This window comes from Oncorhynchus keta, chromosome 36, assembly GCF_023373465.1.
Source record: "Oncorhynchus keta strain PuntledgeMale-10-30-2019 chromosome 36, Oket_V2, whole genome shotgun sequence".
NCBI lineage: Eukaryota > Metazoa > Chordata > Actinopteri > Salmoniformes > Salmonidae > Oncorhynchus > Oncorhynchus keta.
Genome location: NC_068456.1, coordinates 24,287,431 through 24,431,609, shown reverse-complemented (window position 1 = coordinate 24,431,609; position 144,179 = coordinate 24,287,431). Strand labels below are relative to the sequence as shown.

Here is a 144,179-nt window from a genome sequence, read left to right as displayed (position 1 = left end):
TTGTCTTTTGGAGGACCAATCGTTTTCACCAAGGGTCTCAGCATAGGTTCCTGATTGGCTGGGGTGGGATAGGGGCCATGACAGGTCGGCTCAGTAAGTGATTCTTGCGGCACTAGTAAATGGACTCACGGGGGTGTTTGAGCTGGAAACGTGTCAGAAGTCAATACAACACCCTCACTGTGTGTGGCGCGGTCCAGTTTATGACTTGGTTGTAAGGAACAACCCTGGAAGAAAACTAGCGCCCTAGTTTCTAGTAATTCTATTCTATTTCTATTCTAATTATATTTCAGAGTTGTTAATATTTCTCCACACAGTACATTTATGTGTGATAGTAGTGAGAACAGTAGCTGTTGTCTCTGCCTGTCCATCTGTGCAGTATGTCTGTCTCGAGGCTCAGATGTACAGCCTCATAGTAAATCTGATCTCAAAACCCAAGCAGAATGAACCTATACCTCAGATTTACACTTTGGGGCAGCTGAGCTGCTTGAGCTTTCTAATAGTTATCTTCATAGGGTCTCTCTCTTTCGCTCGCTGGGTCTCTCACTCTCTCTTTCCCTCTATCCCTCTCTCTTTCTCTCTCTCTCCTTCTCTTCTCTCCTCTCCTCTTCTCTCACTCTCTCTCTCTCTCTCTCTCTCTCTCTCTCTCTCTCTCTCTCTCTCTCTCTCTCTCTCTCTCTCTCTCTCTCTCTCCTTCTCTACTCTACTCTCCCCTCTCTCTCTCCCCCCTCTCTCTCTCTCCTTATCTACTCTACTCTACTCTCCTGTCTCTCTCTCTCTCTCTCTCTCTCTCTCTCTCTCTCTCTCTCTCTCTCTCTCTCTCTCTCTCTCTCTCTCTCTCCTTCTCTCCTCTTCTCTCACTCTCTCTCTCTCTCTCTCTCTCTCCTTCTCTACTCTATATATACAATGTACAAATAGTTAAAGGACACAAGATAAAATAAATAAGCATAAATATGGGTTGTATTTACAATGGTGTTTGTTCTTCACTGGTTGCCCTTTTCTCGTGGCAACAGGTCACAAATCTTGCTGCTGTGATGGCACACTGTGGAATTTCACCCAGTAGATATGGGAGTTTATCAAAATTGGATTTGTTTTCGAATTCTTTGTGGATCTGTGTGATCTGGGGGAAATATGTCTCTCTAATATGGTCATACATTGGGCAGGAGGTTAGGAAGTGCAGCTCAGTTTCCACCTCATTTTGTGGGCAGTGAGCACATAGCCTGTCTTCTCTTGAGAGCCATGTCTGCCTACGGTGGCCTTTCTCAATAGCAAGGCTATGCTCACTGAGTCTGTACATAGTCAAAGCTTTCCTTAATTTTGGGTCAGTCACAGTGGTCAGGTATTCTGCCGCTGTGTACTCTCTGTGTAGGGCCAAATAGCATTCTAGTTTGCTCTGTTTTTTTGTTAATTCTTTCCAATGTGTTAAGTAATTATCTTTTTGTTTTCTCATGATTTGGTTGGGTCTAATTGTGCTGCTGTCCTGGGGCTCTGTAGGGTGTGTTTGTGTTTGTGAACAGAGCCCCAGGACCAGCTTGCTTAGGGGACTCTTCTCTAGGTTCATCTCTCTGTAGGTGATGGCTTTGTTATGGAAGGTTTGTGAATCGCTTCCTTTTAGGTGGTTGTAGAATTTAATGGCTCTTTTCGGGATTTTGATAATTAGTGGGTATCGGCCTAATTCTGCTCTGCATGCATTATTTGGTGTTTTACGTTGTACACGGAGGATATTTTTGCAGAATTCTGCGTGCAGAGTCTCAATTTGGTGTTTGTCCCATTTTGTGAAGTCTTGGTTGGTGAGCGGACCCCAGACCTCACAACCATAAAGGGCAATGGGCTCTATGACTGATTCAAGTATTTTTAGCCAAATCCTAATTGGTATGTTGAAATTTATGTTTCTTTTGATGGCATAGAATGCCCTTCTTGCCTTGTCTCTCAGATCGTTCACAGCTTTGTGGAAGTTACCTGTGGCGCTGATGTTTAGGCCAAGGTATGTATAGTTTTTTGTGTGCTCTAGGGCAACAGTGTCTAGATGGAATTTGTATTTGTGGTCCTGGTGACTGGACCTTTTTTGGAACACCATTATTTTGGTCTTACTGAGATTTACTGTCAGGGCCCAGGTCTGACAGAATCTGTGCATAAGATCTAGGTGCTGCTGTAGGCCATCCTTGGTTGGTGACAGAAGTACCAGATCATCAGCAAACAGTAGACACTTGACTTCGGATTCTAGTAGGGTGAGGCCGGGTGCTGCAGACTTTTCTAGTGCCCGCGCCAATTTGTTGATATATATGTTGAAGAGGGTGGGGCTTAAGCTGCATCCCTGTCTAACCCCACGACCCTGTGTGAAGAAATGTGTGTTTTTTGCCAATTTTAACCGCACACTTGTTGTTTGTGTACATGGATTTTATAATGTCATATGTTTTACCCCCAACACCACTTTCCATCAGTTTGTATAGCAGACCCTCATGCCAGATTGAGTTGAAGGCTTTTTTGAAATCAACAAAGCATGAGAAGACTTTGCCTTTGTTTTGGTTTGTTTGTTTGTCAATTAGGGTGTGCAGGGTGAATACGTGGTCTGTTGTACGGTAATTTGGTAAAAAGCCAATTTGACATTTGCTCAGTACATTGTTTTCATTGAGGAAATGTACGAGTCTGCTGTTAATAATAATGCAGAGGATTTTACCAAGGTTACTGTTGACACATATTCCACGGTAGTTATTGGGGTCAAATTTGTCTCCACTTTTGTGGATTGGGGTGATCAGTCCTTGGTTCCAAATATTGGGGAAGATGTCAGAGCTAAGTATGATGTTAAAGAGTTTTAGTATAGCCAATTGGAATTTGTTGTCTGTATATTTGATCATTTCATTGAGGATACCATCGACACCACAGGCCTTTTTGGGTTGGAGGGTTTTTATTTTGTCCTGTAACTCATTCAATGTAATTGGAGAATCCAGTGGGTTTTGGTAGTCTTTAATAGTTGATTCTAAGATCTGTATTTGATCATGTATATGTTTTTGCTCTTTATTCTTTGTTATAGAACCAAAAAGATTGGAGAAGTGGTTTACCCATACATCTCCATTTTGGATAGATAATTCTTCGTGTTGTTGTTTGTTTAGTGTTTTCCAATTTTCCCAGAAGTGGTTAGAGTCTATGGATTCTTCAATTGCATTGAGCTGATTTCTGACATGCTGTTCCTTCTTTTTCCGTAGTGTATTTCTGTATTGTTTTAGTGATTCACCATAGTGAAGGCGTAGACTCAGGTTTTCCGGGTCTCTCCTTCTCTACTCTACTCTCCTCTCTCTCTCTCTCTCTCTCTCTCTCTCTCTCTCTCTCTCTCTCTCTCTCTCTCTCCTTCTCTACTCTACTCTACTCTCCCCCTCTCTCTCTCCCTCTCTCTCTCCTTATCTACTCTACTCTCCTCTCTCTCTCTCTCTCTCTCTCTCTCTCTCTCTCTCTCTCTCTCTCTCTCTCTCTCTCTCTCCCCTCCCCTCCCCTCCCCCCCCCCCCCCCCTCTCTCTCTCTCTCTCTCTCCTTCTCTCCTCTCCTCTTCTCACTCTCTCTCTCTCTCTCCTTCTCTCCTCTTCTCACTCTCTCTCTCTCTCTCTCTCTCTCATTCTCTCCTTCTCTCCTCTCCTCTTCTCACTCTCTCTCTCTCTCTCTCCTTCTCTACTCTACTCTCCCCTCTCCCTCTCCCCCCTCTCTCTCTCTCTCTCTCTGCCGCTCTCCTCTCCTCTTCTCTCACTCTCTCTCTCTCCTTCTCCTTCTCCTTCTCTACTCTACTCTCCCCTCTCCCCCTCTCTCTCTCTCTCACTCTCTCTCTCTCTCTCTCTCTCTCTCTCTCTCTCTCTCTCTCTCTCTCTCTCTCTCTCTCTCTCTCTCTCTCTCTCTCTCTCTCTCCTTCTTTCCTCTCCTCCTGGTTCATTGACTCCAGGCAAATGCTACTGATCTGTTCTGGGTTCTGTGTCTGTAGACCCACTGCAGATCTACATTCCTCATCGATCTACACACAATACCCCATAATGACAAAGCGAAAAGAGTTTTTTTAGAAATGTTTGCAAATGTAAAAAAAGAACAACAGAAATGCATTATTTACATAAGTATTCAGGTCCTTTGCTATGAGACTCGAAATTGAACTCAGATGCATCCTATTTCCATTTATCATCCTTGAGATGTTTCTACAACTTGATTGGAGTCCACCTGTGGTAAATTCAATTGATTGGGCATGATTTGAAAAGGCACACACCTGACAATATAAGGTCCCACAGCTGACCAAATCATTAGGTTCTTGGAATTGTCCGTAGAGCTCTGAGACAGGATTGCATCGAGGCACAGATCTGGGGAAGGGTACCAAAACTATTTATGCAGCTTGAATTCCAATCATCACAACTGGAGGAAACCTGGGCCCATCCCTACGGTGAATCATGGTGGTGGCAGCATCATGCTGGGGGGGGATGTTTTTCAGCAGCAGGGACTGAGAGACTAGTCAGGATCGAGGGAAAGAAGAACAGAGCAAAGTATAGAGAGATCCTTGATGAAAACCTGCTCCAGAGTGCTCAGGACCTCAGACTGGGGGTGAGGTTCACCTTCCAACAGGACAATGACCCTAAGCCACTCCTGCGTTGCCTTGGCTGTGTGCTTAGGGTCATTGTCCTGTTGGAAGGTGAACCTCACCCCCAGTCTGAGGTCCTGAGCACTCTGGAGCAGGTTTTCATCAAGGATCTCTCTGTACTTTGCTCTCTGAATGTCCTTGAGTGGCCCAGCCAGAGCCCAGTCATTATGGGGTATTGTGTGTAGATTGATGAGGGGGAAAAAAAAATCTTCCATTTTAGATTAAGGATGTAACGTAACAAAGTGTGGAAAAAGTCAAAGGGTCTGAATACTTTCTGAATGCACTGTATACCACCTATATACTGTTACAGTGCTACTTTGGTTCCTGGAATGAGCTGTCCCAGAACTAGTCACTTCCTTCCGCAGGCCTGTCACTCAAACCCTGTAGCAGCAGGTAGAGCTGTGCTGACTGAAGCACCTAACCAACTACAACACACCAGGCATTGACAGCAACTCAGCAGTCACACAATGGTGTAGTCACAAATACTGTACGTCACAGCCTATTGTAATTCATGTAGAATTTGAGCAAACGTTATGAGGAGTGGTTCAAGTTAGGATATGGCCTTCGGATCTCAGTGCTGTGTTACTGATGTTGCATATTCCACACGTTTCACTAGCTGGAGATACACTGAGTGAGATGTCATGCAAAATGTAAGGTATGTTAGTGTGATGACAGCGAGGTGTTTGCCTGTATCAGTTGTAGCAGTAGTGTAAATGTGAAGCAGTAGAGACAGAGACATCTAATCCACTTTCTCCCTGTGCTGTGGAGTAATGAGATTACTGTGAGGTGAGACTGACAGCTTCTCACTCTCAGGTCTGCCAATTCAATTACACCACCATTGTCTCAGGTCGCAGCGTTTTGCAGCGTCCCTCTCAAAGTCACACAGGGAAAGCAAATATGGCTGGGCTCTCACATTTCTGTTTGGGTTAAATGCCTTGTTGTGTGACAGGAGGAGGAGGTGTATTTGTTTAGTGGGTAGGAGCAGTAGACTTAGAAACTAAACTATGTGTGGTGCACACAAATAGCTGCGGTATAGGCCTTTATGTGAGCTACTGTAGGCGTTGTGTTATAGGAAAACTGAAGTTTTCCAGGTCTGGTTGGAACTGAAAAGGAAGTCTCTTTCAAATCGTAAGGGAAAGTCTCTTTCAAACTGTAAGGAAAAGTCATTTTCAAACTGTAAGGGAAAGTCTCTTTCAAACTGTAAGGAAAAGTATATTTCAAACTGTAAGGAAAAAACTCTTTCAAACTGTAAGGAAAAGTCTCTTTCAAACTGTAAGGAAAAGTCCTTTTCAAATCGTAAGGAAAAGTATCTTTCAAACTGTAAGGAAAAGTCATTTTCAAATCGTAAGGAAAAGTATCTTTCAAACTGTAAGGAAAAGTCTCTTTCAAACTGTAAGGAAAAGTCTCTTTCAAACTGTAAGGAAAAGTCCTTTTTAAATCGTAAGGAAAAGTCTCTTTCAAACTGTAAGGAAAAGTCTCTTTCAAACTGTAAGGAAAAGTCCTTTTCAAATCGTAAGGAAAAGTCTCTTTCAAACTGTAAGGAAAAGTCTCTTTCAAACTGTAAGGAAAAGTCTCTTTCAAACTGTAAGGAAAAGTCTCTTTCAAACTGTAAGGAAAAGTCCTTTATAAATCGTAAGGAAAAGTATCTTTCAAACTGTAAGGAAAAGTCCTTTTCAAATCGTAAGGAAAAGTATCTTTCAAACTGCAAGGAAAAAACTATTTCAAACTGTAAGGGAAAGTCTCTTTCAAACTGTAAGGAAAAGTCTCTTTCAAACTGTAAGGAAAAAACTCTTTCAAACTGTAAGGAAAAGTCTCTTTCAAACTGTAAGGAAAAGTCTCTTTCAAACTGTAAGGAAAAATCTCTTTCAAACTGTAAGGAAAAAACTCTTTCAAACTGTAAGGAAAAGTCTCTTTCAAACTGTAAGGAAAAGTCTCTTTCAAACTGTAAGCAAAAGTCCTTTTCAAACTGTAAGGAAAAGTCTCTTTCAAACTGTAAGGAAAAGTCCTTTTCAAACTGTAAGGAAAAGTCTCTTTCAAACTGTAAGGAAAAGTCTCTTTCAAACTGTAAGGAAAAGTCTCTTTCAAACTGTAAGGAAAAGTCCTTTTTAAATCGTAAGGAAAAGTATCTTTCAAACTGTAAGGAAAAGTCTCTTTCAAACTGTAAGGAACAGTCCTTTTCAAATCGTAAGGAAAAGTCTCTTTCAAACTGCAAGGAAAAAACTATTTCAAACTGTAAATAAAAGTCCTTTTCAAATCGTAAGGAAAAGTCTCTTTCAAACCGTAAGGAAAAGTCATTTTCAAATCGTAAGGGAAAGTCTCTTTCAAACTGTAAGGAAAAGTCTCTTTCGAACTGTAAGGGAAAGTCTCTTTCAAACTGTAAGGGAAAGTCTCTTTCAAACTGTAAGGGAAAGTCTCTTTCAAACTGTAAGGAAAAGTATCTTTCAGCTTTCTTTTCATTGATGATGTGCTGCTTTTAGTGTCTGTGTCCTTGTTGTGTGTTTATTGATTATGTGATGCTTTTAGTGTCTGTGTCCTTGTTGTGTGTTTATTGATTATGTGATGCTTTTAGTGTCTGTGTCCTTGTTGTGTGTTTATTGATTATGTGATGCTTTTAGTGTCTGTGTCCTTGTTGTGTGTTTATTGATTATGTGATGCTTTTAGTGTCTGTGTCCTTGTTGTGTGTTTATTGATTATGTGATGCTTTTAGTGTCTGTGTCCTTGTTGTGTGTTTATTGATTATATGATGCTTTTAGTGTCTGTGTCCTTGTTGTGTGTTTATTGATTATGTGATGCTTTTAGTGTCTGTGTCCTTGTTGTGTGTTTATTGATTATGTGATGCTTTTAGTGTCTGTGTCCTTGTTGTGTGTTTATTGATTATGTGTTGCTTTTAGTGTCTGTGTCCTTGTTGTGTGTTTATTGAATATGTGATGCTTTTAGTGTCTGTGTCCTTGTTGTGTGTTTATTGATTATGTGATGCTTTTAGTGTCTGTGTCCTTGTTGTGTGTTTAATGATTATGTATGCTTTGGCTGGTGCAATCAATTGTCCCCTCTGGGGATGTATAAAGTACTATTTTATCCTATCTTATTAACTTAAAATAGTATGTAACAGGTACACGTTCTTGGCTCATATAAGCATTGGTAATAGGGTCACAGAGTATCAGAGAACTCTGTGGGAACAATTAAAGGGCCTCAGGCCTGAGGGAACTGGGGATACAGAAGTTGATACTTGACCAATGGCACCACACGTTGTGCATGTGAACAGCGTCCCCCGTATATGACATTACAACATGGCATTGAGGGACGAGTCCTCCAGATGGACACATAGGAGGAGGAGAAGAGAGGAGAGCCGGCCTGTGCCACATTATTAGAGGACTGGAAATAGAGCCTTGACTCTGGGCTGATTTAGACCCCCGGAACTGTAGGGTCCACTTACACATGTTTGTAACTGACACACAGACCAGGAATGGAGAGAGGGAGGGAGGAGGGGGGGGTTGTGTTATTTTTAATCAAACTCCTTGTAGCTCCTCTTCCCTCTAGTCATGACACCTGCAAGTGGACAGTGAAGAGGTCTGGCCATAGAATAGCATAACAGGATCTCTGTGGGTCTGACTCTGTGTCCATGCTGGATAGGCAGTCTTCAGAAACACACCCACTGTATGTTGTCCGCTTACTGTATCTCTGCTGCCCAGCATCAAATTAAATCTAATGTATTTATATAGCCCTTCGTACATCAGCTGATCTCTCAAAGTGCTGTACAGAAACCCAGCCTAAAACCCCAAACAGCAAGCAATGCAGGTGTTGAAGCACATTGGCTAGGTAAAACTCCATAGAAAGGCCAAAACCTAGGAAGAAACCTAGAGAGGAACCAGGCTATGAGGGGTGGCCAGTCCTCTTCTGGCTGTGCCGGGTGGAGATTATAACAGAACATGGCCAAGATGTTCAAATGTTCATAAATGACAATAGGTCTGGGACAGGTAGTACGTCCGGTGAACAGGTCAGGATTCCATAGCCGCAGGCAGAACAGTTGAAACTGGAGCAGCAGCACAGCCAGGTGGACTGGGGACAGCAAGGAGTAATCATGCCAGGTAGTCCTGAGGCATGGTCCTAGGGCTCAGGTCCTCCGAGAGAGAGAAAGAGAGAATTAGAGAGAGCATACTTAAATTCACACAGGACACCGGATAAGACAGGAGAAGTACTCCAGATATAACAAACTGACCCTAGCCCCCCCTGACACATAAACCTCTGCAGCATAAATACTGGAGGCTGAGACAGGAGGGGTCAGGAGACACTGTGGCCCCATCCGATGATACCCCCGGACAGGGCCAAACAGGAAGGATATAACCCCACCCACTTTGCTAAAGCACAGCCCCCACACCACTAGAGGGATATTTTCAACCACCAACTTACCATCCTGAGACAAGGCTGAGTATAGCCCACAAAGATCTCCGCCACGGCACAACCCAGCAACAGTATCGGAGAGAGGGATTGCACTGTAGGTTGTTGTATTTCTTTGTGTTGCTCTCTCTCACTCTCTATAACGTGACAGGGAAACCCATGAGGCGGCGCACGATTGACACAGCATCAGCCGAGTTAAGGGAGGGTTTGGCCGGCCCGGGATTTCTTTGTCCCATCGTGCTCTAGCGACTCTTTGTGGTGGGCAGGGCGCCTGCAAACTGACTTCGGTCGGCAGTTGTACAGTGTTTCCTCCGAAACATTGGTGCGGCTGGCTTCTGGGTTAAGTGGGCATTGTGTCAAGAAGTATTGCGGCTTGGAAGGGTCATGTGTCGGAGAACGCATGGCTCTTGACCTTTGACTCTCCCGAGTCCGTACGGGAGTTGCAGCGATGAGACAAAGCTGTAACTACCAATTGGAGAGAAAAGGGGGTAAACGTACAACAACAACAAAAAAGTCCCATATAGCGCTGGGAAAGGCCAGCTATTTACTGTCTGTGCACCAGCACTGTAATTAATTGTTCAGTGTGTGCGTGCACTTTTTCACACACATGCATTTTTCCTGTGTTTATTTGTGTTTGTGTGTTTGCTAATGTATGCATTTGTCAATGTAAGTGTTTGTGTGTGGAAAGAAATTGTGATTAGACAAAGAAGCTGATGTCAGCAGTCTAACTGTTCACTCTCAATAGCATTCCTGTATGTTCGTGTGTCCGTCTGTCTGATTGACACAGTGACAGCAGTCTTACTGTCCACTCTCAATAGCATTCCTGTATGTTCGTCTGTCCGACCACTAATTAGATCTTCTCCCTCCCTCCCTCCCTCCCTCCCTCCCTCCCTCCCTCCCTCCCTCCCTCCCTCCCTCCCTCCCTCCCTCCCTCCCTCCCTCCCTCCCTCCCTCTCTCTCTCTCTCTCTCTCTCTCTCTCTCTCTCCCTCTCTCTGTCTCTTGTATTGTTTGTGTCAGCTTAATTTAATTAAAGCAGTGACAGCACATACAAAGGACCAGATTGAAATGCTACAAAAGATCAGCTGAACTACAAAGAGAGGGAGACATCAGTCAGAGAGAGATAGGGAAAACACAGCACAACAAACCTGCTATTTAAGAGATCCAGAATCATTTTAATCAATGCTAGGGACATCGAAGGCTTATCTGGCGATGCATGCACCTCTGCTGATATCATTGTTGAGAAATCCTCCCATATGGAAGAGGTGAGTAGGTTAACACCTCAGATACATGGCTAGCGCTGTCGCTAACACTACCAGCATTAAGGGGATCAGAACCCGAGACACAGAGTGCACAGGTCTCAGAGATAGGGCTTAGGGCAGGTACATAGTGAGGTGTGTTGACATGTGTATTGAAGACAAGGCTGCTCTTCCTCAAGCTGAACCCTGAGTAACCTTCACCATGACCTCAAACCCCTGAACTTGACTTCATTCTCCTGGGCTGAAGGATTACTTCCTCTTATACACCACAGCAGTGTCATCTAGTGTGTATGTACCTGTGTGGTGTGTGTGTTGGATCCACAGTCCTATGTTTGTGCTGCCCAGTGCACACAGCTAGCTACATTATTCTGTGCTGCCCAGTGCCCACAGCTAGCTACATTATTCTGTGCTGCAAAGTACCCACAGCTAGCTACATTATTCTGTGCTGCCCAGTGCCCAAAGCTAGCTACATTATTCTTTGCTGCCCAGTGCCCAAAGCTAGCTACATTATTCTGTGCTGCCCAGTGCCCAAAGCTAGCTACATTATTCTGTGCTGCCCAGTGCCCACAGCTAGCTACATTATTCTGTGCTGCAAAGTACCCACAGCTAGCTACATTATTCTGTGCTGCCCAGTGCCCGAAGCTAGCTACATTATTCTTTGCTGCCCAGTGCCCAAAGCTAGTTACATTATTCTGTGCTGCCCAGTGCCCAAAGCTAGCTACATTATTCTGTGCTGCCCAGTGCCCACAGCTAGCTACATTATTCTGTGCTGCAAAGTACCCACAGCTAGCTACATTATTCTGTGCTGCCCAGTGCCCAAAGCTAGCTACATTATTCTGTGCTGCCCAGTGCCCAAAGCTAGCTACATTATTCTGTGCTGCCCAGTGCCCAAAGCTAGCTACATTATTCTTTGCTGCCCAGTGCCCAAAGTTAGCTACCTTATTCTTTGCTGCCCAGTGCCCAAAGCTAGCTACATTATTCTGTGCTGCCCAGTGCCCACAGCTAGCTACATTATTCTGTGCTGCAAAGTACCCACAGCTAGCTACATTATTCTGTGCTGCCCAGTGCCCAAAGCTAGCTACATTATTCTGTGCTGCCCAGTGCCCAAAGCTAGCTACATTATTCTGTGCTGCCCAGTGCCCAAAGCTAGCTACATTATTCTTTGCTGCCCAGTGCCCAAAGCTAGCTACATTATTCTTTGCTGCCCAGTGCCCAAAGCTAGCTACATTATTCTGTGCTGCCCAGTGCCCAAAGCTAGCTACATACATACTCACACTATTTTGATACATTTTCTATAAGCATCTCATTGTTCCCCCAGAGATGTTTTTTGTGAGTGTGTGTGTGTGTGTGTGTGTGTGTGTGTGTGTGTGTGTGTGTGTGTGTGTGTGTGTGTGTGTGTGTGTGTGTGTGTGTGTGTGTGTGTGTGTGTGTGTGCGTGCGCGCAAGTGTGTAGACAGCCTCATAAACACAGCATGTAATTACAGTAACTGGATTTGTCACATCCACTGACCCAAACCCCTTTAATTTGTTCAACTCTTACCTCTTACCTTTGTGTCCTGAAAATTAACCTATATTAAAAAGTACACACGCACACACACACACACACCGCATAGACTACCCACCACTGCGACCTGTACACTCTCGTTGGCTGGTCCTCACTTCATACTCGTCGCCAAACCCACTGGCTCCAGGTCATCTATAAGTCTTTGCTCGGTAAAGCCCTACCTTATCTCAGCTAACTGGTCACCATAGCAGCACACACCCGTAGCACGCGCTCCAGCAGGTATATCTCACTGGTCACCCCCAAAGCCAATTCTTCCCCAAAGCCAACCCGTGTGTTTTAATGATTTGGTTGAACTGTTTACCAGTTGGGGAGTACTGAAGGAAGCACTGAACTCATGGTCAGGAGGGCGGGGTGGTTTGGACTTGAGGCTGTCGTCCTGGGACGTATTTTTATAACATTCCCTTACATCATGCAGCCATTCCTCTGGGTAACCCCGCTGTCTGAAACGCTCATCCAGATGGGCGGCTTGTTTGTCATAGTCATTCTGTTTACTACAAATCCTGCGTATGCGACTGTATTGGCTGATGGGGAGGCTCTTTTTTAAGGGTATAGATTGGAAGCTGTCTCCACGTAACAGGGAACTCCTGTCCGTCGGCTTCCAGTATAGGTCCGTGCTAAAGCCACCCCCCCTAATCAAAATGTCAAGGAAACTTGTTTCATGCCCTTCAAAGGTGAGGGTACATTTCAAATGTTCACTGGTTGTATTGATGAAGGAGTGGAATCGATGACGTTCCTCTGCTGTGCCCTCGACTAGAAGGAATACATTATCAATTGAGCGTTTCCAGAGTCCGATAGGATGCAAGAGTTAGGGCTGAAAATCCCATTCAACCACAACATACAGATTGGCGTAATTCGGTGCCATTTTATTACCCATAGCAGTTCCCTCCTGTTGAATGAACATGTCATTTTCAAATATTAAAAAGTTCTCAGTCAGAATCATCTCAGCCAGTTCAACAATACAGTTAATGCTAGCGAGTGTATCAGTGGGTCATTGACGAAGGGAGTGTATCAGTGGGTCATTGACTAAGACAGTGTGCCAGTGGGTTGTTGACGAAGACAGTGTACCAGTGGGTCGTTGACTAAGACAGTGTGCCAGTGGGTCGTTGACTAAGACAGTGTACCAGTGGGTCGTTGACTAAGACAGTGTGCCAGTGGGTCGTTGACTAAGACAGTGTGCCAGTGGGTCGTTGACTAAGACAGTGTACCAGTGGGTCGTTGACTAAAACAGTGTACCAGTGGTTCGTTGACTAAGACAGTGTACCAGTGGGTCGTTGACTAAGACAGTGTGCCAGTGGGTCGTTGACTAAGACAGTGTACCACTGGGTCGTTGACTAAGACAGTGTGCCAGTGGGTCGTTGACTAAGACAGTGTACCAATGGGTCGTTGACTAAGACAGTGTACCAGTGGGTCGTTGACTAAGACAGTGTGCCAGTGGGTCGTTGACTAAGACAGTGTGCCAGTGGGTTGTTGACTAAGACAGTGTGCCAGTGGGCGCTAGGCCTCTCTGATGGGGGATGTTAGCATACAAGGATTCAACATCAAAGCAAGCCGTAAGCATCTCCCCATTGATATTGTGTATTGTCTTGAGGATGTTAATCATACCCATAGAATTGTGTACATATGCAGGGAGTGACACCACACTGGGTTTTTAGAAAGAAATCAACAAAAGCAGCAATATTTGCAGTCAATGAGCCAATAGGTCTCCCTGGAGGCTTATCCAATCATTTGTGGATTTTTATTTAGGCATGAATAACGGTTCTGATTGGATTGTCTACTTTCATTAACTCATATTATTTTTGCATCATGTCTCCACTTTCCACATGAACAGTGGTGTGGAGTCACATGACAGTTTCTGATAAAAAGTGGTGTTGTTCAATTGTTCCCGGATCTCATTCACATCGTCATCGTGGTTTAACAACATTACAGATCCGCCCTTGTCAGCATTACACATGTTTTAATCATCTAATGCTTGTCTCTGTTCTTTATGGAGATTATAGTACACTCTGTATTTCCATGTCTTATTCATAATCTGAGACACATCTTTTTCCACCAATCTGCAGTATTTTTCTTGGGAGGGAATTCTGTATCTGGGCCGGACAAAAGGTGGATTTAGCTCGAAAATGGGTATTTATTCTGTGGGAAGTGTCATTCTTTATTGTGTTTATTGTGTTTATTGTGTGTGTGTGTGTGTGTGTGTGTGTGTGTGTGTGTGTGTGTGTGTGTGTGTGTGTGTGTGTGTGTGTGTGTGTGTGTGTGTGTGTGTGTGTGTGTGTGTGTGTGTGTGTGTGTGTGTGTGTGTGTGTGTGCTATGTCAATATGGGACGTTCACTTAGCATTTGTGTTCGCTGTTTATCTGTGTCATGTAGTTTGAATAATGAATTGACTCATAATTGTAATGATATACATCTCCATACTTGCATATTCTCCCATGCAGACACAGCCGAGATGACGGAGTGTTCAGCAGTTAGGCCAAATTACATCTCTGTTGAGTGCAACAGAAAGCAATATTGTACAGTACTTCTCATCATCCTCTTATTACCATATAGTACATTTGGGTGCAACGTTTTGATCGGCTTCAAAGAATAGGTCCAATGCTCCAATTATTTTGCTGTTTTCCATTTATTTTCCATTGACTAATTTAAGGGAGTTCTCACTCTAGTGTGAGTCTCTGTGCATGTTTGAGTGAGTGTGTTCCCTCTCCAGTCCAGTTGGTATGAAAGTTATTGGTCATTGGAAGACACGCCTGCCCCTCCTCTCCATCCTCTGAGGTAAATGTTTTGCCCAGTTATATTTAGCCTAGTTGAAGATGTCATGGATTCAGAGAAACTCTAGCCTTACTGGATATTTCCATGGCTGTGCTGATGGCGCTGTAACTGTACCTTGACAGTAGCACTGCAGTCAATACAGGGCAGTGGAAGTGTCTCGTGTCCAATGTTATTTTATCTCCTCAAGTGGCTGCCTGGGGAGAATGGAAACTGATATGCTCTGTGATCCTTCTGCAGACAGCAGGCCACAGATATCACCCTGTAGATAATTCACATACAGGCCAGACCATTGATCCAAGGCTCTGTAGCACAGGCTGTGTACTTACAAATGAATAATACCAGCTTCTAGCTTTGCACTTCTATGGGGTATGGATCCAAAATCTCTGTGATATGACTTGTGAGTCCACATCATTTTATTTTCACACACACACACACACACACACACACACACACACACACACACACACACACACACACACACACACACACACACACACACACACACACACACACACACACACACACACACACACCTGAATATGGACATAACTCTTAGCAGCACCCCAGAGTCTAGACAGTGAGAGTCACCCCTTGCTTTCTCCCTTTGTAGAGAACCACAGAGCTGCATAACACACCCATCCTTCCCTCCTTCCTATCCATCAGAGGAAATTAGAAACCAGCGCCTCAGATAGCGCTGTCGACTGGGCCATGGGTTTGATCATCTAGCTTATTGTAATCAAATAGGCTGGTGAATGAAGCTGAATGCATATTATTGTTAGCCATGTTTTGGACCCAAGGCACTCTTCTCAAAGCCTCCATTACAGCCATTGTCAGTACTGTAAAGGGCAGCTGAATGACGATCCACAGCCTGTACAATAGACCCTGTACTCATACTCTCTATAGAGCCAAGGTCCCATTCATACAGATAACAGAGTCCACTCAGATATAATGGCCTGTTAATGTACTATATACTAATCATTTGTCACGTGATACTGTGGCCTATGTAGGTAGCACCAGGAAAGCAAGTCAAACACATTGTATTAAGAATTCCACAGCTATTGAAACTCTTCACAGATGATATGTGAAGGGTAACATTCATTCCAAAGGTTGTTTATATTAGATCGACTTGATCCGCTGATGACTAGAAACAAAACAATTAGATGGAAATGAAGACCAAATTAATCAAAGTTTTCCATTGGTGTTTAATGTGTTGTTGTTAACTATGTTATAATCCCTGTAGGGATCAGGCTTATGGGGGCGATCAGTGGTTCATGTGTTGACTTGGTAATAGACGCTGCCCACTGCCCCCTGCACGCTCCACTCACTAGACAGACAGACGACTGACACGTGGCTCCCTCTAAATGGAATTTTCCACTCAATTAACTCATTAACATTCACTTCTTAATTTTAGAAACGTTTCATTGAGATCATGATTAAACACTTTCTTATTTCTCTCTCTCTCTTTCTCTCTCTCTCTCTCTCTCTCTCTCTCTCTCTCTCTCTCTCTCTCTCTCTCTCTCTCTCTCTCTCTCTCTCTCTCTCTCTCTCTCTCTCTCTCTCTCTCTTTCCCTCTCTCTCTTTCCCTCTCACTTTCTCTCTCTCTTTCCCTCTTTCTCTCTCTTTCCCTCTCACTTTCTCTCTGTCTCTCTCTCTCTCTTTCCCTCTCTCTCGCTCTCACTCTATGCTGTAAGGCAGACTGTCTCCTCTGTATTTGATCACCGTAGTGTCATGTAGTGCAGAAAAAGAGAGTTTGTTGTGCTGTAGTATCGTTGTCTGTAGAGGAAGCTAGCAGAGCTAGTTGTTGCATTGTGTCTTGTGTCTTGTGTGGAGTTGACTTGTTATTGGATTGTCATGGTGAGCTGGCGTGTTGTATCATACTTACTGTTCACAGCAGAACTGACTGAGGAGACGAGAGGAAACTGGAAAGTGTTGCATTCTGGGAGCAGATGGGCTGTTCTGGATGCTAATTATGGAAGTCTTAATGAATCTGGCGATAAAGAAAGCAATCTTTGAATTTCTTCAAACACACAGAGAAATACTCTGGACGTTCGCACAGCTCTCTATAAATGTTTCTGAAATAATATCCCCCAAAATAAAGATGTCAAGTGCTACAATTGACTTCCTTCAGACAGAATGAAGACTGAGTGCAGTCTATAGATTGGTATGAAGACGTACTTGGTCACCACCTACGGTGTTTGTGCACTCTGGGAAATGTCTCACTCTCTAGCTAGCAGTGACCTCTTTGCTGGTTGAGATTAAATATTTTACTGTGGTTTTGAAAAGAGTCCTATGGTTTCCCTTTTTGGGTGTTTTGGAAAACGTACAGAGAAGGCTGTTCGCCTCTTAGCCACTGCAAAATTAGTACCTTTAAGGATAGTTGTATATTGTTGTACATAGTATTGTACCTTTAAGGATAGTTGTGTATTGTTGTACATATTATTGTAACTTTAAGGATAGTTGTATATTGTTGTATGTAGTATTGTACCTTTAAGGCTAGTTGTGTATTGTTGTATGTAGTATTGTACCTTTAAGGATAGTTGTATATTGTTGTATGTAGTATTGTACCTTTAAGGATAGTTGTATATTGTTGTATGTAGTATTGTACATTTAAGGATAGTTGTATATTGTTGTATGTAGTATTGTACCTTTAAGGATAGTTGTGTATTGTTGTATGTAGTATTGTACCTTTAAGGATAGTTGTGTATTGTTGTATGTAGTATTGTACCTTTAAGGATAGTTGTGTATTGTTGTATGTAGTATTGTACCTTTAAGGATAGTTGTGTATTGTTGTGCATATTATTGTAACTTTAAGGCTAGTTGTGTGTTGTTGTACGTAGTATTCTCCTTTACATTTTAGCTTTCATGTGTAGGACTGACATTAACCCCCAATAATAATTCCATCATAATTTTTAAAAACTTGGCATCAACGTTATTTGTCATGCACTGTAGCCTATATGGCATTAGACAAACAGTCTACTTACATTCATGTGTTAAGCGTGTCACATGCTGTAAGAGTCAAACTGGGTCACGTAGTCTTCCTCCTGGGTTATTGCATCAGCCAGGACTGCTGGCAACCACAGGTAAAAACAGTGGCTCACAGGAGAGAGAGAGATGTCCTCAGCACACCATGGTTTGATTGGCAGGTGTCAGATGACATCGGCAGTGAGGTGAGAGTGATGTCACAGCTCGGAGCTGTCACTGTGACAGGGTGATGACATCACATCCTTCCAGAAATCAAAACTTGGAAGGTTTGGTCAGTCCTTTCAAGGAAGTGGTCACAGCATATGTAAACCTCAGTGGAGGGACAAAGACACATTTGTGTGTGTGCTGTATATTTTGCAAGCTAGGCAGCCATACTGTTTATCTATATTGTCCGCTCAGTCAGGCCCATAGCCTTCCGGGAATAAGGATATTGGATTTGTAAATCATGTTGTAAGCCTATAAAAGATTAGGCCTAGTGCTGGAATACAGTTTCGCTGTAACAGTCAGTCAACAGTAATGGTACAAATCACAGAAGTAGGAATGGGGTATGTTTCACCCCTTAGGCCCCCAAATAAATGGACGTTGACTGGAGAGATCGATAGGAGACTATTAACTGGGTCCAACTTAATAAGTTAACTACAAGCCTGTGTAATGAATTTCCTCATACGTAATCAGTTAGTATGCTCGAGTTTATGCTTGATGCATTGTGGTCAACCTATTTGGCATTTGTGACCTTTGTATAGTGGCATATAGGGAATTGGAAGGGGTCAAACTACCCCCTGTACACGACACGTTTGTAGGGACCACTGGCGTGCCTCTGTTTGGCTCCCCGAGGGAAACAGGAAGTCCACATCAGTGTAATAGGCGTTTAGCATTATCTAATAGTGCAGCTGAACAGGTCTCTGAAGTTAACTTGGCATTGTGGAAAGACGCACGCTTGAAGCTCTTTGTTCCACTATTCCCAATGCTTTAAGGAGGGGGGCGGTTAAGTACTGATGGGAGAGAGGCATTTAAGTGGTTTTCCACCGATTTATCCAGCCAGCATTTTTTTTAAGACTCTTTTGGTTTAGGTTTGTTTGGGGCTTTGTGTAATGTTACCATGGCAATGATGTAGTCGCCCTAAGTAGAGGTTGTCATTTTTATGCCGTACCGTCTTGCAGCTTTGTCCAGTGTTTCTCACCGCACCAGGGTTCTTGTCATATGCTAGCAGTGAAGGATAATATCTAAGATTTGTTCATTTGTTGTCTGCATTTAATCTGCTATTTGCTTTAGTCCTGTAGGAGTCATGGCTGTGGGTCTAAAATATATGGGTCTTTGTTTAGTCCGCTTAGTAAGAAGAGCAGTATGTAGTTGTATTCCACTCCACAGACACAATATTGTTTCACATGAATGATTAAAAAGCCAAAGAGAGGTGTATTACCTCATCAGCTAATTAATGTACCAACATAACCGATATTGCCACATATTGTCTCCCGTGACCATGGTTAGCTCACATGCACTGTAGCCCACCTAAATACATGGTGGCCAACCTGACTGATCATATGCTGAACCCTAAAGCTTCCTCTGTGTAGGTACACTTAGGAAGATGTGAAGGGTAGTCGAGCCCTTAGGAAGATGTGAAGGGTAGTCGAGCCCTTAGGAAGATGTGAAGGGTAGTCGAGCCCTTAGGAAGATGTGAAGGGTAGTCGAGCCCTTAGGAAGATGTGAAGGGTAGTCGAGCCCTTAAGAATATGTGAAGGGTAGTCGAGCCCTTGGAAAGATGTGAAGGGTAGTCGAGCCCTTAGGAAGATGTGAAGGGTAGTCGAGCCCTTAGGAAGATGTGAAGGGTAGTCGAGCCCTTAGGAAGATGTGAAGGGTAGTCGAGCCCTTAGGAAGATGAGAAGGGTAGTCGAGCCCTTAGGAAGATGTGAAGGGTAGTCGAGCCCTTAGGAAGATGTGAAGGGTAGTCGAGCCCTTAGGAAGATGTGAAGGGTAGTCGAGCCCTTAGGAAGATGTGAAGGGTAGTTGAGCCCTTAGGAAGCTGGTGTCTGCTGGTTGGCATGCAGTCATGTACAGTGCAGTAAAATACAGAGCACCTCTGAGAGAACACAGTCCCCTATAAGAGACTAGTCTGTCTCGGACAGCATATGTATACTTATATCCTTGCATCTGCTTATCTACATCGAGTCTCTATAGGTCCTGCCTTGGGCTGTCTCCAGTCTGTCTGCCTGTCTGTCTAGAAGAGCTAGCTAGCCTACAGCTCAATGAGAACTCTTCCTCTACTCTAGATCACCCAGGAGAGGCTATGACATCACGCTCACAAGCGAAAGCCTCCAGCACACTTCTCATTTAACAGTCATTTTTTCCTGAAGCTCGATAGGGTTTTGGGAATTTATGAATCATAAGTCTTGCCTTTGATTTTCAAGCAGATTTAAGTCAAAACTCGGCCACAAAGGAACATTCACTGTCTTCTTTGTAAGCAAATGCTGAAAGGTGAATTCATCTCCCAGTGTCTGGCAGACTGAACCAGGTTTTCCTCTAGGATTTTGCCTGTGCTTAGCTCCATTTCGTTCATTTTTTTATCCTGAAAAACTCCCCAGACCGTAATGATTACAAGCATACCCATAACATGATACAGCCACCATTAAACTCCGTAATTGTTTTGAAGTCACCATTGGCCAAATGGTTAAATCTCTGAGCGGTTCCTTCCTTTCCTGCAACTGAGTTAGGAAGGATGTCTGTATCTTTGTAGTGACGTGGTGTATTGATACACCATCAGAAGTGCAATTAATATCTTCAACATGCTCGAAGGGATATTCAATGTCTGTTTTTTTTTCTTTACCCATCTACCAATAGGTGCTCTTCTTTGCAAGACATTGGAAAATCTCCCTTGTCTTTGCAGTTGAATCAGTGTTTGAAATTCCCTGCTCGACTGAGGGACCTTACAGATAATTGTATGTGTGGGGTAGAGAGATGAGGTAGTCATTCAAAAATGATGTTAAACACTATAATTGCACACAGAGTGAACCCTCACTTTATAAATCCTAATGTAGATTTCATATGGACAGTCATTCATAGTCATATTACCATACATATTCATAAAAACACAGTGTCCTTTACTGACTGAGTCACTGGACTGAGTCCCCGTTAGGGCCTGTTGAGTCTTTACAGACTGTTGAAGTGTCCCTGGGGGAAAACACTCACATAGCCAGGGCTATAATCTACATTGAATATGCTCTCAGTCCCGAAATTGGATTAAACTGGGGCCAGGAAACGGTCAAGACTGTCTGACACTTAAAAAATAAAATAAAATGTTTCACCTTTATTTAACCAGGTAGGCTAGTTGAGAACAAATTCTCATTTACAACTGCGACTTGGCCAAGATAAAGCAAAGCAGTGCGACACAAACAACAACACAGAGTTACACATGGAATAAACAAACGTACAGTCAATAACACAATAGAAAAAAGGAAAGTCTATATACATTGTGTACAAATGGCGTGAGGAGGTAAGGCAATAAATAGGCCATAATAGCGAAGTAATTACAATTTATCAAATTAACACTGGAGTGATAGATGTGCAGATGATGATGTGCAAGTAGAAATACTGGTGTGCAAAAGAGCAGAAAAGTAAATAAAAACAATAAGTGGATGACGTAGTTGGATGGGCTATTTACAGATGGACTGTGTACAGCTGCAGTGATCAGTAAGCTTCTCAGATAGCTGATGCTTAAAGTTAGTGAGGGAGATATAAGTCTCCAACTTCAGAGATTTTTGCAATTCGTTCCAGTCATTGGCAGCAGACAACAGGCGGCCAAAGTAGGAGTTGGCTTCGGGGATGACCCGTGAGATATACCTGCTGGAGCGCATGCTACATACGGGTGGGTGTTGTTATGGTGACCAGTGAGCTGAGATAAGGCAGAGCTTTACCTAGCAGAGACTTATAGATGACCTGGAGCCAGTGGGTCTGGCGACGAATAAGTAGTGAGGGCCACCCGACGAGAGTATACAGGTCGCGGTGGTGGGTGGTATATGGGGCTTTGGTGACATGCTGAAGTCATCCGCAATTCAAATGCTGAGGTATGCCACGGAAATGTCACATATTGCAGTCTGCACTCGGAAACCTTGCAGTGAAACTTCCCTCATAAGTATCCCAATGGGCACAGATGTCAGTTCAATGTCTATTTTTGATTTACACTTGCTTGAGTTGTCAACTAAATTGAATTCAATGTGAAATCAACCAAACGTCTTACCATGTCATTGGATTTAGGTTCAAAGTTGGATGACTTTTTAAAAAATCCAATCAATTTTCCACTTTGATTTAACATCATCACATAACATTTTGTTGTTGTTGAAATGACATGGAAGCAAGTTGATTCAAGCAGTTTTTGCACAGTGGAATCATTCAAAACCTCACTCTAAGATCTCTCACTGATATCACTGGTACTTCAGTCCTAACCCTCACTCCATAGTCGATTTTCCCATGAAAAGAACAGGATCGATTTGATCGCTGTTGCAGCCCTGCATTCTATAAAGAATTCTCAAAAACTATAGTTAGTGATGATTGATACAGCTACATATCATAGTATTGTTTTTGACAATATTACAGCAGCAAAAACATCAAGTTTAAAAAATGTGTTGCTGCTGTAGGTAGCATTAGCTAGCGCTAGTTGGCTGTACCTGTGTCAAAACTCTGGTATATTTCATCCTTTAGCTTCTTCTCCATCTTCTTTTTAAATCACTGACTGATCAAAACTGGTTTCCTCATGCTCTCGCTTGTCTCTCTGCAGCAGACACTGCATAGTGAGCAGTCTGTTTGGAACATCAAATCACAATAAAATCACAGTATCAAAGCAAAATACATATAGAATCATGATAATAACGTGTCTTCAGGTCCCTGGCAGTTCTCAGCCCTAATAGTTACACCAGGAGAGGACAAAGAGAAGGCTTGGTCAGAGAGGGAAAGCATCAACGAGACTACTTTTCTTTCTCTCCCTTCTGAGGAAGCACGCCCTGTGAAGTTTTCTACCTACGGACATCACAGGAATCCTATTCACTGGCTGGTCTCCATGGAGATAGCTACAGGTATTTTTGAATTCTGAGATGGTTGACTCTTACCCATGTTTCAAAGTGTTTTTCTCGAAACGATTCACTGCCAAAGTGAAGGAATATAATTTGCTGGTGGCTTTGATTGTAAAAGCCTTTTCTTGAACAACATCCATCTGTTTGTAGGCTTTACAGTCAAGGTGCCACTCACAGTCCCTTCCATCCTCTCTGTCTCCTGGCATATTCTCTCTCTCTCTCTTTCCTGGCCAGGCCAGCTGTTGAGTCATGACTTGTTCCCCTCCACTGATCTGCTCCTTTCCCAATTAGTTATCACTTTCTTTAATAGCGTGTTGCTCATGATTTAATCGTTTATCCAAGTACTGCGCCAGGGCTCTTTTATTTGTACAGCCATTCTAGCTTTACATAACATCACATTGAACTAGCAGCTGCAAGAACGGAGAACACTTGGAGTGCAAAGCAGACTGTAATGTCAAGTGAATGTCACAGTTCCACTTGAGGTTTAAATTCCCTCTGTCACTTTTAATGTATGCACTCATAGTGATTGGCACACAGAGAGATAATGTTTGAGAAAGAGACACCCAGACACAGAAAGGGACAGAGATTGATAAATAGAGAGAAGAGAGGTCTCCCCGTCTCAGGCCTTTGGATCACTCTATCCTGTGTGGCCCACGTCTGTCATTGAACAAGGTCGACTTGACCATTACCTCTCCATCTCTCTATATCACTTTGTTTGACATCCTGATCTTTGTTTTTTACCTCTCTTTTCTCTCTCTCTCTCTTTATATATATAAAGATATATATATATATATATATATATATAAATAAATAAAAATCTCTCTTTATATATATATATATATATATGTATATAAAAAAAAATATATATATATAAATAAATAAAAATCTCTCTTTATATATATATATATATATATATATATAAAATATATATATATATAAATAAATAAAAATGATTTGACCTCTTTTTCTTCTCTCCAGCTTCTGTACTCCTCTTTGTCTCACTCACATATAGTGTACTGAATAGTGAATAGGTGGCTGATCCCAGGGAATGAGACAATCCTGACAATAGTTGTCTCTGCTGTCTCCTCCCATCTTGATGGTGACTGTTTGACCTCCACGTGACTCCAAACTATCCTGTGTGTATCTCAGGGAGATCTTCAAATGCTAATTCTGCCACTACACTTCCTTCCTTCTTTCCTTTCAATTCAATTCAAGGGGCTTTATTAACATGGTAAACATATGTTTACATTGCCAAAGCAAGTGAAATAGATAATAAACAAAAGTGAAATAAACAATAAAAATAAACAGTAAACATTACACTCACAAAAAGTTCCATAGGAATAGAGACATTTCAAATGTCACATTATGTCTATATACAGTGTTGTAACGATGTGAAAATAGTTGAAGTAAAATTGGGAAAATAAATCAACATAAATGGGTTGTATTTACAATGGTGTGTGTTCTTCACTGGTTGCCCTTTTCTCGTGGCAACAGGTCACAAATCTTTCTGCTGTGATGGCACACTGTGGTATATCACCCAATAGATACAGTATGGAAGTTTATCAAACTGGATTTGTTTTCAAACTTTTTATGGGTCTGTGTAATCTGAGGGAAATATGTGTCTCTAATGTGGTCATACATTTTGCAGGCAATTCTCTACCTCATGTTGTTGGGAGTGTGCACATAGTCTGTCTTCTCTTGAGAGCCATGTCTACGGCGGCCTTTCTCAATAGCAAGGCTATGCTCACTGAGTCGTACATAGTCAAAGTTTTCCTTAATTTTGGGTCAGTCACAGTGGACAGTTATTATTCCACATTGGACAGGTATTCTTCCACAGTGGACAGGTATTATTCCACAGTGGACAGGTATTCTTCCACAGTGGACAGGTGTTCTTCCACAGTGGACAGGTATTATTCCACAGTGGACAGGTATTCTTCCACAGTGGACAGTTATTCTTCCACATTGGACAGGTATTCTTCCACAGTGGACAGGTATTCTTCCACAGTGGACAGGTATTCTTCCACAGTGGACAGTTATTCTTCCACATTGGACAGTTATTCTTCCACAGTGGACAGGTGTTCTTCCACAGTGGACAGGTATTCTTCCACTTTGGACAGTTATTCTTCCACATTGGACAGTTATTCTTCCACATTGGACAGTTATTCTTCCACAGTGGACAGTTATTCTTCCACATTGGACAGTTAATTTTCCACATTGGACAGTTATTCTTCCACATTGGACAGTTATTCTTCCACATTGGACAGTTATTCTTCCACAGTGGACAGTTATTCTTCCACATTGGACAGTTATTCTTCCACAGTGAACAAGTATTCTTCCACAGTGGACAGGTGATCTTCCACAGTGGACAGGTATACTTCCACAGTGGACAGTTATTCTTACACATTGGACAGTTATTCTTCCACATTGGACAGTTATTCTTCCACATTGGACAGTTATTCTTCCACAGTGGACAGGTGTTCTTCCACAGTGGACAGTTATTCTTCCACAGTGGACAGGTATTCTTCCACAGTGGACAGTTATTCTTCCACATTGGACAGTTATTCTTCCACAGTGGACAGGTGTTCTTCCACAGTGGACAGGTATTTTTCCACATTGGACAGTTATTCTTCCACATTGGACAGTTATTCTTCCACATTGGACAGTTATACTTCCACATTGGACAGTTATTCTTCCACATTGGACAGTTATTCTTCCACAGTGGACAGTTATTCTTCCACATTGGACAGTTATTCTTCCACAGTGGACAGGTATTCTTCCACAGTGGACATGTGATCTTCCACAGTGGACAGGTATTCTTCCACAGTGGACAGTTATTCTTCCACATTGGACAGTTATTCTTCCACAGTGGACAGGTGTTCTTCCACAGTGGACAGGTATTCTTCCACAGTGGACAGTTATTCTTCCACAGTGGACAGGTATTCTTCCACAGTGGACAGGTGTTCTTCCACAGTGGACAGGTATTCTTCCACAGTGGACAGGTATTCTTCCACAGTGGACAGTTATTCTTCCACATTGGACAGTTATTCTTCCACAGTGGACAGGTGTTCTTCCACAGTGGACAGGTATTTTTCCACATTGGACAGTTATTCTTCCACATTGGACAGTTATTCTTCCACATTGGACAGTTATACTTCCACATTGGACAGTTATTCTTCCACATTGGACAGTTATTCTTTCACAGTGGACAGTTATTCTTCCACAGTGGACAGTTATTCTTCCACATTGGACAGTTATTCTTCCACATTGGACAGTTATTCTTCCACAGTGGACAGGTATTCTTCCACATTGGACAGTTATTCTTCCACAGTGGACAGGTGTTCTTCCACATTGGACAGTTATTCTTCCACAGTGGACAGTTATTTTTCCACATTGGACAGTTATTCTTCCACATTGGACAGTTATTCTTCCACATTGGACAGTTATACTTCCACATTGGACAGTTATTCTTCCACATTGGACAGTTATTCTTCCACAGTGGACAGTTATTCTTCCACAGTGGACAGTTATTCTTCCACATTGGACAGTTATTCTTCCACATTGGACAGTTATTCTTCCACAGTGGACAGGTATTCTTCCACAGTGGACATGTGATCTTCCACAGTGGACAGGTATTCTTCCACAGTGGACAGTTATTCTTCCACATTGGACAGTTATTCTTCCACATTGGACAGTTATTCTTCCACAGTGGACAGGTATTCTTCCACAGTGGACAGGTGATCTTCCACAGTGGACAGTTATTCTTCCACATTGGACAGTTATTCTTCCACAGTGGACAGGTGTTCTTCCACATTGGACAGTTATTCTTCCACATTGGACAGTTATTCTTCCACAGTGGACAGGTGTTCTTCCACAGTGGACAGTTATTCTTCCACATTGGACAGTTATTCTTCCACAGTGGACAGGTATTCTTCCACAGTGGACATGTGATCTTCCACAGTGGACAGGTATTCTTCCACAGTGGACAGTTATTCTTCCACATTGGACAGTTATTCTTCCACAGTGAACAAGTATTCTTCCACAGTGGACAGGTGATCTTCCACAGTGGACAGGTATACTTCCACAGTGGACAGTTATTCTTACACATTGGACAGTTATTCTTCCACATTGGACAGTTATTCTTCCACATTGGACAGTTATTCTTCCACAGTGGACAGGTGTTCTTCCACAGTGGACAGTTATTCTTCCACAGTGGACAGGTATTCTTCCACAGTGGACAGTTATTCTTCCACATTGGACAGTTATTCTTCCACAGTGGACAGGTGTTCTTCCACAGTGGACAGGTATTTTTCCACATTGGACAGTTATTCTTCCACATTGGACAGTTATTCTTCCACATTGGACAGTTATTCTTCCACAGTGGACAGTTATTCTTCCACATTGGACAGTTATTCTTCCACATTGGACAGTTATTCTTCCACAGTGGACAGTTATTCTTCCACATTGGACAGTTATTCTTCCACAGTGGACAGGTATTCTTCCACAGTGGACATGTGATCTTCCACAGTGGACAGGTATTCTTCCACAGTGGACAGTTATTCTTCCACATTGGACAGTTATTCTTCCACAGTGGACAGGTGTTCTTCCACAGTGGACAGGTATTCTTCCACAGTGGACAGTTATTCTTCCACAGTGGACAGGTATTCTTCCACAGTGGACAGGTATTCTTCCACAGTGGACAGGTATTCTTCCACAGTGGACAGTTATTCTTCCACATTGGACAGTTATTCTTCCACAGTGGACAGGTGTTCTTCCACAGTGGACATGTATTTTTCCACATTGGACAGTTATTCTTCCACATTGGACAGTTATTCTTCCACATTGGACAGTTATACTTCCACATTGGACAGTTATTCTTCCACATTGGACAGTTATTCTTCCACAGTGGACAGTTATTCTTCCACAGTGGACAGTTATTCTTCCACATTGGACAGTTATTCTTCCACATTGGACAGTTATTCTTCCACAGTGGACAGGTATTCTTCCACATTGGACAGTTATTCTTCCACAGTGGACAGGTGTTCTTCCACAGTGGACAGGTATTCTTCCACATTGGACAGTTATTCTTCCACATTGGACAGTTGTTCTTCCACATTGGACAGTTATTCTTCCACATTGGACAGTTATTCTTTCACAGTGGACAGGTGTTCTTCCACAGTGGACAGTTATTCTTCCACATTGGACAGTTAATCTTCCACATTTGGACAGTTATTCTTCCACATTGGACAGTTATTCTTCCACATTGGACAGTTATTCTTCCACAGTGGACAGGTATTCTTCCACAGTGGACAGGTGATCTTCCACAGTGGACAGTTGTTCTTCCACATTGGACAGTTATTCTTCCACAGTGGACAGGTGTTCTTCCACAGTGGACAGGTATTCTTCCACAGTGGACAGTTATTCTTCCACATTGGACAGTTATTCTTCCACAGTGGACAGGTGTTCTTCCACAGTGGACAGGTGTTCTTCCACAGTGGACAGGTATTCTTCCACATTGGACAGTTATTCTTCCACATTGGACAGTTATTCTTCCACATTGGACAGTTATTCTTCCACATTGGACAGGTATTCTTCCACAGTGGACAGTTATTCTTCCACATTGGACAGTTATTCTTCCACAGTGGACAGTTATTCTTCCACATTGGACAGTTATTCTTCCACATTGGACAGTTATTCTTCCACATTGGACAGGTATTCTTCCACAGTGGACAGTTATTCTTCCACATTGGACAGTTATTCTTCCACAGTGGACAGGTGTTCTTCCACAGTGGACAGTTATACTTCCACATTGGACAGTTAATCTTCCACATTGGACAGTTATTCTTCCACATTGGACAGTTATTCTTCCACATTGGACAGTTATTCTTCCACATTGGACAGTTATTCTTTCACAGTGGACAGGTGATCTTCCACAGTGGACAGTTATTCTTCCACATTGGACAGTTAATCTTCCACATTGGACAGTTATTCTTCCACATTGGACAGTTATTCTTCCACAGTGGACAGGTGTTCTTCCACATTGGACAGTTATTCTTCCACATTGGACAGTTATTCTTCCACAGTGGACAGGTGTTCTTCCACAGTGGACAGGTATTCTTCCACAGTGGACAGTTATTCTTCCACATTGGACAGTTATTCTTCCACAGTGGACAGGTGTTCTTCCACAGTGGACAGGTATTCTTCCGCATTGGACAGTTATTCTTCCACATTGGACAGTTATTCTTCCACATTGGACAGTTATTCTTCCACATTGGACAGTTATTCTTCCACAGTGGACAGGTGTTCTTCCACAGTGGACAGTTATTCTTCCACATTGGACAGTTAATCTTCCACATTGGACAGTTATTCTTCCACATTGGACAGTTATTCTTCCACATTGGACAGTTATTCTTCCACAGTGGACAGGTATTCTTCCACAGTAGACAGGTGATCTTCCACAGTGGACAGTTATTCTTCCACATTGGACAGTTATTCTTCCACAGTGGACAGGTGTTCTTCCACATTGGACAGTTATTCTTCCACATTGGACAGTTATTCTTCCACAGTGGACAGGTGTTCTTCCACAGTGGACAGTTATTCTTCCACATTGGACAGTTATTCTTCCACATTGGACAGTTATTCTTCCACAGTGGACAGGTATTCTTCCACAGTGGACAGGTGATCTTCCACAGTGGACAGGTGATCTTCCACAGTGGACAGGTATTCTTCCACAGTGGACAGTTATTCTTCCACATTGGACAGTTATTCTTCCACAGTGGACAGGTGTTCTTCCACATTGGACAGTTATTCTTCCACAGTGGACAGGTATTCTTCCACAGTGGACAGGTATTCTGCCACTGTGTACTCTCTGTTTAGGGCCAAATAGCACTCTAGTTTGCTCAATTTATTTGTTAATTATTTTAATTATTTTTTGTTTTCTCATGATTTGGTTGGGTCTAATTGTGTTGCTGTCCTGGGGCTCTGTGGGCTGTCTTTGTGTTTGTGAACAGAGCCCCAGGACCAGCTTGCTTAGGGGACTCTTCTCCAGGTTCATTTCTCTGTCGTTGATGGCTTTGTTATGGAAGGTTTGAGAATTTCTTCCTTTTAGGTGGGTTTATAATTGAACGTCTCTTTTCTGTATTTTGATAATTAGCCGTTATCAGCCTAATTCTGCTCTGCATGCATTATTTGGTGTTTTACATTTTACATGTACATTGTTTTTACCATCGAGGACCACTTTGGAAACAAGCGTTTAATTAATACTGTCACGTGATATCCTCTGCAAAAAGTTTATCCCATTTTGTGAATTATTGTTTGGTCAGTGGACCCATGACCTCACAACCATAAAAGGCAATGGGTTCTATAACTGATTGAAGTATTTTTTTGCCAGATCCTTATTGGTATGTAGAGTTTTTTGATCCTTTTTGATTGCATAGAAGGAAGGCCCTTCTCACCTGTCTCTCAGATCGTTTGCAGTTTGTGGAAATTACCTCTCTCTCTCTCTCTCTCTCTCTCTCTGTCTCTCTCTCTCACACACACACAAACACACACACACACACACACACACACACACACACACACACACACACACACACACACACACACACACACACACACACACACACACACACACACACACACACACACACACACACACACACACACACACACACACACACACACACACACACACACATACATACGTCCCCACTTTTCTCTAGGTAATTGCTTACTCTTTTGGTCTGAATTAGTCCCTGTGGTTGGCGGTGCCTTTTAAAGTTAGTGTGTGGCAGAACGCTCTCTCTCATCCTGGAATATTACTATGTGGCTCTCTGCCTGCAGGTTTGCTATAACCCTGTAACACGGGCTGACATGCTAACTTCAGCTATTCACGGTGGCTGGGAGGTGTCGTGCAGGTAAGAGGCTTGTCACCTTCTCCGGGACTTGAAGAGACAGGTCCAAAGACTGAACTCTAGTTTCAGTCCTGTGGGGGTTTGGTTACTGTCATAACTGTACTGATTGTTTGGGCTGAATGGGTTCCCCTGGATTAAGTGTGTGGATAGAGTAGCTCCCACTAGTGGGATGTATTTGTTTCTTCACAATATTTACTCTCATTTACTTCAGCCCAGTTTAACCATCCCTTGATGAGATACTGTATGTAGGCTATTGTGTTTCAATGTATGGTTTTGTAGCTCTAGTAAGACTTCATGCTCACCTGTACCTCTGCTGGTGTCCTTGTGTGAATGTCCGGTGCACCTTTCTTTTGTCATATGATCTGGGTGTTGACATCCTGTACTCTCTTACCCCTTCTTACACCTTTATCCCCCCGTTCCCTTCTGGTAGTGATGGCTCTGTCATCAGCGGGTCCTCACAGTGGACCTGAGGTCAGGTTTCCCAGGCTTCCGGATGGGTCTCTGTCCCTGGCAGGGCATGGTGGCTCCGATAGCGACAGGAATAGGAACACACACATTCCCACATTACATTCTCCTCTTCACCGGATCCTTCACCTCAGTCTTCTGCCTGCCTAGCTCCTACGCTAAGTCTAGAAGGACGGTATGAGACACGGCGTACCCATACACACATACATACACACATACGAACACACACATGCAGGCACGTACAGACACAATATGAGAGATTTATATTACACTCATTATTCTTCACTGATTCAACAACTGATAATAATTTATTTTCTCAGCAAGGACACTCAGTGTCTTTGAGAGTATTGAATGGAGAGTATGCCTTCAGAGAGTGTCAGGTTACCATCTGGGAATTGCCTCAACAACGTGAAATGGAATGTGTATGTGTGTATGTGTATGTGTGGGAGAGAGAGGGAGAGAGAGGGATGAAGAGAGATAACTCATCCAGTTCTGTCCAGAGCTGTTATAATTGTGCTTGTCCATGCTTGTCCATTCACTAAATCCTGTCCATTTATGACATTGTATTTCTGGACCGGGGGAATAGCCTCTATGGGTTCTTCATGTGTGCGTGTACAGTATGTGCTTGTAAAGTATATATGTGTAACGAATGTGTGTGTACAGAATGTGTGTGTACAGTATGTGTGTGTATGTGCCTGCCCCGGCACGCTCATTAGGCAGGATTAGACGACTGCCTATGTCGGCTGATTGATCAAGACGCACCTCCTATAACACATTGAAAAAAAAATTGTTGCAGTCTGGACCGGCCTTGAGGTCCACGTGCCACGGTCCGGACCAAATCTGAATTTGTTTTGTTTGATCTGGTCCAGCCTTGATTTGGCCCAAACATAGATGTCTATAAATGACGTCTTTTCACCTTTCATTCAGAACCTAAATTGAATCTAATTTCAACATCTTTTCAACCTTATTTTGCGTACTGGGACTATTGTATTAAGGATGACCATTTGTTTTGTCTTGCGTAGGGCGGCAGAATGGCCAGGACCGGCCCTGTGCCTGCCTGCATATCTGTTTATCATGCTGGACGTCCATTGTATGTCCTGTGCCTTGCTGTCTAGCTGCTGTTGCCATGTCGACAGCTGTATACATTCGTCAAGCCCTGAGTGGGATCACAAGGTTCCGCCTTAAATACTTTGCCCTTATATGGCCGTGTTACTGTAGGACCTTGAATACATCACTGCAGTACTGAGTATTACTGTAGTTTATAGTGTACAGACCAGCACAGTAGTTAGAGTGGCTATAGCAGAGGAGACTGGTAATTCACTATTGCAGTATTGCAGTTGGATATAGTCTTATTAACCGTGTTCTAATCTGTGGCTCTGCAGAAAGAGGTGCTCTCTCAGTCTTTTATAAAACCCCCCCTAGAATCAGCATCCTAAAATACACAATTCTGTCTCTCCAACTGTTCAGTTCAACACTTTAGTTTAATCATCTGTTTGTTTGTTGGGTTCAATTTTTTGCACTCCATGTCAATTTGAGCTCAGCGTTTAAACACACAGTAAATGGAAAGAAGACAGAGAGGAGATCCAAGAGTGGCAGACTGGGAGATGAAGAGGGGATTTGGCTGATGGAAAATAAGAGTAGTGTGAACGATAGAGAGAGAGAGAGAGCGAGAAGAGTAGAGTAGAAGAGTGGATTACTAGAGGAAGAGAGTGTGAGATGGAGAAGGCATTGTGTGCCCTGGTGAAAGCACTGCCATGTTGTGGAGAAGCAGGCTGAAAGGTTACCTCAATATCGGAGAGAATTATCATAGATTGCAGAGTGCCCAAAGGACAGGAGGTGTCTCTTGCTCGCAGCACGAAACCCAATAACCTTAAACCTCAATGTTTAAATATTGTGTGACCACTGTAAAGATGCTACAATGACATTTACATTTACTCTGAGTGAAGATTGGAGTTGATAACAGAAACAGGATCTGCTGATACTATCAGAAACAAACGGCTGATTTGATAAAAACAACAACAACATTATAGTACACAGCAAATGTTGGTGGTGGTGAGGTAAAAAGTGTTGTGGGTAGGGTCGGGCGGTATTTTCATATCATCATACCGTCCTTTTCTCATCCCAGGATTTAAGGAATTACCAGTTTAGTACCGAAGGGGGCGGCAAAAGACCTGCAAAAAAAGCCCATTGGGCGTCTATTAAAACAAAAACTAAATTAGTAATAGCAAATTTCCTTGGAGGCTGCTAGCTAAATATGCTAATGAGCGCAAAGAAAAAAAATATCAATCAAGCTCATAAAGTTATACATATATAGGTAGGCACTACCAAATGTCATTGTTGGTCAGTTTGGACATTTACTAGTGAATGTGAATGAGAGACCTTGTGCAAATGAGCAAAGTTTTGTAGCATGCTTGTCTGATGGAATAACAGGTTTGGCTCTGGAACAGCATGTGTACACGCTGTGTCTGTGTGGAGTCGCTAAGGCAACGGGCCTGCCTGCTCTGCTCAGAGAAGATGGGGGAGAAGCAGAGAGGCCAAGAATGGAGAGGGAAAAAAATGCAAGAAAATCAAGCTGCAGTGGCAGCTGTACAGATAACTCATCCAAAGGGCTTTGATTTCTCTAACACGGCAGAAAGCTATCACAATATGATGCCCCATCACCGTATTAATTCAGCCACTTATTAGATAACTAGTAAGTTAAACTTACTTGTTGTGCTTGTTATTGTAATTTCTACTCGGCATCAGACTCATTTTGTGCTTCAGTTGCACTTCTCCACTAGATGAGAATTCACAAACGGGCATTCTATCAGCAGACAGAGCTTTGACTGATGTGGAGCTACTTTTCTCCATCATTCTATCAGCAGACAGCGCTTTGACTGATGTGGAGCTACTTTTCTCCATCATTCTATCAGCAGACAGCGCTTTGACTGATGTGGAGCTACTTTTCTCCATCATTCTATCAGCAGACAGCACTCTGACTGATGTGGAGCTACTTTTCTCCATCATTCTATCAGCAGACAGCGCTTTGACTGATGTGGAGCTACTTTTCTCCATCATTCTATCAGCAGACAGCAATCTGACTGATGTGGAGCTACTTTTCTCCATCATTCTATCAGCAGACAGCACTCTGACTGATGTGGAGCTACTTTTCTCCATCATTCTATCAGCAGACAGCACTCTGACTGATGTGGAGCTACTTTTCTCCATCATTCTATCAGCAGACAGCGCTTTGAGTAATGTGGAGCTACTTTTCTCCATCATTCTATCAGCAGACAGCGCTTTGACTGATGTGGAGCTACTTTTCTCCATCATTCTATCAGCAGACAGCGCTTTGAGTAATGTGGAGCTACTTTTCTCCATCATTCTATCAGCAGACAGCACTCTGACTGATGTGGAGCTACTTTTCTCCATCATTCTATCAGCAGACAGCACTCTGACTGATGTGTAGCTACTTTTCTCCATCATTCTATCAGCAGACAGCGCTCTGACTGATGTGGAGCTACTTTTCTCCATCATTCTATCAGCAGACAGCACTCTGACTGATGTGGAGCTACTTTTCTCCATCATTCTATCAGCAGACAGCACTCTGACTGATGTGGAGCTACTTTTCTCCATCATTCTATCAGCAGACAGCACTCTGACTGATGTGGAGCTACTTTTCTCCATCATTCTATCAGCAGACAGCGCTTTGACTGATGTGGAGCTACTTTTCTCCATCATTCTATCACCAGACAGCACTCTGACTGATGTGGAGCTACTTTTCTCCATCATTCTATCAGCAGACAGCGCTTTGACTGATGTGTAGCTACTTTTTTCTCCATCATTCTATCAGCAGACAGCACTCTGACTGATGTGGAGCTACTTTTCTCCATCATTCTATCAGCAGACAGCACTCTGACTGCTTTGACTGATGTGGAGCTACTTTTCTCCATCATTCTATCAGCAGACAGCACTCTGACTGATGTGTAGCTACTTTTCTCCATCATTCTATCAGCAGACAGCGCTTTGACTGATGTGGAGCTACTTTTCTCCATCATTCTATCAGCAGACAGCGCTTTGACTGATGTGGAGCTACTTTTCTCCATCATTCTATCAGCAGACAGCACTCTGACTGATGTGTAGCTACTTTTCTCCATCATTCTATCAGCAGACAGCACTCTGACTGATGTGGAGCTACTTTTCTCCATCATTCTATCAGCAGACAGCGCTTTGACTGATGTGGAGCTACTTTTCTCCATCATTCTATCAGCAGACAGCACTCTGACTGATGTGGAGCAGACAGCACTTTGACTGATTTCTCCATCATTCTATCAGCAGACAGCACTCTGACTGATGTGGAGCTACTTTTCTCCATCATTCTATCAGCAGACAGGACTCTGACTGATGTGGAGCTACTTTTCTCCATCATTCTATCAGCAGACAGCGCTTTGACTGATGTGGAGCTACTTTTCTCCATCATTCTATCAGCAGACAGCGCTTTGACTGATGTGGAGCTACTTTTCTCCATCATTCTATCAGCAGACAGCGCTTTGACTGATGTGGAGCTACTTTTCTCCATCATTCTATCAGCAGACAGCACTCTGACTGATGTGGAGCTACTTTTCTCCATCATTCTATCAGCAGACAGCACTCTGACTGATGTGGAGCTACTTTTCTCCATCATTCTATCAGCAGACAGCGCTTTGACTGATGTGGAGCTACTTTTCTCCATCATTCTATCAGCAGACAGCGCTTTGACTGATGTGGAGCTACTTTTCTCCATCATTCTATCAGCAGACAGCGCTTTGACTGATGTGGAGCTACTTTTCTCCATCATTCTATCAGCAGACAGCACTCTGACTGATGTGTAGCTACTTTTCTCCATCATTCTGTCAGCAGACAGCACTCTGACTGATGTGGAGCTACTTTTCTCCAGTACTTTTCTTGGTGTAGCCAGACTACTTTTCTACAGTACTTTTCTTGGTGTAGCCAGACTACTTTTCTCCAGTACTTTTCTTGGTGCAGCCAGACTACTTTTCTCCAGTACTTTTCTTGGTGTAGCCAGACTACTTTTCTCCAGTACTTTTCTTGGTGTAGCCATACTACTTTTCTACAGTACTTTTCTTGGTGTAGCCAGACTACTTTTCTCCAGTACTTTTCTTGGTGTAGCCAGACTACTTTTCCCCAGTACTTTTCTTGGTGGAGCCAGACTACTTTTCTCAGGTAAAATGCTAGATTAACATTAAGCAAAACATTAGGAAATGTAGCTGGCTACATTCTTTCTATGATAAACAGCAGAAATAGGATGGACCCATATCGTTTTTGGAGAAAAGACCTAGCTTGTTCATTGCAAGCTAATTTCCTTGTGTGGCTGACAGCCAAATAGTGTTACACTTCTGTTGTCATTTGATGAAAATGTATCTATTTTCTACCGAATGTGTTGCATCAATGTATTTTCTGTGAAGGAAAACTAGAGTTGCACATCCCTGAACACTCTATTGAAGCAAGACAACACTGTTGACTTTCAATATAAAATGTGACCCCTATCAATAAACAGCTGAACTCACCTGCTCCTGCTTTCTCCTGTTGTACTGTCTGAACCGTTCTGGGGAACTACAGTAAGCCTCATAATGTCACATCCTGTGACAGGTGAAATGAAGGTGAATCGCGTAACATATTGCGCAAGTTGACTGCAGGTAGTTACTTAAAAAGCAGCTACAAATATTACAATTCATTGAAAAACGGTATTGAAAAACCATCCTGTGGCTATTTCCAAATACCCTGGTACATGGTATATACGGTATACCTCCCAAGCCTAGTTGTGAGTGTTATATCTAAATGTTGATTCTAGTGCGGTTAACACCAGTGGGATTGAAATGAATCACAGTGGAATCAACACCACATGGTGTTGTTGTTACTCGACTGTGTTGAGTTCATTTCTGTTAACTCTCTCAGAGTGAAAAGCACATGTGAGTGGTCTCAATATCATATTTCCCACATGCTTTGTTGTAGTTGTATTTTTAGAATGGTTTGAGTGTGATATTGAGATTATTGTTCCAATTCAGATGGTTTAGGTCGTCTTGGTTAAAAAGTTATTCATCATAACAGTCATTCTAAACTCAGATTGTGGGTGATGAAAATATTTGAATATCCTCCCTATGATTGGATTCCAAGGAATTTCAAATTACTACGAGCTAGTATATTGGGACTTTGCAGGTCTGATATGGCCCATGAGGATTTTCAGACCACAATGTTGGGGGAACACCTGGCCGTAACTAAAGGCCTTCTGAAACATCTCATGTATTGTCACGAAGGGTTTACTTTCAATCAAACACATTCACTTAGGCTGTCACTTGGTGAAGGCTTCAGGATGGAAAATTCATGAATGCAACAACCAAGTCTCGGTCACTAACACTCACAGTCATCGGTGGCTAACTCTAGCATTCACTTTGTTCCACACTATTTCGGTGGGTCACATATAAACTCTAAGAAAGTGATACATGTATGAACACTTTCAGTGGGTTCGCCTGCTCATGTAGGTATGCAAGTGTGTGTTGACACGGTATGTGTGTGTGTAAACAGCATTGGTCGCGGTGAATGTGCAGTAGTCACCCTGTGAGTAAGTAAGGGAGTTTGGCATGGCTGCCTCAATAACCTGCTCAGCGGCTGCCTAGTCAACAGAGACACACACACTGTTCTGTTCACTCACTGACCACAGCTCTAAGCACATATTAGTATGGCAGCAGGTAGCCTAGAGCTTAAGAGCATTGGGCTAGTATCCGAAAGGTTGCTGGTTTGAATCCCCAGGTCAACTAGGTGAAAACTCTGTTGATGTGCCCTTGAGAAAGGCACTTAACCCTAATTGCTCCTATAAGTTGCTGTGGATAATACTAAAATGTAAATGTTCTACTTTACAGTACATGATCAATGCAGATTCACCTCTTCCACTCCTATCCTGGTCTGTGACACTCACTGGCCACCCAAGGGTTAAACTAAACTTCAGCTATGAGAGGGAGACACAATTGGGGGACTTGACAAGGTTAGGAAAGGATGATAGACTGTCTCTTGTTCTCCCGGTCCCTGTCTGTCAGCACTGATTCTGGAGCCTGTGGAAGGACCCTGTCTTTTTCCCCTAGAGAGGTCACACACAGCGACAGGCTGTTCTGCACATGCCATTGTCTTCCATTTCAGTGATAAGACAGAGAGAGTGAGAGTAGAAGAAGTGTTTTGCCGTGTGAATCATTCAGTGGATAAATCTGTAGCCCACTGAAGGGGATAGAGAGCGTGTATGGAGACAGAAACCATTAAGTCTAGTTGAGTCACAGGAGCACAAGACAAGCTTTTCTCTCTTTTCTTTCAACGGCAGGGTTGTGAGATTGTTCCAGATTGTTCCATGTCAGGAGTGTGGCAGCGTATGGGGAAAGAAGATGCTTTATGAAGCCACAATAATTCCGTCCCGTAAATCCTGGCCTTATAAGCCTGTGTTACCCTGGTCCAAGCCCAGCTTCGGAGAACAGCAGGAAGACCACCGTTTTCCCTCCTTTACCCCTGCTTCTTCCCTCTCTGCACCATGAATGTAGCGTTGTGTCCAACTGGGCAGCTGAAAGCTATTTAGTGAAACCATGGTGAAACCATGACATCTCCAAACACTGGGACATTGGCACAGGAGAGCACAGCGCCAACATAGCCGTCAAACTCTCACTTTTATCCCTCCTTCCCCCTCTAGTAAACCAGCTGAGAAGGGATATGGAGAAAAAAGACTCATTGGTCATTGACTTCAATTCAACGTCTAGTCCACGTAATTTCATTGAAATGAAATAGCATTGATTCAACCAGCGTGTGCCCAGTGGGGAGAGAGAGGGGGGAGAGAAGGCGAGAGAGGGGGGGTAAGGAGAGAGGGGAGAGAGAGAGAAAGAGAAACCCAATTTTGAGAAAACAAAAATATAATTACTTGACACATTGGAAAGAATTAACCAAAAAATAGAGCAAAGTGGGATGGTTCTGGCCCTAAACAGAGAGTACACAGTGGCAGAATATCTGAGAGAGAGAGAGAGAGAGAGAGAGAGAGAGAGAGAGAGAGAAGAGATTTAAAGAGAGAAAATAGAGAGAGAGAAAGAGAGAGAGAGAGAGAGAGAGAGAGAGAGAAAACATCTTCCCCAGAGAGAGACAGAACAGAGAGAGAAACATCTCCAGAGAGATTTTTAGAGAGAGAGAGAGAGAGAGAGAGAGAGAGAGAGAGACAGAGACAGAGAGAGAGAGAGAGAGAGAGAGAGAGAGAGAGAGAGAGAGAGAGAAAAATAATATCTATCAGTATCACCTGAATTTGAAATACCTACCTCTTATTGTTACTTTTCTGTTTCCAACCATGTCTGTTAGACATTCACCCCATAATTCACCCCTTCACACATTAATTGTTCCGGGCTTTGTGGTGTGCTGGTCTGGTTGGTAGTGCAGCACATGAGCTAACTGTGCTAGCAGTACAGTAATGATAGCGTTAGCATCAGTCTCTATGGCTTGACAGCCACAGCTGTGTGCATTCGCCTGAGTGGGAGCAACCTGACTCCAGAGTGGGTGTCTATACTAATGCCTGCTTCACTGACTTGTTCTCATCTTGTTTCCCGGTAGGGGTATATACTATATATATATATATATATATATATATATATATATACTATATACAAGGAGGGAGAGGGAGAGGGAGAGATCCTGGTGTCAGGCTCTGAATTGTATTTTTTTCTCTTCCCCTTTATCTTCATCACATCCACATCTGAATTCACCCAGTATTACCCAGAGTCCTCTTCTTGCCTTTCTCCATGTTAGAACATAAAGGCGGTCCCCAAATGGAAAGTTGTTGAGAAATCACAGAGTTGTGAATAGAGCTCTGGACCCAGTCAAGTCCCTCATGTAGACTTGACTCACTTACTAGTGGATTCGTGCTAGGCCAGTCCATTGGCAGGGTAGCCTAGTGGTTAGGGCGTTGGACTAGTAACCGGAAGGTTGCAAGTTCAAATCCCCAAGCTGACAAGGTACAAATCTGTTGTTCTGCCCCTGAACAGGCAGTTAACCCACTGTTCCTAGGCCGTCATTGAAAATGAGAATTTGTTCTTAACTGACTTGCCTAGTTAAATAAAGGTAAAATAAATAAAAATTGTTCCTGCTATGAGTAAACTCAGTCTCTTGTGACAGAGGCCAGTGCTCACGAGAGATGTAGTGGTGTGTGATGAGATTACAGTAGATGACATGATCAAAAACTATGGATGGCCATAACATGTTACAAGACAAGATATAATGCACATTCACAAGGAGGTCTATGGACAATCAGTCATGTTTGACATGCGAACATGCCTTTAATGTAAGTTACTGGCATGTTGCAGAAAGAAAATCTGATTGTGTGAACTTTCCACACTTTTTTTCTGCCTGACAAGGCAGCCTACGTTGTCCCCTGTGATTTACAACTCTCACACACATGCTTCCTCAGAGGATGAATGGAAATCAGACTCGAGAGTGTCCAGGGGACTGTGTTAAATCATCCGTTCACTGTCTCAGGGTGTCCAGGGGACCGTGTTAAATCATCCATTCACTGTCTCAGAGTGTCCAGGGGACTGTGTTAAATCATCCGTTCACTGTCTCAGGGTGTCCAGGGGACCGTGTTAAATCATCCATTCACTGTCTCAGAGTGTCCAGGGGACCGTGTTAAATCATCCATTCACTGTCTCAGAGTGTCCAGGGGACTGTGTTAAATCATCCGTTCACTGTCTCAGAGTGTCCAGGGGACCGTGTTAAATCATCCATTCACTGTCTCAGAGTGTCCAGGGGACTGTGTTAAATCATCCATTCACTGTCTCATGGTGTCCAGGGGACCGTGTTAAATCATCCATTCACTGTCTCAGAGTGTCCAGGGGACCGTGTTAAATCATACATTCACTGTCTCAGGGTGTCCAGGGGACTGTGTTAAATCATCCATTCACTGTCTCATGGTGTCCAGGGGACCGTGTTAAATCATCCATTCACTGTCTCAGAGTGTCCAGGGGACCGTGTTAAATCATACATTCACTGTCTCAGGGTGTCCAGGGGACTGTGTTAAATCATCCATTCACTGTCTCAGAGTGTCCAGGGGACTGTGTTAAATCATCCATTCACTGTCTCAGGGTGTCCAGGGGACCGTGTTAAATCATACATTCACTGTCTCAGAGTGTCCAGGGGACCGTGTTAAATCATACATTCACTGTCTCAGAGTGTCCAGGGGACCGTGTTAAATCATCCATTCACTGTCTCAGGGTGTCCAGGGGACCGTGTTAAATCATCCATTCACTGTCTCAGAGTGTCCAGAGGACCGTGTTAAATCATCCATTCACTGTCTCAGAGCGTCTGTTAAATGACTTAAATGTAAATGTGTCCAGGGGACCGTGTTAAATCATCCATTCACTGTCTCAGGGTGTCCAGGGGACTGTGTTAAATCATCCATTCACTGTCTCATGGTGTCCAGGGGACCGTGTTAAATCATCCATTCACTGTCTCAGAGTGTCCAGGGGACTGTGTTAAATCATACATTCACTGTCTCAGGGTGTCCAGGGGACTGTGTTAAATCATCCATTCACTGTCTCAGAGTGTCCAGGGGACTGTGTTAAATCATCCATTCACTGTCTCAGAGTGTCCAGGGGACCGTGTTAAATCATACATTCACTGTCTCAGAGTGTCCAGGGGACCGTGTTAAATCATCCATTCACTGTCTCAGAGTGTCCAGGGGACCGTGTTAAATCATCCATTCACTGTCTCAGGGTGTCCAGGGGACCGTGTTAAATCATACATTCACTGTCTCAGAGTGTCCAGAGGACCGTGTTAAATCATCCATTCACTGTCTCAGAGCGTCTGTTAAATGACTTAAATGTAAATGTGTCCAGGGGACCGTGTTAAATCATCCATTCACTGTCTCAGGGTGTCCAGGGGACTGTGTTAAATCATCCATTCACTGTCTCAGGGTGTGCAGAGGACCGTGTTAAGTCATCCATTCACTGTCTCAGGGTGTGCAGAGGACCATGTTAAATCATCCATTCACTGTCTCAGGGTGTCCAGGGGACCATGTTAAATCATCCATTCACTGTCTCAGGGTGTGCAGAGGACCATGTTAAATCATCCATTCACTGTCTCAGGGTGTCCAGGGGACCATGTTAAATCATCAATTCACTGTCTCAGGGTGTGCAGAGGACCATGTTAAATCATCCATTCACTGTCTCAGGGTGTCCAGGGGACCATGTTAAATCATCCATTCACTGTCTCAGGGTGTCCAGGGGACCATGTTAAATCATCCATTCACTGTCTCAGGGTGTCCAGGGGACCATGTTAAATCATCCATTCACTGTCTCAAGGTGTCCAGGGGACCATGTTAAATCATCCATTCACTGTCTCAGGGTGTGCAGAGGACAATGTTCAGACACCAAATGGAAAAACTACTACCTGTACTCCAATAGGAATGATCAAATGGAGTGAGCGCTGATCATGCACGCTGATCCCCTGTTTTAGCCAATAGGAAGGGATTATTTGTCTGATTTATCAGTAGCCCTTCCAATCATATGGGCATGGAGGAGGCCTGGCCAGAGAGGGACTCCAGTGGATAATGGGATGAGGGCGCAATGAGAATGATTGTCTCCGCTGCGTCATTAGTAGGGCTGTGACGATACCCTTTTGCATTATTCTGTAGAGATTATGTATCTCTCTTTCTCTCTCTCTCTTTCTTTCTTTCTCACGCTCTCTCTGACAGTGCATCAGAAGCATGTTAAGGCCCTGTGAGTCACTGCAGTGGGTAGACTGATGTTCCTGCTGTGGCAAAGGGCTCTCTGTAGTGGGCAACACAAACACACACACAAACACACAAACACACACAGTTTGTGTGTCGTACTACAGTCTCTTTTTTTCTCTGTCGCTGCTGGGTCTTTCTCTGTCCTTCTCTGCTCTTTCATGTTATAACCAGGTTATAACCAGGTTATAACCAGGTTATAAACAGGGCAATTACGCATGGTTTGTGTAAACATAGTTGATAGTTGTGGGTTAATGTTTGAATGTGTGAACAGACAGACATATAGCAGTTACACACCAGAGTAGGTCAGGCCCCTCCCTGGCCCCTGTGTGTGTGTGTGTGTGTGTGTGTGTGTGTGTGTGTGTGTGTGTGTGTGTGTGTGTGTGTGTGTGTGTGTGTGTGTGTGTGTGTGTGTGTGTGTGTGTGTGTGTGTGTGTGTGTGTGTGTGTGTGAGAGAGAGAGAGAGATATGACGTCAATGCTGTTCATAGAGAGAGCCTAGTGGAACTGGGAAGGACTTTATGGATTTATGTTGTGTGGTTCTCTAAAACAAATATTATTTTGCAACCATGCTTCAGTATTTCTACAACCCTCATGTCTATAGTGAAGAATAGCTGCAGTACTGTCATTTTTGAACGGCCTGGTTGTTTGTGTGTGAACCTTGGCGTGATCCTGGACAACACCCTGACGTTCTCAACTAACATCAAGGCGGTGTCCCGTTCCTGTAGGTTCATGCTCTACAACATCCGCAGAGTACGACCCTGCCTCACACAGGAAGCGGCGCAGGTCCTAATCCAGGCACTTGTCATCTCCCGTCTTGATTACTGCAACTCGCTGTTGGCTGGGCTCCCTGCCTGTGCCATTAAACCCCTACAACTCATCCAGAACGCCGTCTCAGGGGTGTCCAGGGGACCATGTTAAATCATCCAGTCTCAGGGTGTCCAGGGGACCATGTTAAATCATCCATTCACTGTCTCAGGGTGTCAGCCCGTCTGGTGTTCAACCTTCCCAAGTTCTCTCACGTCACCCCGCTCCTCCGCTCTCTCCACTGGCTTCCAGTTGAAGCTCAAAGCATCCGCTACAAGACCATGGTGCTCGCCTTTTTTTTCGGAGCTGTGAGGGGAACGGCACCTCAGTACCTCCAGGCTCTGATCAGGCCCTACACCCAAACAAGGGCACTGCGTTCATCCACCTCTGGCCTGCTCGCCCCCTACCACTGAGGAAGTACAGTTCCCGCTCAGCCCAGTCAAAACTGTTCACTGCTCTGGCCCCCAATGGTGGAACAAACTCCCTCACGACGCCAGGACAGCGGAGTCAATCACCACCTTCCGGAGACACCTGAAACCCCACCTCTTCAAGGAATACCTAGGATAGGGTAAGTAAGGGTAAGTAATCCTTCTCACCCCCAACAAGATTTAGATGCAAGTGGCTGTTCCACTGGTTGTCATAAGGTGTATGCACCAATTTGTAAGTCGCTCTGGATAAGAGCGTCTCTAAAACAAATATTATTTTGCTCATGTCTATAGTGAAGAATAGCTGCAGTACTGTCATTTTTGAAATGACTTAAATGTAAATGTAAATGTAAAACTGAGCGTCTCCAGGTATTAACTGGGCTTTAGTCTCCTGGTGGTCTTATGGGAGGTAGTTTACACAGAGAGCTGGGAGACTGGCTGACCCCCCTCTCTATAAAGGGAACATTAATCCCCATCCCATCGATGTAGACACTGAGCTAAAGGACTATAGGCTACCATAGTCATGAATAGAAATGAGTTGGATTTATGCTGAACAGAGTTAGCGCCTCACAAAGTAAATACTTGATGTAGGCTAACTCACCTTGTCCACCAGACCACCACCAATGGGCCCAACATGACCTGTTTTTACACTCAAATGTACAGTACACTGCAGCACATTACTAAAGCAATCTGTGGCTAATCCCTCAGAGATACACTGTGACTCATCTGTTTGTACTCACAGGTGCAAAGGTGACCCCATTCCACTATCTCATAGGCACTCTGCAGCAATCGTTCTCTCTCTCTCTCTCTCTCTCTCTCTCTCTCTCTCTCTCTCTCTCTCTCTCTCTCTCTCTCTCTCTCTCTCTCTCTCTCTCTCTCTCTCTCTCTCTCTCTCTCTCTCTCTCTCCATTCTCTCTCCCTCCATTCTCTCTCACTCCTCTCTCCTCTCCCTCCTCTCCCCTTTCCCCTCTCCCTCCTCTCTCCTCTCTCAGTGTACTCATCTCCCTCCTCTCCCCTCTCCCTCCTCTCCCCTCTCCCTCCTCTCTCCTCTCTCTCCTCTCCCTCCTTTGCCCTCTCCCCTCTCCCTCCTCTCTCCTCTCTCCCCTCTCCCGTCTCCCTCCTCTCCCCTCTCCCTCCTCTCTCCTCTCCCTCCTCTCTCCTCTCCCTCCTCTCCCCTCTCCCTCCTCTTCCCTCTCCCTCCTCTCCCCTCTCGCTCCCTCTCCCCTCTCGCTCCTCTCCCCTCTCCCTCCTCTCTCCTCTCCCATCTCTCTCCTCTCCCCTCTCCCTCCTCTCACCCTCCCTCTAACATCTCCTATATGGCTGGATTCAGTAACTTCCCATGTTGTAGATTCAGCTCTTGTCTTCAGTCTTCAGGCTGGGGGAGAGAGAGGATGACTAATGAATGATCACCTAAACAAACCACGTCAATGTTTAAGTGCTCTTATCTCTGCCCCTCTTAATGGGACTTTGACAGCATTGTTGCCTTGAGTGGAAACTAGTTTAGATTTAATTAAGTCACTTAAAGTGTGCCACTCAAAGTCAAAGATTATTCCCTAAAGTGCAGCTTTATAACAAACTATAGACAGAGAAAGAGAGAGAGAGAGGCAGAGAGAGAGGCAGAGAGAGAGATAAACCAAGGAAGTGTAAGACGAGGCTGAGAGAGGAAAACATGAGAGAGAGAGCATGAGAGAGAGAGAGAGACGGAGAGACGGAGAGAGAGCATGAGAGAGGGAGAGAGAGCATGAGAGAGAGAGAGAGAGCATGAGAGAGCGAGAGAGAGCATGAGAGAGAGAGAGACGGAGAGACGGAGAGAGAGCATGAGAGAGAGAGAGAGAGAGAGAGAGAGAGAGAGAGAGAGAGAGCGAGAGAGAGAGCATGAGAGAGAGCATGAGAGAGAGAGAGAGACGGAGAGAGAGAGAGAGAGAGCATGAGAGAGAGAGCAGAGAGAGAGCATGAGAGAGAGAGAGACGAGAGAGAGCATGAGAGAGAGAGAGAGAGAGCGGAGAGAGAGAGCAGAGAGACAGAGACAGAGAGAGAGTTCAAAACATGAGGTGGAATAATACAGTAGAATGATGATAACGCCCTTTTAGATTAAGACCTGTTTGAAAAGACTGCCTGACATTTCAGCCTGTTTTGGTGGGATGGAGTTTTTGCCTTCCATGGTGACATCACCATGCACTTAATTGGTTAATAGACCAATAAGAGAGTCCCGAACCTCTCTGCCAATAACATTATTTATCTTTTCCTTTGTCTTAACCCCCTACACACAGGAGGTGTATTGAGACAGTTTGCCTGTCAGGAGCAGCTGACACTACACACACTGTCCCTTGAGACAGGGGATTCTCTCTATGTATTTACACGGTCATTGACGTGGCTGAGTTCTGGGGATCCAGCTGTATCCCTCCTTCTGTCTGTCTGTCTGTCTGTCTGTCTGTCTGTCTGTCTGTCTGTCTGTCTGTCTGTCTGTCTGTCTGTCTGTCTGTCTGTCTGTCTGTCTGTCTGTCTGTCTGTCTGTCTGTCTGTCTGTCTGTCTGTCTGTCTGTCTGTCTGTCTGTCTGTCTGTCTGTCTCACTGTATGGAGAAATTACCTAATTTGACTCATGTCTAACCTGCTCAATGTGCTTATCCTTTCTGGGACATGTGATGCTCAGTACTGTGAATATTATATACAGTGATGCTGACATTATATAATGCAACTGATGTGGCAATGTATGAACTAACACTGTGAATTTGATCCCCTCCCCTGTCTCACTGTGTTGAGTTTGACAGGGATGAGTTGACATTACCCCAAAACAGTCCACTTACAGTATTGTTATGAACTGTGAGTGCCTCTGAACAGACAGCAAACTCACATTCACTGGAGTTACGTAAGTGATCATTTAGTTTGCTTAGCTAAATTGTATTATTTAAAAGGTCCTGTCTCCAGCCCCAGAGAATGATTGACATTTCCAGCAGGCTGCTGATGCATTGCTGTTGTTGTTGGGACTGGAATTGAGCATCAAGTGAAAAGAAGAGTGGCTCATACAGTATCTGTCGCCATGTCCAGGAGAGATGATGCAGAATACTGCTGAAGGGTTGAATAACAGGGCCATCTTATATTCATCTGCTAGCTAGATAACCGGTGGGTGTACTGTACTGTATGCATGTGCATGAGGGAGAGGAGAGGAGAAATAAGGAGAGGTGAGAGGTGAGGAGAAATAAGGAGAGGAGAGAGGAGAGGAGAAATAAGGAGAGGTGAGAGGTGAGGAGAAATAAGGAGAGGAGAGAGGTGAGGAGAAATAAGGAGAGGAGAGAGGTGAGGAGAAATAAGGAGAGGAAAAAGGCAAGGAGAGGAGAGAGGCAAGGAGAGGAGAGGAGAGGAGAGGAGAGGAGAGGAGAGGAGAGGAGAGGAGAGGAGAGGAGAGGAGAGGAGAGGAGAAATAAGGAGAGGAGAGAGGAGAGGAGAAATAAGGAGAGGAGAGAGGTGAGGAGAAATAAGGAGAGGAGAGAGGTGAGGAGAAATAAGGAGAGGAAAAAGGCAAGGAGAGGGTAGGGAGGCAAAAGAGAGGTAAGGGAGGGAGAGGAGAGGAGAGGAGAGGAGAGGGAGGAGATAAATAAATGTAAGGGTAGGGAAGATAAAAGAAATAAGGAGAGGTGAGAGGTGAGGAGAAATATAGGAGAGGAGAGATGAAAGAAATGTAAGGAGAGGAGAAAAGGCAATGAGAGGAGTAGGGGATAAAGGAAATGTAAGGGAGGGAGAGGAAGGAGATGTAGAGGAGAGGAGATAAAGGAGATGTAGAGGGTAGAGGAGATAAGGAAATGAGGGAGGGGAGATAAAGGAAATGTAAGGAGAGGAGAGGAAAGGAAATGTAAGGGTAGGGGAGATAAAGGAAATGTAAGGGTAGGGGAGATAAAAGAAATGTAAGGGTAGGGGAGATAAAGGAAATGTAAGGGTAGGGGAGATAAAAGAAATGTAAGGTTAGGGGAGATAAAGGAAATGTAAGGGTAGGGGAGATGTAAGGAGAGGAGAGGAGCAGACACATTAGGAGAGGAGATGGACATGTACAGTAAGGAGAGAACAAAAAGGAGAGGAGTGGAGAGGTGTGGTCAATATCTATAGGCTTACAGAAGCAGCTCTCACTGACAGACATCAGTCCTCTTAACAGGTTTCACACACCATCTGTGCAGAGAGCTCTTCTCCCTCGACTTGTTTCCTTTCCCTCCATCCTTCCCTCCCTTCTTCTGTCTTTCACTGTCTCCCTCTCCACTCCCATTTGCCCCCCACCCCCCTTCTCGTGCCATATCTCTCTCCTCTTCCTCTGTATTGTATAACAGTGTTGATGTAGTCATCATTCTGTCAGTAATGGACATGTAAGTATCATGAAGTGAAGGGGGACCATGTGCCATGAAGCTTTAACAACTGTATCACGCAATGCAACACACTGTGTCTTAACCCCCTACTTTATCTCTGCCACTATGTTGTGTTTCCATCCAATGCTGTGACTGCCTGACTGACTGCCTGACTGACTGCCTGACTGACTGCCTGACTGACTGTCTGACTGACTGCCCATGCACCGCTTATCGGCAGTATCATGCAAATTCCTACTCAATCAATAGCAAACAGGCTATTCTGGGATGGCGAACTAGATTTCATTCCCATTATGTATGGAGTTAGCCTTGGTCTCCTCTATTGCTTTTCCTTTCAGGAATGATCTAAAGGAACTGGGAACATCAGGTTTTCCTTGTTTTCCTTGTTTCCATAAAAGGCTGTGCGTTTGCAGCTTATTCAGCACTCTAGCTCCACTCCATTATTCCAACCAATGTCCGTGGAAGCGGGCCTCGCACATGAAAGGCCTCTAATTCCATCTGAACACATAAGGTCTGTTTCAGACTTGGAAATGTACGCCTTTCCTACCCACTTGGTATTCAGACTTGTTGGTATTCGTATGCAGGAGAGTAACAGGCTTTGCAGGCATGGTTCGCTTGTGTGAGGAATAAATTATATTCAACTGTTGAAAATCCTCCCACTTTCTGGCCAACAGATGGAGTTTTCATTCAATAGGGTTTTCTGTACATTAATCTAAAACCATCCCTTTAAATAAGGTGTATCTTTAATGAGCATTTTCTTGACAGGCTCACTCAAATATACAGAGAAGGTTCAGAATAGTAGAATAAACAGAGAGAAGGTTCAGAATAGTAGAATATACAGAGAGAAGGTTCAGAATAGTAGAATATACAGAGAGAAGGTTCAGAATAGTAGAATATACAGAGAGAAGGTTCAGAATAGTAGAATATACAGAGAGAAGGTTCAGAATAGTAGAATATACAGAGAGAAGGTTCAGAATAGTAGAATATACAGAGAGAAGGTTCAGAATAGTAGAATATACAGAGAGAAGGTTCAGAATAGTAGAATATACAGAGAGAAGGTTCATAATAGTAGAATATACAGAGAGAAGGTTCAGAATAGTAGAATATACAGAGAGAAGGTTCATAATAGTAGAATATACAGAGAGAAGGTTCATAATAGTAGAATATACAGAGAGAAGGTTCAGAATAGTAGAATATACAGAGAGAAGGTTAGATGAAAGAAAGCCATGTAAATACACTCATATTCATCTCCTTTTCAGCACCAACTGGTAGATTTAAAAATACTCTGATCTTCTATATTATTTACGGTTAGGAAAGTATTTATGAATAATAAAAAACAGGTTTGGAGAGCCTTTATGCACAACATATATTAGTGACTCAAAAATACAGTGTTTTTATTCGTCCTGAAAGTTGTCATATACAAGTTCAATCCATGAAATATTGGAAGGTGAGAAAAGTGTAGAATAGGGTTCGACCAGTAGTCCTATAAATCTACCCTAATAATCCTCACTAATCAATGGACTGTGATGACAATGGTCCAGTCATCTTTGAACTGTGCGCCAGACTCCAGGTTTAAACTGCTAAATATGGTCTGCGTTCCATGATGAGTGAAATAGGATACATGTCTCAACCTAATACGTTAGCCTAATATGACCACTATTGCTAGTGATCCTGAACAACCACATGAACGTGACAGAGGAAAGAAAGGTCAACTAACGATGTAATGTAATGGTGCAACATGTGAGGAAACTGCCAGTGACAGTTCTAAATGTATGTTGGTATAACGGACAGTGGCTACTGATAGTGGCAAATAATTTAACACCAAACCAATGGTACAAATAGAGTGAAAGGTCTGGGCATTTACTGTCATTAAAACATTCTACAAATCAATATGAAGTCAACTTTGGCACTATACTGTCATTTGCGTATGGCTACAGAAGCTAATAGCTTGTGTCTCCACATTTCATATCTGCAAATTATAAGGCCAGCATTTCATAGACATCACTGTGGAACAGGTGATATGTTGATATGCTTTAGTTTACTGCCGTGTGACTGGTTTCACATTTCTCTCCAGCGATCATCAGATAAACTGTATATAAAACAATTGTCATTAATATTTACATTCCCATTATCCAAATGGCTCACTCAGTTACCTAGCTCTTATAAATAGCTCTTATAAATACTGTAGCTCTTATAAATACTGTAGCTCTTATAAATAGCTCTCTCTCTGTTTCTCTCATAAGATTGGATAGCAGTCTGCTCTCTCTGTTTCTCTAGTAAGATTGGATAGCACTCTGCTCTCTCTGTTTCTCTAGTAAGATTGGATAGCACTCTGCTCTCTCTGTTTCTCTAGTAAGATTGGATAGCACTCTGCTCTCTCTGTTTCTCTAGTAAGATTGGATAGCACTCTGCTCTCTCTGTTTCTCTCATAAGATTGGATAGCACTCTGCTCTCTCTGTTTCTCTAGTAAGATTGGATAGCACTCTGCTCTCTCTGTTTCTCTAGTAAGATTGGATAGCAGTCTGCTCTCTCTGTTTCTCTAGTAAGATTGGATTGTACTCTGCTCTCTCTGTTTCTCTAGTAAGATTGGATTGTACTCTGCTCTCTCTGTTTCTCTAGTAAGATTGGATTGTACTCTGCTCTCTCTGTTTCACTAGTAAGATTGGATTGTACTCTGCTCTCTCTGTTTCTCTAGTAAGATTGGATAGCACTCTGCTCTCTCTGTTTCTCTAGTAAGATTGGATAGCAGTCTGCTCTCTCTGTTTCTCTAGTAAGATTGGATTGTACTCTGCTCTCTCTGTTTCTCTAGTAAGATTGGATTGTACTCTGCTCTCTCTGTTTCTCTCATAAGATTGGATGGCAGTCTGCTCTCTCTGTTTCTCTCATAAGATTGGATTGTACTCTGCTCTCTCTGTTTCTCTAGTAAGATTGGATTGTACTCTGCTCTCTCTGTTTCTCTCATAAGATTGGATAGCACTCTGCTCTCTCTGTTTCTCTAGTAAGATTGGATAGCACTCTGCTCTCTCTGTTTCTCTCATAAGATTGGATAGCACTCTGCTCTCTCTGTTTCTCTAGTAAGATTGGATAGCACTCTGCTCTCTCTGTTTCTCTAGTAAGATTGGATAGCAGTCTGCTCTCTCTGTTTCTCTAGTAAGATTGGATTGTACTCTGCTCTCTCTGTTTCTCTAGTAAGATTGGATTGTACTCTGCTCTCTCTGTTTCTCTAGTAAGATTGGATTGTACTCTGCTCTCTCTGTTTCACTAGTAAGATTGGATTGTACTCTGCTCTCTCTGTTTCTCTAGTAAGATTGGATAGCACTCTGCTCTCTCTGTTTCTCTAGTAAGATTGGATAGCAGTCTGCTCTCTCTGTTTCTCTAGTAAGATTGGATTGTACTCTGCTCTCTCTGTTTCTCTAGTAAGATTGGATTGTACTCTGCTCTCTCTGTTTCTCTCATAAGATTGGATGGCAGTCTGCTCTCTCTGTTTCTCTCATAAGATTGGATTGTACTCTGCTCTCTCTGTTTCTCTAGTAAGATTGGATTGTACTCTGCTCTCTCTGTTTCTCTCATAAGATTGGATAGCACTCTGCTCTCTCTGTTTCTCTAGTAAGATTGGATAGCACTCTGCTCTCTGTTTCTCTCATAAGATTGGATAGCACTCTGCTCTCTGTTTCTCTAGTAAGATTGGATAGCACTCTGCTCTCTCTGTTTCTCTAGTAAGATTGGATAGCAGTCTGCTCTCTCTGTTTCTCTAGTAAGATTGGATTGTACTCTGCTCTCTCTGTTTCTCTAGTAAGATTGGATTGTACTCTGCTCTCTCTGTTTCTCTAGTAAGATTGGATTGTACTCTGCTCTCTCTGTTTCACTAGTAAGATTGGATTGTACTCTGCTCTCTCTGTTTCTCTAGTAAGATTGGATAGCACTCTGCTCTCTCTGTTTCTCTAGTAAGATTGGATAGCAGTCTGCTCTCTCTGTTTCTCTAGTAAGATTGGATTGTACTCTGCTCTCTCTGTTTCTCTAGTAAGATTGGATTGTACTCTGCTCTCTCTGTTTCTCTCATAAGATTGGATGGCAGTCTGCTCTCTCTGTTTCTCTCATAAGATTGGATTGTACTCTGCTCTCTCTGTTTCTCTAGTAAGATTGGATTGTACTCTGCTCTCTCTGTTTCTCTCATAAGATTGGATAGCAGTCTGCTCTCTCTGTTTCTCTCATAAGATTGGATTGTACTCTGCTCTCTCTGTTTCTCTAGTAAGATTGGATAGCACTCTGCTCTCTCTGTTTCTCTAGTAAGATTGGATAGCAGTCTGCTCTCTCTGTTTCTCTAGTAAGATTGGATTGTACTCTGCTCTCTCTGTTTCTCTAGTAAGATTGGATAGCACTCTGCTCTCTCTGTTTCTCTAGTAAGATTGGATAGCACTCTGCTCTCTCTGTTTCTCTAGTAAGATTGGATAGCAGTCTGCTCTCTCTGTTTCTCTAGTAAGATTGGATTGTACTCTGCTCTCTCTGTTTCTCTAGTAAGATTGGATAGCACTCTGCTCTCTCTGTTTCTCTCATAAGATTGGATAGCAGTCTGCTCTCTCTGTTTCTCTAGTAAGATTGGATAGCAGTCTGCTCTCTCTGTTTCTCTCATAAGATTGGATAGCAGTCTGCTCTCTCTGTTTCTCTAGTAAGATTGGATAGCAGTCTGCTCTCTCTGTTTCTCTCATAAGATTGGATAGCAGTCTGCTCTCTCTGTTTCTCTCATAAGATTGGATTGTACTCTGCTCTCTCTGTTTCTCTCATAAGATTGGATAGCAGTCTGCTCTCTCTGTTTCTCTCACAAGATTGGATAGCAGTCTGCTCTCTCTGTTTCTCTCATAAGATTGGATTGTACTCTGCTCTCTCTGTTTCTCTCATAAGATTGGATAGCAGTCTGCTCTCTCTGTTTCTCTAGTAAGATTGGATAGCAGTCTGCTCTCTCTGTTTCTCTCATAAGATTGGATTGTACTCTGCTCTCTCTGTTTCTCTCATAAGATTGGATTGTACTCTGCTCTCTCTGTTTCTCTCATAAGATTGGATATCAGTCTGCTCTCTCTGTTTCTCTAGTAAGATTGGATAGCACTCTGCTCTCTCTGTTTCTCTCATAAGATTGGATAGCACTCTGCTCTCTCTGTTTCTCTCATAAGATTGGATAGCAGTCTGCTCTCTCTGTTTCTCTCATAAGATTGGATAGCAGTCTGCTCGCTCTGTTTCTCTCATAAGATTGGATTGTACTCTGCTCTCTCTGTTTCTCTCATAAGATTGGATAGCACTCTGCTCTCTCTGTTTCTCTCATAAGATTGGATTGTACTCTGCTCTCTCTGTTTCTCTAGTAAGATTGGATTGTACTCTGCTCTCTCTGTTTCTCTAGTAAGATTGGATAGCAGTCTGCTCTCTCTGTTTCTCTCATAAGATTGGATAGCAGTCTGCTCTCTCTGTTTCTCTCATAAGATTGGATAGCAGTCTGCTCTCTCTGTTTCTCTCATAAGATTGGATAGCAGTCTGCTCTCTCTGTTTCTCTCATAAGATTGGATTGTACTCTGCTCTCTCTGTTTCTCTCATAAGATTGGATTGTACTCTGCTCTCTCTGTTTCTCTCATAAGATTGGATATCAGTCTGCTCTCTCTGTTTCTCTAGTAAGATTGGATAGCACTCTGCTCTCTCTGTTTCTCTCATAAGATTGGATAGCAGTCTGCTCGCTCTGTTTCTCTCATAAGATTGGATTGTACTCTGCTCTCTCTGTTTCTCTCATAAGATTGGATAGCAGTCTGCTCGCTCTGTTTCTCTCATAAGATTGGATTGTACTCTGCTCTCTCTGTTTCTCTCATAAGATTGGATAGCACTCTGCTCTCTCTGTTTCTCTCATAAGATTGGATTGTACTCTGCTCTCTCTGTTTCTCTAGTAAGATTGGATTGTACTCTGCTCTCTCTGTTTCTCTAGTAAGATTGGATAGCAGTCTGCTCTCTCTGTTTCTCTCATAAGATTGGATAGCAGTCTGCTCGCTCTGTTTCTCTCATAAGATTGGATTGTACTCTGCTCTCTCTGTTTCTCTCATAAGATTGGATTGTACTCTGCTCTCTCTGTTTCTCTCATAAGATTGGATAGCACTCTGCTCTCTCTGTTTCTCTCATAAGATTGGATTGTACTCTGCTCTCTCTGTTTCTCTAGTAAGATTGGATTGTACTCTGCTCTCTCTGTTTCTCTAGTAAGATTGGATAGCAGTCTGCTCTCTCTGTTTCTCTCATAAGATTGGATAGCAGTCTGCTCTCTCTGTTTCTCTCATAAGATTGGATTGTACTCTGCTCTCTCTGTTTCTCTCATAAGATTGGATAGCACTCTGCTCTCTCTGTTTCTCTCATAAGATTGGATAGCACTCTGCTCTCTCTGTTTCTCTAGTAAGATTGGATAGCAGTCTGCTCTCTCTGTTTCTCTCATAAGATTGGATAGCAGTCTGCTCTCTCTGTTTCTCTCATAAGATTGGATAGCAGTCTGCTCTCTCTGTTTCTCTCATAAGATTGGATTGTACTCTGCTCTCTCTGTTTCTCTAGTAAGATTGGATAGCAGTCTGCTCTCTCTGTTTCTCTCATAAGATTGGATAGCACTCTGCTCTCTCTGTTTCTCTAGTAAGATTGGATAGCAGTCTGCTCTCTCTGTTTCTCTAGTAAGATTGGATAGCACTCTGCTCTCTCTGTTTCTCTCATAAGATTGGATTGTACTCTGCTCTCTCTGTTTCTCTCATAAGATTGGATAGCACTCTGCTCTCTCTGTTTCTCTCATAAGATTGGATTGTACTCTGCTCTCTCTGTTTCTCTAGTAAGATTGGATTGTACTCTGCTCTCTCTGTTTCTCTAGTAAGATTGGATAGCAGTCTGCTCTCTCTGTTTCTCTCATAAGATTGGATAGCAGTCTGCTCTCTCTGTTTCTCTCATAAGATTGGATTGTACTCTGCTCTCTCTGTTTCTCTCATAAGATTGGATAGCACTCTGCTCTCTCTGTTTCTCTCATAAGATTGGATTGTACTCTGCTCTCTCTGTTTCTCTAGTAAGATTGGATAGCAGTCTGCTCTCTCTGTTTCTCTCATAAGATTGGATAGCACTCTGCTCTCTCTGTTTCTCTAGTAAGATTGGATAGCAGTCTGCTCTCTCTGTTTCTCTAGTAAGATTGGATAGCAGTCTGCTCTCTCTGTTTCTCTAGTAAGATTGGATTGTACTCTGCTCTCTCTGTTTCTCTAGTAAGATTGGATTGTACTCTGCTCTCTCTGTTTCTCTGGTAAGATTGGATATCAGTCTGCTCTCTCTGTTTCTCTAGTAAGATTGGATAGCAGTCTGCTCTCTCTGTTTCTCTAGTAAGATTGGATTGTACTCTGCTCTCTCTGTTTCTCTGGTAAGATTGGATAGCAGTCTGCTCTCTCTGTTTCTCTAGTAAGATTGGATTGTACTCTGCTCTCTCTGTTTCTCTAGTAAGATTGGATTGTACTCTGCTCTCTCTGTTTCTCTCATAAGATTGGATAGCAGTCTGCTCTCTCTGTTTCTCTCATAAGATTGGATTGTACTCTGCTCTCTCTGTTTCTCTAGTAAGATTGGATTGTACTCTGCTCTCTCTGTTTCTCTAGTAAGATTGGATTGTACTCTGCTCTCTCTGTTTCTCTCATAAGATTGGATAGCACTCTGCTCTCTCTGTTTCTCTCATAAGATTGGATAGCACTCTGCTCTCTCTGTTTCTCTCATAAGATTGGATTGTACTCTGCTCTCTCTGTTTCTCTAGTAAGATTGGATTGTACTCTGCTCTCTCTGTTTCTCTGGTAAGATTGGATAGCAGTCTGCTCTCTCTGTTTCTCTAGTAAGATTGGATTGTACTCTGCTCTCTCTGTTTCTCTAGTAAGATTGGATTGTACTCTGCTCTCTCTGTTTCTCTCATAAGATTGGATAGCAGTCTGCTCTCTCTGTTTCTCTCATAAGATTGGATAGCAGTCTGCTCTCTCTGTTTCTCTCATAAGATTGGATAGCAGTCTGCTCTCTCTGTTTCTCTAGTAAGATTGGATTGTACTCTGCTCTCTCTGTTTCTCTAGTAAGATTGGATTGTACTCTGCTCTCTCTGTTTCTCTCATAAGATTGGATAGCACTCTGCTCTCTCTGTTTCTCTCATAAGATTGGATAGCACTCTGCTCTCTCTGTTTCTCTCATAAGATTGGATTGTACTCTGCTCTCTCTGTTTCTCTGGTAAGATTGGATATCAGTCTGCTCTCTCTGTTTCTCTAGTAAGATTGGATAGCAGTCTGCTCTCTCTGTTTCTCTAGTAAGATTGGATTGTACTCTGCTCTCTCTGTTTCTCTGGTAAGATTGGATAGCAGTCTGCTCTCTCTGTTTCTCTAGTAAGATTGGATTGTACTCTGCTCTCTCTGTTTCTCTCATAAGATTGGATAGCAGTCTGCTCTCTCTGTTTCTCTCATAAGATTGGATAGCAGTCTGCTCTCTCTGTTTCTCTAGTAAGATTGGATTGTACTCTGCTCTCTCTGTTTCTCTAGTAAGATTGGATTGTACTCTGCTCTCTCTGTTTCTCTCATAAGATTGGATAGCACTCTGCTCTCTCTGTTTCTCTCATAAGATTGGATAGCACTCTGCTCTCTCTGTTTCTCTCATAAGATTGGATTGTACTCTGCTCTCTCTGTTTCTCTAGTAAGATTGGATTGTACTCTGCTCTCTCTGTTTCTCTGGTAAGATTGGATAGCAGTCTGCTCTCTCTGTTTCTCTCATAAGATTGGATAGCACTCTGCTCTCTCTGTTTCTCTCATAAGATTGGATTGTACTCTGCTCTCTCTGTTTCTCTAGTAAGATTGGATTGTACTCTGCTCTCTCTGTTTCTCTCATAAGATTGGATAGCAGTCTGCTCTCTCTGTTTCTCTCATAAGATTGGATAGCACTCTGCTCTCTCTGTTTCTCTCATAAGATTGGATTGTACTCTGCTCTCTCTGTTTCTCTAGTAAGATTGGATAGCACTCTGCTCTCTCTGTTTCTCTCATAAGATTGGATAGCACTCTGCTCTCTCTGTTTCTCTCATAAGATTGGATAGCAGTCTGCTCTCTCTGTTTCTCTAGTAAGATTGGATAGCACTCTGCTCTCTCTGTTTCTCTCATAAGATTGGATAGCAGTCTGCTCTCTCTGTTTCTCTAGTAAGATTGGATAGCACTCTGCTCTCTCTGTTTCTCTAGTAAGATTGGATTGCACTCTGCTCTCTCTGTTTCTCTCATAAGATTGGATAGCAGTCTGCTCTCTCTGTTTCTCTAGTAAGATTGGATAGCACTCTGCTCTCTCTGTTTCTCTCATAAGATTGGATAGCACTCTGCTCTCTCTTTTTCTCTCATAAGATTGGATAGCAGTCTGCTCTCTCTGTTTCTCTAGTAAGATTGGATAGCACTCTGCTCTCTCTGTTTCTCTCAAAAAAAGATTGGATAGCAGTCTGCTCTCTCTGTTTCTCTAGTAAGATTGGATAGCAGTCTGCTCTCTCTGTTTCTCTCATAAGATTGGATAGCAGTCTGCTCTCTCTGTTTCTCTAGTAAGATTGGATAGCACTCTGCTCTCTCTGTTTCTCTAGTAAGATTGGATAGCACTCTGCTCTCTCTGTTTCTCTCATAAGATTGGATAGCACTCTGCTCTCTCTGTTTCTCTAGTAAGATTGGATAGCACTCTGCTCTCTCTGTTTCTCTAGTAAGATTGGATAGCACTCTGCTCTCTCTGTTTCTCTAATAAGATTGGATAGCACTCTGCTCTCTCTGTTTCTTTCATAAGATTGGATAGCACTCTGCTCTCTCTGTTTCTCTCATAAGATTGGATAGCACTCTGCTCTCTCTGTTTCTCTAGTAAGATTGGATAGCACTCTGCTCTCTCTGTTTCTCTAGTAAGATTGGATAGCAGTCTGCTCTCTCTGTTTCTCTAGTAAGATTGGATAGCAGTCTGCTCTCTCTGTTTCTCTAATACGATTGGATAGCACTCTGCTCTCTCTGTTTCTCTAGTAAGATTGGATAGCACTCTGCTCTCTCTGTTTCTCTGGTAAGATTGGATAGCACTCTGCTCTCTCTGTTTCTCTAGTAAGATTGGATAGCAGTCTGCTCTCTCTGTTTCTCTCATAAGATTGGATAGCACTCTGCTCTCTCTGTTTCTCTCATAAGATTGGATAGCAGTCTGCTCTCTCTGTTTCTCTCATAAGATTGGATAGCACTCTGCTCTCTCTGTTTGTCTCATAAGATTGGATTGTACTCTGCTCTCTCTGTTTCTCTAGTAAGATTGGATAGCAGTCTGCTCTCTCTGTTTCTCTCATAAGATTGGATAGCACTCTGCTCTCTCTGTTTCTCTCATAAGATTGGATAGCACTCTGCTCTCTCTGTTTCTCTCATAAGATTGGATAGCACTCTGCTCTCTCTGTTTCTCTAATAAGATTGGATAGCACTCTGCTCTCTCTGTTTCTCTCATAAGATTGGAGAGCAGTCTGCTCTCTCTATTTCTCTCATAAGATTGGATTGCACTCTGCTCTCTCTGTTTCTCTAATAAGATTGGATAGCACTCTGCTCTCTCTGTTTCTCTCATAAGATTGGAGAGCAGTCTGCTCTCTCTATTTCTCTCATAAGATTGGATTGCACTCTGCTCTCTCTGTTTCTCTCATAAGATTGGATAGCACTCTGCTCTCTCTGTTTCTCTAGTAAGATTGGATAGCACTCTGCTCTCTCTGTTTCTCTAGTAAGATTGGATAGCACTCTGCTCTCTCTGTTTCTCTCATAAGATTGGATAGCAGTCTGCTCTCTCTGTTTCTCTAGTAAGATTGGATAGCACTCTGCTCTCTCTGTTTCTCTCATAAGATTGGATAGCAGTCTGCTCTCTCTGTTTCTCTCATAAGATTGGATAGCACTCTGCTCTCTCTGTTTCTCTAGTAAGATTGGATAGCAGCACTCTGCTCTCTCTGTTTCTCTCATAAGATTGAATAGCACTCTGCTCTCTCTGTTTCTCTCATAAGATTGGATAGCACTCTGCTCTCTGTTTCTCTAGTAAGATTGGATAGCACTCTGCTCTCTCTGTTTCTCTCATAAGATTGGGTAGCACTCTGCTCTCTCTGTTTCTCTCATAAGATTGGATAGCACTCTGCTCTCTCTGTTTCTCTCATAAGATTGGATTGTACTCTGCTCTCTCTGTTTCTCTCATAAGATTGGATAGCACTCTGCTCTCTCTGTTTCTCTCATAAGATTGGATTGTACTATGCTCTCTCTGTTTCTCTAGTAAGATTGGATAGCAGTCTGCTCTCTCTGTTTCTCTAGTAAGATTGGATAGCACTCTGCTCTCTCTGTTTCTCTCATAAGATTGGATAGCACTCTGCTCTCTCTGTTTCTCTCATAAGATTGGATTGTACTCTGCTCTCTCTGTTTCTCTAGTAAGATTGGATAGCACTCTGCTCTCTCTGTTTCTCTCATAAGATTGGATAGCAGTCTGCTCTCTCTGTTTCTCTAGTAAGATTGGATAGCAGTCTGCTCTCTCTGTTTCTCTCATAAGATTGGATAGCAGTCTGCTCTCTCTGTTTCTCTCATAAGATTGGATAGCACTCTGCTCTCTCTGTTTCTCTCATAAGATTGGATAGCAGTCTGCTCTCTCTGTTTCTCTAGTAAGATTGGATAGCAGTCTGCTCTCTCTGTTTCTCTAGTAAGATTGGATAGCACTCTGCTCTCTCTGTTTCTCTCACAAGATTGGATAGCACTCTGCTCTCTCTGTTTCTCTAGTAAGATTGCTTGTCAATGGCCTCTATGCATTCCGTACACCCAGATTATAATTGATATGTACTCGTTTTTCCAGCATGGCCGGCCATATTGGCTTGTGGCGGCTGAGGAAGCATGTGTGTGTTCTTGTATGCTAGCGTCACAAGAAATGAGAGCCTAGTGTGTGTGTGTGTGTATGTGTGTAGACAAGTTGAATAATGACTGTTTTCCACTCTTTGCTCTGTTTTCTCTCTGTGATTCAATCAGCCAGTGTCTGTCCAATGCTGTTCTCTCCATCCCACTGCTTCCATGTATCAGCCACTCCTGTAGCTCCAGTCATTCTAGACTTTACATCCCTCTGTACTGGACAGCACCTCAGTCCAGACCTGACCTTACTGTGGGACAAAAAGGCAGAAACGTCAGCTTGGGCCAGTTTATTACAAGTCATTTCCTGTCATATGGGGCTGTTATATTGCAGTCTCTTCTTGTGGACTAGTATTCAATGACTCATGTAGGAAACAAGAGACAGTATTTTTGGAGCAAATGAATGAAACTGTGGTCAAAGTATTAATTGATTGGACTAACCAGAGCCCTGCTCCTGATGATTTAACCCCCTCTTCCCTCCTCCCTCCCTCCCCTAACTGCGGTTTCCACTGGACACTGCAGTCCCGGCTGCCTCTGATGTGTCGGAGAGCTCTGGCATTGACCCAGTAGCCAGTAAAGTTGTCATTTCCCTCCAACAGAAAAAGTGTTTCGTTCAGCACAAAAGCCCAGTGCTGCTCAGAATCCTAAACAGACTTACAAAACCCTGCTGTTAAAACTACTTTCTCTCTGATTCCACGTTCCCGTCCTCTCACTCTCCATACCTCTCTTTCTCTCTCTCCCCTCTCTCTCTCTCTTGTTCTCTCTCTCGCTCTCTCTCTCTCTTGTTCTCTCTCTCGCTCTCTCTCCCTCTCTTGTTCTCTCTCTCTCGTTATCTCTCTCTCTCTCTCTCTCTCTCTCTCTCTCTCTCTCTCTCTCTCTCTCTCTCTCTCTCTCTCTCTCGCTCTCGCTCTCTCTCCCTCTCTTGTTCTCTCTCTCTCGTTATCTCTCTCTCTCTCTCTCTCCCTCTCTTGTTCTCTCGCTCTCTCTCCCTCTTGTTCTCTCTCTCTCTCATTATCTCTCCCTCTCTCTCTCCCTCTCTTGTTCTCTCTCTCTCTTGTTCTCTCTCTCTCTCCCTCTTGTTCTCTCTTGTTCTCTCTCTCTCTCAATTCAATTCAATTCAATTCAATTCAAGGGCTTTATTGGCATGGGAAACATGTGTTAACATTGCCAAAGCAAGTGAGGTAGACAACATACAAAGTGAATATATAAAGTGAAAAACAACAAAAATTAACAGTAAACATTACACATACAACAGTTTCAAAACAGTAAAGACATTACAAATGTCATATTATATATTTATATATATATATATATATATATATATATATATATATAAGATTGGATAGCACTCTGCTCTCTCTGTTTCTCTAGTAAGATTGGATAGCACTCTGCTCTCTCTGTTTCTCTCATAAGATTGGGTAGCACTCTGCTCTCTCTGTTTCTCTCATAAGATTGGATAGCACTCTGCTCTCTCTGTTTCTCTCATAAGATTGGATTGTACTCTGCTCTCTCTGTTTCTCTCATAAGATTGGATAGCACTCTGCTCTCTCTGTTTCTCTCATAAGATTGGATTGTACTATGCTCTCTCTGTTTCTCTAGTAAGATTGGATAGCAGTCTGCTCTCTCTGTTTCTCTAGTAAGATTGGATAGCACTCTGCTCTCTCTGTTTCTCTCATAAGATTGGATAGCACTCTGCTCTCTCTGTTTCTCTCATAAGATTGGATTGTACTCTGCTCTCTGCTCTCCCTCTCTTGTTCTCTCTCTCTCTTGTTCTCTCTCTCTCTCCCTCTTGTTCTCTCTTGTTCTCTCTCTCTCTCAATTCAATTCAATTCAATTCAATGTACAAATAATGTACAAATAATTAAAGGACACAAGATAAAATAAATAAGCATAAATATGGGTTGTATTTACAATGGTGTTTGTTCTTCACTGGTTGCCCTTTTCTCGTGGCAACAGGTCACAAATCTTGCTGCTGTGATGGCACACTGTGGAATTTCACCCAGTAGATATGGGAGTTTTTCAAAATTGGATATGTTTTCGAATTCTTTGTGGATCTGTGTGATCTGGGGGAAATATGTCTCTCTAATATGGTCATACATTGGGCAGGAGGTTAGGAAGTGCAGCTCAGTTTCCACCTCATTTTGTGGGCAGTGAGCACATAGCCTGTCTTCTCTTGAGAGCCATGTCTGCCTACGGCGGCCTTTCTCAATAGCAAGGCTATGCTCACTGAGTCTGTACATAGTCAAAGCTTTCCTTAATTTTGGGTCAGTCACAGTGGTCAGGTATTCTGCCGCTGTGTACTCTCTGTGTAGGGCCAAATAGCATTCTAGTTTGCTCTGTTTTTTTGTTAATTCTTTCCAATGTGTTAAGTAATTATCTTTTTGTTTTCTCATGATTTGGTTGGGTCTAATTGTGCTGTTGTCCTGGGGCTCTGTAGGGTGTGTTTGTGTTTGTGAACAGAGCCCCAGGACCAGCTTGCTTAGGGACTCTTCTCCAGGTTCATCTCTCTGTTTGTGATGGCTTTGTTATGGAAGGTTTGTGAATCGCTTCCTTTTAGGTGGTTGTAGAATTTAATGGCTCTTTTCTGGATTTTGATAATTAGTGGGTATCGGCCTAATTCTGCTCTGCATGCATTATTTGGTGTTTTACGTTGTACACAGAGGATATTTTTGCAGAATTCTGTGTGTAGAGTCTCAATTTGGTGTTTGTCCCATTTTGTGAAGTCTTGGTTGGTGAGCGGACCCCAGACCTCACAACCATAAAGGGCAATGGGCTCTATGACTGATTCAAGTATTTTTAGCCAAATCCTAATTGGTATGTTGAAATTTATGTTTCTTTTGATGGCATAGAATGCCCTTCTTGCCTTGTCTCTCAGATCGTTCACACCTTTGTGGAAGTTACCTGTGGCGCTGATGTTTAGGCCAAGGTATGTATAGTTTTTGTGTGCTCTAGGGCAACAGTGTCTAGATGGAATTTGTATTTGTGGTCCTGGTGACTGGACCTTTTTGGAACACCATTATTTTGGTCTTACTGAGATTTACTGTCAGGGCCCAGGTCTGACAGAATCTGTGCATAAGATCTAGGTGCTGCTGTAGGCCCTCCTTGGTTGGTGACAGAAGCACCAGATCATCAGCAAACAGCAGACATTTGACTTCGGATTCTAGCAGGGGAGGCCGGGTGCTGCAGACTTTTCTAGTGCCCGCGCCAGTTCGTTGATATATATGTTGAAGAGGGTGGGGCTTAAGCTGCATCCCTGTCTAACCCCACGACCCTGTGTGAAGAATTGTGTGTGTTTTTTGCCAATTTTAACCGCACACTTGTTGTTTGTGTACATGGATTTTATAATGTCATATGTTTTACCCCCAACACCACTTTCCATCAGTTTGTATAGCAGACCCTCATGCCAAATTGAGTCGAAGGCTTTTTTGAAATCAACAAAGCATGAGAAGACTTTGCCTTTGTTTTGGTTTGTTTGGTTGTCAATTAAGGTGTGCAGGGTGAATACATGGTCTGTTGTACGGTAATTTGGTAAAAGCCAATTTGACATTTGCTCAGTACATTGTTTTCATTGAGGAAATGTACGAGTCTGCTGTTAATAATAATGCAGAGGATTTTCCCAAGGTTACTGTTGACACATATTCCACGGTAGTTATTGGGGTCAAATTTGTCTCCACTTTTGTGGATTGGGGTGATCAGTCCTTGGTTCCAAATATTGGGGAAGATGCCAGAGCTAAGTATGATGTTAAAGAGTTTTAGTATAGCCAATTGGAATTTGTTGTCTGTATATTTGATCATTTCATTGAGGATACCATCGACACCACAGGCCTTATTGGGTTGGAGGGTTTTTATTTTGTCCTGTAGCTCATTCAATGTAATTGGAGAATCCAGTGGGTTCTGGTAGTCTTTAATAGTTGATTCTAAGATCTGTATTTGATCATGTATATGTTTTTGCTCTTTGTTCTTTGTTATAGAACCAAAAAGATTGGAGAAGTGGTTTACCCATACATCTCCATTTTGGATAGATAATTCTTCGTGTTGTTGTTTGTTTAGTGTTTTCCAATTTTCCCAGAAGTGGTTAGAGTCTATGGATTCTTCAATTGCATTGAGCTGATTTCTGACATGCTGTTCCTTCTTTTTCCGTAGTGTATTTCTGTATTGTTTTAGTGATTCACCATAGTGAAGGCGTAGACTCAGGTTTTCCGGGTCTCTATGTTTTTGGTTGGACAGGTTTCTCAATTTCTTTCTTAGATTTTTGCATTCCTCATCAAACCATTTGTCATTATTGTTAATTTTCTTTGGTTTTCTATTTGAGATTTTTAGATTTGATAGGGAAGCTGAGAGGTCAAATATACTGTTAAGATTTTCTACTGCCAAGTTTACACCTTCACTATTACAGTGGAACGTTTTACCCAGGAAATTGTCTAAAAGGGATTGAATTTGTTGTTGCCTAATTGTTTTTTGGTAGGTTTCCAAACTGCATTCCTTCCACCTATAGCATTTCTTAATGTTACTCAGTTCCTTTGGCTTTGATGCCTCATGGTTGAGTATTGCTCTGTTTAAGTAGACTGTGATTTTGCTGTGGTCTGATAGGGGTGTTAGTGGACTGACTGTGAACGCTCTGAGAGATTCTGGGTTGAGGTCAAGTGATAAAGTAGTCTACAGTACTACTGCCAAGAGATGAGCTATAGGTGTACCTACCATAGGAGTCCCCTCGAAGCCTACCGTTGACTATGTACATACCCAGCGTGCGACAGAGCTGCAGGAGTTGTGACCCGTTTTTGTTGGTTATGTTGTCATAGTTGTGCCTAGGGGGGCATATGTGGGAGGGGATGCTGTCACCTCCAGGCAGATGTTTGTCCCCCTGTGTGCTGAGGGTGTCAGGTTCTTGTCCGGTTCTGGCATTTAGGTCGCCACAGACTAGTACATGTCCCTGGGCCTGGAAATGATTGATTTCGCCCTCCAGGATGGAGAAGCTGTCTTCATTAAAATATGGGGATTCTAGTGGGGGGATATAGGTAGCACACAGGAGGACATTTTTCTCTGTTAGGATCATTTCCTTTTGAATTTCTAGCCAAATGTAGAATGTTCCTGTTTTGATTAATTTAATGGAGTGAGTTAGGTCTGCTCTATACCAAATTAGCATGAGTCCCTTCCCTGTTTCACACCTGGTAGTTTGGTGGATGGGACTACCAGCTCTCTGTAACCTAGAGGGCAACCAGTGGGTCCGTCTCCTCTATACCAGGTTTCTTGCAGGATGACAATGTCTGTATTACCGATTTCTTTGGTAAAGTCCGGGTTTCTGCTCTTTAGGCCAAAGGCAGATGACCTCAGGCCTTGGATATTCCAGGATGATATAGTGAAGGCTTTTTGTTCCATAGAATGTCCAATGTTGTTGGTCGTGTGGTTTGGCCTCAGGCCAGTAAGTGTGAGCAGAGCCTGCTGAGCATCTGGTACATGCTGTGGCTCAGTTGGTAGAGCATGGCGCTTGTAACGCCAGGGTAGTGGGTTCGATTCCCGGGACCACCCATACGTAGAATGTATGCACACATGACTGTAAGTCGCTTTGGATAAAAGCGTCAGCTAAATGGCATATATTATTATTATTATATGCTATTGGCTTGGCTATTGGCTCTCGCTCTCTCTCCCTCTTGTTCTCTCTCTCTCCCTCTCTCTCTCTCTTGTTATCTCTCTCTCTCTCTTTCTTGTTATCTCTTTCTCTTCTCATGGCATTACTGTGTGAGAATCCATATTCCCATTTGGGAAAATTAGGGCTAAATGAATTGTAACTAGCCAAGTATTGGCTTTTCTGGAGAAAAAAGCACAGAGTAGAGCAGAAGTGAAGTCTAGCACCATTTGTCTCCCCATCTCATGATCATTATTTGCTGGAGGCCTTCTCTGTCACGGGTTGTGGGGATGAGGCAGGGCAGGATATGTATACATTCATCCTGGAGAATTTGGATGAGGACACAAATAGGGTAGCTACGGGGGGAACTAATCTGAGGATTCCAAATGGATTTCTGGGCACTGCCGAGGCCATCTAATGATTTTACACAGCCAGTTGGGATCAAGAGGTCTGACATGCACACAGGCACACACAGTGCATACACACACTTGCGGTCAAACACACACACGGCATGTCATTCCTAAGGATGACGGGTACAAATTTGTGCTGGTTTCAATGATAATAAGCCGCGTAACGCCGGACTGTTCTATTTTGGTCTGTGTGTGTGGATGCTAGGCAGGCGCAGTGCTGATTGTAGGGAGGGTTTTCCAGGTTGCCATATTGGCGTCCGTATGCCCGAGACAATTTAACAAACTCCTTTGGGACTGTGGATAGGAAATCCCCAACAGTCCTGGTTGGCTTATATACATGTTATAGAAGTATTACACTGGTACTGTAGCCGTAATTGAACCAATGGCAGTCTCATCTCTCACACTTCTATTGGGACATGTATGTAGCAGGCCTACACAGCAGACCATCTCAGCTCATTGGCTTGGCTGGATCGATACAACCAGTAGTCCCTTTCTGTGTCCATGTTGTGATTCATTTACGTGTCTGCTCAGAGTGACCATGGTGTCTTCTGTAAGGTTCCATACGAGAACGCCCTCCATCCTTCCTTCTGTCCAGGGCTCATGTTGTCTGGGGAGCTCTGTTCTGCTCTGACCTACTTGGCCTAATGATGGTCGATGCCAACTGATCATGTTTAATTGGTAGGCCCAGAATGGGTGCCAATGATACGCAGTCAGAGAATTCACCTGATCTGGGACAACATCGACAGACATGTTTTTACTGGCTGTCCTTTCATTAAAAAAAGAGAGACATTTGGGCCCCTGGAGCTCTGTTTTACCCTTTAGGGTTCACAGTTGGTCGTGGCTCGGGCCAAGTTAGATTTTTCCTGGTAATAAAAAACTACTCTTCCCCTAACTATGTCCATAAAACACTGTTGGCTTTACTCATAGTTTACCTTGACTACAATGACAGGAATACAGTATCTGTCTAAAAAACAGGACATGACATGACTCGACAGGACTCCCATTGGTATTGGTACCTGGATATGTGTTGTGTTACATTGGTAGAGATGTGTTGTGTTACATTGGTAGAGATGTGTTGTGTTACATTGGTAGAGATGTGTTGTGTTACATTGGTAGAGATGTGTTGTGTTACATTGGTAGAGATGTATTGTGTTACATTGGTAGAGATGTGTTGTGTTACATTGGTAGAGATGTGTTGTGTTACATTGGTAGAGATGTGTTGTGTTACATTGGTAGAGATGTGTTGTGTTACATTGGTAGAGATGTGTTGTGTTACATTGGTAGAGATGTATTGTGTTACATTGGTAGAGATGTGTTGTGTTACATTGGTAGAGATGTGTTATGTTGTATTGTGAGTTAGTTATGTAGGGATGTCACCTTGACCATGTCAGAGCAGGGCAGTAGACAGACATGGAGCCCCCTGGGCCTCTTCCAGGTCCACATGTTATAACTAGACTCCTAGTCATCCTGTCAGCTGAAACATTAGCACAACATACAAGCACCGTACAGGCAGTCCTAGCCAGCCCATATGCACCCCAGCTATTCAGCTGCCTTCTCTACTCCCAGCCAGGGAAAACTTTAGTTACTATTGGCCGCCCGAGCCAATCTCAACTCTGGAGATGTGTCCTGTCCTTGTAAAAGCTTTCAGGAAGCTGATCAAGGTAATTGACCTGGACTACAGTAAATGTGCTGGTGGTTGATCAGTTTAACACTATCGCACCCCAGTGTTGAGGAGGAGTATGGAGGGGGTGACACTGTGGGGATGGCTGGGGTCCATGTGGTTGACTTTTAGAAGAGGACAGAGTCTGGATTGATGCATTAGATGTGCGTTGTAAAAGTGGGACAGCAAACGTTTATGTAAGGCTCTGATTAGGGATTCAGCAGGCCACAAGCATTACAGCTGATGTAAACTCTTTGATCTGGGGACTCCCTGGGATCCTCTCTCTCTGTCTCCGGGATACAACTCCATATTAGGAGAGCAGGAGAGACAGAGACAGAGACAAAAAGAGAGAGAGGACGGAGAGAGATGAATCATTTTGGTTCTGGTCACCTTTAAACACAAATTCTAGTGATTAGGCCTTGTCATAAACCTGAGGACAGACAGATATGGGAGTTTTCACTGGAGAATGGTTCTCCATGACACAGGATGAGGCTGGGTCTGACGCAACATGTTCTGTAAATATACAGTCTGGGCCGTGTTCAGAGACCGAGGACAAACTACCTCCCAAAGAGAGGAACGTTCATAGAAGTTAATATACTGGTTACTGATCATACACAGACTCCATCATTAATGTTCTCTAACAGTCATAGAGACAGAAATATAGACACACAGGCAGACAGGCAGATTGTACTCAAGATATGAAGCAGCCATCTATAAGGATGAGCAGTCTAAAAACAGACCTTAGATAAAACCGCCGGAGTCACTGAGAAATGACCAGCTGCTCTGAGAAATGAAGGATGCTCATTTACCCTCCTGAATAAGTGAAGCATTTCTAAAAACAGAGATGCAGTCGGTTTCACATGATAATACGTCTCCCTCAATATTAGAAGACTATTTATATCTATCACACTGTCTAATCGCTTTCTCTAATGGTCATATGCCATAATGATTTGAGGGACTTTTTAGGCCTTTCTTTTCAGTATTGATCTACACATTACAACGTTGCTGTTCCATTACGGTTGGCCTTTTTCCCCAGTGTTTCTTTCTTAGTGTTATTTCCTCAGTTTGACAATATTGTCATGACTCTTCTCCTGGAGGCAGAACTGATTTCCCCTTAGATAGGCCAGCTGCAAAGTCAAATTGGCTATATTGTAAACATTTACGAAAACAAAAATGTTATTTTGGGATCTAATTTAAGGTTAGGGTTAACAGTGTGGTTAAGGTTTGGGTTAAGGTTAGGGTTATGTTTAAATTTGATGACTTTGTGGCTGTGCCAGCTAGTGACCACTCTGCAGAGCTGACTCCAGAACATGATTCATGATGAAAAATGCTAACCTACATTATTTCCAGGTAGAATGATCCTCAAATGCTCAAAGCAACATCCTGTTACTACACTTGTCAGTAGAAAGTGCATAGAAGCCTTGTTGCGATTGCCAGTTAAAAACTAGCAATGTTTCTGTCGGCCTGTGCCTGAGAGAGCTGTGGTTTTTGTCCATGGTTATGATACAGAGTGATTATTAGACTAGATGTGGTTTAATGTCCATGGTTATGATACAGAGTGATTATTAGACTAGATGTGGTTTAATGTCCATGGTTATGATACAGAGTGATTATTAGACTAGATGTGGTTTTTGAAACCGCACATGAAAACAGACCACCCCCACACTCACACTCACACTTTGCACCCACGCTAACACAAACACACACACACACACACACACACACACACACACACACACACACACACACACACACACACACACACACACACACACACACACACACACACACACACACACACACACACATACACAAACACGCCTTTGTTTTGTCTGAATCTAAAATCCGCCCACCCACAATCTGCTTGCACAAACACAAACATTTAATGGATTTGCCGCCCCAAAGGTCAATCCTTATGAAAACAAAGCTACTTGTTGGTGGGTTTCGTTAGACGAGGATTGGTGTATGTTTTATTACTGGGACATTAAATTGTCTCTGTAAACCACAGTAAATACACAGTACCAGTACCCGGCCCTGGTGTCGTCAACGTGACGGAACGATGTGTAGACTAGGTGAAAAGTCTGAGGAACACCATTCTGACACACTGCATTTTCTGAGCTTAAAAAATGTGTTCCCTTCTAACCTGAATTTTCCGATCCAAATACGTCCCGCTCTGTTGTGTGTTTTATTGCTTCCTGTGTGTGACAGGGGAAACTCCTAGCTCCTGCATGCTGCCTGCTAACACTCATAGCACCATGGCAACAAGCTGGACAAGCCACAAGTCCTCTCTCTCTCTCTATTTCTCTCTCTCCCTCTCTCTCTCTCTCTCTCTCTCTCTCTCTCTCTCTCTCTCTCTCTCTCCCCCCCTCTCTCTCTCTCTCTCCCTCTCTCTCTCTCTCTCTCTCTTCCCCTCTATCCCCTTCTCTCTCTCTCTCTCTCTCTCTCTCTCTCTCTCTCTCTCTCTCTCTCTCTCTCTCTCTCTCTCTCTCTCTCTCTCTCTCTCTCCCTCTCTCTGCTCTCTTTCTCTCTCTCTCTCTGCTCTCTCTTTCGCTCTGTTCTCTCCCCCTCTCGCTCTCTCTGCTCTCTCTTTCTCTCTGCTCTCTCTCCCACTCTTTCTCTCTGGTCTCTCTTTATCTCTTTCCCCGCTCTCTCTATCTCCCCCCTCTCTTTCTCTCTTTCATTATCTCTCCTTGTTCATTGCTCTCTCTGCTCTCTTTCTGCTCTCTCTCTATTTGGCGAGAGCTCTGATTTACTGTACAGTTGGATTGGTGTGTGGTAGCATCATTGGTATTAGTGTTTCATTAGCATAGTGTACTGTTAGCTCCTGTATCATAGGTTGTTTTATAAGTGTTGTGGGGCTGTTAATGTTGGTACTTCGTTTGGCTAGTCTACCAGTGGTTTGAGGTAAAGCAGTGAAGCTCTGTAAGTCTAGCTTTGTGTGGTATGTCTCTCTGTGTGGTATGTCTGTCTGTGTGGTATGTCTGTCTGTGTGAGCTAGTTTGAAGTCCTCTCCTTCCGTTAGCTGGTTTTTGCTGAGTCTATTTCTATCTCTCCCATCAGGCATGTGAGGAGATGTCAGCTGGCGTCCCTTTAGCCCAATGCTGAGTTTAAAAGCACCCCTGTGTGTGTGCGTGTGTGTGTGTGCGTGCGTGTGTGCGTGTGTGTGTGTGTGTGCGTGCTTGCTTGCGCGTGTGTGTGTGTGCGTGCGTGCCTGTGTGTGTGCGTGCGTGCGTGCGTGCCTGTGTGTGTGTGTCGCTGCGAGTCACACTCTTTCCAGGGCATATTCCTTAGACACCAGTGTCTCCCGGACGCTATGATATTGACAGGCTGCTGGTTTTTACACTCTGTAGGAAGAAGCCTTTAGATTGAGTGACCTTTTACTGCAGTGGGTTAAATCAGGCTCACACACAGTATGGTTCTTGGTAGTCTTAAACAAATCTACTTTGAAACTAAAGTATCCACCTCACACACATGGTTATGGACTTAATAAAATAAGTAACCTGTACCATGTCAGATATAGAGTTGAAATGTATTCCATTTTTAGTTTGCATCCCAATATTACACTTTATATACATCACAGAAGACTGAAATATAACAAAACTGTTTGACATAGAAACACTGGATTTTTGATATTTTTTTTAAACAATGTTTATAAATGATGAAATTGTGAAAAATATTCATAACATTCCACCCATGAGGCCTCTAGAGTGCGATTTGACACAGGAAATGGGCACCGTCAAAAACCGCTCCCAAGGATAGTGTGAGAGGATTATTTTAAAAATCCTATTTTCCCTAAACCTCACCCTAACCCAAACTCCTACTTTTCCCTAACCCTAACCCTAACCTTAACCCTGACCTTAACCCTGACCTTAACCCAAAAACCTAAGCCTAAACCTATGCCTAAACCTAAAGCCTAAACCTAAGCCTAAACCTAAGCCTAAAACTAAGCCTAAACCTAAAGCCTAAACCTAAGCCTTTTTATTTATTTTTATTTCACCTTTATTTAACCAGGTAGGCTAGTTGAGAACACCTTTATTTAACCAGGTAGGCTAGTTGAGAACACCTTTATTTAGCCAGGTAGGCTAGTTGAGAACAAGTTCTCATTTACAACTGTGACCTGGTCAAGATAAAGCATAGCAGTGTGAACAGACAGCAACACAGAGTTACACATGGAGTAAACAAGTGTACAGTCAATAACACAGTAGAGAAAAAAGGGGGGAAAAGAGTCTATACATAAAACTAACCCTAGCTCCTAACCCTAAATCTAATTCTAACCATAACCCTCAACCTCCTAGAAATAGAGTTTGACCTTGTGGGGACCAAAATTTGGTCCGATTTCTGTTTGTTTACTATTCTTGTGGGGACACACACACTCAAACTTACACACACTCAGCCATGAGGGACTACGGGTTAGCTTTGCGCTGCACACACACAGATCTATCCCATTCTCTCCTAACCTAGTTGTGTACTATACTATGGCACTCTAGAACCATTGTGCCAAGATCTGGAAACAATCTACACTAGAGCTGTTTTGGTGGCGAAACACCGCATTGCTGTGACAACCCAGGGATGTACTGTAGACTGCATTTGTCATTGAAATGAATGAGTTAAAAGCTTTTCACTTACTTATTAATCCACAGATTGGGTTTCTCTGTGGCTGGGTGGTGTGTGCTGCGTAGGAGAGAATCATGACAGTTTTAAGGCTGTGACTCGATGTACTTTCCACCTCTCCTCTCAAGTGACACCAGTGACAGATTGGCCGTAGAATCAACCCCTACAACAGATGGATTTTCACTAGTCAATAAATGTTGATCTGCCAGACAAATAACCTACTAGATCACTGAAAATACAGTGTCTGTGAATAAAAGTGGAAAAGAGAGAGAGAGAGAGAGAGAGAGAGAGAGAGAGAGAGAGAGAGAGAGAGAGAGAGAGAATAAAAGTGGAAAAGAGGGAGAGAGAGGGGAGAGAGAGAGGGAGAGAGAGGGAGAGGAGAGGACAGAGAGAGACAGAGACAGAGAGACAGAGACAGAGAGAGAGAGAGAGAGAGAGAGAGACAGAGAGAGAGAGAGAGAGAGAGAGAGAGAGAGAGAGAGAGAGAGAGAGAGAGAGAGAGAGAGAGAGGGAGACAGAGAGACAGAGAGAGAGGGAGACAGAGAGAGAGAGAGACAGAGAGAGAGAGAGACGGAGAAAGAGAGAGAGAGAGAGAGAGACCACAATGTTTATATTGGTCACATAAACTAACAGCTGTGAAGACATTGTAATTTAAAGACTAAATCACAGCCTCTCTCTTTCGCTACATGGGGCATTTCGTACAGCTGGTTCTATACCCTGACTACTGATATGTGCAGCAATGATCACTCTTCTCTGAGTGGAGGAGTGGGAAATGATTGTAATGCCTGTGAAACTGTGAGGGTGAGGGAAGAGACATTTTCTGAAGATCTCCCCTGCCAGGCGCTTTGTGATTCCAGGCTGACTGTACTGTAGTCCCAGTGAGGGACCAATCAAACTGTAAGGACATCTGTGATTTGATTTTCCTCTGATTCTCAAAGCCTTCCCAACATGAACAGAGGGCACATACACGCAGCCAGCGTGATTTCACAGATTTTACGATGTTTATAAGGCACTGGGTCAACATGAATTATTATTTCACTGTGTGGATTCTCTGGACCAGCTTATCGTATACATAGTTCCTGTCTGCCTCAGGATCCATGTCATTAGTTCTACAGTATATCACCACTGGTCACTCCTGGACCAATAGCAAGAGATTAGACCCTGGTCCAAATCTGTAACCAATAGCGACTGCCCTTCCTGATAACAGCCTATTGACTCTGTCGAAGACCGCTGCCAAAAACAACACTGGGACTTACTCAAGCCCTTGATTAATCAAGAAAGAGGTCAACAGTTTGATTCTGTCACATTGGATTCATTGTGAAATGTAATCCGTTGTCTCCCAAGAGTTGGCAGTGGTGTCTTCTGTGGGTATTGTTAAGGAGAGGAAGTACTTCTATGTTTGAGGGGAGAGGGGGGTCACTTAGTGTTGTTACAGATGCCATGGGATGGAGCTGAGATCGTTATGGGGCGAGGGAGGTTATTGGGAGGTGTTAAGGATATGTTTTGGATTAGTTTGATTGGTTATAGAGCAGAAGGGAGTATCTGGATGTCTGGATGTTGAGGAAAATGTCCAGCAAGGAGAGGTTTATTAGAGGAACAGGAGAATTCAGGGCCTTGCAGAGGGAAACAGAGTGAGGGATTTTATGCCATTGTAGCTGGAGAGGAGGTAGGAGGAGGTCAGAGGGAGGTAGGAGGAGGTCAGAGGGAGGTAGGAGGAGGTCAGAGGGAGGTAGGAGGAGGTCAGGGGAGGTAGGAGGAGGTCAGAGGGAGGTAGGAGGAGGTCAGAGGGAGGTAGGAGGAGGTCAGAGGGAGGGAGCAGGGGGTCAGAAGGGAGGAATGAGGGGGTCAGAGGGAAGGGAGGAGGGGGTCAGAGGAAAGGGAGGAGATGGTCAGAGGGGAAGAAGTAGGGGGTCAGAAGGGAGGGAGGGAGGAGGGGGTCAGCTGGGTAGTAAGAAATACAGACACAAATTCGAATGGTTGTCCTTCAGCATTTTAGCCTCAACGTTAATATGCAACACCCAGAATCACACACTCCCACACACCCATTGAATAATAACCAGTACATTACATTTTAAGGTATGCTGCATTTAAAGCAGGTGAATGTAGTGCTATGGTGGTCAGGGCTGTTTTCTCAGTAAACAACACAGAGTCTTACGGTCAGTAAACACCCAGCCTATACAGACAACACTACAGGGCTGTTTTCTCAGTAAACAACACAGAGTCTTACGGTCAGTACACACCCAGCCTATACAGACAATACTACAGGGCTGTTTTCTCAGTAAACAACACAGAGTCTTACGGTCAGTACACACCCAGCCTATACAGACAATACTACAGGGCTGTTTTCTCAGTAAACAACACAGAGTCTTACGGTCAGTACACACCCAGCCTATACAGACAATACTACAGGGCTGTTTTCTCAGTAAACAACACAGAGTCTTACGGTCAGTACACACCCAGCCTATACAGACAACACTACAGGGCTGTTTTCTCAGTAAACAACACAGAGTCTTACGGTCAGTACACACCCAGCCTATACAGACAATACTACAGGGCTGTTTTCTCAGTAAACAACACAGAGTCTTACGGTCAGTACACACCCAGCCTATACAGACAATACTACAGGGCTGTTTTCTCAGTAAACAACACAGAGTCTTACGGTCAGTACACACCCAGCCTATACAGACAATACTACAGGGCTGTTTTCTCAGTAAACAACACAGAGTCTTACGGTCAGTACACACCCAGCCTATACAGACAACACTACAGTGAGTGGTAGTTAGATGACTAAATCTTTCAGCATGTTTTTTGGATGTAAACAAAACATACACTGCAAAGTCTCTTTAAAAGACAGGGTGACTTGGGGGGGCGTTTGCACCAAGCCAACAGTTGGTGTAACTGTAGTGTTTGGGTCTCTGTTTTTGCAGGTAAATGTATGGTATTTGCTTTTAGATCAGTGAGTGGTGTGGTGGTGATGTGTTAGAATAACTATGGATGCTGCATTGGGTCAGTCAGAGTCCAGCTCAGCACTTCTAGGATCAGTCTGTCTGTCTGTCTGTCAGACCCCTCTCAGGGCTGGACCACAGCTAGGACACCTCACCTACACACTCAGATCTACTTAGAAATAGTCAGTACCCGACGCCCCACTTCAACAGATGTGTGTGTGTAGCAGGAATTTAAACAGTCAATATCATCATAAAGTGTGATGAGAGATTAGGCGCTATTCCTTCGAGTGACATTTTTCCGTTCATTGATCAAAACATACAAAATCATCTCAGTTTTCTACTCATCTTCCTCTCCACCTGTTGTCTTTCAATGTCAGCGTGGTTTGTCTGCCTGCTGCCTCTGTTCTGTTCTCTCTCCGTTTCCTCCTTTTATACTCCGACCTGTTGTTTCCTCACTGTCTCTTCCTTTTCTTCTCTTCTTCTTCTCCTCCTTCAGCAAAATGATCAAGGTCAGAATCGTTGACGACGAGGAGTATGAGAAAAACAAGACCTTCTACTTGGAGATGGGAGAGCCCCGCCTGATGGAGACCAATGACAATCAAGGTGGGGGAGATAGTCCTGGGGGGTACAGGTCGTGGGGGTCAGACCCCTCTACCCTGACCTCTGACTCTGGGCCCAGCGTCCGCTGCACTGCGCTACACTGCATGTTCACACCAGCAGGGGGCACCAGGAGGAGGCTACTGTGTAGAGTTCATGTCACCACAGGACAGAGTAGGACTACCAGTTACACACACCAAGCAGCGGGCTCCTCTCCCACTCAGTGTGCCCTCAGCAGACGTGAACGTGCAGCAGCCCACCTCGTGTCACCACCACCTCTCATTCCCACGACTGGTCAAGTGTGTGTGATTGTGTGATTGTGCGTGTGTGTCCTTGTGCCTGTGCTTATGTGTGTGTGTTTAACATACATGATTCCAACTCCCCAACGTTGTTGTTTTGTGTCCCTGCAGGAAAACCATAGCCATTAAAATACTTGACCGTGAGGTGTATGATAAACACAGCTACTTCACCCTAGAGCTGCAGACGCCACAATGGAGAAGGAGAGGCCGGACAGGTGTGAGAGAGCTGACCAACTAAATACACTGGGGTTGGAGCTCACTTGGCTCCTCTCCTCTTGTCTTTTATCCTCTCCTCCTTTACTTTACTGTTACTTTCTCCCTCGCTTTTCTGTTCTAATCTGTTCTCCTCCACCTCCAAAGTCTCTATTTGACTCAGTGCACACGCACCTTTCCTCCCTCGCTCTCTCCCTCCTGGCTAACTGCGATTCTCACTTTGCTCAACTTCCTGTGTCCAATGGCCTTAACAATTCACGCCTACAAAGACAATGCTCGTCCAACTCTGTCCTGAAGAGCCCTAGTGCATTAGTGGACATATGCTTGACTAAAATGTTGCATTCTGATGATAGGATATTTATAGGATATCCTTCCCACCAAGTATCTCTGTCCCGTATTCATCACAAGGAATGACAGAAGAAACTGTGGAGATAATGGTAGATATTAGATTGTTTTTATCGCCCAGCACTCCTGGCCAAAAGTGTGTGTGTGTGTGTGTGTGTGTGTGTGTGTGTGTGTGTGTGTGTGTGTGTGTGTGTGTGTGTGTGTGTCTGCTCCACTCAGTTTGTCCTTAGTACCTCACAAAAACCCTCTTAGTTTCAATCTCAACTCTGAAACATTAATAACTGGTCCACCCCTAACTGTTTCTCCGTCATTTATGGATGTGAAATGTTCCTAGTAATGTCACTCGCGATGTATCTATTAATAACGCCACGTTTACCATACAACCCAATGGAGATTTACGATACACTGATCAAAGAGTGAGGTTTAATAAAACATAAATACAGGATGAAGATCAACCCCCCCCAATCCTCGAGATTCACGACAACCTGACAAGTCATAAAAGAAGATCAAAGTCTTGTTCAGTCTAACGATGCCAGATCCCTGAGAAAATACAATTCCATGGAAGCAATTTAATCTCTGCTTTCTCTGGAGTGAAGCTTTAAAATACTTTATTTTACAACAGGAGAAATATGATTCAACCTGTTAGCACAAAAGCGCTGCCATAAGCAGTGATGCTAAAGTATTTCCTGTGTGTTTTAGTGTCGTCGTTGTAGAAGCTGGTGACTGCTGGGAGTTTTATGATCAAGCCTATAGGTCCCTCTAATGTCCCTTCTGTCCTTCTGATTAAACCCACCAAGTTACCCTCTAATGTCCCTTCTGTCCTTCTGATTAAACCCACCAAGTTACCCTCTAATGTCCCTTCTGTCCTTCTGATTAAACCCACAAAGTTACCCTCTAATGTCCCTTCTGTCCTTTCTGATTAAACCCACCAAGTTACCCTCTAATGTCCCTTCTGTCCTTCTGATTAAACCCACCAGGTTACCCTCTAATGTCCCTTCTGTCCTTCTGATTAAACCCACCAAGTTACCCTCTAATGTCCCTTCTGTCCTTCTGATCCTTCCCTCTAATGTCCCTTCTGTCCTTCTGATTAAACCCACCAAGTTACCCTCTAATGTCCCTTCTGTCCTTCTGATTAAACCCACCAAGTTACCCTCTAATGTCCCTTCTGTCCTTTCTGATTAAACCCACCAAGTTACCCTCTAATGTCCCTTCTGTCCTTCTGATTAAACCCACCAGGTTACCCTCTAATGTCCCTTCTGTCCTTCTGATTAAACCCACCAAGTTACCCTCTAATGTCCCTTCTGTCCTTTCTGATTAAACCCACCAAGTTACCCTCTAATGTCCCTTCTGTCCTTCTGATTAAACCCACCAGGTTACCCTCTAATGTCCCTTCTGTCCTTCTGATTAAACCCACCAAGTTACCCTCTAATGTCCCTTCTGTCCTTCTGATTAAACCCACCAGGTTACCCTCTAATGTCCCTTCTGTCCTTCTGATTAAACCCACCAAGTTACCCTCTAATGTCCCTTCTGTCCTTCTGATTAAACCCACCAAGTTACCCTCTAATGTCCCTTCTGTCCTTCTGATTAACCCCACCAAGTTACCCTCTAATGTCCCTTCTGTCCTTTCTGATTAAACCCACCAAGTTACCCTCTAATGTCCCTTCTGTCCTTTCTGATTAAACCCACCAAGTTACCCTCTAATGTCCCTTCTGTCCTTCTGATTAAACCCACCTAGTTACCCTCTAATGTCCCTCTTTGTCCATCTGATTAAACCCACCAAGTTACCCTCTAATGTCCCTCTTTGTCCATCTGATTAAATCCACCAGGTTACCCTCTAATGTCACTCTTTGTCCATCTGATTAAACTCACCAAGTTACCCTCTAATGTCCCTTCTGTCCTTCTGATTAAACCCACCAGGTTACCCTCTAATGTCCTCTTTGTCCATCTGATTAAACCCACCAGGTTACCCTCTAATGTCCCTTCTGTCCATCTGATTAAACCCACCAGGTTACCTTCTAATGTCCCTCTTTGTCCATCTGATTAAACCCACCAAGTTACCCTCTAATGTCCCTTCTGTCATTCTGATTAAACCCACCAAGTTACCCTCTAATGTCCCTTCTGTCCTTCTGATTAAACCCACCAGGTTACCCTCTAATGTCCCTCTTTGTCCATCTGATTAAACCCACCAGGTTACCTAATGTCTCTTCCCACTTCCCAGCCTCCTCTGCTATGTGGTGATTATTGACCCTGGTTTCCCAGCCATGTCCTGTTATAGTCTATTAACTAGGCAGCAGTATGAGGGATAGAGGGCCGAATGCAGGAGGGGAGGCGGGAGGGCTGTAACAGACCACAGTAATGGCCACATATTCTGTGGACTAGTTATTATATTATAACGTTATCTTTTACAAGCGCAGAGTCTGTAACTACCGCTGAACCAGCTCAGTGCTGCTGGATCAATTCCTAATATAACAGTCAGCATGTTTGAGTTATGCTCCCCTGGAAAGAGAAAAACTGCTAAAACAATCTGTTCTCATCCTAGCTACATTGGAAGTGTGTGTGTGTGTGTGTGTGTGTGTGTGTGTGTGTGTGTGTGTGTGTGTGTGTGTGTGTGTGTGTGTGTGTGTGTGTGTGTGTGTGTGTGTGTGTGTGTGTGTGTGTGTGTGTGTGTGTGTGTGTTTAGTTATTATCATAATGTTTTATTATTGAACCTTTATTTAACTAGACAAGTCAGCTAAGAACAAATCTTTATTTACAATGACGGCCTCCCAAAAGGCCTCCTGCGGGGACGGGGGCTGAGGTTAAAAATGTAAACAGAGAGACCACAACACTACATAAAGAGAGACTGAAGACAACAACATAGCAAGGCAGCAACACATGGCAACACAGCATGGTATAAACACAACATGACAGCAACATGGTAGCAACACAACATGGTAGCTGCACACAACATGGTACAACCATTATTGGGTACAGTCAACAGCACAAAGGGCAAGAAGGTAAAGACAACAATACATCACACAAAGCAGCCACAACTGTCAGTAAGAGTGTCTATGATTGAGTCTTTGAATGAATAGATTGAGATAAACCCGAGCACTGAAGGTGATCCTTGGTAAAGATTACCACTCCTCCACCTTTGGAAGATCTGTTTTGCCGAAAAAGGTTAAAACCAGAAAGGTTAACATCAGTATTCAAAACACTGTTCCTTAACCACGTCTCAGTAATGACCAACACATCTGGATTGGAGCTGTTAACCCACACTTTCAAATTATCCATTTTAGGTAATAAGCTTCTAGTGTTAACGAGCAGAAAACCCAGGCTTTTACGAGAGTAGAAATCAGTGAAGCGGATATCAGAGCCAGGATATCAAAGTCAGGATTGGGGCCAGCAGCAGTAGCTGGGCCAGGATGTACATGCACATTTCCAGATATGTCTGTGTCTATGAGTGTATGTGAATGTATGTGCATTCTTGTGTGTGTGTGTGTGTGTGTGTGTGTGTGTGTGTGTGTGTGTGTGTGTGTGTGTGTGTGTGTGTGTGTGTGTGTGTGTGTGTGTGTGTGTGTGTGTGTGTGTGTGTGTGTGTGTGTGTGTGTGTGTCTCTACTGACACAGTCCATGAATCCCCAGCAGGCCTCTGGAGGGAGCGATCAAAAATAATGGGTGATGACTGACTGACTGAGCCCAACAAGCAAACAGTAATTACTGCTCTGCCTCCTCTTTAAACTGAGCCCCACCAACACCGTTAGTACAGCTAGCTCCGTTAGCATCATTAGCCTCCACTCATGTGAAGGGAGACCGAGGAGACAGTGTTTTAAGACGAGTGGAGAGGTAAACAGCTGCAGTCCCTGAAGTAGCTCCACTTCCCCCTGACAAACACAGCTGCTAATTAATGTGAAACTCTGATTGCCTGAGAGGAAAACAAAACCAAAACAAGATTTAAGGCTGGCAGTATGTTTGTTCACAATTAGCTCTCTCAATCTTCATGCTTTATGGAGATAAGGTTTCATTTTATAGCCAGGAAGTTTTTTTATTATTATTTTTTATTATTTTACCCCCTTTTCTCCCCAATTTCATGGTATCCAATTGTTAGTAATTACTATCTTGTCTCATCGCTACGAGTAAGGGCTCGGGAGAGACGAAGGTCGAAAGCCATGCGTCCTCCGAAACATGACCCAACCAAGCCGCACTGCTTCTTAACACAGCACGCATCCAACCCGGAAGCCAGCCACACCAATGTGTCGGGAGGAAACACCGTGCACCTGGCGACCTTGGTTAACGTGCGCTGCGCCCAGCCCGCCACAGGAGTCACTAGTGCACGATGAGACAAGGATATCCCTACCGGCCAAACCCTCACAACACTAGGCCAATTGTGCATCGCCCCATGGACCTACCGGGTGCGGCCGGCTGCGACAGAGCGCGAACCCAGAGTCTCTGGTGGCACAGCTAGTGCTGAGATGCAGTGCCCTAGACCACTGCGCCACCCAGGAGGCCTATAGCCAGGAATTTGGCAGCGCTTCATGTGAACTAAGTACAGTACTACTTCAAATATTTGCAATCAAAACTCTGCCAAAGAAAGTGAACTGGAGTTGGGTGAAACAATGTTTTTCCTGAAATGTAACCTATGTTTACTCAAACACAAACATGTCTGATATGATTTACCTTGTATACATACCTCACAATAGAAAGGCATTAAGACACAGACAGACAAGCAGTCAGGTAGTCAGGCACTCAGGCAGTCAGGCAGACATTCAAGCAGTCAGGTAGTCAGGCACTCAGGCAGTCAGGCAGACAGTCAAGCAGTCAGACAGACAGACAGACAGACAGTGGGGCCCTCCACTGGGGCCCTAGACCCCAGGCCCCACCATCTCCCAGTATTCCTTTCTCTCTGTCTCTCTGTCTGAGTGAGTGATCCGTGCTGACAACAGCCTGACCTGGGGTCTCAGAGCTGCATGTGACTGGGGTCTCAGAGCTGCATGTGACTGGGGTCTCAGAGCTGCATGTGACTGGGGTCTCAGAGCTGCATGTGACTGGGGTCTCAGAGCTGCATGTGACTGGGGTCTCAGAGCTGCATGTGACTGGGGTCTCAGAGCTGCATGTGACTGGGGTCTCAGAGCTGCATGTGACTGGGGTCTCAGAGCTGCATGTGACTGGGGTCTCAGAGCTGCATGTGACTGGGGTCTCAGAGCTGCATGTGACTGGGGTCTCAGAGCTGCATGTGACTGGGGTCTCAGAGCTGCATGTGACTGGGGTCTCAGAGCTGCATGTGACTGGGGTCTCAGAGCTGCATGTGACTGGGGTCTCAGAGCTGCATGTGACTGGGGTCTCAGAGCTGCATGTGACTGGGGTCTCAGAGCTGCATGTGACTGGGGTCTCAGAGCTGCATGTGACTGGGGTCTCAGAGCTGCATGACTGGGGTCTCAGAGCTGCATGTGACTGGGGTCTCAGAGCTGGGGTCTCAGAGCTGCATGTGACTGGGGTCTCAGAGCTGCATGTGACTGGGGTCTCAGAGCTGCATGTGACTGGGGTCTCAGAGCTGCATGTGACTGGGGTCTCAGAGCTGCATGTGACTGGGGTCTCAGAGCTGTATGTGACTGGGGTCTCAGAGCTGCATGTGACTGGGGTCTGAGCTGCATGTCTCAGAGCTGCATGTGACTGGGGTCTCAGAGCTGCATGTGACTGGGGTCTCAGAGCTGCATGTGACTGGGGTCTCAGAGCTGCATGTGACTCTCAGGGGTCTCAGAGCTGCATGTGACTGGGGTCTCAGAGCTGTATGTGACTGGGGTCTCAGGGGTCTCAGCTGCATGTGACTGGGGTCTCAGAGCTGCATGTGACTGGGGTCTCAGAGCTGCATGTGACTGGGGTCTCAGAGCTGCATGTGACTGGGGTCTCAGAGCTGCATGTGACTGGGGTCTCAGAGCTGCATGTGACTGGGGTCTCAGAGCTGTATGTGACTGGGGTCTCAGAGCTGGATGTGACTGGGGTCTCAGAGCTGCTCATGTGACTGGGGTCTCAGAGCTGAGCTGCATGTGACTGGGGTCTCAGAGCTGCATGTGACTGGGGTCTCAGAGCTGTATGTGACTGGGGTCTCAGAGCTGCATGTGACTGGGGTCTCAGAGCTGCATGTGACTGGGGTCTCAGAGCTGCATGTGACTGGGGTCTCAGAGCTGCATGTGACTGGGGTCTCAGAGCTGCATGTGACTGGGGTCTCAGAGCTGCATGTGACTGGGGTCTCAGAGCTGCATGTGACTGGGGTCTCAGAGTGACTGGGGTCTCAGAGCTGTGACTGGGGTCTCAGAGCTGCATGTGACTGGGGTCTCAGAGCTGTATGTGACTCAGGGGTGACTCAGAGCTGCATGTGACTGGGGTCTCAGAGCTGTATGTGACTGGGGTCTCAGAGCTGTATGTGACTGGGGTCTCAGAGCTGCATGTGACTGGGGTCTCAGAGCTGCATGTGACTGGGGTCTCAGAGCTGTATGTGACTGGGGTCTCAGAGCTGTATGTGACTGGGGTCTCAGAGCTGTATGTGACTGGGGTCTCAGAGCTGTATGTGACTGGGGTCTCAGAGCTGTATGTGACTGGGGTCTCAGAGCTGTATGTGACTGGGGTCTCAGAGCTGTATGTGACTGGGGTCTCAGAGCTGTATGTGACTGGGGTCCGAAGCCTCTCTTCTTTTTCCCCTTCTTTTTTTGTTGTCTGTTCTCTATTTCTTTTAAGGCCTTGTGAGTGTCTCCCTTCTGAGTAGAAGTTTGTGTGTGTTAAAGTAGTGGTGTTAAACTAGTGTCTGGGGGGCTTGTGGCTAATGAATGCTGTAATTATCTTCTCCTAGTGACAGGTCTCTAGAAAAAGACAAGCAAACATCTGGCACCTATAAGAGCCACAATGACACTCTGGTATGAATCGCCTGTACTGAGCTAGTGAGACTTCAACTATGTGGGTTCATTAATTACACTAAGACAATGTTGATGACATGTGTAATGTAAATATGCATTTAAATGTATGTGAGATTTGTAAATATGTGGGTAGAGCAGTAGACTAATTACAGCAGGCACATTACAGAGACAGGGATGGTATAAATGTTTATATCTATGGTTAATTGGCTAGACTGCAGAGGCGTTATAGGTATAGTCTCACACCACACGCTTGTTCATACTGGACATATCAGTCTGGAAGGGTTGACTTTGGCTTAAAAGGGCAATCAGCAGTTTACGCATTTTATTTCCGGCTCGTTTCGGTAAAAAGCTGAGGGATGGGGCTGGAGAAATGTAATCAAATGCATATACAGAGCTATGGATGCAAGGACTGACCATCCATGATATCACAATTATAGTTTTAACCATGTTTTGAGGCTATACAGTATTTGTTTACATTTACATATTTATTTATTTTACAAACATTGAGGTAAAACAAGCTATATTTTGGGTTCTGATGGGGTACGATAGTTGAAGCTCACGAGGCATTAATAAATTATATTTAGAAGAATCAATGGGTACATTTCATACATTTATAAGTCTAAAAATGGATGTATCAACTGCAGATTGCCCCTTTAAGGCCTCAATCCACTGAAGAACTTTGTGGAAATAAAACACTGAAAAAAGTGTAGCCATCAAAGGCAATAACAGTGTGATAGCATTGCTACTGTACTCTCCAATTCACCTCAATATCCATTATTAAGAATGAAATTCTGTAACACTCCCTCTGCTACAGTGCATGTGAAGTGTGCGAACCCTCTCTGAAAGGTCACAGAACACTACCGGCTCTCCACTGTGAAGTCATGATATTCTGTCCTCTATAGTTTGGGAGAGTACCTGTACGGGATGAATATCATTAAAAAGGTTATGTTTATTGAATATAAACAGCGTGTTTATTGAATATAACATAGATGCTTTTTACATATTCTTTATAATATAGATGTTATCAAGTCTTAAAGATTCAAAATGTCAAAATGCTCCAGCTAGCCCAGGATATGGAACAGGATATGGAACAAGATGTGGAACAGGATGTGGAACAGGATATGGAACAGGATGTGGAACAGGATATGGAACAGGATGTGGAACAGGATATGGAACAGGATATGGAACAGGATGTGGAACAGGATATGGAACAGGATGTGGAACATGATATGGAACAGGATATGGAACAGGATATGGAACAGGATGTGGAACAGGATATGGAACAGGATGTGGAACAGGATATGGAACAGGATATGGAACAGGATGTGGAACAGGATATGGAACAGGATGTGGAACAGGATATGGAACAGGATATGGAACAGGATGTGGAACAGGATATGGAACAGGATATGGAACAGGATGTGGAACAGGATATGGAACAGGATATGGAACAGGATGTGGAACAGGTGATGTTAAGACTCTTAACTGTGAGTGTCAGCTGAAGAAGTATAGAATTCTATTGTTTTCACTGAGCTTCATCCTGCAGTCAGATAAGCATCAGTGGATGCAGTCTGACTCGAGGTGACAGGGTGGGTGGGCTCTGTTAGACTCTTATGAAGAATATCTATTTTAAAAAGCTTAACGAATTACATAGCTCAGTCTATACAGAACCAAATGAGAGCATTCTGTGGACTGGGTGGTACTGGACATTCACAGACACACACCCTAGGTCATCTGGAGACTGGTAAGAGATCTTGTTACATACACCCCTCTCCAGCTACGCCCTCCTTCTCCTCAATCTGTTTAGATGTTCTCTGTTCTCCTCTGAAACCAGATGATCAAAGCATGGCCACCTAACCTCGCAATGGTCCACAGCTGGCAGCTCCCATTAAGCCTTCTGCATTCTTCCTCCCGAAGAAAAAGAAGTGTGAATAGCTTTCCCCAAAAAGGCAAATCTGCACGTTTGAACTCCACATGTCTAAAGAAGTTGAAGAAGTATCGACCGAAACACAATGAACACACAGTTTAACACAACATAGAAACACAATGAACACACAGTTTAACACAACAGAGAAACACAATGAACACACAGTTTAACACAACAGAGAAACACAATGAACACACAGTTTAACACAACAGAGAAACACAATGAACACACAGTTTAACACAACAGAGAAACACAATGAACACACAGTTTAACACAACAGAAAAACACAATGAACACACAGTTTAACACAACAGAGAAACACAATGAACACACAGTTTTACACAACAGAGGCAGGGGGGGAAAGAAGATAGGAGGAGGACCAATGAAAAATAGGCAGAGAGAGAAAGAAAATTGGAGGAGGACCAATGAAAAACAGGCAGAGAGAGAAAGAAGATAGGAGGAGGACCAATGAAAAACAGGCAGAGAGAGAAAGACACAGGAGGCATAACCAAACCTCTCTCCCAGGATGTCCTATGGATGATTGAGAGCGACACTAATATAGAATACACAGCGTTCCTCCATCCCTCCACAGAACATTCTGCCAGGGTCAGTCAGATGTATTCTGCAGGGTTACGGTGCGGTAGCCACCACTCTGAGGAAGGGGATGGATAACAAGGTTACTGAGGCAGTAGTAATTACACCTGAGACTCACCTCTCCTTTAATTGAGTTCATCAAGTCACTCGTTAGACACAGTGAACCGCAGCCTCTCATGGTAGGTGAGGTTTACATGCTGATCAGCTGACGTGAGTTTTGTAGCATTTTCAGCCCTGTCAGTCAGTAGTAGGCTGTGTTGAGCTGCATAAGACATATTGAAAGCATATTTATTTATCCAGGTTGTCGCTGTAAAATTAAGAATGTAATTGTTCATGTGGTACATAGTCAAGGCAAGCCAATACAGTACAAACATGCTTAGTCACCGAGCCATACTAAAGCACCCTGAGTAATGGAATTTGCAGCTCCAATATCCTCCTCCAAAGTCTTTGATCCTGATTTGGCCCCTTTACCTCCACCCTCCTCTTGTTGCGCCAGTGTGACTGGGTTTGAATGGTGGGGCGACGGAGGGGAACGAATGGCGTTGGATCTGACGCTAATCCACAATGCACTGCTCTGCTGTAAACTGTGAACTGTTCCCCTCACACCAAATCAGATCACTGCACCGGGCTGTGTGACAGTGGTGGCTCTACATTACCGCCACACGCCCCATAGATTGAGATTGAATTAGAGAAAGAGAGAGATGGAAAGAGTGAGAGAGAGAGATGGAAAGAGAGAGAGAGAGATGGAAAGAGAGAGAGAGAGGGAGATGGAAGAAGTGAGAGAGATGGAGAGAGAAAGAGAGATGGAAAAAGAGAAAGCGAGAGAGATGGAAGAAGTGAGAGAGATGGAAAGAGAGAGAGAGAGATGGAAAGAGAGAGAGAGGGAGATGGAAGAAGTGAGAGAGATGGAGAGAGAGAGAGAGAGAGAGAGAGAGAGAGAGAGAGAGAGAGAGAGAGAGAGAGAGAGAGAGAGAGAGAGAGAGAGAGGGAAAGAGAGAGAGGGAGAGAGAAGAAGAGAGAGAGAGGGAGAGAGAGAGAGAGAGAGAGAGAGAGAGAGAGAGAGAGAGATGGAAAGAGTGAGAGAGAGATGGAAGAAGTGAGAGAGATGGAAAGAGAGAGAGAGAGAGAGAGAGAGAGAGAGAGAGAGAGAGAGAGAGAGAGAGATGGAAAGAGAGAGAAGGAAAGAGGGAGTGAGAAAGAGACCGTAGAGCCAATAGAACCCTGTGTGGTTGGTATTAGATAATAGCAGGAGATGTTCCAGTAGTCATACCCAGTCTCCAAGACATTCTCTGTTTTATCGTCATCCTTTTGGATTTGAATTCACACGGTTTAATAGGACTCACAAGTCACAGTAGTCCTATAGCTTCTCACTACAAAGTCATGTCAGCTGACAGTAATATCATCATGGGTTTATGTGTTCAGAGGGGTGAAAACTAGGTCATGGTATGACATGATATATTCCTCTCAGAACTTGACAGGTTTTATAATATAGTGACAGAACATCCTTCCAGCCTCATGTAGAATGCTGTAGAACACTGTACATGAATACAACAATGGCTTGTTGGCTCTGAAGAACGTCCACAGAAAATGCTGTTTGATCTTGATTCTGTAAGCTTGAGGTGGAGGTTTTGTGTCCTAACTCTCCCCTCCCTCCACTCTTAGAGGGCGGCAGGTAGCCTAGCAGTTAGCACGTTGGGCCAGTAACAGAAAGGTTGCTGTTTGACTACCCGAGTCGACAAGGTGAAAAATCTCTCGATGTGCCCTTGAGCAAGGCACTTAACCCTAATATGCTCCAGGGGTGGTGTATTACTGTGGCTGACCCTGTAAAACAACACATTTTACTGCACCTGTCCAGTGTGAACGACAATAGAAGACCCTTTTATGTTTTAGCTATACACTGTGAGCAGCCGATCGCAGCAGCTTAACATTATTGTATTACTGTGCTCACCCAGCTGCACAGGCACTCAGGTTGGTACAGTAATGTTGTAGATAATGACCTGGACTCCAGTAAGAATCCCTCCACCAACTACACCCCTGACAAACCTAATGGGCCAAACCCAGCTTGATATCCCTCCACAAAAAAACACACACAACACCCCCTCGTGATAATAACACAGTGGAAAATACCTCAGCAAACAGGCCTAACATCTCATTATTTAACCAGATCTGAAATCAAGTCATAATGATCTTCCCTCTCTTGTGTAACACTGGAGCGATACTACAATGTCTGGACTGACTGTATAGCTTAATGATGGATGTACTGTACACTCACCCAACATGGATACTACAATGTCTGGACTGACTGTATAGCTTAATGATGGATGTACTGTACACTCACCCAACATGGATACTACAAGGTCTGGACTGACTGTATAGCTTAATGATGGATGTACTGTACACTCACCCAACATGGATACTACAAGGTCTGGACTGACTGTATAGCTTAATGATGGATGTACTGTACACTCACCCAACATGGATACTACAAGGTCTGGACTGACTGTATAGCTTAATGATGGATGTACTGTACACTCACCCAACATGGATACTACAAGGTCTGGACTGACAGAGGGAGGGAGAGAGATGGAAAGACAGAGGGAGAGAGATGGAAAGACAGAGGGAGAAATAGAGAGATGAAAAGGTAGAGGGAGAGATAGAGAGAGATGGAAATACAGAGGGAGACATGAAGAGAGAGAGATAGAGAGAGAGAGAGAGAGAGAGAGAGAGAGAGAGAGAGAGAGAGAGAGAGAGAGAGAGAGAGAGAGAGAGAGAGAGAGAAAAGACAGAGAGAGAGATAGAGAGAGATGGAAATACAGAGGGAGAGAGAGATAGAGAGAGAGAGGGAGAGAGAGAGAGAGAGAGAGAGAGAGAAAAAGATGGAAAGACAGAGGGAGAGATAGAGAGAGAGATGGAAAGACAGAGGGAGAGATAGAGAGAGATGGAAAGATAGAGGGAGAGATAGAGAGAGATGGAAAGACAGAGGGAGAGATAGAGAGAGAGATGGAAAGATAGAGGGAGAGATAGAGAGAGATGGAAAGACAGACAGAGAGAGAGAGAGAGAGAGAGAGAGAGAGAGAGAGAGAGAGAGAGAGAGGGGGAGAGAGAGAGAGATGGAAAGACAGAGAGAGAGAGGGAGAGAGATGGAAAGACAGAGAGAGAGAGATGGAAAGACAGAGGGAGAGAGAGAGAGAGATGGAAAGACAGAGAGAGAGAGAGAGAGAGAGAGAGAGAGAGAGAGAGAGAGAGAGAGAGAGAGAGAGAGAGAGAGAGAGAGAGAGAGAGAGAGAGAGAGAGAGAGAGAGAGAGAGAGAGGAAAGACAGAGAGAGAGAGATGGAAAGACAGACAGAGAGAGAGAGAGAGAGAGAGAGAGAGAGAGAGAGAGAGAGAGAGAGAGAGAGAGATGGAAAGACAGAGGGATTGACTCAACCCTTCACTAATAATGATAAGAACTAAATAGCTACCGACAGCAGTAGCTGTAGAATGCTGCAATATGTTGTTGGTTTAGTGGTCAAAGGTGACTGACTGTATAGCCGTATTGGTTCTACACTACATATACAACACAATGTGGACACCCCTTCAAATTAGTGGATTTGGCTATTTCAGCCACACTCGTTTCTGACAGGTGTATAAAATCGAGCACACCACCATGCAATCTCCATAGACAAACATTGTCAGTAGAATGGCCTTACTGACTTACAATGTGGCACCGTCATAGAATGCCACCTTTCCAACAAGTCAGTTCGTCACATTTTTGCCCTGCTAGAGCTTCCCCGGTCAACTGTATGCCACAAAATGGTAGGCCACACAAGCTCACAGAAGTGGTAGGCGACACAAGCTCACAGAAGTGGTAGGCGACACAAGCTCACAGAAGTGGTAGGCCACACAAGCTCACAGAAGTGGTAGGCCACACAAGCTCACAGAAGTGGTAGGCCACACAAACTCACAGAAGTGGTAGGCCACACAAGCTCACAGAAGTGGTAGGCCACACAAGCTCACAGAAGTGGTAGGCCACACTCAAGAAGTGGTAGGCACACAAGCTCACAGAAGTGGTAGGCCACACAAGCTCACAGAAGTGGTAGGCCACACAAGCTCACAGAAGTGGTAGGCCACACAAACTCACAGAAGTGGTAGGCGACACAAGCTCACAGAAGTGGTAGGCCACACAAGCTCACAGAAGTGGTAGGCCACACAAGCTCACAGAAGTGGTAGGCCACACAAACTCACAGAAGTGGTAGGCCACACAAGCTCACAGAAGTGGTAGGCCACACAAGCTCACAGAAGTGGTAGGCCACACAAGCTCACAGAAGTGGTAGGCCACACAAGCTCACAGAAGTGGTAGGCCACACAAGCTCACAGAAGTGGTAGGCCACACAAGCTCACAGAAGTGGTAGGCGACACAAGCTCACAGAAGTGGTAGGCCACACAAGCTCACAGAAGTGGTAGGCCACACAAGCTCACAGAAGTGGTAGGCCACACAAGCTCACAGAAGTGGTAGGCCACACAAGCTCACAGAAGTGGTAGGCCACACAAGCTCACAGAAGTGGTAGGCCACACAAGCTCACAGAAGTGGTAGGCCACACAAGCTCACAGAAGTGGTAGGCCACACAAGCTCACAGAACTGGACCACCGAGTGCTGAAGCACCTAGCGCTTAAAAATCGTCTGTCCCCGCAGCAATGTTCCAACATCTAGTGGAAAGCCTTCCCAGAAGAGTGCAGGTTAATAGCAGCAAGGGGGACCAACTCCATATTAATACCCATCATTTTGGAATGAAATGAGTTTATAGTGACATCCAACCCCACATTCCATGTGACAATCATCTCTCCCCCCAATGTTTATTAAGATGTTAACTCAGAAATAGGTTTTAAATATTCCTCTCCCTTTCCTCTTTTCAACAAACATATTTTTTGTGTTTGTTGAAATGATATGTATTCTCCCATCATTCAGACATTTATAAGACTCATTTTATAAGATCTCATTTTATAAGACTCATTTTATAAGACTCATTTTATAAGATCTCATTTTTACTTTCACCTATGAAAAACACGTACTTTACCCTCACCTAAATGTTTATGAATTGATGAGTTCGTTCAAATCATTCACATATTTAACTTTTTTTTTTACACAGCACAGTTTAGATCTGGAGTTATAAACAATGTGCTGCTGTCATCCCTCCCTGCTCACTCATCATTAAAACCCTTTTCCCCTCCCTCCCCCTCCCTCCCTCCCTCCCTCCCTCCCTCATACCCTCCTCCCATCGCCACTCCGGCCCAGCGGAATGAGTTTGTCTATCAGAGAGAGACGGCATGGCCCATTCCCATAGTAATCCCATTTCCCTGGTTGGGAACGTGGAAGCACTCCACCTCTCTGAGTGATCGATATGGTCGTGGAGGTGGCCGGCGATGTAGAGGGGGGGAGAATCGGAGCTAAACATCTTTAACTGTCACCTGTTCAATGACCTAGTATTACTCTGGGGGATAGGAACTGTAATGGTTGGAATCATGTTACTCTAAATGACAATTTAGTCTTGATGTCAAAGACCATTTTGCTCTCCATAACTTACCTGGCTAAACAAAGGTTCTGTTAATAAAACATATGTGCAAAAAGAAAATACTGCATAATGAACCACTTTCATGTCTGTGGCTTCCACAATATTACTAAACAACATGTCAGTTGTCAGGGGTGTCAATTACAAAGTTGTTCTTCTGTCTCACAGCTACAGAGGTGGCTGTGAAGGAGGTGGAAGAGGAGACGCCACTGACAGAAGTGCATGATGAGGACCAACGCATCGCTGATATGGGCCGACCCACGCTGGGAGACCATGTCAAACTTGAAATCATCATTGAGGAATCCTACGAGTTTAAGGTGTGTGTTTGTGCGTTTCAGTTTGTGTGTGTGTGTTTGTGTGTGTGTGTCAATGTGTGTGTGTGTTCGCGAGCATGCCCCTCTTTCACCCACACACACTCTTTAGACAAACATAGATGTCATTGTCATGAATATTAAGGTGTGTGTGTGCGTGTGTGTGCACGCAAATGTGCATGCTCCTTGCTCCCTCTCTCTCCCACACCCTCTTCAGACAGTCATCGACTGATAGGTGGGTGCTTGTGAGCACTTGACGGATCGTGTGCTGTTCTTACTGGAGTGGCTCTCACTGTGAGGTTGGGTGGGAGGCTGGGGGGCGGTTGAATTACCTCTAACCTCAGAGAGTCATAGCAAGTGGCTGTGTTGAAAGAGTTTATACTTTCAAATGGTAGTCTGCAACTTTTCTGTTCTAAGATTAACGTCAAGCAAGACCCAGAATCTGATCATGTGGGGCTGCCAAGTAGGGCAGAGGTAGTAGGTGATTTTCAGACAGTATAGGATCCCTCTCTCCCTCCTAAAACCAACACACCTAGCTAGGGTTTCGACAGTAGGTGAAGTCAAGATAGTCATGGAAATTGTCTTTCTATTTCTCTAAACATTAATACATTATCTTAGAGACCGTAGCAGAGCTGGGAGAGAATAGTGTTCTAGTCCATTTCTGCATAAACCTGAGCACAGACATCCCACCATTAACATTACAAAGCTTCAGTCAACTCAATTACCTTTTAAGTTTCCTTCTAAAGAAAATAAGTATGGGATTTTCCTTCTGATGGTGAGGGAAGAGAGATTGGGATGGAGGGAAGGAGGAGAGGGGTGCTATCCAGCTGTCATCCCAGGAGCTAGCTAATAGATTCCTCCGAAAGAAAGGATGGAGGAAGGGATGGATCAAGGATGAGGTGGGGTGTCCTTCTGGATATATGCGTACTTTGATAAGGCTTGATTTCCTGAGCGTGCTCTAGGAACGCCTGCTGCTGTCCTCTGGGAACCAACCTTTATCAAAGAGAGGGATACAGCTACAGGCCCAGTAAGGGACTGAACCTCCCATCTATTTCCCCCTGGCCTATGACATCATCACATAGCTCCTGAGGACTGGCTCTTGGCTACTGTAGCTGTTACGTGTCATGGCCTTGAAGCAGGAATTACAATACTCAAGCTCTCTACACAGACTTCACTCTCGTTGTTTATTCTTAATACCTGATTATTACAGAGCAGTAAATATGTTTTAAGGACAGAAACAGTCATGATAATGTGTCCTGTATGTAGACTAGACAGCCTTGCTTCCCTCTATCTATGCACTTCTACAGTGTGCAGCTCTTTAATGCCATGTGTTTGGTGATCCCTGTGCAGAACACTGTGGACAAGCTGATTAAGAAGACAAACCTGGCCCTGCTGGTGGGGACTAACAGCTGGAGAGACCAGTTCATCGAGGCCATCACTGTCAGTGCCGGTGAGTTGAATGCCTTGACCACCTGACCGCCTGTGTGTGAGCACATCTGTACAGGAATGTGTGTGTTGTGTGTGTGTGAGAGAGTGTGTTGTGGCGATTGCGTGTGACATTTCTGACGCTCCGTTGATCAGTGGCTTCTGTCATACTACAGCATCTCCTCAGAAGAAGGACGTTCTATGTAAACACCACCTGGTGGATATCTGGAGCACTGCAGTCCCACGCCAAGGCCTCTGTTGATTAGAGACGCGAGCTTGTCAGAGTATAGCGTTGTTACCCAATAGCCCTTTGTGTGCTTGTCATTGTCTGTGTGTGATGAGTGTGATTTCTAAAGAAGATATGGCACCTAGCCTAGAAAACTGTGTGACTGTGTGACTATACGCTCAGTCTAATAAGGTGGCCACTGAGGTACGCTGGGATTGATTCAAGTGATGAGAGGATTTTGGTTTAGGTGTTAGTGTGTTATGTGTGTATATTTTCTGTGTGTGTGTGTGTGTGTGTGTGTGTGTGTGTGTGTGTGTGTGTGTGTGTGTGTGTGTGTGTGTGTGTGTGTGTGTGTGTGTGTGTGTGTGTGTGTGTGTGGTTGTGCTCTATTTAGCTGCTGTGCCGCCCTCTCTGGCTTAATTAAAGAAAGTCCCCGTCTCCACTCATGGGATTAGGCTTGGTGTTGACGTTTTGACAGTGGGGTAGCTTGTAACAGTTATGATGGAAGATGGTGAGAGCCCAGAATTTCCAAGCGAGAGAGACACACACGGCAGCATAACCTTATCTTAGACAGATAGGAACCTTCATAGGGTTAGATTGAAGTGGAAACACCACACAGACAGATAGGAACCTTCATAGGGTTAGATTGAAGTGGAAACACCACACAGACAGATAGGAACCTTCATAGGGTTAGATTGAAGTGGAAACACCACACAGACAGATAGGAACCTTCATAGGGTTAGATTGAAGTGGAAACACCACACAGACAGATAGGAACCTTCATAGGGTTAGATTGAAGTGGAAACACCACACAGACAGATAGGAACCTTCATTGGGTTAGATTGAAGTGGAAACACCACACAGACAGATAGGAACCTTCATAGGGTTAGATTGAAGTGGAAACACCAAACAGACAGATAGGAACCTTCATAGGGTTAGATTGAAGTGGAAACACCACACAGACAGATAGGAACCTTCATAGGGTTAGATTGAAGTGGAAACACCACACAGACAGATAGGAACCTTCATAGGGTTGGATTGAAGTGGAAACACCACACAGACAGATAGGCACCTTCATAGGGTTAGATTGAAGTGGAAACACCACACAGACAGATAGGAACCTTCATAGGGTTGGATTGAAGTGGAAACACCACACAGACAGATAGGAACCTTCATAGGGTTAGATTGAAGTGGAAACACCACACAGACAGATAGGAACCTTCATAGGGTTGGATTGAAGTGGAAACACCACACAGACAGATAGGAACCTTCATAGGGTTAGATTGAAGTGGAAACACCACACAGACAGATAGGAACCTTCATAGGGTTAGATTGAAGTGGAAACACCACACAGACAGATAGGAACCTTCATAGGGTTGGATTGAAGTGGAAACACCACACAGACAGATAGGAACCTTCATAGGGTTAGATTGAAGTGGAAACACCACACAGACAGATAGGAACCTTCATAGGGTTAGATTGGATTGGGTTGGAAAGTGGAAACACCACACAGACAGATAGGAACCTTCATAGGGTTAGATTGAAGTGGAAACACCACACAGACAGATAGGAACCTTCATAGGGTTAGATTGAAGTGGAAACACCACACAGACAGATAGGAACCTTCATAGGGTTGGATTGAAGTGGAAACACCACACAGACAGATAGGAACCTTCATAGGGTTGGATTGAAGTGGAAACACCACCACAGACAGATAGGAACCTTCATAGGGTTAGATTGAAGTGGAAACACCACACAGACAGATAGGAACCTTCATAGGGTTAGATTGAAGTGGAAACACCACACAGACAGATAGGAACCTTCATAGGGTTAGATTGAAGTGGAAACACCACACAGACAGATAGGAACCTTCATAGGGTTAGATTGAAGTGGAAACACCACACAGACAGATAGGAACCTTCATAGGGTTGGATTGAAGTGGAAACACCACACAGACAGATAGGAACCTTCATAGGGTTGGATTGAAGTGGAAACACCACACAGACAGATAGGAACCTTCATAGGGTTAGATTGAAGTGGAAACACCACACAGACAGATAGGAACCTTCATAGGGTTAGATTGAAGTGGAAACACCACACAGACAGATAGGAACCTTCATAGGGTTAGATTGAAGTGGAAACACCACACAGACAGATAGGAACCTTCATAGGGTTAGATTGAAGTGGAAACACCACACAGACAGATAGGAACCTTCATAGGGTTGGATTGAAGTGGAAACACCACACAGACAGATAGGAACCTTCATAGGGTTGGATTGAAGTGGAAACACCACACAGACAGATAGGAACCTTCATAGGGTTGGATTGAAGTGGAAACACCACACAGACAGATAGGAACCTTCATAGGGTTAGATTGAAGTGGAAACACCACACAGACAGATAGGAACCTTCATAGGGTTGGATTGAAGTGGAAACACCACACAGACAGATAGGAACCTTCATAGGGTTGGATTGAAGTGGAAACACCACACAGACAGATAGGAACCTTCATAGGGTTGGATTGAAGTGGAAACACCACACAGACAGATAGGAACCTTCATAGGGTTAGATTGAAGTGGAAACACCACACAGACAGATAGGAACCTTCATAGGGTTGGATTGAAGTGGAAACACCACACAGACAGATAGGAACCTTCATAGGGTTGGATTGAAGTGGAAACACCACACAGACAGATAGGAACCTTCATAGGGTTAGATTGAAGTGGAAACACCACACAGACAGATAGGAACCTTCATAGGGTTGGATTGAAGTGGAAACACCACACAGACAGATAGGAACCTTCATAGGGTTAGATTGAAGTGGAAACACCACACAGACAGATAGGAACCTTCATAGGGTTAGATTGAAGTGGAAACACCACACAGACAGATAGGAACCTTCATAGGGTTAGATTGAAGTGGAAACACCACACAGACAGATAGGAACCTTCATAGGGTTAGATTGAAGTGGAAACACCACACAGACAGATAGGAACCTTCATAGGGTTAGATTGAAGTGGAAACACCACACAGACAGATAGGAACCTTCATAGGGTTAGATTGAAGTGGAAACACCACACAGACAGATAGGAACCTTCATAGGGTTAGATTGAAGTGGAAACACCACACAGACAGATAGGAACCTTCATAGGGTTAGATTGAAGTGGAAACACCACACAGACAGATAGGAACCTTCATAGGGTTGGATTGAAGTGGAAACACCACACAGACAGATAGGAACCTTCATAGGGTTAGATTGAAGTGGAAACACCAAACAGACAGATAGGAACCTTCATAGGGTTAGATTGAAGTGGAAACACCACACAGACAGATAGGAACCTTCATAGGGTTAGATTGAAGTGGAAACACCACACAGACAGATAGGAACCTTCATAGGGTTAGATTGAAAACACCACACAGACAGATGGAAACACCACACAGACAGATAGGAACCTTCATAGGGTTAGATTGAAGTGGAAACACCACACAGACAGATAGGAACCTTCATAGGGTTAGATTGAAGTGGAAACACCACACAGACAGATAGGAACCTTCATAGGGTTAGATTGAAGTGGAAACACCACACAGACAGATAGGAACCTTCATAGGGTTAGATTGAAGTGGAAACACCACACAGACAGATAGGAACCTTCATAGGGTTAGATTGAAGTGGAAACACCACACAGACAGATAGGAACCTTCATAGGGTTAGATTGAAGTGGAAACACCACACAGACAGATAGGAACCTTCATAGGGTTGGATTGAAGTGGAAACACCACACAGACAGATAGGAACCTTCATAGGGTTAGATTGAAGTGGAAACACCACACAGACAGATAGGAACCTTCATAGGGTTAGATTGAAGTGGAAACACCACACAGACAGATAGGAACCTTCATAGGGTTGGATTGAAGTGGAAACACCACACAGACAGATAGGAACCTTCATAGGGTTAGATTGAAGTGGAAACACCACACAGACAGATAGGAACCTTCATAGGGTTGGATTGAAGTGGAAACACCACACAGACAGATAGGAACCTTCATAGGGTTAGATTGAAGTGGAAACACCACACAGACAGATAGGAACCTTCATAGGGTTAGATTGAAGTGGAAACACCACACAGACAGATAGGAACCTTCATAGGGTTAGATTGAAGTGGAAACACCACACAGACAGATAGGAACCTTCATAGGGTTGGATTGAAGTGGAAACACCACACAGACAGATAGGAACCTTCATAGGGTTAGATTGAAGTGGAAACACCACACAGACAGATAGGAACCTTCATAGGGTTAGATTGAAGTGGAAACACCACACAGACAGATAGGAACCTTCATAGGGTTAGATTGAAGTGGAAACACCACACAGACAGATAGGAACCTTCACACAGACAGATAGGAACCTTCATAGGGTTGGATTGAAGTGGAAACACCACACAGACAGATAGGAACCTTCATAGGGTTGGATTGAAGTGGAAACACCACACAGACAGATAGGAACCTTCATAGGGTTGGATTGAAGTGGAAACACCACACAGACAGATAGGAACCTTCATAGGGTTAGATTGAAGTGGAAACACCACACAGACAGATAGGAACCTTCATAGGGTTAGATTGAAGTGGAAACACCACACAGACAGATAGGAACCTTCATAGGGTTAGATTGAAGTGGAAACACCACACAGACAGATAGGAACCTTCATAGGGTTAGATTGAAGTGGAAACACCACACAGACAGATAGGAACCTTCATAGGGTTAGATTGAAGTGGAAACACCACACAGACAGATAGGAACCTTCATAGGGTTAGATTGAAGTGGAAACACCACACAGACAGATAGGAACCTTCATAGGGTTAGATTGAAGTGGAAACACCACACAGACAGATAGGAACCTTCATAGGGTTAGATTGAAGTGGAAACACCAAACAGACAGATAGGAACCTTCATAGGGTTAGATTGAAGTGGAAACACCACACAGACAGATAGGAACCTTCATAGGGTTAGATTGAAGTGGAAACACCACACAGACAGATAGGAACCTTCATAGGGTTGGATTGAAGTGGAAACACCACACAGACAGATAGGAACCTTCATAGGGTTAGATTGAAGTGGAAACACCACACAGACAGATAGGAACCTTCATAGGGTTGGATTGAAGTGGAAACACCACACAGACAGATAGGAACCTTCATAGGGTTAGATTGAAGTGGAAACACCACACAGACAGATAGGAACCTTCATAGGGTTGGATTGAAGTGGAAACACCACACAGACAGATAGGAACCTTCATAGGGTTGGATTGAAGTGGAAACACCACACAGACAGATAGGAACCTTCATAGGGTTGGATTGAAGTGGAAACACCACACAGACAGATAGGAACCTTCATAGGGTTAGATTGAAGTGGAAACACCACACAGACAGATAGGAACCTTCATAGGGTTAGATTGAAGTGGAAACACCACACAGACAGATAGGAACCTTCATAGGGTTGGATTGAAGTGGAAATACCGCACAGACAGATAGGAACCTTCATAGGGTTGGATTGAAGTGGAAACACCACACAGACAGATAGGAACCTTCATAGGGTTAGGATTGAAGTGGAAACACCACACAGACAGATAGGAACCTTCATAGGGTTGGATTGAAGTGGAAACACCACACAGACAGATAGGAACCTTCATAGGGTTAGATTGAAGTGGAAACACCACACAGACAGATAGGAACCTTCATAGGGTTAGATTGAAGTGGAAACACCACACAGACAGATAGGAACCTTCATAGGGTTAGATTGAAGTGGAAACACCACACAGACAGATAGGAACCTTCATAGGGTTAGATTGAAGTGGAAACACCACACAGACAGATAGGAACCTTCATAGGGTTAGATTGAAGTGGAAACACCACACAGACAGATAGATTGAAGTGGAAACACCACACAGACAGATAGGAACCTTCATAGGGTTAGATTGAAGTGGAAACACCACACAGACAGATAGGAACCTTCATAGGGTTAGATTGAAGTGGAAACACCACACAGACAGATAGGAACCTTCATAGGGTTAGATTGAAGTGGAAACACCACACAGACAGATAGGAACCTTCATAGGGTTAGATTGAAGTGGAAACACCACACAGACAGATAGGAACCTTCATAGGGTTAGATTGAAGTGGAAACACCACACAGACAGATAGGAACCTTCATAGGGTTAGATTGAAGTGGAAACACCACACAGACAGATAGGAACCTTCATAGGGTTAGATTGAAGTGGAAACACCACACAGACAGATAGGAACCTTCATAGGGTTAGATTGAAGTGGAAACACCACACAGACAGATAGGAACCTTCATAGGGTTAGATTGAAGTGGAAACACCACACAGACAGATAGGAACCTTCATAGGGTTAGATTGAAGTGGAAACACCACACAGACAGATAGGAACCTTCATAGGGTTAGATTGAAGTGGAAACACCACACAGACAGATAGGAACCTTCATAGGGTTGGATTGAAGTGGAAACACCACACAGACAGATAGGAACCTTCATAGGGTTAGATTGAAGTGGAAACACCACACAGACAGATAGGAACCTTCATAGGGTTAGATTGAAGTGGAAACACCACACAGACAGATAGGAACCTTCATAGGGTTAGATTGAAGTGGAAACACCACACAGACAGATAGGAACCTTCATAGGGTTGGATTGAAGTGGAAACACCACACAGACAGATAGGAACCTTCATAGGGTTAGATTGAAGTGGAAACACCACACAGACAGATAGGAACCTTCATAGGGTTAGATTGAAGTGGAAACACCACACAGACAGATAGGAACCTTCATAGGGTTGGATTGAAGTGGAAACACCACACAGACAGATGAACCTTCATAGGGTTGGATTGAAAAACACACACAGACAGATAGGAACCTTCATAGGGTTAGATTGAAGTGGAAACACCACACAGACAGATAGGAACCTTCATAGGGTTAGATTGAAGTGGAAACACCACACAGACAGATAGGAACCTTCATAGGGTTAGATTGAAGTGGAAACACCACACAGACAGATAGGAACCTTCATAGGGTTGGATTGAAGTGGAAACACCACACAGACAGATAGGAACCTTCATAGGGTTAGATTGAAGTGGAAACACCACACAGACAGATAGGAACCTTCATAGGGTTAGATTGAAGTGGAAACACCACACAGACAGATAGGAACCTTCATAGGGTTAGATTGAAGTGGAAACACCACACAGACAGATAGGAACCTTCATAGGGTTGGATTGAAGTGGAAACACCACACAGACAGATAGGAACCTTCATAGGGTTGGATTGAAGTGGAAACACCACACAGACAGATAGGAACCTTCATAGGGTTAGATTGAAGTGGAAACACCACACAGACAGATAGGAACCTTCATAGGGTTAGATTGAAGTGGAAACACCACACAGACAGATAGGAACCTTCATAGATAGGAACCTTCATAGGGTTAGATTGAAGTGGAAACACCACACAGACAGATAGGAACCTTCATAGGGTTAGATTGAAGTGGAAACACCACACAGACAGATAGGAACCTTCATAGGGTTAGATTGAAGTGGAAACACCACACAGACAGATAGGAACCTTCATAGGGTTAGATTGAAGTGGAAACACCACACAGACAGATAGGAACCTTCATAGGGTTAGATTGAAGTGGAAACACCACACAGACAGATAGGAACCTTCATAGGGTTAGATTGAAGTGGAAACACCACACAGACAGATAGGAACCTTCATAGGGTTGGATTGAAGTGGAAACACCACACAGACAGATAGGAACCTTCATAGGGTTGGATTGAAGTGGAAACACCACACAGACAGATAGGAACCTTCATAGGGTTAGATTGAAGTGGAAACACCACACAGACAGATAGGAACCTTCATTGGGTTGGATTGAAGTGGAAACACCACACAGACAGATAGGAACCTTCATAGGGTTAGATTGAAGTGGAAACACCACACAGACAGATAGGAACCTTCATAGGGTTAGATTGAAGTGGAAATACCGCACAGACAGATAGGAACCTTCATAGGGTTGGATTGAAGTGGAAACACCACACAGACAGATAGGAACCTTCATAGGGTTAGATTGAAGTGGAAACACCACACAGACAGATAGGAACCTTCATAGGGTTAGATTGAAGTGGAAACACCACACAGACAGATAGGAACCTTCATAGGGTTAGATTGAAGTGGAAACACCACACAGACACATAGGAACCTTCATAGGGTTAGATTGAAATGGAAACACCACACAGACAGATAGGAACCTTCATAGGGTTAGATTGAAGTGGAAACACCACACAGACAGATAGGAACCTTCATAGGGTTAGATTGAAGTGGAAACACCACACAGACAGATAGTAACCTTCTTAGGTTTAGATTGAAGTGGAAACACCACACAGACAGATAGGAACCTTCATAGGGTTGGATTGAAGTGGAAACACCACACAGACAGATAGGAACCTTCATAGGGTTGGATTGAAGTGGAAATACCGCACAGACAGATAGGAACCTTCATAGGGTCGGATTGAAGTGGAAACACCACACAGACAGATAGGAACCTTCATAGGGTTAGATTGAAGTGGAAACACCACACAGACAGATAGGAACCTTCATAGGGTTAGATTGAAGTGGAAACACCACACAGACAGATAGGAACCTTCATAGGGTTGGATTGAAGTGGAAATACCGCACAGACAGATAGGAACCTTCATAGGGTTAGATTGAAGTGGAAACACCACACAGACAGATAGGAACCTTCATAGGGTTAGATTGAAGTGGAAACACCACACAGACAGATAGGAACCTTCATAGGGTTGGATTGAAGTGGAAACACCACACAGACAGATAGGAACCTTCATAGGGTTAGATTGAAGTGGAAACACCACACAGACAGATAGGAACCTTCATAGGGTTGGATTGAAGTGGAAACACCACACAGACAGATAGGAACCTTCATAGGGTTAGATTGAAATGGAAACACCACACAGACAGATAGGAACCTTCATAGGGTTGGATTGAAGTGGAAACACCACACAGACAGATAGGAACCTTCATAGGGTTGGATTGAAGTGGAAACGCCACACAGACAGATAGGAACCTTCATAGGGTTGGGAAACACCCCACAGAGGAAGAAATACGGTTTATCTGAGTCCGACTATCAAGATGCTGTCCCCACCTCCACACTCTCGCCATATCTTTCAGCCACTCAGGACATTTAGTACCTTTGCCTTTTGAAACATTTGACACCACGAGCCCTAGCACTCAATAGTTCTTGCGTTTTTGCATTAGATTCAGTGCTAATAGTAGACACCTAGCATTTAACATCTACCACCCACAGCACTCAGTACAGAAGACATTTAGCTAGAATTATATATCTATATTTCATATAGCACAGCACATTCTCTTTGTGTTTTCTAGTTGAGTCTGTGATCCACAGTTAAGTGAACAGGCACATTTAACAGAGCTGTTAACCCAATGTCTACCACACTATTGGTGCGCTGCGCAGCTGTTAGGTTCACCCTCAACCGCCGGCAATTGCTAATAACCATCCACAACCGCGGGACTATATGTGATAAAGGGTCAATCTGAGGCCCTCAACCGACCCTAACCCGCTAATACGGAACATGTGATGTAAGCTATAGTCAGAAACAGCAGAAAGATTTTTGGACAGAGTTTGCAGGATTTGATTTGCCTGATTTAGATTTGTTTCTGCTTATAATTGTTGACATTTTGGCAGGTTATTTATTAGACAACTTGTCTATAATTAGATACAAGCAGCTTCTCTTCTGTCATTATATGTTTCCCTAGAAGACTACATAAACCCTTGTTTACCAGAATGTGATGTCATAACCCGATTGAATGAATGCTTAGATCGCGTTGACATCTGTAACGTTTTCCCTGCCAAGACATTTAGGGACCAGGAGAAAATAACTCTAAAGAAATGGGAAATACGGTCTGTGCAAAATGTCCAAATTACATCAGTTTGACCAGTTATAAGGAAATAGAACATTCTGAACATGACCCAACATGTTTCGGATAAGATTTCAGTTTGGCTTGGATGCATATTTCATGTGGTTAAAATACTATCAGCTTTTATGATGCTGATAAAGACAGCAAATCTACAGACGGTATGTAACTGTACATTAGCATTCTCTCAAGATGCTGTAAGAAAGAAACAATATTTCTCCACTCCTGTTCCCAAGTCAAAATGTTGCCTACATTTGGTGTATCATTTTACTGCTAGAAATGCTTAGTTCTGAGAGTTTATAAACCTACAGTTTGTCCAGATTTCAGTTCCCTTGACGTGCCAAAGGCCTATTTGAACTCCCCGTCTTGTTACTGCAGAATTGGTTTAGCGCCTCACAATCATCACACATAACATGCAGTACACCCTTTCACCACTTCACAAACATTACTGTTCTGAACCTCCCTTGTCTTTCTTTTCAACTCTCCATTTCGCAGCTTTTCTGTTATTGAATTAAACTGACATTGTCCCTTCTTTCTGTCTTTCACCCTGCAGCCCCTCTGATTATATTTACTCTGCCAGTCAAGAGGAAGAGTGTGTCAGGCAGCTTAGCAGCGTTAGCCTCCTCACAAATTAGTTAAAGAGAAATGATTGGCTCCACACCGTGACTTTACGCAGGGCGTTGACGGAGATTGGACGTGACATTTCTACCGGTCATGAGTTGGTGGCTTCTTTAAACCTGTGGGGCAGCTGTGCCATCTGGAATCATTGTGTGTGTGTCCTCTCTGTGACCTGTGAGTGACAGCCCCACCACTGAGCTAATACAGTGTTAGATGATTCATTTATTTGGTCATCACCACTAAAGGGAAGAGAGACTGCTGAGTGAGAACACAGAGACTGTGACTGACTGCAGAGAACCTCCCCAGACATCACCACTAAAGGGAAGAGAGACTGCTGAATGAGAACACAGAGACTGTGACTGACTGCAGAGAACCTCCCCAGACCTCAGTAAGCATGAATGACAGAGCAGCATACAGTATGTGCCTTTCACAACCAGTCAGAATCAACTTATTACTGACAATGACCTTGATGACCAACCCTCTATCAACGCCAAGCAGCAGTAGTAGAGAATCGTTGATGAAGTCGCCGGTGAGGAGTTGGCAGAGATACACAGATGTGCCTTCAGTAGCCAGGGAAGGGAGAGAAGGGAGGAAGGGATAGGGGGAGAGGGGAAACAGACGACAGGAAGCTTCGGAGGATAGAAGACCATTTTCTTATCGAGAGATTGGTTACAGTATTTGTCTGTGTCTGTGGGTATTGCACATGTGTGATGTGTGATCCTCCAGGATTCATCCATTAACTGTGACTGCAGAGACTGTCTCGGTCTTATCTCCTTACCTCAGCTAACTGGTCAACAGACTCAGTTAGCCTATGGCTTGGTAGCTAATAACTTAGCTTATATCTTAGCATGCAGGCTGGCGCTAATTCTGGGGATTCTACAGACTTCAACCAGGGTCTCAGCGTAGAGTTGAATATTAGTGTTCCTCATCTGGTATGTGAATCCACTGGCCCTATAGTTAGCTCTCTTCTCTCTCGCTTCTTTGCTCTCTAATCTCCCTCCCTCTCCCGCTCTCTTCTCTAACCTTTGCTTCCTCTGGCTAAACTTGATTATTTAACATCCGGGACGGTGAAGTCTTTAATTGGATTTTAAAGTGGAATATAAATGTGGTGCTCCGGTCCGGTGTCAGGGGTCGATGGTGTGATCTGTGCCCAGTTTAATGTCACCTCCGCTGGGTTCGTGGCTGCCTCTTCCTCTCCCGATGGGGCCTGGCGGAAAGAGACAGTCCATAACAATTAACACCTCCTCAATGACCTCTCACTGTCACCAACAACCTGCCATCACCTGCAGACACCCTAGACATTGGCTAGAGATTCACTCTCTCCCGCTTTCTTTCTTTCTTTCTCTCTCTCTCTCTCTCTCTCTCTCTCTCTCTCTCTCTCTCTCTCTTTCTCTCTTTCTCTCTCTCTTTCCCTATTCATGGTTTTGCTTCTGTCTATGCATCACAGTGTGTGTTGTCATCTGTGATGTGTGTTCATGTAGATGTGTGTGAGTGTGTATGTGTGTCATTTGTGTGAGTGTGTATTTGTCCTGTAGTGTATGGTGTGTGTGTACCAGGTGTGATCAGCACAGGAGTATTCATTATTCACACCCTACCTCCTCCCAGTATGCCAGACTTCCTACACCCACAAAATCAAACTTCAGTCGATACAGAGGGCACTGCCTGACCTGATATGACCTTTTGTGAGGGGTCAGTCTAATTGGCAGGGGTCAGACCTAGACTGTCCAGTGGCCGTGACTCACAGCACAGCTACCTGCTGAGACAGACAGATGGCAGCCTAGGTCAAACGAATCTTGGATGGTGTTGGTCTGGAGTTTAACCCCATAAAAATAACCTTTAGTCGTTACTGACCAGGAGAAATAGAGAGCTCTGATCTCACCTAGCCTACAGTATAGTTAAAATAATAGAATGTCTTTTTATCCTCCTCCTGCCAGGAAATTCAAGAGAATCAGACTATTAGCTACGACAGCGACTCAATTCAAGAGAATCAGACTATTTGCTACGACAGCGACTCAATTCAAGAGAATTATTCCAAAGGATACCGTCTAACTATATCAGGGAATATGTTAGTCAGAATCAGAAATCTATACTCTATTGCAAAAGTATATGATATGTATGATAATATTGTTATGCAGATGAATGAGGACCCAAAAGCGACTTGGCGAAAACAGAGTCTTTATTCCAGTAAAGGATAAGAGCACTACTCCTGGACAATCAGAGCAGAAAACAAAACATAAAAACTTAAATCCACTCGTAGTGACGAGGACAGACTGGAGACTCGACCATTAACTGTAGGTTGCCTCGGAAGGCACCGACCGTAGCGGACTCAGACACCTGCTCACACGCAGCATCTGAAGGAGACAAGACACGACAGGGCGAGACCAAGACACAGCACAGCGAACATCAAACAAGGATCCGACAGGACAGAAACGGAAAACAAGGGGAGAAATAGGGACTCTAATCAGAGGACAAGATAGGGAACAGGTGTGCAAAGACTAAATGAGTGAGTAGGAGAATGGGGAACAGCTGGGAGCAGGAACGAACGATAGAGAGAGGAGAGAGAGGAAGAAGAGAGAAAAAAGGAACGAACCTAATAAGACCAGCAGGGGGAAACGAACAGAAGGGAAAGCATAATGACAAGACAATATAAGACAAAACATGACAGTACCCCCCCACTCACCGAGCGCCTCCTGGCGCACTCGAGGAATCCTGGCGGCAACGGAGGAAATCATCAATCAGCGAACGGTCCAGCACGTCCCGAGATGGAACCCAACTCCTCTCCTCAGGACCGTAACCCTCCCAATCCACTAAGTACTGGTGACCACGTCCCCGAGAACGCATGTCCATGATCCTACGTACCTTGTAAATAGGTGCGCCCTCGACAAGGACGGGGGGGAGGGAAGACGAACGGGGGTGCGAAGAAAGGGCTTGACACAGGAGACATGGAAGACAGGATGGACGCGACGAAGATGTCGCGGAAGAAGCAGTCCACACAGCGACAGGATTGACGACCTGGGAGACACGGAACGGACCAATGAACCTTCATAGGAGTCAACTTACGAGAAGCTGTCGTAAGGGGAAGGTTACAGTGGAAAGCCACACTCTCTGGCCGCGACAATACCTAGGACTCTTAATCCCCTACGTTTATTGGCGGCTCTCACAGTCTGCGCCCTGTAACGGCAAAGTGCAGACCTCACCCTCCTCCAGGTGCGCTCACAACGTTGGACAAACGCCTGAGCGGAGGGAACGCTGGACTCGGCGAGCTGGGACGAGAACAGAGGAGGTTGGTAACCCAGGCTACTCTGAAACGGAGATAGCCCGGTAGCAGACGAAGGAACCGAGTTGTGAGCGTATTCTGCCCAGGGGAGCTGTTCTGCCCAAGACGCAGGGTTTCTAAAACAGAAAGGCTGCGTAGTATGCGACCAATCGTCTGATTGGCCCTTTCTGCTTGACCGTTAGACTGGGGATGAAAACCGGAAGAGAGACTGACGGAAGCACCAATCAAACGACAGAACTCCCTCCAAAACTGTGACGTGAATTGCGGACCTCTGTCTGAAACGGCGTCTAACGGGAGGCCATGAATTCTGAACACATTCTCGATGATGATTTGTGCCGTCTCCTTAGCGGAAGGAAGCTTAGCGAGGGAATGAAATGTGCCGCCTTAGAGAACCTATCGACAACCGTAAGAATCACAGTCTTCCCCGCAGACGAAGGCAGACCGGTAATGAAGTCTAAGGCGATGTGAGACCATGGTCGAGAAGGAATGGGAAGCGGTCTGAGAACGACCGGCAGGAGGAGAGTTACCTGACTTAGTCTGCGCGCAGTCCGAACAAGCAGCCACGAAACGGGAACGCGTGTCACGCTCCTGAGTAGGCCACCAAAAGCGCTGGCGAATAGAAGCAAGAGTACCTCGAACGCCGGGATGGCCAGCTAACTTGGCAGAGTGAGCCCACTGAAGAACAGCCAGACGAGTAGAAACAGGAACGAAAAGAAGGTTACTAGGACAAGCGCGATAGGAACGCAGTGTGATTGAGTGCTTGCTTAACCTGTCTCTCAATTCCCCAGACTGTCAACCCGACAACACGCCCATAAGGAAGAATCCCCTCGGGATCAGTAGAAGCCACAGAAGAACTAAAGAGACGGGATAAGGCATCAGGCTTGGTGTTCTTACTACCCGGGCGATAAGAAATCACAAACTCGAAACGAGTGAAAAACAACGCCCAACGAGCTTGAACGTGCATTAAGTCGTTTGGCAGAACGGATGTACTCAAGGTTCTTATGGTCAGTCCAAGACGACAAAGGAACGGTCGCCCCCTCCAACCACTGTCGCCATTCGCCTAGGGCTAAGCGGATGGCGAGCAGTTCAGATTACCCACATCATAGTTGCGTTCCCGATGGCGACAGGCGATGAGAAAATAAGCGCAAGGATGAACCTTATCGTCAGACTGGAACCGCTGGGATAGAATGGCTCCCACGCCCACCTCTGACGCGTCAACCTCGACAATGAATTGTTTAGTGACGTCAGGAGTAACGAGGATAGGAGCGGACGTAAAACGCTTCTTGAGGAGATCAAAAGCTCCCTGGGCGGAACCGGACCACTTAAAGCACGTCTTGACAGAAGTAAGAGCTGTGAGAGGGCAGCAACTTGACCGAAATTACGAATGAAACGCCGATAGAAATTAGCGAAACCTAGAAAGCGCTGCAACTCGACACGTGACCTTGGAGCGGGCCAATCACTGACAGCCTGGACCTTAGCGGGATCCATCTGAATGCCTTCAGCGGAAATAACAGAACCGAGAAAAGTGACGGAGGAGACATGAAAGGCGCACTTCTCAGCCTTCACGTAGAGACAATTCTCTAAAAGGCGCTGGAGTACACGTCGAACGTGCTGAACATGAATCTCGAGTGACGGTGAAAAAATCAGGATGTCGTCAAGGTAGACAAAAACAAAGATGTTCAGCATGTCTCTCAGTACATCATTAACTAATGCCTGAAAAACAGCTGGAGCATTAGCGAGACCAAACGGCAGAACCCGGTACTCAAAATGCCCTAACGGAGTGTTAACGCCGTTTCCACTCGTCTCCCTCTCTGATGCCCACGAGATGGTAAGCATTACGAAGGTCCAACTTAGTAAAGAACCTGGCTCCCTGCAGAATCTCGAAGGCTGATGACATAAGGGGAAGCGGATAACGATTCTTAACCGTTATGTCATTCAGCCCTCGATAATCCACGCAGGGGCGCAGAGTACCGTCCTTCTTCTTAACAAAAAAGGCCCCGCCCCGGCAGGAGAGGAAGAAGGCACTACGGTGCCGGCGTCAAGAACACAGACAAATAATCCTCGAGAGCCTTACGTTCGGGAGCCGACAGAGAGTATATAGTCTGACCCCGAGGAGGAGTGGTCCCCGGAAGGAGATCAATACTACAATCATACGACCGGTGAGGAGGAAGGGAGTTGGCTCTGGACCGACTGAAGACCGTGCGCAGATCATGATATTCCTCCGGCACTCCTGTCAAATCACCAGGTTCCTCCTGAGAAGAGGGGACAGAAGAAACAGGAGGGATAGCAGACATTAAACACTTCACATGACAAGAAACGTTCCAGGATAGGATAGAATTACTAGACCAATTTATAGAAGGATTATGACATACTAGCCAGGGATGACCCAAAACAACAGGTGTAAAAGGTGAACGAAAAATCAAAAAGGAAATAGTCTCACTGTGGTTACCAGATACAGTGAGGGTTAAAGGTAGTGTCTCATATCTGATACTGGGGAGATGACTACCATCTAAGGCGAACATGGGCGTAGGCTTCCCTAACTGTCTGAGAGGAATGTCATGTTTCCGAGCCCATGCTTCGTCCATAAAACAACCCTCAGCCCCAGAGTCTATCAAGGCACTGCATGTAGCACCCGAACCGGTCCAGCGTAGATGGACCGACATAGTAGTACAGGATCTTGATGGAGAGACCTGAGTAGTAGCGCTCACCAGTAGCCCTCCGCTTACTGATGAGCTCTGGCTTTACTGGACATGAATTGACAAAATGTCCAGCAAGTCCGCAATAGAGGCACAGGCGGTTGGTAATCCTCCGTTCCCTCTCTTTAGTCGAGATGCGAATACCTCCCAGCTGCATGGGCTCAGTCTCTGAGCCGGAGGGAGGAGATGGTTGCGATGCGGAGAGGGAAACACCGTTCAACGCGCGCTCTCTTCCACGAGCTCGGTGACGAAGATCTACCCGTCGTTCTATGCGGATGGCGAGTGCAATCAAAGAGTCCACACTGGAAGGAACCTCCCGGGAGAAGAATCTCATCCTTAACCTCTGCGTGGAGTCCCTCCAGAAAACGAGCGAGCAGCGCCGGCTCGTTCCAGTCACTTGAGGCAGCAAGAGTGCGAAACTCTATAGAGTAATCCGTTATGGATCGATCACCTTGACATAGGGAAGCCAGGGCCCTAGAAGCCTCCCTACCAAAAACTGAACGATCAAAAACCCGTATCATCTCCTCTTTAAAGCTCAGGTAATTGTTAGAACAATCAGCCCTTGCCTCCCAGATAGCTGTGCCCCACTCTCGAGCCCGGCCAGTAAGGAGTGATATGACGTAAGCAACCCGAGCTCTCTCTCTAGAGTATGTGTTGGGTTGGAGAGAAAACACAATATCACACTGGGTGAGAAAAGAGCGGCACTCAGTGGGCTGCCCGGAGTAACAAGGTGGGTTATTAACCCTAGGTTCCGGAGACTCGGCTGACCAGGAAGTAGCAGGTGGCACGAGACGAAGACTCTGGAACTGTCCAGAGAGGTCGGAAACCTGAGCGGCCAGGGTCTCAATGGCATGACGAGCAGCAGACAATTCCTGCTCGTGTCTGCCGAGCATGGCTCCCTGGATCTCGACGGCAGTGTTACGAGAATCCGTTCGCTGGGTCCATTCGTGGTCGGATCCTTCTGTTATGCAGATGAATGAGGACCCAAATGCGACTTGGCGAAAACAGAGTCTTTATTCCAGTAAAGGATAAGAGCACTACTCCTGGACAATCAGAGCAGAAAACAAAACATAAAAACTTAAATCCACTCGTAGTGACGAGGACAGACTGGAGACTCGACCATTAACTGTAGGTTGCCTCGGGAAGGCACCGACCGTAGCGGACTCAGACACCTGCTCACACGCAGCATCTGAAGGAGACAAGACACGACAGGGCGAGACCAAGACACAGCACAGCGAACATCAAACAAGGATCCGACAGGACAGAAACGGAAAACAAGGGAGAAATAGGGACTCTAATCAGAGGACAAGATAGGGAACAGGTGTGCAAAGACTAAATGAGTGAGTAGGAGAATGGGAACAGCTGGGAGCAGGAACGGACTCGATAGAGAGAGGAGAGAGGGAAGAAGAGAGAAAAAAGGAACGAACCTAATAAGACCAGCAGGGGGAAACGAACAGAAGGGAAAGCATAATGACAAGACAATATAAGACAAAACATGACAAATATTAACCCTTGTGTGTGAGATTACCTGGGACACACTGCACTGTACGTATATTCCAGGATATCTCCTGTCTTACCAATCACAAAATGGTGGAGGGATTTCAACAGCATTTCAAATGACATGTTGACCCTGAAATAATGAAAAGATGAAGCTAACCAACTTAACTATCCCTTAAAAGCCTTTAGACATGTCGTCATGCTGGGTGTGTGCAGGCAGGGGATAAGGTGGCCGTGGCTAATGGACAATTCTCATCAGATAAGATGTGTTGTGTTCCCTGTAGGAGATAGGGACAGCCTATTTACTGGTGCATTAAGTGGATGTTTGATGTGTGTGTGACAAGACTGCAAAGTTGGAGTTTTGAAGAAACCACCATTAATTTTTCTCTCTTTTTTCCCATATACTAAACTATCCCCATCTCTCTCTCTCTCTCTCTCTCTCGCTCTCTCACTCTCTCTCTATTGCTCTCTCTTTCGCACTCGCTCCCTCTCTTTGATTATCCTGCCGTCGTGTCAGGGAGATAGCCTCCTGAGCTCCATACAAATGCAGCTGTGTTTAAACTGAACGATGAGGTGAGGTGTGGTGTCGACTATATTGAAAAGCCAGCTTGACTGTGTCCAGTGGTCAGTTCCTTTGACAGTGATGGAATGGGATGCATGTAATGTGCACACTAGTATGTACTAAGTGTCAAACAAACAAAGCACTTCAGGTTGAGTGGCAGTAAATCACCACCAACGTGTAACACACACACTTTTGATTTTCATCCTGGAGAAGAGAGGCCTATGTTAATTAATATTTAGTTACGCTACTTGTCAGCCCACCTGACTGCTGAGGTGTAGATAGAAGAGATGACACGGTCTCAATTAGCGACAGGGCATAGAAATAGTGTGATGCTTACACCCAGGTGGGGTGACCTGGGAACAGACCACCGCTCTGTAAGAGACAGAGCATGCTGGGAAGTGAAATGGCACACTGCTATTACAAGGTGTAATATTTGCTATCAGAGTTGTCAGAGATCATACAAGACCTAATGTCTCGCTCTCCCTCTGTCGTTCCATCTCTCTCTCTCTCTCAATTCAATTCAATTCAAGGGGCTTTATTGGCATGGGAAACATGTGTTAACATTGCCAAAGCAATTTAGGTAGATAATATACAAAAGTGAAATAAACAATAAAAATGAACAGTAAACATTACACATACAGAAGTTTCAAAACAATAAAGACATTGCAAATGTCATATTATATATATACAGTGTTTTAACAATGTACAAATGGTTAAAGGACACAAGATAAAATAAATAAGCATAAATATGGGTTGTATTTACAATGGTGTTTGTTCTTCACTGGTTGCCCTTTTCTCGTGGCAACAGGTCACAAATCTTGCTGCTGTGATGGCACACTGTGGAATTTCACCCAGTAGATATGGGAGTTTATCAAAATTGGATTTGTTTTTGAATTCTTTGTGGATCTGTGTAATCTGAGGGAAATATGTATCTCTAATATGGTCATACGTTGGATAGGAGGTTAGGAAATGCAGCTCAGTTTCATTTTGTGGGCAGTGTGCACATATCCCGTCTTCTCTTGAGAGCCAGGTCTGTCTACGGCGGCCTTTCTCAATAGCAAGGCTATGCTCATGTAACAGATGTGAAACAGCTAGCTTAGTTAGCGGTGTGCGCTAAATAGCGTTTCAATCGGTTACGTCACTTGCTCTGAGACCTTGAAGTAGTAGTTCCCCTTGCTCTGCAAGGGCCGCGGCTTTTGTGGAGCGATGGGTAACGATGCTTCGAGGGTGACTGTTGTTGTTGTGTGCAGAAGGTCCTTGGTTCGCGCCCGGGTATGGGCGAGGGGACGGTTTAAAATTATACTGTTACATTGATGCTGTTGACCCGGATTACTGGTTGCTGCGGAAAAAGGAGGAAGGTCAAAAGGGGGGTGAGTGTAACGGATGTGAAACGGGTTAGCGGTGTGCGCTAAATAGCGTTTCAATCGGTTACGTCACTTGCTCTGAGACCTTGAAGTAGTAATTCCCCTTGCTCTGCAAGGGCCGCGGCTCTTGTGGAGTGATGGGTGACAACGATGCTTCGTGGATGACTGTTGTTGATGTGTGCAGAGGGTCCCTGGTTCGCGCCCGGGTATGGGCGAGGGGACGGTTTAAAGTTGTACTGTTACACTCACTAAGTCTGTACATAGTCAAAGCTTTCCTTAAGTTTGGGTCAGTCACAGTGGACAGGTATTCTGCCACTGTGTACTCTCTTTTTAGGGCCAAATAGCATTCTAGTTTGCTCTGTTTTTTTGTTAATTCGTTCCAATGTGTCAAGTAATTATCTTTTTGTTTTCTCATGATTTGCTTGGGTCTAATTGTGCTGCTGTCCTGGGGCTCAGTGGGGTGTGTTTGTGTTTGTGAACAGAACCCCAGGACCAGCTTGCTTAGGGGACTCTTCTCCAGGTTCAACTCTCTGTGGGTGATGGCTTTGTTATGGAAGGTTTGGGAATCGCTTCCTTTTAGGTGGTTGTAGAATTTAACAGCTGGGTATCGGCCTAATTCTGCTCTGCATGCATTATTTGGTGTTCTACGCTGTACACAGAGGATATTTTTGCAGAATTCTGCATGCAGAGTCTCAATTTGGTGTTTGTCCCATTTTGTGAAGTCTTGGTTGGTGAGCGGACCCCAGACCCCAGACCTCACAACCGTAAAGGGCAATGGGCTCTATGACTAATTCAAGTATTTTTAGCCAGATCCTAATTGGTATGTTGAAATTATGTTCCTTTTGATGGCATAGAATGTCCTTCTTGCCTTGTCTCTCAGATCGTTCACAGCTTTGTGGAAGTTACCTGTGGCGCTGATGTTTAGGCCAAGGTATGTATAGTTTTTTGTGTGCTCTAGGGCAATGGTGTCTAGATGGAATTTGTATTTTTGGTCCTGGCGACTGGACCTTTTTTGGAACACCATTATTTTGGTCTTACTGAGATTTACTGTCAGGGCCCAGGTCTGACAGAATCTGTGCTGAAGATCTAGGTGCTGCTGTAGGCCCACCAGATCATCAGCAAACAGTAGTTCTCTCTCTCTCTCTCTCTCTCTCTCTCTCTCTCTCTCTCTCTCTCTCTCTCTCTCTCTCTCTCTCTCTCTCTCTCTCTCTCTCTCTCTCTCTCTCTCTCTCTCTCTCTCTCTCTCTCTCTCTCTCTCTCTCTCTCTCTCTCTCTCTCTCTCTCTCTCTCTCTCTCTCTCTCTCTCTCTCTCTCTCTCTCTCTCTCTCTCTCTCTCTCTCTCTCTCTCTCTCTCTCTCTCTCTCTCTCTCTCTCTCTCTCTCTCTCTCTCTCTCTCTGCTCCACGTGTGTAGTGATTATTTCCACCTCCTACGTTTAACTTAATGACTGATGGTGATGAGGGGAACTCTTTGCAGTACAAAGAATACATACAGGAAGTAAGAATGAGTCACTTCCTGTCCCAGTTGTTCCCAGGCCAGGCTATTTTGAGGCCACAGCTTGGGTTCCCTGATAAACCCTGACATTAATTATGTAAAGCTTCTCTCTCCTCTACCTTGTCAACTGGATGAGGGCCTTCTTTATCATCCTAATGCTCCTTTTTCAGCAGGCACTTCTCGAGCCGGCTAGGGAGATGGGCTGTATTTATGCCTCTCCTCTGACCTCTACACAAGTAACACAATCCCAGTAAGGACCCTCATCTGGCAGCCATGCTCTCTTCAGCAGACTCCTTTCAGCACACTCATTAGCTCCCTAAAATGACCATCTTCATTCTGTAGTTCCTCTCTGACTGTTCTGATTTTTAGTTCATCTGCCGTTAGTTAAAATTGTATTTGTCACATGCTTTGTACAGTGAATTGCATACTTACGGGCCCTTCCCAACAACGCTGAGAGAAAAATAATATAAAGATAATAACACAAGGAATAAGTACACAATGAGTAATGATAACTTGTACCAGTGCCGGGTTGATGAGCAGGGGTATGAGGTAATTGAGGTAGATATGTACATATAGGTAGGGGTAAAGTGACTAGGCAACAGGACATATAGCAAACAGTAGCAATAGCAGAGAGAATATGCTATGACTTGGGTGGCTGGAGTCTTTGACATTTTTGGGGCCTTCCTCTGACATCGCCGGATGTAGAGGTCCTGGATGGCAGGGAGTTAGGCCCCGGTGATGAATTGGGTCATACGCACTACCCTCTGTAGCGCCTTGTGGTCGTCAGATGCCAAGCAATTACCATACCAAGCGTGATGCAGCCAGTCAAGATGCTCTCAATGGTGCAGCTGTAGAACTTTTTGAGGATTTGAGGGCCCATGCCAAATCTAGTCCATGATCAGCTCCTTTGTATTGCTGATGTTGATGGAAAGGTTGTTGTCCTGGCACCACACTGCCAGGTCACTAACTTCCTCCCAATAGGCCGTTGCATCGTCGTCAGTGATCAGGCCTACCACTGCCGTGTCGTCAGCAAACTTAGTGTTGGAGTTGTGCGCGGACACATAGTCGTGGGTGAACAGGGAATACAGGAGGGTACTAAGCACGCACCGCTGAGGGGCCCCTGTGTCGACGGTCAGCGTGGCGGAGGTGTTGTTGCCTACTCTTACCACCTGGGTGCGGCCCGTCAGGAAATCTAGGATCCAGCTGCAGAGAGAGGTGTTCAGTCCCACAGTCCTGAGCTTAGTGATGAGTTTGGAGGGCACTATGTTGTTGAACGCTGAGCTGTAGATAATGAACAGCATTCTCACATACAGTACCAGTCAAAAGTTTGGACTCATTCAGGGGTTTTGCTTCATTTAAAAAAAAAACTATTTTCTACAATGTATGAAGACATCAAAACTATAAAATAACACATATGGAGTCATGTAGTAACCAAAAAAGTGTTAAACAAATCAAATCTATTTGAGATTTGAGATTCTTCAAAGTAGCCACCCTTCGCCTTGATGACAGCTCTGCATCTTGGCATTCTCTCAACCAGCTTCACCTGTAATGTTTTCCCAACCGTCTTGAAGGAGATCCCACATATGCTGAGCACTTGTTGGCTGCTTTTCCTTCACTCTGCAGTCCAACCAATCCCAAACCATCTCAATTGGGTTGAGGTCGGGTGATTGTGGAGGCATTCACTCCATCACTCTCCTTCTTGGTCAAATAGCCCTTACACAGCCTGGAGGTGTGTTGGGTCATTGTCCTGTTAAAAAACAAATGATAGTCCCACTAAGCGCAAACCAGAAGGGATGGCGGATCGCTGCAGAATGCTGTGGTAGCCATGCTGGTTAAGTGTGCCTTGAATTCTAAATAAATCACAGACAGTGTCACCAGCAAAGCACCCCCACACCATCACACCTCCTCCTCCATGCTTCACGGTGGGAACCACACATGCGTAGATCATCTGTTCACCTACTCTGCATCTCACAAAGACACAGTAGTTGGAACCAATAATCTCAAATTTGGACTCATCAGACCAAAGGACAGATTTCCACCGGTCTAATGTTCATTGCTCGTGTTTCTTGGCCCAAGCAAGTCTCTTCTTATTATTGGTGTCCTTTAGTAGTAGTTTCTTTGCAGTAATTCGGCCATGAAGGCCTGTTTTACGCAGTTTCCTCTGAAAAGTTGATGTTGTGATGTGTCTGTTACTTGAACTCTGTGAAGCATTTATTTGGGCTGCAATTTCTGAGGCTGGTAACTCTAATGAACTTATCCTCTGCAGCAGAGGTAACTCTGGCTCTTCCTTTCCTGTGGCAGTCCTCATGAAATCCAGTTTCATCATAGCGCTTGATGGTTTTTATGACTGCACTTGAAGAAACTTTCAAACTTCTTGACATTTTTCACATTGGCTGACCTTCATGTCTTAAAGTAATGATGGACTGTCATTTCTCTTTGCTTATTTGAGCTGTTCTTGCCATAATATGGACTTAGTCTTTTACCAAATAGGTATATCAACTGATTGGCTCAAACGCATTAAGAAGGAAAGAAATTCCACAAATTAACTTTTAGCAAGGCACACCTGTTAAGAGAGAATGCCAAGAATGTACAAAGCTGTCATCAAAGCAAAGGGTGGCTACTTTGAAGCATCTCAAATATAAAATATATTTTGGTTCCATATGTGTTATTTCATAGTTTTGATGTCTCCACTATTATTCTACAATGTAGAAATGCATTGTGTTCCCCTGCTTTCTAGTTCCACTGTCCACCCAAACTCTGGACTGGAGCTCTTTCTAACCCCCTGAGAGAGTTTAACACTGACCAACCCTTATCCTCACCTGCCCTGTTCCGCCATTACCTGAACAGCCTATCAGAGAAGAGCACCCATCCGCTCCCTCGCCTATCAGAGGGGAGAGCACGGGCATGCTCAGTGGATAAACAGTGGATAAACCTCACCAACACCTCTGCGTCTGCCAGCTCGCAACAAAAGACCAACCTCCTGGGAATTGCTCCCTACACATAGAATCTTCTGGAGGGTTTTTCCCTTTTCTCTGTATTGGATCTCTGGGAGTGCCTGGGAGTTGTTTGGGGACTGCTCAATGAGAGGGGTTGTTCCACTGAGAGGGTTTCCCATCACCCTGTTAACACAAGTCTATCAGCCTGTTAACACATGGTGCTTCGCCAATCAATGGTGATACATTCAGCCTTTTGGATACGCACAGATTGTGATGGAAATTGATTATGTACCTGAACTGGGTGGAGCCTTTCTCTCAATATGCGTCCGTGGTGTAGTGGAGGGTAAACACATATTATGAATACTCACACATTATTACAAACCTATACACACAGTTGTTATGCACATTTTAGAATCTAAGAGTCCCCAGCCTGGCGTGATAAGAGTCATAGTGAACTGGGGATGTTGGATGATTAGGTGAGGGAGTCTTACAGTGTAGGCACTGCCTTCAGCCCCAGAGTCTGGGGCGCAACAGGACAGCTGCTAACAAAAACAGCAACCCAGATAGGGAGGATTAGAACAGAGAAGAGGGACAGCGAGTCAGTCAGATAGACAGTGTCCAAGGATGGAAAGTGAAAGAGTGAGACACTTGTATATAGAAAAATAATGAATGGAGATAAAATGAAGGCTGAAAGAGACTAAAATATTAAGAGAAAAAGACAGAGCAGGGTTGAGAAATACCATGCCAATCTGTTTCACATTAAACATTTAGTTGATTTCTTATTCAGTTCAATACATTTTTCAATATTGTTGAATTCCGTTTTAATGTCTGGATTCCGTGATTCTGTCCACCTTCTCCTCAATTTTTATAGGGATTTTATAGGGATTGTACAGGGCCCTACAGAGAGGTGGAGAGAGTGAGAGAAAGGCACTTAAACTCATACTGCCATATTGTGTGTGTGTGTGTGTGTGCTTTTCGAACATGCTTACAGTTTTTCCCAATTGTTAACACAAATTTGCTGAAACTACATCTTAGGTACTCAAAACTCTAAACTCTCAACATTAAACAGTTAGCCAATTTCCCCAAACATCTTGCAAAATGAAACACAGTAATCAAAATCATGTACTCCCTGCTCAAAATGAAACTCTGTATACAAATGAGACACACACACTAGGGACTGTAGGACCTGCCTTGTTGATAGTGTTGTTAAAAAAGTAGAAACTAGGGCCAGTAGGACCTGCCTTGTTGATAGTGCTGTTAAGAAGGTAGAAACTAGGGTCTGTAGGACCTGCCTTGTTGATTGTGTTGTTAAGAAGGTAGAAACTAGGGCCTGTAGGACCTGCCTTGTTGATAGTGTTGTTAAGAAGGTAGAAACTAGGGCCTGTAGGACCTGCCTTGTTGATAGTGCTGTTAAGAAGGTAGAAACTAGGGTCTGTCGGACCTGCCTTGTCGATAGTGTTGTTAAGAAGGTAGAAACTAGGGCCTGTAGGACCTGCCATGTTGATAGTGCTGTTAAGAAGGTAGAAACTAGGGCCTGTAGGACCTGCCTTGTTGATAGTGTTGTTAAGAAGGTAGAAACTAGGACCTGCCTTGTTGATAGTGCTGTTAAGAAGGTAGAAACTAGGGCCTGTAGGACCTGCCTTGTTGATAGTGCTGCAAAGAAGGTAGAAACTAGGGTCTATAGGACCTGCCTTGTTTATAGTGCTGTTAAGAAGGTAGAAACTAGGGCCTGTAGGACCTGTCTTGTTGATAGTGCTGTTAAGAAGGTAGAAACTAGGGTCTGTAGGACCTGCCTTGTTGATAGTGTTGTTTAGAAGGTAGAAACTAGGGCCTGTAGGACCTGCCATGTTGATAGTGCTGTTAAGAAGGTAGAAACTAGGGCCTGTAGGACCTGCCTTGTTTATAGTGCTGTTAAGAAGGTAGAAACTAGGGCCTGTAGGACCTTCCTTGTTGATAGTGCTGTTAAGAAGGTAGAAACTAGGGCCTGTAGGACCTGCCTTGTTGATAGTGTTGTTGAGAAGGTAGAAACTAGGACCTGCCTTGTTGATAGTGCTGTTAAGAAGGTAGAAACTAGGGCCTGTAGGACCTGCCTTGTTGATAGTGCTGCAAAGAAGGTAGAAACTAGGGTCTATAGGACCTGCCTTGTTTATAGTGCTGTTAAGAAGGTAGACACTAGGGCCTGTAGGACCTGCTTTGTTGATAGTGCTGTTAAGAAGGTAAAAACTAGGGGCTGTAGGACCTGCCTTGTTGATAGTGCTGTTAAGAAGGTAGAAACTAGGGCCTGTAGGACCTGCCATGTTGATAGTGCTGTTAAGAAGGTAGAAACTAGGGCCTGTAGGACCTTCCTTGTTGATAGTGCTGTTAAGAAGGTAGAAACTAGGGTCTGTAGGACCTGTCTTGTTGATAGTGTTGTTTAGAAGGTAGAAACTAGGGCCTGTAGGACCTGCCATGTTGATAGTGTTGTTAAGAAGGTAGAAACTAGGACCTGCCTTGTTGATAGTGCTGTTAAGAAGGTAGAAACTAGGGCCTGTAGGACCTGCCTTGTTGATAGTGCTGTTAAGAAAGTAGAAACTAGGGCATGTAGGACCTGCCTTGAAGATAGTGTTGTTAAGAAGGTAGAAACTAGGGCCTGTAGGACCTGCCTTGTTGATAGTGTTGTTAAGAAGGTAGAAACTAGGGCCTGTAGGACCTTCCTTGTTGATAGTGCTGTTAAGAAGGTAGAAACTAGGGTCTGTAGGACCTGTCTTGTTGATAGTGTTGTTTAGAAGGTAGAAACTAGGGCCTGTAGGACCTGCCATGTTGATAGTGTTGTTAAGGTAGAAACTAGGACCTTCCTTGTTGATATTGCTGTTAAGAAGGTAGAAACTAGGGTCTGTAGGACCTTCCTTGTTGATAGTGCTGTTAAGAAGGTAGAAACTAGGGTCTCTAGGACCTGCCTTGTTGATTGTGTTGTTAAGAAGGTAGAAACTAGGGCCTGTAGGACCTGCCTTGTTGATAGTGTTGTTAAGAAGGTAGAAACTAGGGCCTGTAGGACCTGCCTTGTTGATAGTGCTGTTAAGAATGTAGAAACTAGGGCCTGTAGGACCTGCCATGTTGATAGTGCTGTTAAGAAGGTAGAAACTAGGGCCTGTAGGACCTGCCTTGTTGATAGTGTTGTTAAGAAGGTAGAAACTAGGACCTGCCTTGTTGATAGTGTTGTTAAGAAGGTAGAAACTAGGGCCTGTAGGACCTGCCATGTTGATAGTGCTGTTAAGAAGGTAGAAACTAGGGCCTGTAGGACCTGCCTTGTTTATAGTGCTGTTAAGAAGGTAGAAACTAGGGCCTGTATGACCTTCCTTGTTGATAGTGCTGTTAAGAAGGTAGAAACTAGGGTCTGTAGGACCTGCCTTGTTGATAGTGCTGTTAAGAAGGTAGAAACTAGGGCCTGTAGGACCTGCCATGTTGATAGTGCTGTTAAGAAGGTAGAAACTAGGGCCTGTAGGACCTGCCTTGTTTATAGTGCTGTTAAGAAGGTAGAAACTAGGGCCTGTAGGACCTTCCTTGTTGATAGTGCTGTTAAGAAGGTAGAAACTAGGGTCTGTAGGACCTGCCTTGTTGATAGTGCTGTTAAGAAGGTAGAAACTAGGGCCTGTAGGACCTGCCATGTTGATAGTGCTGTTAAGAAGGTAGAAACTAGGGCCTGTGGGACCTTCCTTGTTGATAGTGCTGTTAAGAAGGTAGAAACTAGGGCCTGTAGGACCTGCCATGTTGATAGTGTTGTTAAGAAGGTAGAAACTAGGACCTTCCTTGTTGATATTGCTGTTAAGAAGGTAGAAACTAGGGTCTGTAGGACCTGCCTTGTTGATTGTGTTGTTAAGAAGGTAGAAACTAGGGCCTGTAGGACCTGCCTGTTGTGTTGTTAAATTGGTTATGATGGGTTTGGGACTGGGACTGTCCTAGTGGGAGATTCAAAGTTAACCCCAGGTTTGTGGGATAAAGGGGATGGAGACAGGGCGGTAGAGAGGGGTCAGGGTGGAAAAATGCATTTTCTTCTCCAGCTGCAGACAGGAATGAAGGGAGATCATGGGAGAAAGAGAATAAGGAGATGAGTGTAAGGGGTTATGTCAGTGATTGTGTGTGTGTGTGTGTGTGTGTGTGTGTGTGTGTGTGTGTGTGTGTGTGTGTGTGTGTGTGTGTGTGTGTGTGTGTGTGTGTGTGTGTGTGTGTGTGTGTGTGTGTGTGTGTGTGTGTGTGTGTGTGTGTGTGTGCTAGGCATTTTTTGTGTCTTGCGCTTACCTTGTTGCTCTTGACATTTCCGAGATGAATGGCGTTGTGCAACGTGTCTGCCCTTTTACAATGCATCACTATGTGAACATGTCCAAATGTCTAATTTGGTCTCTTGAGATTGTGGTTCAGGCCATTTAACGATGCAATAACGATAGTCAAATGCCAGATGAATATTGTATGTCTAGAAAGATGTGTGTTTCTGTATGAGTGTGTGTTTGTGTTTATCTACAGCTGTGCCAGTGTGTCTAGAGGACAGTCTGTGATGTGAATGGCTGACATGCTGTCAGTAAGCCTAGGGCTTTGGTAGACATACAGTAGTACACTACACAAACTACAGACAATACACACACTACCCACACACAGCCATAACTATTTATTTTTTGTAGTGTTTGTATGTGATTGTATTTTACCTTTATTTTACATCTTTGTCTATCAGTGTATCGGTGTCTTGTTACTTGTTATGTTTTGTGTTTTGTGTGGACCCCAGGAAGAGTAGCTGCTGCTTCTGCAAAAGCTAATGGGATCTGAATAAACCAATAAAAACAACAATAGGAACTCACACACATACAAGTATGTTGATAATCAGGAATACTGTGGACACACACAACACAGATTATGTGTACCTGTTGGAGGGGATGGGCTCCAGTCTGAGACCTCATGCCGTGATTACACTGACAAACGAGCTCCGATGTTATGAGAGAAAAACCATCATCACAAATCACATCACTTTGCTCCCTTATTTCACAAAATATTGGAAGTTAATTCAAGTCTGGTTTTCAGTAAATGTTTGAGGAATATCATTCTTTCTTTTTCATAAACTCATCATAATCTCACCCTTTCAGATCCCAGATTTTTCTCCTCATCCCCCTCTCCCCTCTCTCTCTCGGCCAGGTGAGGATGACGAGGAGGAAGAATGCGGTGAGGAGAAGCTGCCGTCCTGCTTTGACTACGTCATGCACTTCCTCACCGTCTTCTGGAAGGTTCTGTTTGCGTTCGTGCCCCCAACAGACTACTGGAATGGCTGGGCCTGCTTCGTGGTGTCCATCTGTATGATCGGCCTGCTTACAGCCTTCATCGGGGACCTGGCCTCCCACTTCGGCTGCACTGTGGGCCTCAAGGACTCTGTCACCGCCGTGGTGTTCGTTGCGCTGGGGACCTCTGTGCCAGGTAATATTATATACTTACACTGGTGTTTACGCTGCGTTTACTTGCTGTGTAATAGTCATGGTAGCATTCCTTTTACGGAGGACATCAGATGTACTACTACAGTATGTGATGATTGTGGTAACACTTTTCCTAAACATGTCCTCTGGATTTACTCTCTCCTAACACTTCAAGTGTGTTCAGTGATTACCTCTTCTATTTTCCATTTATACTACTTATACCCATGCTAGATCGTGTTTACATGTGTACATGACATTTTAGTAATTTGCTGATGCTCTATTCCTGAGCAGCTAAACATATCTGTATACAAGTGGGGGGGTTGAACAAGAGTCTATATGCACATTTTAGAGCAGCTCAACCCCTCACAGCTACGTTGGTATAAACTGCACAGTGCTGTGATGAATATTAAGACTAAGTGTGTATGTGTTAAGGGTGGGGTACCAGAAGGGTTAGAGATGGGGTACCAGAAGGGTTAGTGGTGAGGTACCAGAAGGGTTAGTGGTGGGGTACCAGAAGGGTTAGAGGTGGGGTACCAGAAGGGTTAGTGGTGAGGTACCAGAAGGGTTAGTGGTGAGGTACCAGAAGGGTTAGTGGTGGGGTACCAGAAGGGTTAGTGGTGAGGTAACAGAAGGGTTAGAGGTGAGGTACCAGAAGGGTTAGTGGTGGGGTACCAGAAGGGTTAGAGGTGGGGTACCAGAAGGGTTAGTGGTGAGGTACCAGAAGGGATAGTGGTGAGGTACCAGAAGGGTTAGTGGTGGGGTACCAGAAGGGTTAGAGGTGGGGTACCAGAAGGGTTAATGGTGAGGTACCAGAAGGGATAGTGGTGAGGTACCAGAAGGGTTAGTGGTGGGGTACCAGAAGGGTTAGAGGTGGGGTACCAGAAGGGTTAGTGGTGAGGTACCAGAAGGGTTAGAGGTGAGGTACCAGAAGGGTTAGTGGTGAGGTACCAGAAGGGTTAGTGGTGGGGTACCAGAAGGGTTAGCGGTGAGGTACCAGAAGGGTTAGTGGTGAGGTACCAGAAGGGTTGGTGGTGAGGTACCAGAAGGGTTAGTAGTGAGGTACCAGAAGGGTTAGTGGTGAGGTACCAGAAGGGTTAGTGGTGGGCTACCAGAAGGGTTAGTAGTGAGGTACCAGAAGGGTCAGTGGTGAGGTACCAGAAGGGTTAGTGGCGGGGTACCAGAAGGGTTAGTAGTGAGGTACCAGAAGGGTTAGTGGCGAGGTACCAGAAGGGTTAGTGGTGAGGTACCAGAAGGGTTAGTGGTGAGGTACCAGAAGGGTTAGTGGTGAGGTACCAGAAGGGTTAGTGGTGAGGTACCAGAAGGGTTAGTGGTGAGGTACCAGAAGGGTTAGTGGCGGGGTACCAGAAGGTTTAGTAGTGAGGTACCAGAAGGGTTAGTGGTGAGGTACCAGAAGGGTTAGTAGTGAGGTACCAGAAGGGTTAGTGGTGAGGTACCAGAAGGGTTAGTGGTGAGGTACCAGAAGGGTTAGTGGTGAGGTACCAGAAGGGTTAGTGTTGAGGTACCAGAAGGGTTAGTGGTGAGGTACCAGAAGGGTTAGTGGTGAGGTACCAGAAGGGTTAATGGTGAGGTACCAGAAGGGTTAGTGGTGAGGTACCAGAAGGGTTAGTGGTGAGGTACCAGAAGGGTTAGTGGTGAGGTACCAGAAGGGTTAGTGGTGAGGTACCAGAAGGGTTAGTGTTGAGGTACCAGAAGGGTTAGTGGTGAGGTACCAGAAGGGTTAGTGGTGAGGTACCAGAAGGGTTAATGGTGAGGTACCAGAAGGGTTAGTGGTGAGGTACCAGAAGGGTTAGTGGTGAGGTACCAGAAGGGTTAGTGGTGAGGTACCAGAAGGGTTAGTGGTGGGGTACCAGAAGGGTTAGTGGTGGGGTACCAGAAGGGTTAGTGGTGGGGTACCAGAAGATGAGTGTCTTTAGAGGCAGAACAAGGGCAGTGATTCAGATGTGGAGTCACACACACACACACACACACACACACACACACACACACACACACTGCTCTTTGCAGTTTGGACTGTAGCAGCAGCCTGGGTGTGACTGCATGTTTCTCCATGAGTTTCACACTATGTACAGAGCACACACACATAGCTCGATAGCTTTCAACTGGGCCTGTTACAGTGCTTAGCTAATTAGCACCCAGTCCATGTAGTAGACACTGAGCCGCTTCACATACCTGCTGACCAGCCATGCACTGTAACTTACTCAGGGCTCAGGGCTGGGTTCACCGCTCTGCACTACTTTAACCCTCACTAGTACCGTTAACCCCATTTCACTAGCAATAAGGACTGGGAACAAAAAGGTGTAGAGAAATAATACAAGCAGTCAATAGTCGTTGTCTGTCATTCTGTGTGTTTCCACAAAGTGTGTCTGTAACTTTCAGAGTACACACATGACTGTATGGTGTACTTCCAGGTATATGTCGTTGCCTCCTAAACACATTTTAACACCCCGTTCTCTCCCCGTTCTCACACAAACACACACACACACACACACACATCACTGCGCTGCTCCGCCACCCATGTTAATTAGCCTGGAGTAATTGTTCATGGGGCTCAGGTGTGTTTTGTGTTCCACCCTTCAGTGTTCAGGAGCATGAGTGTGATACATGACACTACACACGAGGGTAAACAATATAACGAGGGGGTTTAGCTAGCATTAGCCGCCAAAGCGCTGTGCTGTTGTGCTGCATAAAAGGACAACACACCTCCCACCCCACTCTATTTATAGTCAATATAACAAGACACCTCCCACCCCACTGTAATTATAGTCAATATAACAACACACCTCCCGCCCCACTGTAATTATAGTCAATATAACAACACACCTCCCACCCCACTCTATTTATAGTCAATATAACAACACACCTCCCACCCCACTCTATTTATAGTCAATATAACAACACACCTCCCACCCCACTGTAATTATAGTCAATATAACAACACACCTCCCACCCCACTGTAATTATAGTCAATATAACAACACACCTCCCACCCCACTGTAATTATAGTCAATATAACAACACACCTCCCACCCCACTCTATTTATAGTCAATATAACAACACACCTCCCACCCCACTCTATTTATAGTCAATATAACAACACACCTCCCACCCCACTCTATTTATAGTCAATATAACAACACACCTCCCACCCCACTGTAATTATAGTCAATATAACAACACACCTCCCACCCCACTCTATTTATAGTCAATATAACAACACATATCCCTCCCCACTGTAATTATAGTCAATATAACAACACACCTCCCACCCCACTCTATTTATAGTCAATATAACAACACACCTCCCACCCCACTGTAATTATAGTCAATATAACAACACACCTCCCACCCCACTCTATTTATAGTCAATATAACAACACACCTCCCACCCCACTCTATTTATAGTCAATATAACAACACACCTCCCACCCCACTCTATTTATAGTCAATATAACAACACACCTCCCACCCCACTGTAATTATAGTCAATATAACAACACACCTCCCACCCCACTCTATTTATAGTCAATATAACAACACACCTCCCACCCCACTCTATTTATAGTCAATATAACAACACACCTCCCGCCCCACTGTAATTATAGTCAATATAACAACACACCTCCCACCCCACTCTATTTATAGTCAATATAACAACACACCTCCCACCCCACTGTAATTATAGTCAATATAACAACACACCTCCCGCCCCACTGTAATTATAGTCAATATAACAACACACCTCCCACCCCACTCTATTTATAGTCAATATAACAACACACCTCCCACCCCACTGTAATTATAGTCAATATAACAACACACCTCCCGCCCCACTGTAATTATAGTCAATATAACAACACACCTCCCACCCCACTGTAATTATAGTCAATATAACAACACTCCTCCCACCCCACTGTACTTTTAGTCAATATAACAACACACCTCCCGCCCCACTCTAATTATAGTCAATATAACAACACACCTCCCACCCCACTGTAATTATAGTCAATATAACAACACACCTCCCGCCCCACTGTAATTATAGTCAATATAACAACACACCTCCCGCCCCACTCTAATTATAGTCAATATAACAACACACCTCCCACCCCACTGTAATTATAGTCAATATAACAACACACCTCCCGCCCCACTGTAATTTTAGTCAATATAACAACACACCTCCCGCCCCACTCTAATTATAGTCAATATAACAACACACCTCCCACCCCACTGTAATTATAGTCAATATAACAACACACCTCCCACCCCACTGTAATTATAGTCAATATAACAACACACCTCCCACCCCACTCTAATTATAGTCAATATAACAACACACCTCCCACCCCACTGTATTTATAGTCAATATAACAACACACCTCCCACCCCACTGTAATTATAGTCAATATAACAACACACCTCCCACCCCACTCTATTTATAGTCAATATAACAACACACCTCCCACCCCACTGTAATTATAGTCAATATAACAACACACCTCCCACCCCACTGTAATTATAGTCAATATAACAACACACCTCCCACCCCACTCTATTTATAGTCAATATAACAACACACCTCCCACCCCACTGTAATTATAGTCAATATAACAACACCTTCCTAAACCACTCTATTTATAGTCAATATAACAACACACCTCCCGCCCCACGGTAATTATAGTCAATATAACAACACACCTCCCACCCCACTCTATTTATAGTCAATATAACAACACACATCCCGCCCCACTGTAATTATAGTCAATATAACAACACACCTCCCACCCCACTCTATTTATAGTCAATATAACACACCTCCCACCCCACTCTATTTATGGTCAATATAACAACACACCTCCCACCCCACTCTAATTATAGTCAATATAACAACACACCTCCCACCCCACTGTATTTATAGTCAATATAACAACACACCTCCCACCCCACTGTAATTATAGTCAATATAACAACACACCTCCCACCCCACTCTATTTACAGTCAATATAACAACACACCTCCCACCCCACTCTATTTATAGTCAATATAACAACACACCTCCCACCTCACTGTAATTATAGTCAATATAACAACACACCTCCCACCCCACTCTATTTATAGTCAATATAACAACACACCTCCCACCCCACTCTATTTATAGTCAATATAACAACACCTCCCACCCCACTCTATTTATAGTCAATATAACAACACACCTCCCACCCCACTCTAATTATAGTCAATATAACAACACACCTCCCACCCCACTGTATTTATAGTCAATATAACAACACACCTCCCACCCCACTCTAATTATAGTCAACACACCTCCCACCCCACTCTATTTATAGTCAATATAGCAACACACCTCCCACCCCACTGTAATTATAGTCAACACACCTCCCACCCCACTCTATTTATAGTCAATATAACAACACACCTCCCACCCCACTGTAATTATAGTCAATATAACAACACACCTCCCGCCCCACTGTAATTATAGTCAATATAACAACACACCTCCCACCCCACTCTATTTATAGTCAATATAACAACACACCTCCCACCCCACTGTAATTATAGTCAATATAACAACACACCTCCCACCCCACTCTATTTATAGTCAATATAACAACACACCTCCCACCCCACTGTAATTATAGTCAATATAACAACACACCTCCCACCCCACTGTAATTATAGTCAATATAACAACACACCTCCCACCCCACTGTAATTATAGTCAATATAACAACACACCTCCCACCCCACTGTAATTATAGTCAATATAACAACACACCTCCCACCCCACTCTATTTATAGTCAATATAACAACACACCTCCCACCCCACTGTAATTATAGTCAATATAACAACACACCTCCCACCCCACTGTAATTATAGTCAATATAACAACACACCTCCCACCCCACTGTAATTATAGTCAATATAACAACACACCTCCCACCTCACTGTAATTATAGTCAATATAACAACACACCTCCCACCCCACTCTATTTATAGTCAATATAACAACACACCTCCCACCCCACTCTATTTATAGTCAATATAACAATACACCTCCCACCTCACTGTAATTATAGTCAATATAACAACACACCTCCCACCCCACTCTATTTACAGTCAATATAACAACACACCTCCCACCCCACTGTAATTGTAGTCAATATAACAACACACCTCCCACCCCACTGTAATTATAGTCAATATAACAACACATCTCCCGCCCCACTGTAATTATAGTCAATATAACAACACACCTCCCGCCCCACTGTAATTATAGTCAATATAACAACACACCTCCCACCCCACTCTATTTATAGTCAATATAACAACACACCTCCCACCCCACTGTAATTGTAGTCAATATAAATATTGGTCCAGCTGTTGGCCAATTACCACCTCTACCTCTGTGTTGATGTTTTTTACTTTCGGGTTGGAGCTCTTGCTGTGCTAGGTTGATACACTTTGTAGGTGTTATGGAGAACGACAGGGTATTTAATGAAAGTCTCTCCCTGTTTTTTCTCAGTGCAGGTACAGATGTAAGATATTCATTTGAGCCAGTTTGCTACAGCAGGAAAATAATCCGGCAGCAACAGGAAATGTGAATTATTATGTGGATTATAATGAATGGACATTTTTGTAAGGGTTGCTACATTTTTCTTAAGTGGAAATCAAGTCTGACATTTTAAAGCGGAAATTACAAGCTTGAGAAAACTTTTTAAACCTCAAATACACTACAAGCTGTACATTTCCTGCATTGCAAAAGGATGATCAAATTAAGATCTGACAACTGTAGAAGGACTTTTAAACATGTCCCGTTAGTACCACGGACCTACTGTCATTATTTTCAGTGTTATGGACTGCTCCTCTATAAGACCTTACTAGGCAAACAGCTAATGGTTGATATATTGGTTGATATAATGGTTGATCCCTGTAAGATGTCCATCTGTAGGCGTGAGCGTGACATTTATCATGTAGGCTTGGATAGTTTATGGGGCGCACAGTCACAGTCAGTCCGAACACATCTAGAGAAAGAGAGCAGGAGTAGCGCTCTACTGTTCTTCCTGACCAAAGTTCCTATTCAGTTACTAATTCTATGTTTCTGAGTACAAATGAGTATTGTGAGAGCACACCGGATGTGACATCATCAGCATCGCTTCCTCCTGGCCTTGTCAGGAAGGGACAGCAGAGAGGGGGTGAAGGCCTAATCGCTGTAGAAACCGATATAGCCATTAGCGGCAGCTGCGGCAGAGAGAGGCTGTTGCTGCATATTAATAGGGCCGGAGAGAGCAGCAGATCTGTGGCAGTTAAATGGCTGGTGATTGTAGGGCTTGTCAAAGACAACAGTCTCCACTTTGACTGTGTGATGTCACAGCCAGGAAGTGATTAGCAGTCAAGCTGTTGTCATTTTTGCCTTTTTCTGCTGTCTGCTTGAGAAAAACTATTTTCTTGGAGGTAGAGATGACCCAGGTTTGACTGCAGGCTCTTGATAGGGCAGAGGAGATTTAATATGCTCTCACACAGTGGGGGAGAGAGGATCAATGAGAAGGACAACAGGTGGGATATCTTCCAATCGCACACACACACTGTGCTGATTACACACCCACACACACACACAGTCACACAGAGACATTATATCTACCCACATACACTGTTCTCTAGCCTTACACAATCACAGCCACCAGGAGGACTGAAGTGTGTGTGTGTGTGTGCATGTGTGTTTGCATGCATGTCTCTCTTATAGATACTCTGTTTTGTCTTGTGGAGAACTGTGAGACACCACACCACACACCCCCTCGGTTTCCTCCCTTCCCTCCATCCCTCCTTCCCTCCATCCCTCCATCCCTTCTTCCCTCCATCCCTTCGTCCCTCCATACTTTCGTCCCTCCATCCCACCTTCACTCCATCCCTCCGTCTCTTCCTTCTCAGTGAAGCTGAGATGATCAGTGCAGATGAGGCAGCCCCTGTCTGTTCTACATCAGCATTTAGCCACTCCCCTGTCTCTCTGTCCGTCCTGCTTTTGTCCTCCCTCTGCATTCTGCTCAGTGGATCAGAGAGAGAGAGCCTTTTGTCTAGGCTGCCGTACAAAGCCTGAAGAAATGATTGCTCTTATTGAACCATTACATTGATTGAGAGAGTCAGAGAGACAGAAAGATAAAGGAAACACATGTAAATGACGGCTACAAAGTGTATTCAAAGTAACTGCTTCCGCACAGATGTGGTTCTTGAGTTAATTAAGCAATTAACATCCCATAATGCTTAGGGTCATGTATAGAAATGCTGGTCAAGCCATTACTTTGACTACCAAGGCTATGCCCCCATAGGATGGTAAAGCCCCCATCCACAGGGCACAAGTGGTCACTGAATAGTTTGATGAGCATGAAGACTATGTAAACAATATGCCATGGCCGTCTCAGTCACCACATCTCAACCCAATTAAAAACGTATACGTCTGTCTGTCTGTCTGTCTGTCTGTCTGTCTGTCTGTCTGTCTGTCTGTCTGTCTGTCTGTCTGTCTGTCTGTCTGTCTGTCTGTCTGTCTGTCTGTCTGTCTGTCTGTCTTCAGTCTGTCTGTCTGTCTGTCTGTCTGTCTTCTGTCTGTCTGTCTGTCTGTCTGTCACCAGAGCTGATTCCCATTGAATAGTGCTGTCTGTTATCATGTCCAGCTGGCAGAGGCTGGTGCCAGTTTAGTGAATGGAGTCACCCTGAGGAACAGTATGTCTCTTGTAATCCACTCTTCTACTCTTCTCTCTCTGTCTCTCTCTCTCTCTCTCTCTCTCTCTCTCTCTCTCTCTCTCTCTCTCTTTCCCTCTGTCTCTCTCTCTCTCTCTCTCTCTCTCTCTCTCTCTCTCTCTCTCTCTCTCTCTCTCTCTCTCTCTCTCTCTACCTCTCTCTCTCTCCCTCTCTCTCTCTCTCTCTCTCTCTCTCTCTCTCTCTCTATCTGTCTCTCTCTCCCTCTGTCTCTCTCTCTCTACTCTGTCTCTCTCTCTCTGTCTCTCTCTACTCTCTCTCTCTCTCTCTCTCTCTCCTCTCTCTCTCTCTCTCTCTCTCTCTCTCTCTCTCTCTCTCCTCTCTCTCTGTCTCTCTCTCTCTCTCTCTCTCTCTCTCTCTCTCTCTCTCTCTCTCTCTCTCTCTCTCCCTGTCTCTCTCTCTCTCCTCATCTCCCTGTCTCTCTCTTCCTCTGACTCTCTCTCTTTCTCTCTCTCTCCCTCTGTCTCTCTCTCTCTTTCTATCTCCCTCCCTCTCCGTCTCTCTTTCTCTCTCTTTCTCTCTCTCATCTATGTGCTGCCTCTTCTCTTCTCTCCTCCCCTTACCTCCCTCCCCATCTCCTTCCCCCACTTCTCTTATTTTCATCCTGTTTCCCCTGCCCATTTGGCCAGAACTGAAAGACCAATTCCTTTCTCGGCTGAAGGTGCCAGGAAAAGGAGAGGATGGGGGGGCACAAAGGAAGTGAAGAAGGATTGAGGGACAGAAAGGGGAATAAAACAGAGTGCTTTGTCACTTGCCAATGAAAGACATCTTCAAAATTAGGCTAGTTGCCCTGATTCTCTATGGAAGCATTTGCTCCTGGCGAGGTAACAACTTAGCATACACATCTCCACTCCAGAGAGTGGATGGTCTCTTCCTGCTGGGTTGCTGTTATTCCTAGAGCAGACTAGTTAAATCCAGTCACAGAGACAGCCATTTATAAATAGGATTGTGCTTGCATCAGGTATTGAACTGGGTCTGGGAGAAAGACACAGACAGAATAGTTCTGCTGAGATGGAGGTCCTGTCACAGCAATGGTGCCAACTTTGCTCCCTGATTTTAGTCTCCAGACAATTCATTAAACAATGTTTTATGAAACAATGCTGTTCAGGGTTCTCTAGTCTGTGAATTAACATTTAGGTTTTTTGTTTTGTCTGTCACCCTTCACCCACATCCCCTTCCCCTTCCCCATACCTCATCAACATTCATTCCTCCCCGTCTCCCCTTCTCCCCTCCTCCCCTTCTCCCCTCCCCTCTCCTCCCCTCCTCCCCTCCTCCCCTCTTCTCCCCTCTTCCCCTTCCCCCTCCTCCCCTCCTCCCCTTCTCCCCTCCTCCCCTCCCCTCTTCCCACCTCCCCTTCTTCCCACCTCCCCTTCTCCCCCCCTCCTCCCCTTCTCCCCCCTCCTCCCCTCTCTCCCCCCTTCTCCCCTCCACCCCTTCTCCCCTCCTCCCCTTCTCCCCTTTTCCCCATCGCCCCTCCTCCCCTTCCCCCTTTTCTCCCCCTCCTCCCCTTCTCCCCTTCCTCCCCTTCTCCACTCCTCCCCTTCTCCCCTCCTCCCCTTCTCCCCATCTCCCCATTCCCCCAGACACCTTTGCCAGTAAGGTGGCAGCCATCCAGGACCAGTATGCTGATGCATCCATCGGCAACGTGACGGGCAGCAACGCGGTCAATGTGTTCCTGGGCATCGGCGTGGCCTGGTCCATCGCCGCCATCTACCACAACTCCAAGGGCAACGACTTCAAGGTAGACCCGGGGAGCCTGGCCTTCTCCGTCACTCTCTTCACCATCTTCGCCTTCATCTGCGTGGGGGTGCTGATGTACCGGAGGCGACCTTCGATCGGCGGCGAGCTGGGAGGTCCGCGGACTCCCAAGATACTGACCACCATGCTGTTTGTCAGCCTGTGGCTGCTGTACATTCTGTTCTCCTCGCTGGAGGTCTACTGCCACTTCAAGGCCTTCTAAACAGCATCAGACTTAAGAAGGCCCAAGAAGAGCTAACCAGAGACAAGAAGGAGGCAACAGCAGTGGTGAAAAACATTTTCCTCTTGTCATTAATAAACCCCCCTTTCCCCTATCCCCCTTTTAAGAAGTGAAAGATATGCCCCCCTCCTCTGTCCCCATGGTCTAGTGCTTAATGGATGAAACTGGTTGTTAAGGCGAGGAGAGGCCTGTCAAGGGTAGGACAGACACCCCTCTGAAGTCTGTAAAATGGCAGTTGTGTGTGTGTGTGTGTGTGTGTGTGTGTGTGTGTGTGTGTGTGTGTGTGTGTGTGTGTGTGTGTGTGTGTGTGTGTGTGTGTGTGTGTGTGTGTGTGTGTGTTGTGGGTGCATGTGTGTGTGTGTGTGTTTGTGGGTGCATGTGTGTGTGTGTTTGTGGGTGCATGTGCGTATGTGTGTTTTTGTGGGTGCGGGTGTGTGTTTGTGTGTGTGTTTGTGGGTGTGTTTGTGGGTGCGTGTGTGTGTGTGTGTTTGTGGGTGCGTGTGTGTTGTGTGGTGTGCGTGTGTGTTTGTGGGTGCGTGGGTGGGTGTGTGTGCGTTGTGTTTGTGGGAGCGTGCACGTGTGTTTGTGCGTGGTGCGTGTGTGTTTGTGGGTGTTTGTGGGTGCGTGTGTGTGTGTTTGTGGGTGCGTGTTGTGTGTTTGTGGGTGCGTGTGTGTGTTTGTGGGTGCGTGTGTGTGTGTGTGTGTGTGGGTGCGTGTGTGTGTGTGTGTGTGTGTTTGTGTGTGTGTGTGTGTGTGTGTGTGTGTGTGTGTGTGTGTGTGTGTGTGTGTGTGTTGTGGGTGGTGTGTGGGTGCATGTGCGTATGTGTGTTTGTGGGAGCGTATGCACGTGTGTTTGTGGGTGCATGTGCGTGTGTGTTTGTTGTGTGGTGTGTGTGTTTGTGGGTGTGTGTTTGTGGGTGCGTGGTGTGTTTGTGGGTGCGTGTTTGTGTGTTTGTGCGTGTGTGTGTGTTTTTGTGGGTGCGTGTGTGTGTGTGTTTGTGGGGCGTGTGTGTGTGTGTGTTTGTTTGTGGTTTGTGCGTGTGTGTTTGGGTGGGTGTGTGTGTGTTTGGGGTGCGTGTGTGTGTGTGTTTAGGTGCATGTGTGTTGGTGGGTGTTTGTGGGTGTGTGGGTGCGTGTGTTTGTGTGTGTGTGTGGTTTATGTGCTGTGTGTTTGTGTGTGTGGGTGTGTGTGTGTTTGTGTTTATGGGTGCGTGCGTGTTTGTGGGTGTGTGTGTGTGTGCGTGTTTGTGGGTGTGTGGGTGCGTGCGTGTTTGTGGTTGTGTGCATCCTGAAGGGGGAGCTGTTTAGTATATCTCTTACTACTCAGCAACCTTCCAGAACCAGCATCGTCCACGTCTGATGCTTGTTTCAAACTTAACACTAGACATCTGAGTGAAATCCTTTAATTCCCCTGACCATCATTATTGATATGTATATGCATGAACATCCCCCAAAAATGATTCAGCTGTTAAGAAACGTAGTGGTTGGGAGTAACAGCTACTTTTAAAGAAGGTCTCTCCTCTGTATGTGAGTCTTAATAAATCTCAGTTAGGGCCTGGCTGCAAGAGCTGCCCACCACCTTCTGATCCTCGGTTTGATCCCCAGTAGAACATCTGATTAGGGTTCCTCTGTTATTTATCTTGCCGCAGATGTAGTTATGTAAAAGGTGAAAAATCATGGAGTTTAGTATAATTTGACCTTTAAGGCCGTATTGTTTTTGAATGGCCAGCGTTACCATTTTAACTTTCAGATAACTCGTTGTCAACTTAAATGATACTTTTTATAACTAGCCCAAGATGGCTTTTCCAGTTTAGTCAATGGGATTGTCATCACTACCATACTTGATTCAAATTGCAATAGAATGCAGAGAAGCCATACTGTATAAGCTCTATCCATTGGCCACACTCCTTTCAGCAGCTTCCCCAATTGGCTCTTGCTATCCATATGTGTGTCTAAGTTCCTCCCTGACTGGTCTTTCTATCAGTCCCAATCCTCTGTGGGCTCTACAGCCAATTCTTATCCACTAACCCTAACTAGAAACTTTAACCCTATCCTAAACAGAAACCCGCCCCTATCCTAAACCCGCCCCTATCCTAAACCCGCCCCTATCCTAAACCCACCCCTATCCTAAACCCACCCCTATCCTAAACCCACCCCTATCCTAAACCCACCCCTATCCTAAACCCACCCCTATCCTAAACCCACCCCTATCCTTAACCCACCCCTATCCTAAACCCACCCCTATCCTTAACCCACCCCTATCCTAACCCCACCCCTATCCTAAACCCACCCCTATCCTTAACCCACCCCTATCCTAAACCCACCCCTATCCTAACCCTGCCCTCAACCCACCCCTATCCTAAACCTGCCCTCAACACTTAACCCTCCCCTATCCTAAACCTGCCCTCAAGACTTAACCCACCCCTATCCTAAACCCACCCCTATCCTAAACCTGCCCTCAAGACTTAACCCACCCCTATCCTAAACCTGCCCTCAACACTTAACCCACCCCTATCCTCAACCTGCCCTCAACACTTAACCCACCCCTATCCTCAACCTGCCCTCAACACTTAACCCACCCCTATCCTAAACATTTAACCCACACCAATCCTAAACACTTAACCCACACGCTCTTCTCTCTCCACTGAGCTGCAAATCTTGATTTATATTCCATCAAACAATATCTTATACATAAAAACATCAATTGTAATGATGGACAGAAGTGTAGATTAAACTGTTTCTATAATGCAGTAGCCCTATAGAGACATTTTACAGAAGTTCAAAGTGAAGCTGGTTAGAAATACATTGGCTGAGTATTTTCTCTTTTCAGAGGTAAAAAGCTTTTGTCTTAATAATGCAATCATTTAAATCCACCTTACTGGCAGTCTCGAGATATAAGGGTTTACATTCAAAATGACACATCCAGTTTAGACAAACAGATCAATTCATATGTGGAAGATGAAGGCAGTCCACAATATTTACACCTTCAATCAATTTTTTATGTTAAAAGTATGATGAATACCCTGAGTGTCCTACTGAGTTTGTTTTATACTTGATGTGTAGCGTGATAATGAAGTAGAAGTAATCATAGAGTTGTAGTTTGGTTTAGAAAATTATAAACATAGCAAGATTTTGTATTTTTTTGTCATTTCTCACCACAGAATTTGCAGCCCCGAGAAGGTTCTAGATTAAAGTACTTACAGTGCGTTTAGAAAGTATTCAGACCCCTTGACTTTTTAAACATTTTGATACGTTACAGGCTTATTCTAAAATGGATTAAATCGTTTTTTTCCTCATCAATCTACACATAATAGCCCATATTGACAAAGAAAACAATGTTGTTTTTAATTACATTTTTGCAAATGCAATTTAAAAAATATATGAAATATCACATTTACATAAGTATGCAGACCCCGTCTGAGGTCCTGAACACTCTTAAGCAGATTTTCATCAAGGATATCTCTGTAATTTGTTCCATTCATCTTTCCCTCATTCCTTACTAGTATCCCAGTCCCACAATACTGCACTGTAGGGATGGTGCCAGGTTTTCCCCAGACGTTTCGCTTGGCATTCAGGCCAAAGAGTTCAATCTTGGCTTCATCAGACTAGATAATCTTGTTTCTCATGGTTTGAGAGTCCTTTAGGTGCCTTCTGGCAAACTCCAAGTGGGCTGTCATGCCTTTTATTGAGGAGTGGCTTCCGTCTAGCCAATCTACCATGAAGTCCTGATTGGTGGAGTGCTGCAGAGATGGTTGTCCTTCTGGAAGGTTCTCCCATCTCCACAGAGGATCTCTGGAGTTCTGTCAGAGTGACCATTGGGTTTTTGGTCACCTCCCTGACCCAGGCCCTTCTCCCCCGACTGCTCAGTTTTGCCGGGCGACCAGCTCTAGGAAGAGCCTTGGTGGATCCAAACTTCTTCTATTTAAGAATGGGGAGAATGGAGGCCTGCAGACATGTTTTGGTACCCTTCCCCAGATCTGTGGCTCGACACAATCCTGTCTCGGAGGTCTATGGACAATTCCTTCGAACTCTTGGCTTGGTTTTTGCTCTGCCATTCCCTGTCAACTCTGGGAAAATATAGACCTTTCCAAATCATGTCCAATCAATTGAATTTTCTACAGGTGGACTCTAATCAAGTTGTAGAAACATCAAGGATGATCAACGGAGACAGGATGCACCTGAGTTCAATTTCAAGTCTCATAGTAAAGGGTCTGAATAAGGTATTTCCATTTTTTATTTTCAATAAAGTTGCAAAAAATTCCAAAAACCTGTTTTTGCTTTGTCATTATAGGGTATTGTGTGTAGATTGATGAGGATTTTTAAAAATTGTATTGTTATTTTAGAGTAAGGCTGTAACATAACAAAATGTGGAAAAGGTCAAGGGGTCTGAATACTTTCCGGAGGCACTGAATATGGAAGTCAAGTGCAGTTTACTCCTCTTTTGCCAAAGGGAACTATTTCTAATGGAAACTCCAGTAACAGCTTAGCCAGAATAGTAGTGGGTTTTCTAACACACTGACATTTCTTAAAAACACCAAAAAGATCCCTCTGCGGTACTAAAAGTCTTGCTGTTGTTTAACCAAAACAGAACATTTCTAATGACAAATTTGTATAAAGGCATTCACATTTCATGGGGATGGGTTAATGCCTGCGTGTCCCCTTGCTTACCTGGTCTAAAGTGAACTTGTTCACGAATGACCGACTGTGGTAAGAGTTGTTAAGGTTCATTCTACTATGGTGGGGTGTGGGGGTTTCTATTACAGTAGCTGTTGGTTAATTATGAAGGTGGTGGCGTCAAGCTCTAGAGAAGCTCTATATGTTTTTTGTATGGAGTGGGGTGGGATGTTTCGATGTGAAGGAAAAACATTGCACTGGTTCCCGAGTTTGTAATGAACAGGATGACAGTGCTTATATGCTGATGGTGACCCTGCTGTTGCGGGATTATATTACATTTCGCTGAAAACATTACTATGACAATTAAATACTTAAAAAGACCTCAAACCCTAATATCAAGTTATCCAACTACAAATGAAAAGAGGAGGAAGAGGAGAAAGAAGAAGAAGAAATAACATGTGAAGTACAGCCATACCATACATTGTGTACTGGTGCAGTGAAGCACAAGGACTTCTCCTGCCCAGCATGTGTCGCTATGATGTGTGTCTACACCGTGACTGTGCAGCGCAGCATCTCTCTGTATCCTCTTACCCCCCCCCCACCATGTCCATATTTTGGAATGTTAATGTGCTACTTGTTCACAATGTGCATGAATGATAACATGTCTGTATATAATAAGCAGTATCCCATTCGTTGATGTTGATGGAGGTTTGAATGTTGTATAGATTTGGACTTGTTGTGTCCCCACCCTCACCTGAGCTTGGTTCCCAACTTTACCAATTGCCTGGGCTGTTCCCGACTGGCTGCCCCATCTGTCTCCAGTATGTGTGGCTTCACCTCCGTGTGGAAGGGGATTGGGGCAGTTGGTTAAACGGGTCTCCCATCCACTATATCCCAGTGGGGACTTGGACGTGATAGGGCTTCGGGTCTCTCACCCGAGCTCGGTTCCCTGCATCTCCATGTCACATGGGTTGTGAGCTGACCGGCTCCCCCACCACACAGACTCATGTACTAGAATGTTTTATTTGAAGTTAAATATTGCACATTCGGTTAAAAAAGGCAATATCTGCTGTTGTTGAAGGAGGGTGAGAACTTAAAGAGGTATGTATCTTAAGGAAGTTGCATGGGAATTTGTACAAAATACACTGCTTGCTAATAATGACATGGCTGGTTGTGTTATTTGACAGTGTAAGAGAACTATGTACACCAAAAGCTATTTTGTCATGAAGAGATCATATGTATATACTGTATAGTGTTAACAGAGAGAGGTCTGATACCTCCACATATCTTAGAGAATTCTACATATTTATTTTAAAACCCTGACTAAACTCAAGAATGACAAATATTGCCTTTTTGGAGAAGTAGTTTGCTTAAGTGCTTGTTTTGCTCTCTCTCTCTGTTCCTGCTGTGCTGAGCAGTGTTTCGTCTTTGATACCTGCAAAGTGTAATTTCTTCGGGATGGTTTCATTCTTTGTCTCAAGATGTCTGTCTGTCTGTCTGTCTGTCTGTCTGTCTGTCTGTCTGTCTGTCTTGTCTACCTGGTACGTGCCTGCCTCTCTGTCTCGCTGGCAGGCTGGTACTGTACATGCCTATCTGTCTCTGTCCCTGTTGAGTGTCTGTCTGTACTTGATGTGTGTCATCTGATTAGCACCACCCACCCGCCCATATCTCTCGCTCTAATTTTCCCTCCTTGCATTCCCTGCCTCTCCCTTTTTAACTTTCTCTCAAGCTCACCCTGTCGATCTGTCATGTTCTTGCTGTCTCTCTTACAGGGTTTAGTTTGCTGTTTGTTTTGTCTTATTGATTATAATTGATAGAATATCATGATTTTGTCTTATTTTTGTTCATGTCTGTGTTTTTTTTCTTTGTGTTGCACACCAACTAATAGGAAGAAGTACACTAACTGTGATTACTCTACATGGTACACTTCTGACACAGAAAATAAAGTTTGGGATACCCTGTTTCAAAGACCACCGACTGGACTTGTTTTGTGGGTCTGCATGTGGAGCGGAGTGTTTTTTAAAAGGTTGAGAGGGTTTACTACTGGGAAGTCTGGGAAAGAGCCACTCAACGACAGAGAGCCACTCAACTGTTAAGCAACCGGAGTGTGAAATTGGGCGTAATACTCTGCCTCGAACTGTGCATGAATGATAACATGTCTGTATATAATAAACAGTATCCTATTTGTTGATGTTCACGGAGGTTTGAATGTTGTATATATTTGGACTTGTTGCCCTCGCCCGAGCTTGGTTCCCTAATTTACCTATTTTTTTGTGCACTTCATTCAGTTGAAATGCATCAGTGCATTAATGCTGTCTAATTGTAGCTAATGGAATCACAACATGTACAACATGTACGACTCATCCATGACATTCTTCACTCTTGCATTAAAACACAAAAGCACCTGGAATGAAGTGTCACGTTGCAGGTTGTGCAATGTTCAAAAGTGTGTGTGTGTGTGTGTGTGTGTGTGTGTGTGTGTGTGTGTGTGTGTGTGTGTGTGTGTGTGTGTGTGTGTGTGTGTGTATTTGGTATTTTATTAGGATCCCCATTAGCTGTTGCAAAAGCAGCAGCTACTCTTCCTGGGGTCCACATGAAACATAATACAGAATGACATAATACAGAACATCAATAGACAAGAACAGCTCAAGGACAGAACTACATACATTTTTTTTAAAGTCACACGTAGCCTACATATCAATTTATACAAACAAACTATCTAGGTCAAATAGGGGTGAGGCGTTGTGCCACGAGGTGTTGCTTTATCTGTTTTTTTAAACCAGGTTTGCTGTGAAAAGACCCCTGGTAGCATGGCTGGTGGGATAAGTGTGTGTGTGTCTGAGCTGTGTGTAAAGTTGACTATACAAACAATTTGGGATTTTCAACACATTAATGTTTCTTTTAAAAAGAAGAAGTGATGCAGTCAGTCTCAACTCTTAGCCAAGAGAGACTGCCATGCATAGTATTTATATTAGCCCTCTGATTACAATGAAGAGCAAAACGTGCCGCTCTGTGCTGGGTCCGCTGCAGCGTAACTAAATATTTTCTTGCAGCATTGGACCACACGACTGGACAATAATCAAGATTAGACAAAACTAGATCCTACAGAACTTGCTTTTTGGAGTGTGGTGTCAGAAAACAGAGCATCTCTTTAGTATGACTAGACCTCTCTCCATCTTTACAATCATTGAATCTATATGTTTTGACCATGACAGTTTACAATCTAAGGTAACACCAAGTAATGTAGCCTCCTCAACTTGTTCAACAGCCACACCATTCATTACCAGATTCAGCTGAGGTCTAGAACTTAAGGAATGATTTGTACCAAATACAATGCTATTTGTCTTAGAGATGCTCAGTTTATTACTGGCCACCCATTCCAAAACAGACTGCAACTCTTTGTTAAGGGTTTCAGTGACTTCACCAGCTGTGGTTGCTGATGCATATATGGTTGAATCATCAGCATACATGGACACATGCTTTGTTAAATGTCAGTGGCCGGTCTTTGGGAAAAATAGAAAAGACTAGAGGGCCTAGAGAGCTGCCCTGCGGTACACCACACTTTATATGTTTGACATTAGAGAAGCTTCCATTAAAGAAACCCCTTTGAGTTCTATTCTGATAGCTCTGATTATGGCAGAGGTTAAAAAACCATAACACGTACGTTTTCTCAAAAACAGTTTATGGTCAATAATAGCAAAGGCTGCACTGAAATCTAACAGTACAGCTCCCACAATCTTCTTATTATCTCTTTCAACCAATCATCATCATCGTCATTTGTGTCAGTCAGTACATGTTGAGTGCCCTTCTCTATAAGCATGCTGAATGCCTCTTGTTAATTTGTTTACAGAGAAATAGCATTGTATTTCGTCAAACACATTTTTTTCCAAAAGTTTGCTCAGAGCTGGCAACAAGCATATGCTGTTAGAACCAGTAAAGGCCTCTTGACCACTCTTGGGTAGCGGAATTAGTTTGGCTTCACTCCAGGCCTGAGGACAAAGACTTTCCTCTAGGCTCAGATTAAATATTTGACAGAGAAGAGTGGCTTTAGAGTCAGCTACCTTCCTCAGTAGCTTTCCATCTCAGTTGTCAACGCCAGGAGGTTTGTCATTATTGATCAATAACAATCATTTTTCCACCTCTCCCACACTAACTTTTAAAAAATTATTTCAGTTTTGTTATGCATGAATACAATTGCTCACTGTTCATTGTTGGCATTTCCTAACTAAGTCTGCCCACTTTGCCAAAGAAATAAGCATTAAAATAATTGGCAACATCAAATGGTTTTGTAATGAATAAGCCATCTGATTCGATGGAAGATGTAGTTGAATTTGTGTGTGTGTGTGTGTGTGTGTGTGTTTAGGAAACCTTTTCCTCAGCTGAATGAAGGTTGTTGTTTTTAAAGTGGAGAGGGTTTACTGCAGGGAAGTCTGGGACAGAGCCACTCAACGACAGAACTGTTAAGCAACCGGAGTGTGAAATTGGGCGTCACACTCTGCCTCTCCCAGAATACTGTTAATTACTGCAGTAGAGAGAGGGACCTTATCGCCCTCCCTCCCTCATTATATCTCCCCTCCCTCCCCCCATCTTCTCTCTCCATCTCCCTCTTTCTTCCTCTCTCCCTCTCAATGTTCTTTTCTTTAATATACCATTTTGTTTTATGTCTAAAATGGGAAGAGCATTCATTATTTGGAATGATTTACACATCTCATTAACGGAGAGTTCCACTTTAATGTTGTTATGTTGGAAAAGGACAAAAGAATATAACTAATGTGATCCTTTCAACAATGTCTACATTATCTATATACACAAGTCTTGCAGGATACTGTAATACACCATTTGCAGCTTACAGTAATATTTCATTTGTGTAGAAGCTATATTTTCCCTTTCTGCGGATCTTTTCTATCACACTTCAAACTGCATGCTTCTTGTGAGTGTCAGAACGACTGAAGGTGAGTGACACATTGATTGTTTGTATTTTTTAATAAATACTTTATTTGTATAGCTAGGTGGCTATGGGAAAGAAGATATTCTGTC

At 44.2% G+C, this 144,179-nt stretch overlaps 1 protein-coding gene across 1 annotated transcript; it reads left to right on the top strand.

Annotated features, from left to right (window-relative positions):
• The first annotated feature begins 75,973 nt into the window (after window positions 1–75,973).
• On the top strand, window positions 75,974–134,861 carry LOC118371802 (sodium/calcium exchanger 1-like). Its single transcript, XM_052498693.1, has 5 exons — window positions 75,974–76,098; window positions 92,072–92,220; window positions 93,565–93,664; window positions 123,486–123,761; window positions 134,134–134,861. The coding sequence occupies exons 1-5, from the start codon at window positions 75,996–75,998 to the stop codon at window positions 134,508–134,510; spliced, it is 1,005 nt and encodes a 334-aa protein (XP_052354653.1). The 5' UTR covers window positions 75,974–75,995; the 3' UTR covers window positions 134,511–134,861.
• The last annotated feature ends 9,318 nt before the right edge of the window (window positions 134,862–144,179 follow it).

Bases quoted from the DNA above. Each gene is read 5' to 3' on its own strand.
- LOC118371802 (XM_052498693.1), top strand. From the start codon at position 75,996: ATGATCAAGGTCAGAATCGTTGACGACGAGGAGTATGAGAAAAACAAG. The intron at 76,099-92,071 runs GTGGGGGAGATA...TCTGTCTCACAG, and splicing joins GGAGACCAATGACAATCAAG to CTACAGAGGTGGCTGTGAAG. The intron at 123,762-134,133 runs GTAATATTATAT...CCATTCCCCCAG, and splicing joins GCTGGGGACCTCTGTGCCAG to ACACCTTTGCCAGTAAGGTG.